Consider the following 144,179-nt stretch of genomic DNA (forward strand, 5'->3'; position numbering starts at 1 on the left):
TAGCCTTGACCCTGATGAAATCCTCCCTTGCGAACGTGCATTAGGTGTTAACTGGAATTTCAACGACGATGAAATAACATTCAAAATTAAGATAGTAGATAAGCCTCTGAAGACGTGGAATTCTGTCCATAGTCAGTGCGATATTTGATCCATTTGGACTTGTATATCCTGTGACGTTACAAGCGAAAATTATCGTCCTCGATCTTTGCAGGAAGACATTAGGATGGGATGACGTAATACCGAGAGGAGTTTTCCAGAAGGAAGACGTATACTGCAAGAGATGGTGTAAACAAATACAATACTTAGCTGGCATATTCTGGAAAAGATGTATCAGAGAGTATTTGCTTTCCCTCCAAACCCGACAAAAGTGGCAGAGAGAAACCAGGGATTTGCATGTAAATGACGTTGTACTTGTAGTAGACGTTAACGTTCCTAGAGGGCAGTGTCCACTTGACAGAGTAACCGAAGTCCTTAAAAGCAGGGATTGGTTTGTACGCAAATGCATGGTCCGTAGTAGAAACACAAATGTTCTTAGAAAATTATGTCTTTTAGATAGTACAGATTAAAATATACATTTGGCAAACTTGCATTTAACAAGATTTATATATGTGTTTGTCACAAATTGACATACGGGCCTTAATTTATCTGTAGTGTAAATGCAGGTATTGCATCATCTTTTTGTAAATTTTTGAGTTATTGAGGTAATAGTTAGATTTCACGCATAAAATACCTCTCATGTTTTTCTGTATTTCATAACTTAAATTTCCATGTAAATTTCATTAAATTCGGTTCAGTTATAAGAAAGTTGATATTTTATAAACTACAGTACTTTATGTTTTTATCCCCAAAACCACTATAACGGGCCTTAAATTGTCAATTTCAATCCGCGCCAAAGTAGTTAGATTTCCCGGCTATATCGTGAATCCCGTGGAAATTCAAATCGTCATAGCACACGAATAGGCCGTGAATCCCATGAAATTTAGTATTTGGCGGGACATTACCCTTTAAATAGACTGGACTAGATATGCCTTGCGCACACCACCTTCCGACATTATAGACGAATCTATGTCTGAATTATTTTCTTGCTAGAAAATTATGCTCGATCGAGGAAAGAAATTTATTTGTTAGAATTTTGTATGATTTGTGCATTACGATTTTTATTTGGTAACTTTTTGTGCATTCTACAGAATTCTGTAACATTTACTTTTCGGCATGTGATTTTGGCTAGTTTCGGTATGTCAGGATAATTTATCAAATTTTTCAGACCTTTGAACTTTGTATCTGGTGATACTGAACTTTGATTTTTTTTTCTTTCTTTCTTATAATCCGTTTCTTTTTTCATATCATCTATTCATTGTTAATAATCATCTTCTGTAAATAAATTTGTAAATATTGTAAAGGGTGTTGATTTGTTTTGATGGTTACTGTCGTCGGTACGGCCTTTCGTGTCACAATGGTGTCAGAAGTGGGATTGGTCGACCAGACACAGTAGCTATTCGAACATTATTAACACTCATTTAACTGCAGCAATAATTTGTAAAGATTCCTCTTGTAATGTTCTATTGGCACACATATACTAGTTTTATTCATTTTTCAGAGTGACGTCTTACCTCAGACAAGACAAGGACAGATCCATAGCTTCAGCTAACCAGCTTTAGTGGTCACAGACTGATAGACAGTTGCATACGACACTTGGATTCTGGGGTGAGTTCGTTCCATTTATTTTTCTTTTGAGTTTATTTTGTGTCGCTCTATGATCTCGCCACAATATATCTGTGCTGAGAGTGACCGCCCTTGACAAGGAGAGTTATCCTACTCACTTTTACTTGTGCATCGCCCTACTTCTCTAAGTGATCCTATTTTGTATTAGTGTACTGTATACGTACCAGATACAGTATTTTTTTTTAATTTGTGTGTGTTAGCAAACTTGTTTAGTTGCATATACTTTTACCTGCTTTTAAGTTTTAGTGCTACACAGTTGTGTTATACCTATACTTTATCTTAGGATAAGGCACTTTGGTTTATTTTTGTTTTATTTGTTACACTAAAGTGTTAACACCCGTTACAGTTGATTGATATTTGATAAGGCTAGGGTATTGTTACAGCCTACTGTTACAACTTACTGTCACTGTACATTGTTGAGTGTTGCCTATGCAACCTTGATTGACACATAGTACTGTTGCGCAACTTAGTGTATTATTATTTTAGTGTGGACGTTTCGTGTAGTATATACGTAGAGTATAGTACTTTGTTATGGCTTCAGTGGTAACTACTGTAGTCTAGTATTCCCTCACGATTGTTTATTTAGTGTCTCAGGTTGTTATAGTTGCTGTAATACAGTAGTGTTGTATAGTGTTAACGTAGTGCAATCATGACTAGTGGCCAGGAGTAATGGCATAGGTTAGAAGGTACTGTCAGTCATGTAGTATTTTTCAACGTACAATAGCTAAGGGTAGAGTAAGTAAAGTTCCGTTAGGAAAAATGCCTTTGATTGATACTCCGTTCAAGAGAGTTGCTGTCGATATTGTTGGTCCGATCGAACCTATGACTGATAGGAAAAACAGATACATTTTGAGTATGGTAGATTTTGCTACTAGATATCCGGAAGCCATAGCACTACCTAGTATTGAAACTGAGAGAGTAGCAGAGGCATTAGTAGATATGTACAGTAGATTAGGAGTGCCAGAGGAAATGCTTACCGATTGTGGATCGCAGTTTACGTCAGACCTTATGGCAGAAGTTAGTAGGTTATTGTCATTAAGGCAGTTAACTACAACACCGTATCACCCTATGTGTAATGGTTTAGTAGAGAAGTTTAACGGTAGTTTGAAGCAAATGTTGAAGCGTATGTGTAGTGAGAGACCTAGAGATTGGGATAGGTATTTGAATGCTATGTTGTTTGCTTACCGTGAAGTTCCGCAAGAAAGTTTGGGATTTTCTCCCTTTGAGTTACTTTACGGTAGAACAATCCGTGGACCGATAACTGTGCTAAGAGAGTTATGGGCTGGTAAGACGGAGAATGATGAGGTTAAAACCACTTACCAGTATGTTATGGATTTGCAAGAAAAGTTGGAGGATACGTGTAAGATAGCTCAGCAACAGTTAGCAAAGAGTAGTGCTAGATACAAGAAGTATTACAATAGGAAGGCTAGAGATAGGAGGTTTAACTCATTCTACCCTAAAGCGTTATCTCCACTTCCACTCTGCTGATATTTATCTTTCAGCCACCTAGGAGGTTGATAAGTCAGTCTACCCTTGAATACCTAGAGATGTTTTGAGAGATAAGTAAACATCGATTTTGCAGCTTTTTGCTTGGGATATTGTTACTAATTAGTGACATATGACATCAAATATGTGTTAATTAGTATGGAATTTGCACTCTTTGTAAGTTAATTGAAGTAACTACACAACAAAGCTAATTTCATGCAGCTGTTTAGTACAGTCATTTTTAACAGACTGTTGAATTAAAGACACAAAACAAATGACCATAATCTCCCATCTGATTTTGTTTTGGCTAAACAACATTTATAAAATTCTAAATTTTATCATGCACAGATCTAAACAACAAATAAAAACAATTCTTAAAATAATTTTAAATAAATATTATCATCATTTTCTAACACTGATTCTACTCAATTATATGCATACAGGCAATCAAAGCGCATCAAAATAAAGTTATGTCTCATAAAAAATAGTGTATGTATTTAATATGAAGATGTAATAAAATGTAAATAAGTTAATAATTCAACTATCTTAGACAGAAACTATAAGTTTGAAAATGGGATTATTTTGGACTAATTTTCAGATATGAATTTTGAAACAATTTTGTAGAGGTTTTAAAGTGTCAAAATGATTGAGTTATTATTAACAGTTTATTCCATAGATCGAGATTAACACGAAATAAATAAATAAATAACTAGATACCCATGAAGATGATTTTAATTTTGACACATGAGCATTGTCATATCGCATAGGTAAAGATGAAAGGTCTCGTGTGACAGCTTAATCTTACATGTAAAATAAAATATTTTAGTTCTTTTCTTTTAATTATGATATAATCCACAATTCTACCAGTTTTGTCCAGGATGTCTTGTGTGCATCGTCACGACAAAACTATGCGGTATGGAAATGTAAAATAATTTTATGAGATTTCTTTTTTGCATTTCGGTATGATGCGTACGCATTCATATTTTCCACACTCGAATGTTTAGATCACTACTTATAAAGAATATACTCAACGCCTTTTCTAGCTCCATAGCTGGGTTCTTATTTTTATCTAATTTTGACAGATCTGAAGATCCCGCAGAAGGAATTATTTGCCGTGTAACGACGAACGACAAAGTTTATATTTTTGGGTTGCGTTATTTCAGTTGTCATTGCTCAGTGAATCTTCTTTGGTATTTATTTATTTATTTATTTATTTATTGTTTTATGTTTCGTCATATAAAGAATCATCAGTAATTTTCAGGCTTCAAAAAATCACAAATTATAACTTGAACGACGCTAGCTTTTACAGCTTTCTTCAGCGAAAGCATTCGTTTTTTCACAACATCCGCTTTTATTTATGTTTTAAAAATGTTATGCAATAAAACATTGGATTGGTCCAAGTTGTTAGAAAGAACTAAAGAGTTTATTTAAGACCAATGTAATGTGACGACTGAAAGCGTCACGCGGAATTCAGAGCTATTACTATAAAGACGCATGTATGTGGCGTGCGGATTCCAGATGTAGATAACAACGCCACCTAGAAGCGGCATGCGGTATACAGATAACAATCGGCCGACGAATTAATGCGTCGCGCGGGCAGAATGAGTTAAGGCAGGTAGTAAGGTACTTGTATTGTTACCTACGAAACATAATAAGTTGTTGTTACATTGGAAGGGTCCTTACGTAGCAGTAGAGGTAGTAAATAGACTAGATTACAGGATAGATGTAGACGGAAAGTTGAAAACTTTCCATGCAAATATGCTGAAACAGTACTGTGAAAGGAAGGATGATAGTAAGTCTATACCAGATAAGGGTATTTTAAGTAAGGTTTGAGCAGCTATTGTAGAGGAGGATCAGAGAGATTATGACAGATTAGATCCGAATGAAAGTAGTGATGAGTTTGCGAGTAGAGTAGAAAAGGATATAGTTTTGTGTCCTATAAAGCAGGGTACAGAAACGTACAAAGATGTAGAGATAAATCCTGAGTTACCTGTAGCATGTAAACAGGAAGTAGTAGAGTTGTTAGCAAAATTCTCAGATGTATTGACAGATATTTATTTTGTATATATATTTTTATTGATACTTTTTAAGTTTATCTCAAATTTTGCAGCCATTGCAGTTCCGCTCACAGATTTGACGAAAAAGGGTCAGCCAAATCTTGTAGAGTGGGGTGGAAGTCAAGAAAAGGCTTTCCAGACTTTGAAGGCTAGCTTAATGGGTCCGCCTATTTTGAAGTTGCCAGATTTAGATCAGACTTTTATATTGAGAGTAGATGCTTCAGATGTAGGTTTAGGCTCAGTATTACTTCAGGAAAGTGATGGAGAGAAATTACCTGTAGCGTATGCTAGTAGGAAATTGCTACCGAGGGAGCAAAAGTACTCAGTGATAGAGAAGGAGTGTTTTGCGATAGTATGGGCAGAAGCTAAGTTTCACCGGTATTTGTTCGGTAAGGACTTCGTATTAGAGACAGATCATCAGCCACTCACTTATTTGAATAAAGCGAAACTTAGCAACTCCAGGCTGATGAGATGGGCATTGGCATTACAGCCATATAGGATCAGTATTAGAGCAATTCCTGGTAGAGAAAATGTAAACGCAGATTATTTGAGTAGAGTGTAGACAGGTTGCTATATTATATGGTGTACAGATAGTGACAGTGTTTTTGTGTGTGTGTGTGTGTTTGTTATTTTCAGTATGTCATTTTGTTTCATTTAAGAAAATTATAAGTTTTCTTTTTAAGGGGGGACGTGTGTCACAAATTGACACACGGACCTGAATTTATCTGTAGTGTAAATGCAGGTATTGCATCATCTTTTTGTAAATTTTTGAGTTATTGAGGTAATAGTTAGATTTCACGCATAAAATACCTCTCATGTTTTTCTGTATTTCATAACTTAAATTTCCATGTAAATTTCATTAAATTCGGTTCAGTTATAAGAAAGTTGATATTTTATAAACTTCAGTAGTTTATGTTTTTATCCCCAAAACCACTATAACGGGCCTTAAATTGTCAATTTCAATCAGCGCCAAATTAGTTAGTTTTCCCGGCTATATCGTGAATCCCGTGGAAATTCAAATAGTCATAGCACACGAATAGGCCGTGAATCCCATGAAATTTAGTATTTGGCGGGACATTACCCTTTAAATAGACTGGACTAGATATGCCTTGCGCAAACCACCTTCCGACATTATAGACGAATCTATGTCTGAATTATTTTCTTGATAGAAATTTATGCTCGATCGAGGTAAGAAATTTATTTGTTAGATTTTGTATGATTTATGCATTACGATTTTTATTTGGTAACTTTTTGTGCATTCTACAGAATTCTGTAACATTTACTTTTCGGCATGTGATTTTGGCTAGTTTCGGTATCTCAGGGTAATTTATTAAATTTTTCAGACTTTTGTAAATTATTTCGAAAGAGGAATATAAAATGTTTCGTTTATATATGATGTAAAATTTGTACTGAAATTTGTAACATGATATTATATAAAGTAACTGTTTTAAAAACTTATGTCAAACATTTCGTTGTTATGGAACGCCATTACTGCATTGTATTGTTATGTATAAATCTATATGGCAAGTTTAGTACCATGTATGTAATATATTATTGTAATATGAAATTGTGTGCCAGTCTATTGCATATACATACAATGTCCGTTTTAGTGTATGGCATTAGATATTATATGGATTCCAACTATGATATAACGTTTGATTTACATTAAATTTTGTTAATTTGTAGTTGTAAATAATAGCTGCAGTTTATCATTTCCGTATCTACAATGTTTCATCATAAAAGTTTCATATCTTTTCCATACTTCAATTTTAGTCTTTTAAGTAAGTAATTTTTGTAATAATGGAAGTAATTAGTGACGTATTTTAATCACGTGACGTCTGAACTTAGTAGCACATATATTTTGTATAAGTAGCACGTTTTATTTATGGGAGTCTACGGAGGTATGGTGTACCCAAAGGAGCAGTTTTATGCCCTGACTTTTTTGTTTTGCTATAGTGCTTACCATATGTTATATATTTTAGCTTCTTCCGCCAGACGATTTTCCTGGTGATGTCATAACCCGGAAGTACAATGCCCGAGGTTTACTTGTCTTCACTCGCCTGGATGTGATATTCCCAGCGCAGAGCTGTCGTCCCATGGTTGTGCCGTAAACCGCAAAGACGCTGATTTTTGTTATCCTCTGAAGTCAGCTCAGGGATGCAATCACCTACCACCATAGGGAGCCAAAACGGAATCAACGTATTCACGGTTTAAAGGGACTTGATTTACAGATACGATTGATATATTGTTTGTGCTACTTAAAGTTCGCAATTAAATTAAAGAACTGTGTCACGTCACTTTAAAATGGAACTGTACGAACTTTGTATCTGGTGATACTGAACTTTGATTTATTTTTCTTTCTTTCTTATAATCAGTTTTTTTTTCATATCATCTATTCATTGTTAATAATCATCTTATGTAAATAAATTTGTAAATATTGTAAAGGGTGTTGATTTGTTTTGATGGTTACTGTCGCCGGTACGGCCTTTCCTGTCACAGTGTTTTACAGCAGTATTGATATTTCTGAAATGTATCTACAATTGTAAAGGTAACTTATTATTAATATTTCTATTATTATTATTATTATTATTATTATTGATATTATTATCTTCTTTACATCTTGTTTATATTGTCAATTAATTGTGTTTATATTTTTATTAATCAAATAGTATGCCCTTTTATTTGGCATTATATAGGATGAAATGAATACATTTGATAGTAGGCAGTGTAAGATTTCTGTAAATTCTTAAATTGACGCGTTATTAATTTCCATTATTTCAATGTAATAAAACGTCTTTTTTGGCGCTAAAGCATTGACGTCGATTGCAATTTAATACATGGAATATTATACCTAGGTTTAGAATTTGATATCATATATAGAAATGGAAACAATTTGACATGTTAAAATCTTTATATTTGCTGCCATTTGTTTACCTTATTTATTGTTTTACTTTATAGAGAATCACTGACGAATAGATATTAGATAAACCAGCGCATACTCGATTTTACTATCCTAGATTCCAACAATTATTACTCGCTAAATGTGACGACGAAAGAAAGAGTATAGAATTACAAAATCTGGGATTATGCCCTCATCTTCTAACACGGAAACACATAGACATTTAGAAACGGCAAATATTTTAAAATGAAATATTCAGTAACTTTGGATATTATTAAGAATGTGGTATATGTGATTTGCTGATCCGGTTGTAAAGATTATATCAGAGAAACCATTGGTTTATGAAACAAGTTAATAGTACAAAATGAAAGGCAGACGCGACGATGCTTCCAGTGAGCAGACGTACTGTAAGATGTACAGACAACTCCACACTGAAATTCCACATATTTCCATATTATAAGCCGAACAAATATCTACCTTAAAAAAATTTCATCAAAATATTTAAACAGTCTCTGAATGCTTTATATATTTACCATTTATACTAATATTTATACTTTATTGACGTCTAGCTCATTATGTAAGTTCTTAGCCATTATGAAAGCACAGTATCTCATTAGAGACTAAGAATAATTTATGTCAAATTCTAAGAAAAGATATATATATATATATATATATATATATATATATATATATACCGTATATATATTTACATAAAAGCAATATTTTCTGCTGTAGGACGTTTGCATATTACACTGCTTATTAACTGAACAAGGGATCGCAGATTTTTAGATTTTTCATAATTGAACAGTAGAGAATGCTTCGGAGCCACAGGAGAAAAAATGAAGTTAAGGAGATCAGACACTTCACATAGTTTCGGAAGATGTGTAAGAGCCTCAACATCAGCTTCTGCATTGTTGGCATCGTATGTCAGACCAAGATGATGTCCTACAAGGTCTTCCGGTTTCAGTGACTGACCAGGATACTTCTTTCTAAACACCGACAAACTATCCAGAAAGCCAGATACTGATTTGAAAAAGACATCTGTGGGTTTGGTTTTCTGTACAGCTGTCATGAGAATTGAAAAGTTGAAAAGTCAAATCTCCTTCCCTTATGAGCAATGAGAAACACATTGGACAATTGGTCAAGCCACACTTTCTCAATGGCAGACTGAATATGAATAGACTCTACCGGATTTCCATTAACAACTATACCACCGTTGTCATCAACACATATTCAAGTTACCCTTTGGGCTTCAGCTGTAACTGCCATCATTGGTATTGTGTAAACTGCAAACTGGGCACCAGATTTTACCTCCACTGCTGCTAGCTGTGTGGTGTGTGGCATAACAGAACCACGTACTGAAGCAAAAAAAATTTGAATGATAAAATCATAATTGAGTTAAGTGCAAGAATCAAAACGTGTTTTACGGTCCTACACATAAGTCAGTATGACTTTCTATCATAATCAGGTTTTTGAAATATTGTGTTCAACCGTTTGGCCCTAAAATATTGCGTATGTAACGGAACAGAAGTAGAAATTCTTTCTTAGAGTTTCTTATGTCACAATCGTAGGGGCTGAAATGTAACTGCCAATCATATTTTAGCGTAGATTCATATATAGGCGATTTTGCTATATGTTTATATAGCAATTGCTGAGGATCGTGTTAGAATGTATAACATTTTATAGATCAAGTAATACTCAAACTGAGTTGAAATATTTAAATTCTTCATTTTAAGATGATAGCATACAGCTGTTTTCTCGCCTATGCCAGGAAGTATAAATCTTAATATGTTTGATTACATTTTCAAATTAACAATGGCGTCAGACTTGCAATGATGTCATGTTCACGAAACCAACTCAAATCATATCAAGAATAAATAAATGAAGTAAAACTAGAGCCATCACTAAAGGTGATTAATACACTATTAAAAGTCTTGTTAAAAAGTTTATATTGGTCATGAATAATCTCATTGTATAACTTAAAGTCCCATAAGACTTCCAATTTTAAAATTGTATAAAGTAGCTAACTATTTAGATGATGAGCTTACCTATTTAATATCATGTACTTCTATTAATGTTGCACATGAACTGATACAGTTATAAAAATGGGAGGTAATCATATACAATGGATTCAAAAATATTTGTTTCCATGATAATCAATACACAAATCTCTGGCATATATTTGAGAAAGTAATTATCGAAAACGGGATTTAACAAGAAATACACACATTTATGTTCTAACTAAAAGATGTGGAACCCAGATGATAATGAATTTCAAAGAGATAAAATCAAATTTACCGTATAGGTATTTATTTGTTACCGTTCATTTTATACATTACGCATGTATCGATTTATCTCACAATTAACATTTTTTCATACTTTATAAGAATATTAGTTTCTCAGACATATAAGAGCAAAACAAGTCATTGCGTTATGATATTTTTATTATTTTGTAGGGCATTTTCTTCACCCACTGTTTAGGCATTTCTGATCTGAAATTAAGTAAAAATGAAAAATTGAGGTGCTTTATGGAACACATGATATGCCATTATTTCAAGTCTATAAGTCACACGGTGATATCAGTGTAACATTAATACCGCTAACAACTCTTTTTTTATGTTATTATATTTTGCGACATGATTACTCCATCCACCATTATTTCAATAGAACAAATTTTTTAAATCTACAGTTTAGAGCTTAAACATATTTGGCTATTTTAATGACATACAAATAAGCTTCAAACAAAAAGAAAAAAGTTGGCGGCACCGTACTCCTAAGAGATGTATTTAGAAACAAAACTGTAACAAGAGGGCCAAGATGGCCCTAGGTCGCTCACCTGAAAAACACACCATAACAATGTAGTCATGTTTGACGAAGTGATTTCATGGAAAAAAAATATTCTGACCAATTATCATTACTGGAGCAAATCTTGAGTATAGATAAGTATTTTCTCTGATTTGACCTAGTGATCTAGTTTTTTGACCCCAGATGACCCATATTCGAACTTGACCTAAAGTTTATCAAAGCTATCATTCCGACCAAACGTCATGAAGATCAATTGAAAAATACAGCCTCTATCGCATACACAGGTTTTTTCTTTGATTTGACCTAGTGACCTAGTTTCTTACCCCAGACTACTCATATTTGAACTTGATCTAGATTTTATCATGGCAACCATTCTGACTAGATTTAATGAAAATCCAGTGTAAAATGCAGCCCCTATTGCATACACAATGTTTTTCCTTGATTTGACCTACTGACCTAGTTTTTAAACCCAGAAAATCCATACTCGGACTTGACCTAGATTTCATCAAGGCTATTATTCTGACAAAATTTCATGAAGATCAGTTGAAAAAATTTAGCCTCTATCGCAAACACAAGGTTTTCCTTTGATTTAACCTAGTGACCTATTTTTGACTCAGATGACCAATATTCGAACTTGACCTAGATTTCATCAAGGCAATCATTCTGACCAAATTTCATGAAGATCGTTTGCAGAATACAGCCTCTATTGCATACAGAAGGGTTTTCTTTGATTTGACCTAGTGGCCTAGTTTTTGACTCCAGACTATCCATCTTCAACCTCTGCCTAGATTTTATCGAGGTAATCATTCTGACCTCAGTTGAAACAATACAGCCTCTATCGCATACACAAGCTAAATGTTGACAGACGACGGACGCCATGACCAAAAGATAAATAATTTTTTTTTTTTTATAAACACAACATTTATTTTCATATTTCATATCTACTGGGCTTAGTTTTTGTCAAAGTTTTATAAAACTGTCCACGTGTGCATATGATTAAACTGTCACCGGCAGAAAATAGATATGGAAGATATGGAATATGAGTTGAATTATGTGCTTTAATTGCTAGAGTTTGAGGTTAGAAGAAAAAAAAGTCTTCTAAAAGCAGTAAGAAAGTCGTACAAAACATCGCTAATCTTCTAGGTCTAGAATAGACTTGTTTTAGGACTTCTTAAGGCAATAACTAACAACAGTTTACAAGCAATAGCACTTTATTCCAGGTCAACACTTCTATACAAACAAAATACGCCAAAGATATCGAACAATATTGTATATCAAATTATCAGTAGTATAAATAAGTGGCAGAAAAGGCCGCATGATATCAGGCCCTCAGACTGACGAGCAAGCAAGCGCATGTTTTCATCAATAAATTGACTAAAATAGCAACTGCGGACTGCGGACTTGTGAAACTAGGAATTACGCTACGTAGTTATGGGCAAAACCTAGTTCACACTGTAAAAGGACCTATCCGTTAACCGGCATAGCGGTAACACTATCTGTTAACAGACGACCTAGTGGTTAACAGACTTTAAATTGACATAGTGGTTAACACACTTTAACCGACCTAGCTGTTAACACACTTTAAACCGACCTAGCGGTTAACCCAATTTAACTGACCTAGCGGTTAACACACTAAAGTGTTAACAGAGCTAGCGGTTAGCATCTCTTTAACAACAAACAATCAACCAATGGTTTGATATACTGTCAACCGACCTAGCGGAATACATCACTATAACAACAACATACAACCATCAAAAGATTGTAACATTAAATCTGACTTATCCCACAAGAACACGCGCCTGCCTGCTGGCCAGTCATAGAATTTTCCGCCACAATAAATTTGAAAAATTTATTCCCCCAAAATTCTAATTTAAGTTGTCTTAGAAATCTGTAGTCCTTGATTAATTAAAGCTCTTTAGTCAAATCCATTTTATATATTTACCTTTGATGGTGAAACAGTTTGTGTTTAATACTAAAACCATAGTGCAGGCTTCAAGATTTGACCTGTCACTACTATATATGCTATATTATAATCGTTGCCCTAATTTATTCATTTATTTTAACACAACTGAAATATGGAAGGTCTGCTGTTGTTGTTTATTTTTTCTTTTTTTTTTATAAAAATTATGGATTCATAGCATAAAAGACAAATTGAAAATATCGAAAACATTTGCAGAATTTGTCATGAAAATTCACATGATTAACACACTTAAAACAATAGCATTTCGAGCCTTACTCTTGTTTATTTGCTAACAAATATTATTATTTGTAGACTAGAATGTTTGTTATTGCCGGCCAAAATATGTATATTAAATGCTAAAATTGGTTTCCCGAACTACTGGTCTAATCTATTTCGAGACTATTTACCCTTGTCAAGAATATGATTTTAATCATAGTTCGAATATTTAAATTGGTACACTGATTGAGATTTTGTATGTTTGCAACATTAGATTAATAAATTTTCTGGTTTCCTCCATATCCCTTAAAGCATACCTTTTCTCAAAAATTATACATCATTATTTAAGCAAGCAGGAGACCACAGGAACCAGTTCTTTGCGCAATCATTCCCATTAAATGTGAATCAGATTAAAAAAGTGTGCACATGAAAGGCACTTAAAACTGATTTTTTTCAAGATATAATACCCATCTTCCAAGATATAACTTAATGTTGGTACCATGTTAGATACAGTTGTAATACCTTAGTAGTTGAGCATTTGTACACTGTAATAAAACTGAACCGACTTAGTCCAATATAGGGTTTATTACCTTAAAGCAGCATGCCTCCAGATTTCGCTAAAAATAATCTTTCTTTCAAATTGAAGATTTGGTCATATTATAAACATTAAAATGTAAATTTTTGTTTCTAAAGTATTTTAAAACTTCCAAATCAAGAAAAAAAAGATGACCGCGTCGGGAATCGAACCCCGGACCGCCGCGGCAATAAAGACATTTTCCCATCGTCGTAAACAATAGCGCTATAGCTGAAGTAATGAATAATGACTTCAAAATATAGATATTTATAATCGAGACAGTTTACCTGGAGTAAAAGCTTGACAAACGCTTTTCGATTTTCATCGTAAAAAGTAGTAACAAGAGGACCATGATGGTCCTGAATCGCTCACCTGTCCCCACATGACCCAGTTTTGAACTGAGTATGACGTCGTTTTTTTCTATTATTTGACATAGTGACCTAGTTTTTGAGCTCATGTAACCCAGTTTTGAACTTGACCTAGATATCATCAAGATAAAAATTCTGATCAAATTTCATGAAGATACATTGAAAAATATGGCCTATAAAGAGGTTTTTCTATTATTTGAACTAATGACCTAGTTTTAAAAGGCACGTAACCCACTTCTGAAATTGACCTAGGTATCATCAAGGTGAACATTCTCACCAATTTTCATGAAGATCTCATGAAAAATATGGCCTCTAGAGAGGTCACAAGGTTTTCTATTTTTAGACCTACTGACCTAGTTTTTGATTGCAGTTGACCCAGTTTCAAACTTATCCTAGATATCATCAAGATGAACATTCAGTCCAACTTTCATACAGATCTCATGAAAAATATTACCATTAGAGAGGTCACAAGGTTTTTCTATTCTTTGACCTACTGACCTAGCTTTTGACGGCACGTAATCCAATTTCAAACTTGATCTAGATATAATCAAGTTTAACATTCTGATTAATTTTCATGAAGATCCATTCAAAAGTATGGCCTCTAGAGAGGTCACAAGGTTTTTCTATTTTTAGAACTACTGACCTAGTTTTTAATCGCAGTTGACCCAGTTTTAAACTTGACCTAGATATCATCAAGATAAACATTCAGACCAACTTTCATAAAGATCCCATGAACAATGTGACCTCAAGATTGGTCACAAGAAAAAGTTTACGGACGGACGGACGGACGGACGGACGACGGACGCTGCGCGATCACTAAAGCTCACTTTGTCACTTTGTGACAGGTGAGGTAAAGACAGCACATTCTCATGGGTTTCCGTAACACAAAGTTTGTCAGTAATTAAGTTTTAAAGCCTTCTTAAGAAATATAGTATTTATTTCAAGATATCTAAAAAAATATTTTTTTTGTTGTCGAACGATCTGGCGGCATGCCGCTCTAATGCAACTGTTTTAAAGCCAAACATAGTTTACCAATTAAACATACGTTTCTGAACGATTTTTTTTTTATATTTCAGCTGAAATATATGCAACCATAATCAAGTCCAATCAAGTGCAACTCATTTCCAGTGTATTATGTGCGGTCATGAAGAGTTAATTTCCTTAGTAAGCAAATCTGTTAATACTCTGTTATCCTGTTTATATGAATTGCAGTTATATTAAGCTAATTTGTAACATGACAAACAATTAGGAAAGTCTTTCCAAACTGCACTTTGCAAAACATTTCGGCTTCTTCCTGCTTTTGTTTATAAATATGAAAACTGATCCTGGCAGCAACTTCGTTAAACCATGCCATCCAACTTGGCAGTCATAATATTAATCTATATGCACTGTAGCTCTAAAATATCTACCAAAGAAACATTAGAACCAAGTATCATGCTAAATATGCTAAAAATGTATTAATTAAGAGAATTGGCTTAATAACTGTAAACATAATTACTGCCTGTACGCGATTACAATCCCTACTTCCTAAAGACTGATTGCAATTATTTAAGTGTACAACTACTGACCTCAAAAGAGTATACCACAAACAATTACTTAAATGAAATTTAAATCCATACTTTGCCTGGCAATTACACTGTTATGTTAGTGTATTAAACCATGTTAAAATACTTAGGGTATATCTTGGCTTGTAACAATCGTGTGCGAGTTATCTTTCCTGTAGTTATTGTAATATACTGCAGTAAACAACAACTGTTGAGCCAAAACAATTTTTAATCGATACAACATTTACATTAGATAGATAATAGCACCACCTAACATACTTATCTAATGATATAACCCATGCCTGTCCCACCTAAGAACAATAATCTACATTTTTCCAACAGGCATTTACCAACAAGACTTCGCGTGTTTATCTGACTAGCACGTTTTCGGATAGACATATTCGGACAACTCGACTTGAACAACTTAGCACATTTTCTCGGGCACGGACATGTACATTTAAGAGTATACATTTTGTCTAAATTGTTGCATGTAGAATGATTCTACTGAATGACTGTGTTGCCAATGTAATAAATTGATTCCGACCACGGAGAAAATAAGTCCCGTGAAAAATACGAAACGACGTTCATCATCAATTTCCAAAGTTTACCGAACAGTCTCACTGAACTTTTACATCAAATGTATGTTTTATACAGCTTCGATAATCTTAACGATGTTAATTTTTGGTGCCATGCCACTTTCATAACCTCAACTGTGATTTTACGAGTACGAACAAACCAAATTTGCAAGGTTGAAATTACCTTTGAAATCCTCGTTTCCACCTCCAATTTCCAGTTTCACGATAATTGAAAGCATTTTGTACAAATGCCAGACCAAGCTGAACATAATACTTGAAGCAAAATTACGATGTTGCTGTTGATTGTTACACGTGCCGACAATCGAATGACCAGTGTCCACACGCTAATGATTACTGGTACGGAAAATGCTGAGTGTATCCAAATACCAAACTTAGATTGGTAACCTTGGATACACACCAAACTTGATGCACCAAAATAAGTATTATTATTCATTAATAAAATAATAAGTCTTTTTATCCAAAAAAGCTGTATATACACATGTTTGTATGTTTAGGTTCGGTCAGTATCACTTTTCACCAATGTTCATATTGTTCCCACTAAATAGCATTATATGTGCAATATAACATATGAATTGTTTTATTTTTATAATTTTCTATGCTTGTGATTAAAATTAAATTGTGATGCTTTATATACTAGACAAATACTGAATTAGCATCTGTTATTTGGTAATATAAATAAGTTCGTAGACTTGGAGTGTAACAACGCAAAGCCTTCGTTAATACACAAACTAATTTCGTACATGTTTCAAAAGTTATTAACTGCTTTCATTATGCTTTTTACAGGTAACATTTGAGTTGTTGGATTTAATGATGAACACTAGTTGCATTTTAAGTTCAGTCGATATCACGTTTACCAGGTCGATAAAGTTTCATGTCGATCTTAATCTAGTTATAATGATATATCCTATAAGATTTGTTATAAATTGTTTTTCTGTCTAAACTTGAAATAAATAACCAGTATCAATATTTGTTATAATAACAGCTCTAGGGTATTTCAACAAACAGCTGTCGTATGTCGTTATTGTACATTGTATCGTATTTTGAAACGTGAAATAAATTTACCTACCTTCGCAGGTTTCATTTTTTGGAATGTTAAAATCATACATTCCTTTTGGACAAGGGGCACATTCTATCGTACATTGAAACGTGAACCAGATTTACGTACCTTCACAAGTTTGATTTTGTGGAGTAATCACCTCATGCATTCCTTTCGGACAAGGGGCACATGGCCAGCTTGGTAATAACAAGTAGGTTGTTGCATCGCAATTATCCTGGTAGCAGGTAACGTTTGGACATGAGTCAATTATTTCTTCACAGTACAATCCATCAGCATATGCTGGACAGATACATGATGCTTTGTTTACATCAGCTGAAATGATGCTTTTGAGTTATTAAAAGCGCAATATTCACTTTTAAATAATATGACCTTTTCTATCATAAGCGTAAAAGTTAACAATGACATACAAAAAGTTAACTGATAAACACAGTACCTGTTGAATAGGAATTCAACGCCTCAAAAGAACATTGCTCTGGTTCCTCGCATCCACAGTAATTGATAGAGATTCCAAAGTGTGTGGTACTATTGAATTTGTCGTATGCAGTAAATGTAATAGTTGTGTCTATATACCTTAAGCCAGTGCTGATATTCCACGTAAATACTCCACCGTCTGAAATCAATGTATATTTTTTTTTTAAACGCACGTACATGCACCGAATAGCGGGTTAATTCTGCAGGCAAAAAAAAAAATCTGCGGTTTTGTCCTGAAATGAGCCTAGTTTATTTCTGTGTTGTTGTTTTTTTTATTTATTTATTTCTACGACAATAATTAATTTTTAATAAACCAGAAGTGAATTCTGCGCATATGAAATAGCTACCGCATTTACTTTGTCATAATTAACGACTCAAATACATATCGTTCTCATCAGTTCTGTCTTGGTGGCATTTACTAGGTCGGAATCTAGCACACCTGATTTATGTTTAAATCTGATTTCTTTTTATTACCGTGCATGATCAGAAATCAGAGTTGAAAATGAATACTGTAGGTCTAGTACCGGTAATTAATTTTGAAAGACATTTTCATAAAACGTAACACTGCTAGTAGAAAAAAATCATGAATTATTTACAAATAAATACAAATGCAAAATCTCATACGTAGTCCATTCACAGTCCATTCACTTAAAGTTATAATACTGGCCAGCGAAGATTACGTAGCGAATTTTTTTGGAAGGTCATTTTTCTACAGCAACGCATAAAACATCCGTTCACGAAGACATTGACTGGATAAATTTACCTGTAAATTGACAGATTCCACCGATGGAGGCGGATATAAAAAATGTTACTTTCGGTTTCAGTGACACAACCGCCATCATTCGGATACGTCCGTGACTACGCTAAAGGAAGTGGGCTAATCGTACGGTCCCGTATGAATAGTGAAATAAACCGCAGGTGGTTTTCGTACGGCAGTTTTGTATTACATTGTACTGAAGTCATTCAGCTGATATGTTTTCAACCGATTTCTTTACTTTCCTTTAATTTTCAGTCGCACATAAACAGGAAATGATTTCGAATATAGAAAAAGGCTAATTTTATGTCTGCATGCAATATTGTTGTCATCGTATGACACATATGCAGTAAGTGTGAAAAATAAAAATGTCATCTATAGAAGTTCACATCATCGTTTGAGTATTATGTAATATGCTTACTTTTTCTTTCATATTTCGGTTGATAAGACTAGAACTAATTATTGACAATAATAAGTCTTCTCTCTCTCTCTCTCTCTCTCTCTCTCTCTCACTCTCTCTCTCTCTCTCTCTCTCTCTCTCTCTCTCTCTGAAAGACGCTGCTAAATATCTGAGCGTAAAACTAAGTAAATAAATGTACACAATGTATCTCATTTGGTCAGAATATGTTGATAACATCACATCAAAAGCAAAGAATTCACTTAGATTCATCAGAAGGGGAATAAACAAAAAACAAAAACAAAAAACAGCTTACAACACAATGTCCGCCCACACCTTAAACACTGCTCCTCTATAAAAATGAGACTAACATTTACATGTCTTCACTTGGTATCAGCAGTGTTCCACAAGATTGGAGGACGGCTTTCGTTGTCCCTGTATACATAAAGGGCCCACGAAGCAAAGCCAGCACTCACAAACCTATTCTCTTACTTGCAATTGCTTAATTCCAACTGATGGGGCATGTTTTAGTATCAAATATTATTAATCATCTAGATAATAAAATTTGCTTAATTCCTTCCAACATAGCTTCCGCTCAAAACACAGTTGTGAATCTCAATTTTTATTAAATTTTAGTCAAGAATTTTTTATTACCTTGAAGCTAGTAAATAGACAGACCTAACAGTAATGACTTTATCAAATTGTTTGTCAAAGTCGACCACAATCGTCTGATCTATTATTATTATTATTATACCAGATTTATATAGCGCCCTTTTCATGATCAATTTCACGTTCAAAGACGCTTTACATAGTTCAAATGCAGCCACACAGGGCGCATAATTCATCCTCTATTAGTACAGACACAGAGCGATCTGACCAGAGGGACAGAGTGAGACAAAGCCCCCCTGACAGAGAGATCAGAAATCAGATACCTTTAAATACAATACGAACACAAAAGGTCTTCAATCAGATATGCCACATCTGGTATCAAGGGTACCGCAAGGGTATGTCCTTAGGCCTTGCCTTTTCTTAACATGTCCGTCACCTGCCAGGCTCACTTAAAAGCACCGTAAGACTCGTTGTTGATGATACAGTAGTTTATCTCACTATAAATATCATGCATGATTGTGAGACTCTCTAGCAGTACCTCCATAAATTAGAGCTGTGGAAAAAGACCCGCTCAAAGGAGTTGAATTCCGCTAATGCGAAGTGATTAGGATATATAAAAAGAAATAATAAAAAAAACATTGCTTTTCGCTATAAGCTACATATCCATGAATTTAAAACTATAAAAAGGTTTAATATTTAGGCGAACCAGCAGTGTTAGATCACAGAAAAAGACAAACAAGACCCTAAAATACATGAAAAGAAATGATCAACAAATGATAAATGTACAAATTTAAGAAACTCCGTATAAAACATGTTTAACCATAATTGGAATATTGCTCAACTGTTTGGCATTCAACAATCTCTAACACATGGAATTGAAAGATTAAGAAAGGCTGCCGCCAGATATGTTCAAATCAAGTATGTCTGTAGATGAAGCATCACAGAAATGTTAACTGTACTGGTAAATGTTAAAACAAAGAGAAATTTCACATCCTTGCATCCCTGATTCTTTTATATAAAATCCGTCATTCGTCCATTGTTTTTTTGTAGATCAGTACCGGCTAGACTCTCAGGACCTTCACTTTTATATTCCCTTCTCTCGCACCCATTATCAAGAGAACTCATTTTCCCCCCAAGAACCATTAGACTCTGAAACAACCTACCACATCATGTTAAATCTAGTGCTACTCTTAAAGAGTTCAGGAGTGTTGTATATTGAATGAATTATATGTGAATATATTTAGAATGTTATAATGCGCATGCTCAGTATCATATAGCCAGTAGTCAGTAAAATTTAGAACTATCAACACATGTTTGTGTTCTCTTTCTAGCACACAATCTGTGGCTATATTAGATCTATAACATAATAAACACCAAATACAACAAGGAGTGGCCTAGATTGTTCAAACCTGAAATATCTGTTTTATCATCTTTTAACCTGTAACTTGTAATATAATAGTGCTGATTTTAATATTGCACACTAATTTATGTTTTCAATGAAGGCTGGATCTAGGTGCTAGGAGGCGTGGGCAGTGTTGCATATTCCATTACTGCTCATGAACAGACTCAATCAAACCGAGTCTGCAATTTTTCACTGTTTGTATTGTTCTCGGTGCTTCCGAGGGATCTACTTTTCAGATTATATCAATCATCGGTGTCGACCAGACAGTCGCCTCCCAGTCACAGTTAGTCATTGACAATGGGGACTATCTAGTTCTGGCTAACATAACTTAACTGACACTGTTTTTATTTTCTGATGGTCGCATTCATTTAGTTATGGCGAAAGCCCATTTTTTAACTAACCAGTATCAAACCGCAACATCTCGCACAGTCTCTCGTGAGAAACTCATGATGTCATGCAACAGTTCAGAGCACGTGGTTATTCTTGAAAATCAGTATCAAAATTTTACCTATTTATGAATTTATATAATCACATAAAATCTATAAAACAACATACAATTTCTCAGAAAATGTCAATAAATAACGATTCCCTACAGCCTATTGGTTTTTCAAAATGAAGAGTACCCTGACCAGGCGACAACTGAATGACGGACAAAATATTGCAGACAGGGGTACCAATTTGAAACTTGTGTTCAAATTATGTATGTCAGATCAAAAGGAAAATTGATTAGAAATATTGTATAGTAAAAGGTGAGTCCATTGCATTTGATAAAATTATAGCACGACAGACTTCTGGAACGAAGGTGTTAGGTGTCAGTACGGGATTCATTTTAGCTCAGAGATCCGTAACAACATATTATATAAACATCTTTGAGCTGAACTTTTAGCTAGGGACTACTGTGCAGATGTAGACAAATTGATTGTGAAACGTACGGGACCGTAATACGAGCCACGCTAAATGATTGTTCGTACGGGACCGTACAAAGAGCCACGCTAATCTATTTTAAGAAACAAAACAACAACATGTCTAGCACATTCGTATCGCATTTTCTGGTAAACTGCCTTTCCTTTTATTTAACAACAGGCTACATTTTATAACATTAATGCATTTTTTGTAGAAATGGCATCGAAAAGCAAAATATTTGTAAATTTCTGCATTTATCCGCCGTTTTACACAAAATCCTATCACGGCCGACCAGCCATTGTTGTTTTCGACGTATTTAAATTTTTGTCACGTGACACTGTCTTCGTTGGTTTACGGAATTCGGCGAAGCCTGGCGAGTGAATTATTGTAAAGCTGGTCATTAAATATTTCATGGTTTTATGTCCATTCGTATCTCGGTGAGTTTTACCAGTATTATAACTTTAAACAGTTCAAACATACATTAATTAGTTTCAAAGATCATCGTCAGCCCAGGTACAAATTCAAATTAATGAAATAAATGCCTGCCTAATATCTTCTAGACATTCACTTATTCCGGAATCCCTGTAGCCACTTATAATTACTTCAGGTTGTGCCTGAATTTCAGTGTACACTTTCATAAGCCATTTACTAAACAACTCTCTCATTTTGCTCTTGGGCTGTTGTGACATCAGAGAATAACTTGACAGCAGTTGTGAGATAAAAATAATGAGTCATTATATTAAGCGACATATCAAAGTTTATTTCTGCGTCAACAAAATCAGCTGATGGTTTAAATGTGCGAAATTTATAACTGCCTGACAGCCTCGATTCGCAGAATAAGCAGAAACAACCGAATAAAGTATTGCCATGCAATAAAATGTCCCGTACTGGAAGGCACCTAATCTTCTCTATCTATTGTTATCATAGTAACAACAAAGGGAAGTTAATCCTAAAAATATATATATAATATAAGTCCACACATAAGCCTTTACCAGGTACAGATAAGTCAAAATCTAAAAATTGAATATAACACGCATGTTGTACCACAGAAAAGTGGTCTCGATTTTTCCCTTCAGCCAGTACAAAAAAAAGTTAAATAAACTATTTATAGTAATAACAAAGGAAAGTAATTCTAAAAAACAAGGGTGCCTCATGATGGTGAACATATGTGCAAAGTTACATCAAAATCCCTCCATGATTGAAGAAGAAATGCTCCGGACAAAGTCATTCTTATACTTGACCTTTGACCTCTAAGTGTGACCTTGACCTTAGACCTATGGACCTGGTTCTTGCGCAAGACAATCTCTCTCATGACGGCAAACATTTTTGCTAAGTTACATCAAAATTCCTTCACGCATAAAGAAGAAATGCTCCGGACAATGTCATTCTTGTATCTGAACTCTGGCCTCTAAGCGTGACCTTGATGGATGACAGAGTTTTTGACCGGACAGGAAAAGAAACCTGTTGATCTTTGACCTCCACTTGTGACCTTGACCTTTGAGCCAGGGGTCCGGGTTTTGCGCATGACATGTTGTTACATTATGGGGAATGTTTGTTCCAAGTAATATTATAATCCCTTAATGAATGACAGAGTTATCGACCGGACAAGACACAGACCCTGTTCATGCCATGTAAACATTTGACTACCAAGTGTGATCTTGACCTTTGAGCTAGGGGTCTGAAAGTTGCGCATGACACATCATCTTATTATGAGGTTTATTTGTGCCAAGTTATATAAAAATCCCTTCATGGATGGCAGGGTTATGAACCCGGCAGCAAAAAAGCCCTATTGACCTTTGACCTCCAATGTGTCCTTGACCGTTGAGCTAGGGGTCTTGTTGTCTCATCAGGGGAACCATTTGTGCCAAGTAATATTAAAATGAATGACAGAGTTATGGACTGGACACGAAATTGCGGACGGACGGAAAGACGGAATGACGGACGGAATTGTGCATTCCTATAGTCCCCGAGACTGGTTTTCAACACGCAAAATTAAACGGCCATACGGTATAACACAATGATATAATGATATACATACATGGTACGTACGTCTTAAAATTTTGAATTGCGACTAACAGTACGAAGTTCACACAATGTCTATAAAACTTAGAATTAATGCACTTATAAATAGATAACTAAAATTTTGCTTCCAATTTCCTTAAACTCTGGCCATACGGACAGCTTTCGTCTGTGTCTTTCGTCTTATCCTGGGTAAATTTGGTTTGATTCTTATATTCAGAGATTCCAGTGTCTATGTGTTTGAAAAACAGTGTGTCAGTCAAATTTTGAAACTTTCTGCTATTCAAACCACGGGCATCTTGGTATTCTGACAGTGTATCAAATACTTTCTAATGTAATCATGACCAGACATTTCAAATAAACAATCATCATTTTAAGAAACAAAATGTCAATAACTAGTCTTCGTTTTGATAATAAACGCTGACATTACTTGAATGTATTGAAAGATGAGATAAATTGCCACAGAAATGATTGAAAAATTATTACGTCAATATGATGGCCATTGGCGTCGTGGCATTGCTTGTCAATAACCGAGTTAAATAAAATTATCTTATCGGGGAAGTACACGATTCTAGTTCGTTATTCTTTCTTTATATATATTTTATTGTCCTTAATTTGTTTCAATAGTATGTTTTATCAAATTTTCAATTTCAAAGTACTCTCAAATACCATCCTGATTGCCTAGACTGATACCCCTACTAAGGTTTAAATAAGTTCAGGGCATCAGTGATTTTATTTTGTATTGAGACATCTGCCAGGAGATGTAGTTACTCTTCATGGTTTTAATGCTTACAAGGCAGTTGTGGCAACCATCCAGTACTAGATCGGATCGTTGCTTTACTCTTATATCAAATAACATTGTGTTTTCTTGCTATTAGCTGATGTTGGATTCAGTAGCCATTTAGATTATTAACCTTAACTTACAAAGCGCTATGTATCACCTTTTTTATAACTTTCTATAAGGCGGAAGAGGAGTTGACATTACCATATAGATAATATACAAATTAAATTTGATAAAAGTATTGATCGAGCAAACTTATTTCCTCGTTTCTTCTTTGATATATTTAGATAAGAAAATATTTCAAGACATCGATTAAGAACTTGAATTATTCAGACAAAAAAAAATACAACAACAAAACATTTATACAAGAACTAAAATAAAACATAAATTAAATGCAACATACACGTTGGATCTGTTAACAGAAATGTTATTATATTGATTTTTTAAAGTATTGGACCCCTAATAATAATGTTTAAAAAGTGGTATTTGCTAGGTATATTCTTAAGTTGACTGTATGTTGCAAATTTAAAACAACTTTTACCGTGTCGTCTTTTTATATATATTTTTTTTATAATTTATGGTGTTTCTGCAAGATGAAATAGAGACAAATTGCAAAGTAATGGCCACTGTCTAAAACGTTTGCAGAGAATTCATTCTACCATTAATTGTAATAAAAGAAACACTAAACTATTGGTAAACAATAACAAAAACACAAAATAAAACCGTTGGTATAATTTTTTTCATTGGTGCCTCAAGTAAACGGATTTAATGAGACCGAATTCTAACTCCAACATTGAAAAATAATGGTCGAGTCAAGCGGAAATGTTTTACATTTTGCTCACTTCATTAACAAAAAATGGGGTAGAAGTAAAACCTACCTACATTTCTTCCACAATATGTAATCTAAATAGTAAAGGCAAAATAGAGAACTATTACGGGTCTAAATAATATCTTAAACTAGAACCGTAAACATCATATTGTATATTTAAATACATTGACACAATTTCCGGAACAATCAATGATCCTTTTGCTAGATTCGCTTATCGTTATTATAAACTTAACAATACATGTAGGAAAGAAATTCAAGACTTGAACGAAAACCTATATATTTGCAAACTGAACAGACGATACATGCAAGATACAATATTCGTAGAGACCCATTTTCGCGGCTTCCGTGATTGTATGAATCTAGTTCCAGCGAACACATAAAGCCCTCAATCATTTGGTTTTTATAAAGATGAAATCCTCATGAAAGTCAACTTTGATAATTTCTTGTCCGCAAAATTAAATGAGTCCACAGATTTACAGAATAACGTTATCCTTAAAAATGTAGCAATTTGATAATGAAATAGATATCAGCTGTACTAAACACCTTTCAAATACTATTAGCATTGTGCTCATCAGAAACGCTATTGTAATATCGTTTGATATGTGTGTTCACTTAATATCTAAACTCTATAGTTAATTTCTATAGATTCCGTCACTATTATAGTCAACGCGTATGAAGCGTTTGTAAACAAATGAGCATTTTAATTCTGAAAGCTCATATCTACCTACAACACAATACTCTAACGTCACTAACACCATATGCAATACCTGTATATCTCGTTTCAAACTTAAAGCATTTAAAATCTATTCATAAAAGATCAGTAATAATGTATCAATAAATATTCAAACAATGAAAAGTGTTTTGAAATAATCGTAGTGCAGATGTTCTTTGACAAGATCGTTTACAAAGTTTTCTTTCTTTATATTTTACCGTCACAAGACCAAATATACTACACTTACTGACGACAGAACTGTTTTATACATTTATGACAATTAACAAGCGACATTATCCAGCAGAAAAGTCTACAAGACTTGTTTTTCCTCCTAATCATATGTCAGTTACTTTGAAATCATCAGTGTCCATGCATAATCGATATTTATATATTTCGTATTTGAGTCATATGTAATAATGACAATACATGTAGACGCTCTATAAGAAATATTATCCTAACAAAGAAGTAAAATTCTGTTTCATTTTATGTTCAAACATATAAATGGTAAGGTAGATTTCCCAGAGCACATCAAACACAGTCATGATTTACTCACAAAATTACCGTTTTGACTAAACTAATATAAAACGATTTAATGGTATAGGTGTATCAGGCACTATAGATTTTATGTTGTTGGAAATGAAACATTTAATATATTATACTTTATTCAAACCAATTTATCCGAATACGTGTGACAGAATTCGTTTTACAGTCGCTAACATTTTATGTGTAAAATTACATAACTATTTTAGCAATTAAACAGTTGTACTATAATTATTATTCATCTCTAAAGCAATTATGGATACAAAGATACCAGGTCAAATTTAAGAATGTGAATGTACGGATTACGGGTCAAAAAGTATCTAATATCTTACCAAGTGTATACTCTTTTTCCGGCAGTTCTGTTTGAACTTCGAATTTAAGGTCATCCTTGTCCGTGTTGTCATCATAGACGTAGTTCTTTAAATCTATCGTCCAGTTTAAATCTTCTTTATATCGTACAGTGATGTATTCGGGGAAGCTCTCTGAGACATTTGGGGGATGATTATCTAAATAGAAATACACACATACTTCATATGTATTGGAATTATAAGTTTAAGCTCACTGACTATGCTTTTTGTCTGTCGTACCCGCTCTGATCGTCATGTGACAAAGCCATCAAAGAGGTTTAACCAAGTAAAAAGATATTTATGAGCCTATTATCAGAGGCAAACCAAAAAAAAAATATCTATATATACAGTGGAGTACGATTACGTACAAAATTATATTATGCTTTGTGACATTTTAACTTCCAATGTGGATTTAACTTCTTTGATATAACAAATGCGTTCTTCATGTCGGTCATTGCTTCATTTTAGCCAATACAAATGTTACTCATTATGCTACTTGTTTCATTTTATAATTGGAATTATTTATTCTTAGATCTACTTGAAAATTAATAGTGACCATATAACATAATCGTAATGTTCTTGGTCAGTCGATGTTTCTCTTTCGTTATCCCTTAAGTTGTACTTCAATGTACGTTATATGTTCCTTCTACCAAATTGTTTATACATCTGCATTGTGCAGCCGTCTTTTTGCTAATCTGTCAATCTGTTGTGTAGATTCAGCACTTTCTCTGTGCTTTTATTAGTCTGTGCTGGGCATTGTTTAACTTGTTATGTGCAAAGAAACAATTTATGCTGTGCATTTAATAGTTTGCAATGTTCGTGTTTTAACTTATTTAATAGATAAAACAAAACAAATCTGTTCATGGACTCGTTGAAGATGTACATTCATTCCGTATGTAAATACATCGGTTAGTTGTGGCATTAATAAAATAATGCATTTTTAAACAAATATTCAACAATCAAACAAGCCCTCAAATCCATCCACCCATCATAAAAGCAACACGCCACCAATCCGAAAAACAGCCGCCTTAAGCTCACTAATAAGCCAAAAACAATCTTCTATCCATCAACGACCCAAAAACTATTCTCTTAACTGGCCCACTTCCAAAACAGAACCGGCTCTCAGCTGCATAACAAAGCCAGAAAAAAGAAATAAATTTAATCTTACTGTATTATTATTGTCTTAGATTATTGCTCGTATGACAAGTATTTCAAGGAAAATAGAAAATTGGATTTCACTACTGAAATATAAACTTTGTACAACAGTATTCAAGAATAAAAAAAATAAAACTGATGAATTATTTTGCATGTAAATACAGCGGTTAGTTGTGGTATTAATAAAAATAGTGCATCTTTAAACAAATATTCAACAATCAAACAAGCCCCAAAATCCACCCAACCCATCATAAAAGCAACACGCCACCAATCCAAAGCCCCCCCCCCCCCCCCCACACACACACACCTCACAAATAAGCCAAAAGCAATCTTCTATCCATCAGTGACGCCAAAACTATTCTCTCAACTAGCCCACTCCCAAAACAGAACCGGCTTTCAGCTGCGTCACAACGCTAGAAAAAGAAGTAAAATTACTATGAGACGGTACGACGAGTGGACGACGCATAGCGCACAAAGGGTTAGGAACTGACGAAGGACAATAAGACAGTATGATTATGTTCCATGTTAAGACTCATATAGATATGAAGATATCATTTAAGTTATATAATAAAGAACGTAGCATATTGAATAAATAGATTATAAACGAATCACTGTTTTGCACGAAGAACCGAAAACAACTTATTTCATTATTCTTCATAATCCTCTTTTTAATTCAGAACCGGGAGTTTTAAAAAGGCCATAATTCTGACAAAATGCATATCAGAGTTATGGGGCCTGGTCTGCATAGTTCCCTAATGATAATAAATAAGTGTGCAAAGTTTCAAAGCTGTAGCTCTTCAGAGTTTTTGAGAATAGGTGAACATAAACAATTTTAACCAACGCCGATGTCGACACCGCCAGTAACGCCGACAATACCTCGTAGAGCTGAAAAGGATATCTTAAAATATTGTGTAAATTACAATTGTAACTCCTAAATGATAACGTCCGATAAACCTCACCTTGCTTCCGTTCTTCTAAACAGTAACATTCTTTATTCCATACTTATGCTTTCTTCTTCGAATCAGCAAAGATTCGCATTAGCACCTGACTGTCTCATATGTTTGCATTGGGTACACTTGATTCCATACTGAACGGTGCGACAATTTTATTAACTTTCGTTGACAGATAAAGGTATCTGTATTGCGGCGCTTCTATATACTTTTAATAGATGAAAGTATCCGCAATCTTTTTTGTACAGAGAAAAATGAGTATAGAATATAAGATTATTCATACAGTGTCCTGCTTATTATGGCGATATATTGGAACATTTACACATCCGAAAAATAAACGAGTACTTGTCCAAATATATCGCCGTATAATAAAGAACAACATAAGTAGGTTAAAGGCTAATTAAGACAACAGGGACATAACACATATAGCAAAATAGCATGACTGTATGTAATTGTAACTTCTTACGTAATGTCTCCCATATACGATGTGTCTCCTTCGCTGCAGACATTTCAGCAATGCCTAGGTTAATGTCGCCTGTTCTTGCGATAGCTAACAAGCACTGTACATTAGGTGCATTGTTCCATTTATTTATGCATGTAGTGTTGAAAAGCGATATGTTTGATTTGGTATAACCTTCAAACAATGCTGTTAGGTTCCCCACTAGCTCCTCTAGGAATCTCGGACGTGTATGGTGCTCGTTGTAATATGTGTAATTTCCATTTGTTATCGAATAGTTGAAATTGCTTTCCAACTCATCAGTTAGAGTCCCTGAATTTGATACAAATCAGCCAATGCTTACTATATTTATAATAATATCACGATTTTAGATTTTGGAAAGAATGAGTAGCTATTTTTAAATAAGTTTTTAAAATACGGTCAATTCCATTGCTGATACCTACTTAAATCCGGAGGAAATAATATTTAATGACACTAACGGAATTTTAGATAATGAAAATTTCATGTAAATTTCAACAGTGGCAAGGAATTACAAATGTTCATTAATTTTGAACATTTTAGCACGTGCAACAAGTCTTATTAATTACGGCTTGTGACCTAGACATGTATGACTATATATATTTGATAACATCAAAATAGCGTTATATGATCAGATATAAAACGTATAAATTATGTAAGGAAAAACTTTTGTTGTATAGGGTGATTAATGTCGAAACATTCTTCTAGTAAGACCCAATCAACTCTGAAAATGTATGAACATGTTCCAATTAAAAATCTTTTCTTGTTCAATCCATTACATCATGCTTTAACTAAAATCCAAAGAAATAAACTGCGTGTAATGTCACTCTGTATAATGTTGTAAGAGACGCTCAATGTAAGTTAATAAGCTAGTAATATATTATTCAATTTATATCTATTTATTTATATTGTTGGGTAGAGGAAGACTCCAAGTGTCCCTCTGTACATTATTTCATCACGAGCGGGCGCTTAGGCAGAACCACTGACCTCTGTAAGCCAGCTGGGTAGTTTCCTCACATGTTAAATTCAACGTCCCTAATGAGGCTCGAACTCACATCGATGAAGGGCAAGTGATTTGAAGTCAGTGCCTTAACCACTCGGTCTTGAAAGCCCCTATCTTAATATAATATCATGCATAGTTATATAGTAACTCTAGAATACAAAATGTTATTTCCTTAAATATGCAATTAACTGCATCAAATATCAAAATCTGATATTCTTCACATATAACTTATTTTTTTGCAAACGTGGTATTGTAGTAGTTTGCGAAACAAAATCAAAAATCTCTACTGAAACTTTATCAGATTTACATGACATGTAGTTGTTGTATGGGCATGTGATATGATTTGAACAGAGCCTATAAATTGTCAAAACATGACTGATTTGGGAATAAGAAGAGAAAAGATGGAATCAATTGCCCGAGGTAATTGAAAAATTTGTGAACAAGCTGTCGAGTTACTTTTAAAGTTCAAACCAGCATAATGTTACCGGTTGGATATACATGTATCTTAATGAAGCTACTTATGAAAATAAAGATAAATATTCGCTGCTGTGATATATGTCTCAAGGTATGCAACAAAGGTCTGGAAATACAAGAAAATCAAAGACATTACAAGGATGGGATGATAAATAACAAATTATGTTTGAAAACACTTTGTCACCTCCTTAGTAAAAAGGATTTACGTTTTATGCTTTGGATTCAGTGTTGTTATATTTTCTGGTCTTTTTGGATTACGGAGTCCATTCAAAACATGTGTAATAGAGTTCCGCTTTAGCCGGTGCTAGGGGGCGTGAGAGGTGTTGCACACTGCATTACCTCTCATGAACACTCAATCAAATCGCACTTGCTTTTATTCTTTTTGGTTACATTCTTTACTTGCAAAGGATCATTTTACAGATTTTATTAACTATCACAACAACATCCTTAAGTGCCGTGTGGCGGCTGTAAAGAGTCTCCCCGCACTTGAATTCAGAGTTATTATATTTTCTGGTCCTTTGGGGTTACGGTGTCTATTCAAAATATGTGTAAAAGAGTTCTGCTTAGGCCGGTGCTAGGGGGCGTGAGAGGTGTTGCACACGTCATTACCTCTCATGATTAGACTCAATCAAACCGAGTCTGCTATTTTTCTTCTTGGTTGCATTATTTGCTTCTAAAGGATATTTTAACATATTTTATGGGAATATATTTAGGAATTCATTTCCATTTCACGAAGTAGAAGAAAACGTAAAATATATTTTACTATGAAAGTGGAGCAGAAAATGCGTCAAATATATTGTCTTTTGTGAATTTATTACAATGGCATTATACTAGTCTTGTAGTCTTTCAATTATGACTATTTTATTACATAAAAAGATAATAATAAGGTACATTGAAACACAAATGTTAGGCCAGAAGTGTAGAAACAACTGGTTGAAATAGTGTTTGGTTACTGGTATGTCTACGAATTTTCTTGTTGAACCATATAGGGTATGTGTAGTAATCCGTTTAAAAAGTGACGTAAAACCGAGGTATTGCAAATTAATTTCCACATTTTTGTCAACTTAGATTTAATCTGTTGAAACAGGTTTTTCATAGAGAGTGCTCAATATTGGCCCATTCTTATCTCTGCATTAGATTCAAAACAAATGTCTGTCCAGTTATAACTTGATTATAGATGCTTTGGAATAAATCCTTTCTAAGCAATTACAGCACAAAATTAGTTTTTGACATACATCATTTGTTAAAATACAAGGATTTCTTAAGTTTCTGTATGGTAGAGAGCTGGCATTGATCTAGTGTTTGATGAATTTATTCTCAATATATTGCAGTGTTATTACGATTTCATAATTCATTCATGCTTTCCTTTTCAAGTGTAACCAGTTTATGCTTTTATCTTGCAAAACAACGAATTGTCTCTTAAAAATATGATTTTAAATAATATTGGGTTGTCTGTAACGCTGTCTGTGTTCCACATTCTTTAATATATATTAATATCAAATTTGAAGCAAAGCGTATTAATCATTTATTCTGTAACAACATAAATGATAAAAAACATTTTAAGGTATTCCTTTTACTTACATGATTCACCATAATCGAATAAGACAGACGCTGACGAGTTAGCATCTACTTTAGTGCCGTTCCTAAACACAAATTTTTTGTCTTTTTGAAGGCCTGCTAATCCTGTTATATTTATCGACTCAGTGTATCTATGAACATCAATGCTCAGACTTATGAATTTCCCAGCTGTAAATATAATCTGAAAAAGAATCGTTTATTCAAATTTGCATTTTAGTTGACATAAAGTATAAGTTAAGCGTCATAAAAATACTTATGATTGGTGCAATTGTAATATCAATTAGATAATATCCTTTACCTTTCACTGCTTATACATACATTGAACCAGTAAATAATTACAAATAAAACAACGTTACATGAATCACACATGGTAACTCACGAGGAAACTTCAAATACGACATTTGCATAGCAGTATAAGGAAGAGATGTAACGTACTTACGTCCGATATTTATCTTAATAATTAGCAATTTTTTCGAATAGAAACGCCATTGCTTTTACAGAGCAGCCATGCAGACCTCGGGCATGTAAAATGGTCCTTTGTAACACTAGGAAAGTAACACAACTCTTAATTACTTTCGACGATATGCGCATTTATTTGACTGGTACGAATGTATGGGTACGAGATGTTCAAGTCAAGAAGTGTTTCTCTCACGTCATTTTTCATTCCTATATATTACTGGTAAACAAAGGCGATACATAATATATTCAGTTACAGAGGTATATATCGAGATTTACTTTGACAGACGGACTGTCGTGATATTAATATATCAACATTACTCGTTAAAAATTATGTATATAACATAATATTCATTCATACATTATGAAAATATCTGATTTAATTACTTTGCTGAAAAAAGTCATTGCTGATGACAGAAGGGAAGAGGAGCATAAAGTCTAACCTCAAGAAGGAGCACAAAGTATAACCTCATTAAAGAGCACAAAGTCTAACCTCAAGAAGGAACAAAAAGTCTAATATCATTTATGAAAACATATTGAAGTAATCTTTAAAACCGCAGTTGTCGCAAAAGAAAAAAATTCTGGCTGATGCAATTGTGTGTAACTATATTTTATCAACATTTAAAATTTAAAAAAAAATCAAATGCGAACTAATCTTTATAACAAGCGATTGTGACTGCGAGAAAGAAGAATAGATAAGGAAAACGCTTCACAAACATTTCGACTGCAACGTTTTTTCATATAATGTATATATTTCACTGTTTTTTACGGCATTCTTTAATTTTATGACAGTGTGAAAATGTATATCAAATATGCCTTAAATCTAAACTGGATAAAGTTATTAAACAGATTTCCGACGCTTTCACCGTCAATAATAACGATTTTTCATGCGGAAGAATACTAATATTCATGATTGATTTCCGCAAAAACAAACAATAAGCAAACCTTACGAAACTTCAAGTAAATATAAAGAAAACTAATACGAAGTCTGACCCAACCAAAATTAATATGAAGAATAAATATGAAGCATGTTTAAGATTATACCTTGGCAGTAAAAGTGTACTGACCTGATGGGAAACTTACCTGTTAGTTTCGAAATAAAAAAGAAAACAATTGCAACTGCTATATAACGCCCAGTAAACAACAGAGCTACCTCTTTCAGAGATATACGATAAATTGCTCTGTCACAACTTCCGAGGTAGTACATGTCGTGATAAAAGAACGTCAACAAAGGTGAGTGTCATCATAAATATTTATACTTTTACAAGCATTGAATCGAATATCAAAATTCGGGGAATGGAAGGTGATGTAGTCTAAGATATGATTTAACTTTACAGAGAACTTAAAGCTCGCTAATTTAGTCTTGATATGTGGTCGTGGCGATGTTTACCAGCAAGCTGATTTAGTTGTGAACTAGGCCGTTTCGTCATAAAAGCACTTTCATTGTCACATGTTTGCATTTTAACTGATATCAAGAAGCAAACCGAGTAGGCGTAAGATGGCTCTAAGGTATACAATGTATTTGGAAATACAATTTGTACCGAAAATGGTTTGGAAGTAGAAATATTCACTTTTCATTGTGAGAGACAGCTCTGTCGTAAAGGAGATAGTCCTGTCACCATGGAGATAGCTCTGTTTTTATCAGAGAGCTCCGTGTTCATTATTTTTATGCTAGATTGAGATGTTTACAATATTTACGTTGTGTTGTCCTCTTTTGAAATAATATACAGTCACGTCAATGTTCGATTGAGCATACATATGTATTAATGTGCCAAGTACTGTTTGATATAGATGTTTTATAAGGCTATATTTGTAAACAGTTATTAATCCTGTTAACTTTTCTTAGTTGCAATGAAGTAATGTTGGCAGTGTTATCGATTCCTAACGATTGATTTTGTTCCAGATGGGTGCATTTAAAGGAACAATTAAGCATTTTTGTTAATCGAAAAGGAAAAAGGGCAGAAATCTGACAATACATATGAAGAAAAAATAACAAAGGGCCGTAACTGTGTGAAAAATCATTCAAACGGAACGTGTTTTGCACAAGCTAAACTTGACTTGGTACCAATGATAAATATAAGGTTTGATAAAAGTCTGGCATATATGGACCGAGAAATAGCGAGGAGATTTTTTTCATAATAACTAAGTGAAAAATCATACAAATGTGACCGCTTCGCAAATGCACAACAAGGCTTGGTTCTGATAGTAATTACAAGGTTTGATGGAAATCCGGAGAATAGTTGCTGGTTGTAGACAAAGTCCGTCTACAGACGGATAGACCGACGGACGTACGGACCGGAATCCAGTATAATAGATATAAGAAAACATAAAGCAAGATGTATTATACACATGTTGTATAAATATAAAAAATGTGAAAATTGAATTGTTTCTCATAACTGCCTTAACTGCTATACTGATACGTTCAACACTGTTCAAAACTGTAAATGTAACTCCGAGCTGTCTCCATGCGGCATGACTATCTCCTTCACGACAGAGCTGTCTCTCACTATAAAAAAGTGAATATTTCTACTTCTAAACCATTTACGGTACAAATTGTATTTCCAAATACATTGTATACCTTAGAGCTATCTTACGCCTACTCGGTTTGCTTCTTGATATCAGTTAAAATGCAAACATGTGACAATGAAAGTGCTTTCATGACGAAACCACCCAGTTCATCGCTAAATCAGCGTGCTGGTATACATCGCCACGACTACAAACCAAGACTAAATTAGCTAACTTTAAGTTCTCTGTAAAGATAAATCAAATGCTTGTAAAAATACAAAAACTGTGATGACATTCATCTTTGTTGACGTTCTTTTATCGCGACAGTACTACCTCGGAAGCTGCGATAGAGGCATTTACCGTATACTTCTGAAAGAGGTAGCTCTATTGTTTACCAGGCGTTACATATTAAAAAATCACAGCAAAACATATTCCTGTAATTATCGGCGCACTATGTACTATACGTCATTTTCAAAGACATTCGCTTTCAAATAAATTGTATTATATATCATACCTTGAGTAATTTATTTGATGTAATGAGTGTTTAAATATTATGCTGCGCTGAACTTTAATTTGCTAATCAAATTTGAAAATATCTTAAACGTCATAGTATACTGCTTAGCCTCGCAGTACAGTAAAGTAATCACCGCTCGGGCTATTGATGACTCGAAATCAGGGATGACTCGAGCAAGCAACAGATGCGGTCATGATCAAACTTTAGTACATGTATATTCTCTTTTTAAATCGTTTATAACTCGAGAATTTGCTCATCACCTTGGACTTGCAATGATATGTGTTTTACTGTACTTGCAAAATGGGAATATCTAGCTTATAACAAAGGTCTAGTTTTAAATTCCAGTTACAGGAATGTGATATTATTTGTCTCTTTTGAATGAATTAATTTTATTTATTTGTATTATACTGTAAGTTCACGCTCTGATAGATGCAAACTGTTTTACCAAAATGACTGTCCTTACATTAATTGGGGCCTACTTTAAATGTTAAGTGAGCAACTACGCTTCAGCATCACTTCTATTTGTCTTTTTTTTCAATTGAAATGAAATGAAGTGATTGATATTGTTTATCTTTCTTAAGGTAGTTCTGCACGTTTGAGTTTATTTTTTTTCTACTACGTAGAATTTGATTAAACTCCAATTTTTCAAAACTTCAGAATATATCTAGAAAATTCAGCAAATAAAAATGATAGGGTCATGTGCTTGATTTTTTGCTAGACTGATTTAAAAAATTTGAACCTCACGCAATATTTCATAATGGGAGTATATGGGAAAATCATAACTTTCATAACACTTTTGCGAATAGAAATTTTTATACAATGTAGATTTTGATGAAACATCTCACAGTAGTAAATGATCATATGTCTTATAATTTGGTAAAATAAAATGTTTAGGTCCGTGTGCTTATTTTTGAGATATTTGACCATGATTAAAATGAACCGAATTTCATGCTAATTTTGAGACAGTATTTTGAATTATTTAACGTGTCATTTGTTTTAATATCATATTTTGACTTTAGAAATATAGCAACAGTGCCATTTTAATAAATTTACTCACAGGTTGTCATTATTTCATAAAATAATTTTCATATCCGTACACCGAATCCAGGCTTTATTCTATGTTTTCCAGATAAATGACGTTACGCCATCACTTCCGGTTTATCAAGCGTGCAAAACTACCTTAAATAATATAGCTAGATATTCCCGTCTGGCAGCTAGTCATATGAACAAGTGATTAGAAACGTCATTTTAAGAGAAATTAATTTTTCATTATTCGATACATTAATGGTAGCACAGGTAAGTATGAAATAAATAATTACTGTTCTTGCAAAGTCCTTAACAGCACAGCCTTGAATAACTACTTTACCATGGCCAGCAATTACAAAGCAATGACCTCTCTTCGGTGGAATTACACAAGGATGTATCGGTCCATTGCGATTCGCATTACAGATTTGTGAACCGTTGCTGTAGACCTTTATGTCGTCGTTTTGTCTGTCGATGTACATCTCGAACAAATCGCCGGTTGCATAATCCTACATGATAAGGAAACAAAGTCTATGTTTGATTAAAAAAGATTTATTCATTTTTTTATTAAAATATCATCTTCCTATAAAAAGTTAAAACGGTAATCACTCCAGGGCATCCTTACATTACAATGAGCTATTTATCTAGAAACAGGTAAACACGCCGAGTGTCTAATTAAGGAAGACTGGAATAGTTGTGCTTTAAAAACATGGAAAACGCTTTGTCAAATTTCATCTTCAAATGGATGTATATTTCTGTACTATATGGAGTGTTTATAGATAAAATCTGTGAAGAGATCCTTTTGAAGCATAAAATGCAAAAGACAATATAACAGTAGACTTGGTTTGACTGAGTCCATTCATGAGAAGGTAATGGATCACGTAATGATCTGGTTGTGCACAATATGTTCAAGTACAATTTAGTTGATAGAAAAAGGCCGCCCCATAGTTGCATAGTTGAGTGGAGTGTTTCTGTCACCTTTCTGGTGAAGGGGAGTGACCGTTGTCTGTTTCCAGTAACCCTGATCAGTTTCTTGTTTAAGTGTGAAGATAAGAATTGAACAGTAAATGCTATAGATAACACCCCTGCAAAAACGGGAGGATAAGTAAATCTGGTCGTTGAGCCTTTTGAGGGTTGATGTCATTCAACTGTTTCAGTTCTGCAGAATTACTAACAGAAAAGGTGTACATGGAGGGAGTTGGGTTACCCGTTATTTAACACATGGCGGCGTGATCATCCGTGGTTAATAAACTGGTCTTAGATTTAACTAGCTCTTCTAGACCTGCAGAAAACTCTTTATTTTCTGCGGGATAGGCGTTTCGTTTCACGCATTAACCATGTTTGGTGCAAGGCGGTACGGATGGGCATGACAGATTTACGGATAAAGAAGCAACACATATTTATTTGTTAGCTAACTCAATAGGACGTTAATGATCTCCTATATTCAAATGCATGTAACATACAGATAATATAAAAGTTGTCATATTTTAGTATTTGAGGCAATTACTATCATGTTCATAAGATATTAACAAAATATCGTTTAATCAAACTTGTTCAGTAACACACTTTGTTCTATAGCCTATATCAATGGTACTTAATACAAATAAACTTGCATATGAAAAGTTACGTACCGTACGTCATATAAGATTTCTATATACGTTGTACACTTACATATATTGAGAAAGCTGTGAACAGTGTAGAATCAAAATTCCCAGGTTTCGTATATTCAAGTCGCACTTGTATTTCTATTGCGCTGGAAACAAAATGATCAGTTGCAAACATCAGATATGCAGCCAATATAAAGTTCATAAATTTTAAGTATGAAATTGCACATTGCAAAAGTTAACGTATTCGAAGTTCTGAGTCATTTCAATACTGCAATATTTGTATTTATAAATCAAACTCGTAGTTTGCGTGTTGAAAATTGTCTTGAAAAGGCCAGGTTAATACGTAGAGTTTTGTATAAACGCCTAAAATACCTATAAATTAAAAAAAGAAGAAACGGAATTATAGTAATAATCGGACTGTGTACTGGTAATTCCTCGTAAGTGCTCGGTTTTATAATGGTATGTGAAGCCTCCTTTTTAGAAACTTCATTTTTTATTCTTACATGTTCGTGTGCCAATAGAATCCCTAATTAAAACTGTTATTTATCTTAAAGTATATTCAAATTGGTATATAAATAATAATGACAGTTATTTATTTCTGAACTGAAATCTGAGCTGTATCATAAAAAAATCATGAAATTATTTCTAAATGGAAAATTAAGAGAAAAGTACTATTTTCCGATTCGGAAGTGCATTTTGTATTATATTATTGAAGTTTCTATTTATTCTGATTTAACGCATTCATACTTATTTTAGGTATTGGTATATTGGTATCATTTCGTAAATGCACATCTATCAACCGACCAGGTATGCAATACGAAGAATAATATATTATGTTGTCTGACAATGTGTTTCATCAAAATATAACGGAACGTTATATTTCAAAAGTTTAAGCAATTTTCGCATGCTAGAAAGAGTGTTAGACTACTGTATAACAGTTGTTACAGAATAACATTGAGACGTTTTCAATACGAAGTATGGAACAAACAAATGTACAAGTAAGCAGAAGATTCAAGGTCATTTTCTTCCGGCAAATAATTATTTTTGACAGACGATAACATTCTAAGGCTAAATCAAACTCACAATGTTGCATTCTAGTTAACACTATGAAACGCATTTTGTTAACGTAAGCATGGACATTGCTGGCTGCCGGCAATTGTCAGATTTATAGTCTGTAATAATTTGCATTATCTGGTAGACTAGTCGTACATTTTTAAGAAAACCTACCTCGTTTTTAAGAAGACATATTCACCATGGCCATTAAAGTCGAATTCAGCACCATCTATTGTTTCAATATGTGGATCACCAAAAGACGTGACTATAGCAAAGGACATTTTAAGAAGATGATGATAAGTTGTGGTAAAAAAGAAAATATTGATTAACCCTTACCATGCTGGACAGGATTGATTCTGCCTTTGCGGCCAGTGTAGATCATGATCAGACTGCACGGATGTACAGGCTGATCATGATCTGCACTGTTCGCTATTCAGCCAGTATCTTTTTGGTAAATACCCCATTTAACAGTTAATGGTACTGTCCAAATTGGAAGACGGACAAGTTCATTATAGAAATTTAGCAGGGTAAGGGTTAAACATGTAACGAGATATAATTCTTCGTTTTCATAGTACACTTTCACTTAGTTTAAAACGCAGATCTTTGAACATTTCGTGGACAACCACTGGAAAAGTATGTTTGTGGTATATTATTAGGTGGAAAAGTATTATGTTTGTGGTATATTATTAGATTATTTAACATTGTTCTGTACACTACGGAGCTATATTTGGACGAGTACCCATCTGAGAAAACCATATTGGACGAGCCGCTAGGCTAGTACAGTATGGTTTTCCAAGCTGGGTACGAGTCCAAATATATCTTGTATTGTACAGTTCAATGTTAAATAACCTTTTTATTCTATGTCTATTTTATTTTAGTTTAAATTAAAAATAATTCACTGAATATTGTATTTCCGCCTTCCTGATTTCAAGACGCATAATCAAACTCTGTACATAGAGCGCCTACTTCACCCGATTTACATTCGGAACATTTTCACGCGTTTCAGGCTTTATCGTATGTTTAACATGGGATTGTTTGAACCTTCCAAATACAGAAAAATATAGGATTTTGTACGCACGTGCGTCCAATAAGGTAATATATTGTACGGTCACGTGTTGCGAATGAACGTTCATGATAGATAAAATAGATATGGAATAAATCAAGTTATTCACGCAAATATTCATATATTTCCGTATCAGTACGACTTAACATACTTCTGACACATACACTGATATAAGTTGTAAATTATCTAAACATATTATCTAGCGACATCCGTTTTTGCTATTGTTAAATGTATGTACCTGTCTAGTTTTAAAAGTATAATGATATAAATAACAGTTACTGTAGCGTTTAGAGAAGGTTGTAGCGGACTTAAACTGTTCTGTTACCAGAGTGGAATTTCGAATTTCGGTCGCAAATGTTTGCAAGGTGCTTCCATTGAAAAAAATCAAAAATTGTAAAGAAATAATACATACCCAGTGTAGGAGACTGATAAGCACTGCAGTCATCAGAGGGATTGATGTCATAAAATATGTCACACATTGTCTCATGGAGACAGCAGCTTCTTTGTATTTCGGACATATTTTTCCAGAATGATTCAAACGTCAAATAACCGCCTTGTGGAGGCCCGATTTGTAACATGCCATCAGCGCTGGATTTGAGAAAAGTAGCACGAAATCATCTTTACTTTAATATAATTTACAGTAATGCCAATAAAATTATAGTTTTAATAGTCAAATGTAACGTAACTATAATTGTGACGTACGTGTCTGTTTAATCGGAAAATAATTGAATGAGTAAAATAACACGTTTTAACAGTTTAGAAACAACAAATTTTCAAAGAGATACATTACAGTAGCCACTAAGTTTAGCTGTGAAGTAGTTTTGTGGTCTTTTATTTGTTTTTGTTGTCAAAAACACAAAATCCTTAACACATTTTTGCTGAAAATACCAGTTTTATGTTATCTTAGATCTGCTGAAGTGAAAAAGTTTATTATATTTAGACACTGCAATGACATCTAGCTACGAAAAGTTTGTATTTAGTGGTTATTGTCACTATATATTTCACGGTGATAGTACTGACAAGGGGGTTGCGAGCAATCTGTTACATTAACAGGTCCAAAGTCTTACGATAAATAGCAAAAGCCACAAAAAAAGACTAACAATAATATTTGTCTGTTTATAAACTTGCAGACATAGATAATGAACTCATCTATCATAGAAATTTATCAGAGAAAGTAACAAGTGATCAAACCTATAGCAGCACATCTGTTTAACACCGTCTTCGAAGAACCATTGCCGATAACAGTGTCCTATTTTTTCAAATGAATAATCAAGAATTATCTGCTTTTCTGAACAGGCACACGGCACCACCGACTTCAGCTTTGTTTTAATTATATTCCTCACGTCGTCGTCAGCTGTAAATTGTCGACACTCGTCTCGTCTTTCCAGATCTAATAAAGTAGACATACTAGGATTTACAAAATACAGTGTATGAACTCTTATGATTATTAAAAATTCAATCTATACATATTCTTTAATTTGCATAAGTCGCTCTTTATATTTACATGTACACAGGATTTGATTATGGTCCCATTTACAGCTGATCAATATACATTGAGCCAATTTTTAAAACGCCTGATTGAAGACAGAATTAACTTCTGCCTTGGACGGACTGCTTTGATTCTAGAGGTTTTTGTTAAGGCTGAAGTGGTTTTAAATCAATAATAATTGCCCTGAACGTACCAAAAGGTAATCACGAAGGTTTGAAACAAGTATGTTTCAGGATGTAAATTTTTTGTAACACCGATTTGAAAATATTGGTCCTCTTGTCAATTCTTTACAACTTTTGATTAAATTAATTATAGCTGTAGATTTATCTATGTTCAATCAAGGGGAAAATAAGATAAAAAGATCCATGTCTGAGTTCCATAAATATCAATTGCTGCTTGTGATATTTTTAATTACTTTACACTATTTTCAAAATTTACCCGAAGAAAGAATAAAGCGCTGACTTTTATCATTTCATTGACGGGCCCAGCAACATTTATGCTACACCGTTTGACGGCTACCAAGCATTTTCCTAGGTTTTCCGTATACATAACGTTATGCCGTCACTTCAGGATAGACAAGCGTGTACCTTAATTACAAACTTTACGTTCCCTTGATACGCTTTAGTATAGATTTTTTCAGTATTTAGGACATAATTTTAACCTATTCGTCTAAGATTGTTAATTTAACACTTACGTTTTTGTCATCTGAATACAACTTTACGGTTGTGCTTTATAAATAAAGCATTTGCCTCCTTTAAATCATGGGTAGACATACCTCAATATTGCAATGACGTGCGCAACATACTGCCAAGATACCACTGCCGTCAAGTTCACAAACAGTACAAGTCATTTGTTTGAAACATGCAACTAGGCTGCTTATCGATTCATTCAGTTCGCTTTTATTTGCTTTAATTTTATCATTGCTCGTGATTTTCCTTGTTTGTTTAGCAGGACACCTGACTATGTTTTATCACATAAAGAATTTAAAAAAACTACTCTCTTATTTCTTTGACAACAGTCGACTTGATGATATCTTTAAGCTACTGTGACATTCTGAAGAGCACATCAATATATCTCTGTGTATGGTGGCTTATAAAGGACATGTTGGATTCTCACATGTGCGTGTGCGTGACTTACGTTCCTCATTTTTTGTGTCGTCCTGTCACGCACAACAATGTGCCATAACTAAATCTTTGAAGGTTTGTTGTGACTTCTCGCACGACTGCAGCAATACGAAATATTGAATACAAAAGCACGAAATATGAAATAACAATGTCGCACTGGAGCAAGTGCCGCGACGAAATATAATGTTTTATTGCCACGCACAGGCCCGTGCGCACGCCACACCAACGCATTTTAATTTCAATCTACTATGTGTGTTTTCTACAGTAAAAACGGATTTGCAATATGTTTACTTTCACTTTCAAAACAGCAGTTTTATATATTTTGATACCAAATTACTAAACGTAGGTTTGATTGATGATTCCTTTTTCAGAACATTTCCCCTAATTGAAAATATCTCGCAGTCTTAAAATTTCAAAAAAAAAAAATGAATTGTTGAATAGTAACACACAGTTTTCAGCTTTCTTTGTTTAATCGAACAACAAATGTGATCGTATTAGAATTGGTTTTGAAACTCAATCAAAACTAGTCTGCTATTGCAGTGACATTGCGACGTCCAGATATTTGTTTATTTCTTTCTTTCTTCTATGTTATATATACGTTATAGTATGTCTATATATTGTGAGAGTTTAATAGTTTACACATCTATGTATGCACTGCTGTAGGCTTTCGTGTTTTTCTCCTACTGGATATGGTTCCCTTTTCCTAATTTCCTTTTATCAAGCGTAGCAGTGAAATTTTCCAATCTAAAACACCAATGGGAGAGGAATGGCCGCGAAAAGCAATCGTCAGCGGCTTTAACCTTTGTAGGAAATTCAAACACACAGGCCTATTACTAAGTAAGATAGGCTACTGTTGTTGATTTTGTATGATTGTGAGTTCAATAGTAGTGTCACATTTAAAGCTTTATTTCCAGTCTCCCAATCTCACATTTCAAAACAGAGCTTTCACATGGAAATGATTCACCAGCTTGTTTAATTATAATTTAGTGATTCGGGAAAAGAATCATACATTTGTAATTAAACAAACAAATTATGGAAAATGTGTATCGCATGTCAGATCATTACATTGAACAACTAGTTTCAATAAATTCCCGCTAGTCATAACTGATATAACATCTTACAAATAGTTATTAAAGACTATTAGTCGACGAGCGGATGCGTGCAATAGCCCTTCGTATTCTTCAAGTTAACGATGTAAATCATCTCTTTGAATAGTGAAATAGCTAGCGTGCACAGGGGTTGCTTTTAAGTTGGTAGATAAAACGGCAAACAAATGTTTTTGTTTAGTTTGGGTCTTTTCTTTAAGCATTTACTAATTCCTCTCCTGAGCAAGCAATTGACAAATATGATAAACAAATTAACATTCATTGTAAAAGAATTCAAATAAAGACCCCCGAGACGGTAGATTGAACCCATAATTTCAAAAAATAACGACTTAGATATCTAACCAGCGTTGCACGCTGTTATTCTTAGAACTCATTTAACCTGCCTATCAGGATATAAAGTGTTTTAGTTTGAAAATATTCCATAGAATAAATTCGTTATTCAATATAAACACACGGCTACCGGTGTAGTTACCATACAGTGATCGAAGTGATTGTTCAATACAAGACCGAGATTATATACAGTTAATGCATTTAAAAATATACCGTTATCTATAATACGCTGTGCATTGTTGCGATTATCGTTATTACCCATATCAAAATTGTTAATTAAGAAATAATACGTTCTCAATCGTGGTTTAGAATAAACCGAGTTTTGAGTTCTAATGCGTAAGAAGTCCTTCGTGATATATTCTTATGCATAAGAACTCAAAACTCGGGTTATTTTACAATAAATCAAACTTGGAAACATGTTATTTTGATTCTACCACGACATACTAGTATCAACAGTGTTATAAAATATGGCAACTACTTTTAACGACCGTGCTACGCACCTAGATCAGATGACGTCATTGTACGCGCTTTGGTTATTGCAGAATAACCCGAAATATAATTTGCTCTATATGTATGTAAGTTATTTGCTGGTCGTGTTAAATTACAAATTAATATAACAGTTCGATATTAAAAACGCTGTTACACAGTTGTTACTTCAAATTATTGGCTATATGAATGTACACCATGAAATCAGTACATTTACTGCTATCATTTGAATATCATTTATGATAAAATGTAACAGGTTTGACAGATGTCCTTATGCGTCTCAGTTCCTACTTAATACGGGTCTTATTAACGATTCGTTGAACACTTTTAATCTCAATTCTAGCATCGTGTCTAAAGTCAGTGTCTCATAATTCAAAATATTAATAATTGCTGATCAATATCTTTGCAAACATAAACTTAACATGCTACTTGACATGAAATGTAAATTGTGGTTGCAGCACTGCACACTAAATATAATTGATAAGGAATGTCTGTACTATATGAGCATCTAATCGTGGTAAAATATGACCGCAGTGCATCTTTAAGTTTATTATAAGTACTAATTTATACTAATTTAAAGGATTTATTAGTCCCAGAATTTGTGTTACCTGGAATGAGGCAATATAAACAGGTTGTTTTCATAATGACTGCAACAGAGTGCTACAACGATACATTGTTACTGGTTTGGATAAGTACTGTTTTAATCTGTTAACAGACATAAATCTACTTCTTCAGTTCATGTTTAACATTCCGATATCTTGTCGCCAAGTGTTTATCTTGTTATCATAAGATAATATTTTTTTGATATATTAATAATTCTACTACATATCAGATTTTTAACATTGTTATGAACTGATTGAGAGCGGTCTTCTTCCGCGTAGAGATAAAACGAAAAAATAGTAACGTGATTATATGTGCAAAGTCTATTTTGATAGAATTTGATAAACAAATGTTAGACAAAATTGAATTGAAATACAGCTTTATAATAAGATATGCTCGAATTCAGTATTGAAAATAATATTACTGCAGACTTGATATCTAAATTGGACATTGTGTAGTCTAACAGGGATAGAATATAAAAGGTAGAAACTTCACAGGTCGCTCAACACAACAAAAACGAACACGCTGCAGGCTCGGTTTGATTGAGCCTGTTCATGGACGGTAGTGGAAATGCATGCTACCGTCCACGCCCTCTAGCCCCGGGTTGAGCAGAGCTCAACATTTACACATGCTAAAAGTACAAAAAGCAATTTATAGATATCCGTAGGTGTATTCAAACGGCGGTGAACATGGAACCTTCATTGATTCACGGATTGTGGCGTATAATTCCGTGAAAAGCGGCGTTTGGTCCCCATATAAAGTAATGGGTTTGCCCCAAACGAGAAAACAATAGGCAGAACTAAACAAACTGGAATTAAGAAAGGGGATCTGAGGTTATGGACCCTGCATATCACAGGAACTGTCAAAAGACAAAATTAGAAAGCAGGCACCATATCCAAGTGGTGCTTATACAATACCCAAGGCAATGAAAGCGGTGGTAATGGAACCACCCAGGCCGAACTGGCTATTCTGAAAAACTAAACAGTAACAATAACACGACATAAAAGTCGTGCTGAACGATCTGAGAAGATCGGAATATAACAGCCCTGATTGAATGTACGGGGAGACTTTTTACGGCCGCCACACGGCACAAACAACGTTGCTGTGATAATAAAATGGAAAAGTAGAAACAGAGTTCTGGAACACAGTTTTAAGTGTTATTCCGTATTAATGGCTGCCTTGTTTAATGTTTATATTTATATCCTTCATTGACTACATGCGTTTTCAGATCTTAAGATTGTTTTTTTACAAATTAACAAGAGTGTCAAGTACTTCACATACCATGCCTTCTGTTATCATTAGATATGTTAGGGATTCAGCAGGCAAACACGACTTTGAAACATGGTCAGGTTAAGAGTAAGGATAGTTGCACCGTATTTCAGATAAAGCTCCCTATTTGTCTTTCTGCCACTGACCGTTCCATGGATCTGGCCAATTCTTTTATTTCTCGAACGCACGTTTCACACGTTCGTATGTGCGTGCGTGCGTACGGGCGTGCGTCCGTGTTTGTGCTAGTTGTATTGCGGTTTTGGGAGGCTCCGTTGTTTTGAACGTGACTTTTCCTACTTTACCTGTTGAATATTTATTTTTTTTTTTTTGTTATTCCATTATTGAACAAGTGTCTCCGAATAAAAGGGTGAACTATTTTCTTCAAAAGCAAGAATAGAGCTATTAAATTACAACATATTATTGGTCAACCCATTCATTTTCGTGGCTCCTATCAATTGATTTCAACACAATGTCACCTGTGTATTATTTGATAATTCATAGATACACAATAACTGTCATCAATAAAAGTAAACCGAATACACAAAATTAATGTACTTAATGTAACTGTTCAATCGTCATAATTGTTATATTTTCTGATGTATTAGTAACTTTTTGTATATTCATTTAATATACTAGTAGGAGGTATAAACAACATAACATAATCCAACATTAGCTTGAAACATATGATTCTACATAACGTCTGAACGTAGGGCATGGCTCAACTATAAAGATCATCTTACCTAAAGTAGTAACGCCTAATGCCATACCAGCAATACAACTGTCAAGTGTCCTACTGCGTTCGTTTTAATATCCATCTTTGCCATATATCTTACTACACGTACGTCAAATGTTATAAATATGAATACAAAGCTATAACATGCACCATGGAGTAAAATGGCATGTCCATAAGTGGTTTACATCGAGGACGGCTACTAAGTTTACCATAATTTAATTTGACAGATAACGTTATCACAGTCAGGTTAAATTTTGTATGTCACACCAACACACCAACACACACACACACACACAAATAACGAATTTCCTGTTTGTTATAGTGAAAAAGGCCCAGGTGCCCGGTCAGGTATAAGAACTGGAAGAGTCACACCTGGGTAGAAACAACGGCTTACTGTAATTCATACCGTAAAACATGTACTAATTGAAGGACATACTCACCATTCTCTTAATCTGTACATTTAACAGTACAAAACACTTGTTTTCATATTGATCGAGAATATTTGTTTGTTTGTAAGAACAAAACATCTTTCCCCGAGTTTATAGAGGCGAGTGGCGCTACCATGAGAAATAAATTATAATGTGTTGTTCATGAATAATGAATATATAATCCTTGGCACAATCTGACCTAATGTGTTCACTCTGTGTCCGGTATCCGTCGTCTTGCGTCGTACATCGAGCGTCATCCGTTTTCAGCTACTTGACTTTAAAATTTAACAATCTAAATGTCACAGCCATGGCCAAATCTTCATGATCTTAAGGAGACTTCATCGGAATGACATCAACAATACAGGCTCGGAGGAGTTCGAGTTCGGTTAATCTTGGATCAAAAATATAATATATTAACATTCAGAGATCACACTTTCTACTTCATCTTTATAAAACTTTGTCAGATATTTTATTCTTATCAAATCTAAGTCAATAGTGACCAGAGGGCTGTAACTAGGGCTATAGGTTCAACTTAGAAACTGTTTTACCTTAGGTAATATAAAAAAAAATCTAGGTCACTAGGTTATAGAAAAACATTTCTAACGCTGTGGAGGCAACATTTTAAACTTTATCTGTATAAACCAACCGAAATGTTTGTGTCTGTAAAATGCCGGTTACATTTAAAACTGGATAAGCTGACATTAAACTAGGCCAAAAAGTAAAAACATACGAAAAAAACTTTGTTAACACTCTAGAGACCAAAAAATCTGTGATAAATGTTTGTCGTCATGACATGTAGGTTTGGTCTAAAACTCAGTTACCTGAAGTCTGAAGTAGGTTGCTAGGCCATTATGATAGAAAACACCTTGTTGACACTTTTATCGTTGTCTCTATGAAATCTAGGTTTGGTTTGAAAATGGACTATCTATCAAAAATTAGGTCATTCGATTAAATCATAGAACGAACAAAAATCTACATGATCGTTTTGAGATTTGGTCTGGATGTTTTTTTTTGTTTTTTTTTTTTTTTGTTGTTGTTTTTTGTTACATGAAGGATAAATTTGTAACTGGGTAACGTGAGAAAACTACATCTTTAGAATCGGAGGAAAAAATTTATTTAGTCAAGGTTATATATTTTTTAATCATTGATAAAGATATATACAAACACAAAGACATACGTGATCCTAGCAAAATTTTCATATGCACAAAATGGCATTCGAACTTTTCGGCTATTTCTAATTTGAAAAGTCCACAGTATAAACATAATTTTGCGCCATTCAATGTTTGTTTAGGAATTAGAACAGTTATCCAATTTTCAAAGGAATCGAATGCAGTATAAACAATCCCTGGAATTGCAAAATGCTGGTTCACAAGTAAATGTCACAGAACCTATCCTTAAAAGGCTGAACGTACTCAACATTGTAATTTTATACAGGAAAAATTAAGACTCGTACACTACCACAAGCCGTAGTACTATTGGACCGTCTTTACTAAAGTGTTTGTCGCTTAGTTGAAATGACAATCATGACAATAGGAACAACAATTTGAGATGTTTTGCTGTCGAATAAATTCTGTGGTTTGCGTACCTCTTAAGTCTATCCGACTACATTTCGTAAATTACAATGACGTGTTAAAATCAATGTACATGTAATGTAACAAACGTTGCAATTTCATGACACATATTTGATTGTGTAATATCACCATCTTGTATAATGACACTACTTGAGGATGTAATATATTTAAAATGATAACATTACTTAGAGTAGACACGGTAAACGTTAATCATGTACAGTACATGCATAGGTTTAAATCTCCAGAAAATTCATAATTTTGGACATTATTTGATAATTTTTTATATAACTCAATGAGGAATAGAATCCCTTTTCGATACATTAAGTTTTATTTGAATTTATGGACAATTTGTGAAATAATTGGCATTCAAATCTATAGCATGTAAAGCGTTGGCAGCGATGAAAATTACATCGGAAATTGCTCCACTATTTTTTGAGTGTTTTACGCGGGTGGGGATATTGCCAACATGAAAAAAATTATCTCAATATTTCCTAGGATTGCGTCAAATTTGTTAGACTACCTGAACCCCCAAAAATGAGGAGAGTAGGTCCATTAAATGCACCCGAGGCCACCATTTTATACCTGTGCAGGGGGAGAGACCCCCCCCTCCACTCCACATAGTTAACCCCTTTTGGCGCTTTGCGCCACGGCGATAACGACTGGTAACCCCGCCCCACCCCACCCCCTCAAAGTCAAATAATTCTGGGTCAGACTCAGGGCCTAGTCAAAACAAGTGACTGAAGTATTGCCATGCAATACAAAGTCTCCTACTGGAAGGCACCTTATTGTTTCTACTGCAGTATAACTTTATGAATTGATATTATATGTCAATGATGTATAAACAATATTGTACTAAAGTATATAATTATACAATATGTTACATTACAAAACACTTGGATTAAAATTTGCATACATAAAAACCTATAGTTGCTTTCATATGGATTTTAATAATTAGGGCCAATTATGAAAAAAGTTATCATGTAAGTTATCTGTAATAACAACAAAGGGAAATTGATAAAAAAAATCTATTAGAAAAATATATTACAAGTCCACATAAAACTCTCTACCTGGTAGAGATAGGTCAAAATACATCTAAAAGTTCAATGTAACATGCATATTGTACCACAGAAAAGTGGTCTCGATTTTTCCCTACGGCCATTGATAAAAAAGTAACAATAAAATCTATTTATAGTAAAACAAAGGGAAGTAATTCTTAAAACAAGGGTGCCTCATGGCAATGAACATTTGTGCCAAGTTACATCAAAATCCCTCCATGCAAGGAGAAGAAATGCTCTGGACAAAGTCATTCTTAAATTTAACCTTTGACCTCTTAGTGTGATCTTGACCTTTAACCTAGAGACCTGGTACTTGCGCACAACAATCCGTCTTATAGTGGTAAACATTTGTGCCAAGTTTCATCAAAATCCCTCCATGCATGAAGATGTAATGTTTCTGACAAAGTCATTTTTTGTATCTGACTTTTGGCCTCTTAAGTGTGACCTTCACCTTAGACTTAGGGCCCAAGTTTTGCGCATGACATTGCAGAGCTCCAGATAAGCTTTTGGTGCAATTGGGTATTTACCCATCACTTTTTGTTTGAATTGGGTATTGGAAATTTGAATTGGGTAAAAATAATATCATTACCCAGCCTTTTCAGAAGTAATTGGGTATTTGCTAAAACCAATTGCGTATTTTACCAATCTCGCACTAACAATTGAGTATTTTTGCTTACAGTATACATGGTATATATCATTAGACAGGATTGACTAAGTACCTAAATACTTTAATGGCGCCCTTCATTGTTTAATACGAAAATGTTTTAAAACTGTAATGAGTGTTCCATACTGTTGTTTTCTTTTTCACTTTTAATGCAGTCGGAGATCAGTTCATTCACAGTATCCCGAACGATGTGGTTACCGCAATATGCATTATCCCAAAAGATGTCATCCAGTATTGGTGACACTACACCGTCACAAACAGAAAACTGTCATTGTTGAACAGCAAAATACCCCACTATTTTGTTTGTTTGTGCTGCAACAATGTTTTTCCTGCGACCTCTTTTCCATTTTATTGGCGTAAAAATTGTTTACAAAGCGTACAAATAATCCCAATCAGCAGACTGAATGGTCCTGTGATATTTCCGATAAATTGCAACCTGTTCTGCGGTAATGTATAACCAGTCAGTTAAATCTAGCGTTAAAGTCTCGTACCCGTTCTAGTAATAAGAAAAATGCGATAATTTGCTAGCGGATTTTATGAACTAGGTACAGGTATAGGTATGTATGAGGAATTTAACTTGCGTTTCAGTATGCACAATGTATGAATTCAGTTGGGTTTTCTGCAATTTTAATTGCGTAAATACGCAAATACGCAGCTTATCTGGAGCTCTGGACATGTTGTCTCATCCAGGAAAATATTTGTGCCAACTGATATTTAAATCCTGCCTTGCATGACAAAGTTATAGACCTGACAGGAAAAATATCCTACTGACTTTTGATTTCAAAGTGTGACCTTGACCTTTAAGCCAGGGTTCTGAGTGTTGTGCATGCCAAGTCGTCTCATCATGGGGTACATTTGTGCCAAGTAATGTTAAAATCCCTTCATGGATGGCAGAGTTATGGACCAGAGAGGAAAAAAGCCCTGTTGACATTTGACCTCCAATTGTGACCTTAACCTTTGAGCTAGTGTCTTGGTCTTGCGCATGACATGTCGTCTCCTCATGGGGAACATTTCTGCCAAGTGATATTAAAATCTCTTAATGAATGAGTTATGGACCTGACACGAAGCAGACCCTGTTCATGCCATGTTAACATTTGACTGCTAAATGTGACCTTGACCTTTGAGCTAGGGGTCTGAAAGTTAGGCATGACACATCGTCTTATTATGAGGTGCATTTGTGCCAAGTTATATTAAAATCCCTTCATGAATGGGAGCGTTATGGACAGGACAAGACCTTTGACCTCCAGTTGTGACCATAAAAACCTATAGTTGCTTTCATATGGATTTTAATAATTTTGGCCAATTATGAAAAAAGTTATCATGTAAGTTATCTATAGTAACAACAAAGGGAAATTGATAAAAAAAAATCTATTATTGCGCTTTTTTTCCTACAATGTGCTAGTTTGATCTGGTAAAACTGTAAACCAGACTGAAATGTTGAATTTTACGACTCGTGTAGTTTCATCGGTGTCATCAATTATAAAGACAGTTGAATAATATTCTGACTAAAATAGTACGATCTTCCTTATGTTTCTGACGAGCTGGGTTTAAATTGGAATGTACAGTCTGCCTGAAGAATTACAATCTGATTAAAATAAGCTCTTCATAAACATAATGAGATTGTTAGATAGTATTGTTACAGCTTAAAAACACTTGTATTCATTCCGTATAGTTGATAAAATGATGACTAAATTGTTTTGAATTTCTTATTTTCTTAGTCCCTTTTATATACTCCTGGTTTAGTCCCCGGGGTCTAAACCAGGAGTATATATAAGGCAATGATGACGGACTTTGCAACATTCTAAGGTCTATTCTGATTCTTATTGACGAGTAGTCACAGTATAAACTCTACGGAATGAATCTATTTGAACTAACGAAAGTTAGGTACACTTACACAAACACAAAACACATTCATTCCGTGGAGCTGATACCATGATCATGATGATGCATAAATCATTTCAATTTTGTTTCTGTTCCCAATGTCATAAAATAAATATATACTCCTGGTTTATACAGCTCCCATAACCACCAGCATTGCTTATATAATAGTGAGTATATAATAGTGTGATTCCATGGAGATAATGCTGTTACTACTCATCTATAAGAAAGGGCCTGAGAGCGTTGCAAAGTCCATTATCATTGCCTTATACATATACTCGTGGTTTAGACCTCGGGGGTCTAAACCAGGAGTATATAAAAGTGATAAAGAATAAAAAAAATAATATTAGGAAGGTGTAGTATATTATTTTAATTTAGGACTCATGTTATCAACTCTACGGAATGAATGTAATTGTGTAACTAATTTTCATAATGTCAATTTGTTTAGGTGACAATGTAATTCATTCCGTGACTACTTGTCTATAACAAGGGACCTAAAGATGTTGCAAAGTCGAATAGTCACAGTATAATCTCTATGGAATGAATCTATTTTTACTTATGAAAGTTAATTACACAAACACAAAACATATTCATTCCGTAGAGCTGATACCATGATGCCTAAATCATTTCATTTTTTTGTCTTTTCCAATGTCTTATAATAATTATATACTCCTGGTTTATACAGCCCCTATAACCACCATCATTGCTTATATAATAGTGAGTATATAATAGTGTGATTCCGTGAAAATGAAACTGTTACTACTCATCTATAAGAAAGGGCCTGAGAATGTTGCAAAGTCCATTATCATTGCCTTATACATATACTCCTGGTTTAGACCCCGGGCGCTAAACCAGGAGTATATAAAAGTGACAAAGAATATTAAAAATATCAGGAAGGTGTAGTATATTATTGTTCCTTCTCATGTAATTTTCAAGTTGTGAACTTTTTGTACGCACTTTTCAAATCCATCAGTTTGTTGGTGCCGACTTATATAAAAGCCCCTTTTCTCCTGGTTTAGTCGTTCTGGAGCTGTAGGTATCCATTCATGCAATGCAATTACTGGCATATGGCAGAACTTTTCATCCATTGTATTGCTAATTAAAATTAGGCAAACATACGACCAAATTCTGATCTGTGCCACTAGGACAGCTGTTGACATTGGTGCCCGAAATTTTGACAGAGTGGTGGTATTTATTGTCCGCTGATAATATTTAGGTATGATCGCTCATCTAAAGGTGTTTGTTTATTATTTTAAGTTAAATAAATGTTTGTGTGAAATAACTGTAAGTATTCTTATAATAAATAGATAAGAATGCACGTAAACTAGCAAAAAACATAGTTCATAATTATTTTATTAAAGATCCCTTAAAAAGAATATTTAATATGCGCTAGAAGGAACCTTTTGGTAAGCTAAATCTTGTTATAATTTAGGAGTCATGTTACCGTCTCTACAGAATGAATGTATTTGTGTAACTAACTTTCATAAATGTTAATTTGTTTAGGTGACGATGTAATTCATTCCGTGACTACTCGTCTATAAGCAGGGACTTATTTAAAGATGTTGCAAAATCTTAGTCTTTACGTTTCTTTTAAGTATTTCTTTAACACCTCCCTTATAAAGCTCCCCTAGTCCTCAGCAGTACTTCTGTATGCTAGACCACCGAACTTTGCACACATGTTCAGCCGAAATCCTTCACTAAGATTTAGGTAAGCATTTCCATGATTATACTTGCTATTTAGCATTCATTGAACTTGGGGTCTAATCTTTCAGTTCCCGGGGGCTTACTTTTAGCCCCCGGGGACTATTTGTTTTGCAACTTTGCCTTTAAACTGACTCTTTTAAGACAGTTCCCCCCAAAAATACCAAGCCCCATTTTTTATATATGGACCCCCTGAGAAAACCCTATTCCAGGGGATACCCTCCCCTGAAGAATTTACTCTCAGCATTCATTCCTGCTTCGAACTAGGAGTATATATAAATCACAGGTAGACAAAATATGTCTAGATTTCTAATGTTTTGGCCTATAATATATACTCCTGGTTTAGCCCCCGGGGTCCAAACCAGGAGTATATATACTGGCTGAAGTAACAATTAAAAAAAACACTTCTGTAAAAGCTGCTTTATTTCAATTCTTTTTCCCCACTGATGGAAATCAACAATATTTGGCAAATATTATGGCCTCTTACATATACTCCTGGTTTAGCCCCCGGGGTTCAAACCAGGAGTATATATGTATGAGCAATCTACGCTATGTGTTTAATGATTTCTGACTTCTTTAATTTAAAGCCTTTTATTTAAACTACATACGGCCAAAATGCACACAAAACACAGGTAGACAATATAGTAGCCAATGTATCTAATGTTTTGGCGTATAATATATACTCCTGGTTTAGCCCCCGGGGTCCAAACCAGGAGTATATATAACAGAGACAGAACAAAAAAGCTTTATCTGAGATATAAACTGATTATTCCTTGCAATTATGTCTTAATTTAAACTTCTAAAGTCCTTTAATTTACGGAATGAATAGCAGCACAATTTAGTTGACGATAGCAATATATGAGATAGTCATAAATATAAAAATATCACACCCCTTTTAATAAAGTCTGGAAATTGGGCTAAAGAATAAAAAAAAAACCGGGGTCTAAACTAGTAGATTGCCGAAATTTTCTACAGCAAAACAATATGCTTTAACATATAAATGTTTGTTCACAAATTAAAATAAATACTCTTTCATAAGGCATAAGGGGTTGTACAAGTATACCTTTTATAACATAATGAATAATATTGTCACTAGTCTTGGTACTATTATTTTGATATACACTGTCCATCTTTATTTACTTCACATTTAGAAAACCCTCACAATATGTATTGAACTTTTTACTAAAACTTACTAAAATACATAAATTATATGTGCCTGTAGAGTTAATTTCACAACGTTATGTCAGTCAGTAACAATGGCTTGTTTACAAAACTTAAAGTATTACAGTGTCAGTGCATATTCATCTATACAAGTATTAATTCCGTCAATGTACATAATTTTATTATTTTTATATTTTACATAAACTACATGTATATGCAGTCATTTTTATACTTCCCGGTCTAGTTTTGCTTTAAATCTTTAGATCAACCACATTACTGCTATAGTCATTTGCACGTAGAGTTTGCGACGACGAGTACTACTTACAAAAAAATAAACCTATTAAACTAAAGTACAGATGCTAATAGTTTTGACTATTGAACGACAAACAAATCACTAAGTGTGCTACCACATTTCAGTTTTTATCATATTTGAAAAATTAGCTTCTATTGGCTATTGAACCGCCAGCAATTCACTAAGTGTTTTATCAAAGTCATTTCATTTTTTATCACATATGAGAAATTAGCTTCAACAATTTTGGTTCTAGTCCCAGAAAAACTTAGAGCCTCAAAACTTCCTGTACGAAGCTACCCCTATCATAAAGTAAATCATAAGCAGCTTGTTTGTACTTATAGTAACATTTTACAAAACGTTTTCTATGGTGGGTTTAGAAATTAAAATTAGACATTGTATACATTTTACTGCCAGTCAATGAAATTACGAACTTCCAAGATAGTTTCGCTTACTAAGGTCTGCTGCCTATCTAAATATACAAAGGGTAATGCAATTCTTCGGACCTGTTTATAAAGCAAGAACTATAGGTCACTTTCTTTTCAGCAATTAAACAAATACCATGTTGTAATTATATTATTATTATTATTATTATTATTATTATACCAGATTTGTTGAGCGCCCTTTTCATATGGAATATACGTTCAAAGGCGCTTTACAATTAAACATGTGACACATCGCAGATATGTAGGAAAATAACAAAGCATGACATATGCAATCACAAAACTGAAACTGAACAATTTGATTAAACGCCTTTTTTATAAATGATATATTCACTGGCGTTGTACATAATAATAAAAAATAATAGTTATTACAACAATATCATAAATTAACAATGATAATATTTACAGCCTTATTGTAACAAACAGCCATGACCGCACCCCCACCCTTGAGGTCGTTTTACCCCTATTGCCAATACCAGTGCTTTAAACATCTGCCGCAATCATTTACTTTTTTCGAATGACGAGGGGTTTGGAAACATCGAACCGTAATACTCTTCCAGTAAGGCAATTACCCTGTCAGCTGCGGCTGGCTTGCTGTAGTCAATACTGTCATTGATACAAACAAATTTCCTGGATAAGAAATATATGAATGTGTTGGCAATACATTCTTTTTTCAGAACATTAAAAAAACGAAAGGAAATAAAATATAAAGATAATAAAAGGTAAAAAATAATAAAATACAATTTTGTTAGTGGATACCTCGAACGAGAAAATGTGCACTTTATTTCCTCTCAACGGATAAACAAACAAAAAAGATCCTTTGGAAGCAAAAAACGCAAACGAGTAACATCAAAGCAGACGTGGTATGATTGCGTATGTTCATGGTGCAACACCCTGAATTCCGTAAAACTGACTAAAGACTTGTGAAATAAATATCTATTTAGAAAATAACATAAAAATTAGGGTCAGGATGAGGGGTGTTGTTTGTTTTCTGAAAAATCACACCTTGAAAATTAATGATACTTTAATTATGTATATTGTTTACAAGTTTGTCTGCATTCTAAAGTAATCGAGTAAGTGATGATAAACCTTAAAGTAATTTGTACCACAAATTAAATCTCAGTTAGAAAGAATACGTGTACCTTTTAGTTTTCAGCAGCATATCCAAGTCTTTACGTGTTTTCTTTTCATCTACAGTTACCATCACATATGAAACATCAGGACTCTGTATTTTAGGTTCAAATCTAATTGAAACAAAAATTCACAAGTTAATCAAAGTTTTATTGCTGTTCTAATATACAAGAAATTGTAACAGAGTTACCAACGTGCCCCGCCGCGAAACATTTTACACAAAACATTCTGCATGCCAAAACAACATCTAGGTAAAAGCAATGTGTATATATATAAATCATAACTATATATCATATAATTCATAAAGACAATCTGAAGTTTAAAAATGTCTGGTTATCTATCATTGGTGAATGTTTTCAAATGCTAATATCTGTATTTTGACCTTATTTTTAAATTGGTAAGGACAAATAAATAAAAATACCATGAAATATTGTCATGTATAGATCATTTTGTTTACTGACCTTGTTTTAAGACATTATTCTGTATTTACAATAACATTCTCCTTTAATCTAGGAAATTCTATTGAGTTATGTAATAATTATTGATAAACAGTGTATGTCAGTTATTTTTAGAAAAGATTGTCCTTGATTTTTCCAGAATGTTCGTTTCTTCTTAGTGTTACATGAAAAATCTTGAATCTTTCATGAAACAATATATAGTCAGATGTTATAGATTAAAAAAGAACCTAAGACCCTAAGAAGCTGAAACTTTCCTATATGTCTTAAAACAAATTATTACCAGTTTAAATATTTTATATTTTAAAGGCTTATTTGAAGGATTTATGTTAAAACATTCTGGATTTATAAAGTTATCTTTGAAGAGAGGAATTATAAACTCTGTATTTTACTTTTGAAGTTTGTGGAACATTGTGGAATTTATTCGTACTGAATTCAAATTTGACCTGGATAGGATTTTCACTATTTTTATATATGAGATTGGATTTTACTGCTCTTTGTCATTCTTAAAGTTATTTGTATTTTCATTTAAATTCATGAATAAAATTTTGTTATTGTTAATAGTTGCTTGTTTGTCATTCTGTTACTTTTATTTTCTGTAACAAGAAATTGTTACCCTCTGAAGTAACAATATTTTATGTATTAAGGTATCCGATCCATAAATGGTTTAAATTGTATGCCTGGTAACGTTATCCTTTTTGGCTGTTTTATGAAAGTTTACCATTTGGCAGTTTGGAAAACGCAAATGTCAAGGAGCATAACTCAACTGGGAAGATAACTCTTACAATTCTTTTCTTTATGTGAAAATGTGACATAAATAAACTAAAAATAGCCAAAGTTTATACTTCAAAATTTTATTTCGCTAATATTTCAAGTGATTTCCATTCCAAATGGTTATATGGCCTATAAAACACAATGTTATTGAAAAAAAAATACACACATTTGAAATTTAACCACATTTATCTGCAGATAAATAACAAAAATCTGAATCTGGTCTCGTAAAATTTATAGATAAATCATTGAAACCATTATGGATCCGAATTATTTAAATAAAAGTTACAGACCTTTCTACATCCTTTACTTTCCTGAAACTTTTCAAAAATTAAGATAGGTATATATATATATAGATGAAATAAAAATTAAAAAGTATAGGTCACCATACATTTTGAAATTTTACGAGACAGACTATATCAAGGTAATCAATTTCAAAAATGTTTAGCGAGGCTGAAGTTAGCACCAAAATTAATCTGTTTTATATTTTGGCTGTATTTTCTATTTAAACATTTAAGTAATACAACTTCTTACTTCAACAGACAAAACAACATCTTATCAGCTGTTTGATACAGTACATATAATATTAATATACCTTTTTAAATATAAAATGCAATAACCTAAGTTGTCAACATTGCTTTGCAAATAACTAAATATTTGGTACATAAAACAACATAACATATTATGAAATTGAAAACAGTATGTTCCATCAGTTACATGTTTTCAAGATTATAAATATGATAGTATAAACTATTTGCATGTAAAAGCCATTAGAAAAACAACATTTATTCCATTGACTTTTTACAAGCAAATAATAAATCACTTACCTAAATCAAGCGTTTCGTGGACAATCGTTTTGTTCAATGCCTATCATCTGATCAAAATGTGTACATGTCAAATAATTTTTGACCTCAACCCGGATGTTTTGGACTATTTACAGCATTTTTCAAAGTCGACAGGTCTTGTTAGCACGATAAATAATATTTTTTGGCGCCCATCGTACCATCTGATCACACGATAGACCGTTAATTCTCACGTGAGACGTTTATCTTTTTTTTTTAAATCGGCATTCGCAATGTTTTTTTAGGCTGTGACTAAAACAGAGCTGGTGCATCCGTGATATATTACAGACTCCGGTATATACCGGATTAACTAAATTCGAAAGAAAAATATCTTAAATGTATATATTTGAAACCATGGTGATACTAACCCTAACCGTTAGCCAGTATATTATGCATATTATACATTAAATGCGTGGGGAAATGCATAAAATCGTAATTTTGCCCTGCCCTCCTTTTGATGATAATTCCGAGAATTCCGTAATTTTTTGATAAAAGAAAATTATTGGTAAAGATTCTTTATGTATTTGTATTTTATTAATGGTTTTATTAAATGATATTCGATCAAAAATGTAAAAAATCAAATACAACTAAGTTCATGAATGAAAATTCCGGAAAATACCGACATCGTCCGATAACTGCCGAAGTGATAAGCGCTATTTATGGATCGGATACCTTAATTAAGGAGGTAATTAATATACAAATGAAAAACATGACATGCGGTACTGAATAACTTGTTTCTAAATTACACACATGAAAAGGTTAATTCTTTTGTTGGTCAATGCAGAGCTGCACTACATGTCACCTTAATATGTTGTAAGCATAGTGATGCTACATTTGAACCAGTAAGTTTCAACTTGTGCTTAGGTTTGCATTCTACAAGTCTTCAACTGTTAATATCTATTTATATCTCTCAATACCAATCACATTACTTAAAACATAATTTTTAAATTAGTGGGAAAATCAATATAAAAACACACGTTATTTACTTTATCAGTGAAAGAGAAGTAATTTCATCAACAAAAAACTTGGGTGCCTATGACCTTGACTTTTATATATGACATAGTTGATATACATGCCAAACTATTTGAATATAAACAAATGCATAAAAAATTACAGTCCAGACAAAAACAAATTCCAAAAATCTAAAAGGTGACATTGACCATGAAGCTAGAATTCTTTGTCTTGCACAAGATACATCAACCTATTATGCCAAACATTTGTGCCAAGTAATTTTAAAATTCCTCAATGAATGGCAGAGTTATGGACTGGACATGATATGGACCATGTCAACATCTGACTTCTAATTGTGAAATTTACCTTGAAGATATATAGTGGTCTCCGCCTTGCGCATGTCATCGGAAATGGTTTTCAATGTTCAGGCCCTTGTGACCTTGACCTTTGACAGAGTGACCCCAAAAACAATAGGGGGCGTCTACTCAAGCAGCCCTACAACCCTTTGAAGTCTGAAGGTTCTAGATCAAATGGTTCTCAAGTTATTGATCGGAAATGAAGTGTGACGTAAGGACGGACGGACAGGGCAAAAACAATATGTCTCCCCCAGAGAGAGAGAGAGGGGGGGGGGGGGAAGAGACATAATAAGTGTTACCTAATAAGTTACTGGTTGTATATAAATATATATAATTTACATTCATTTATTTTATTCAAACATAGTGTTCTAACACACTTGCGACATGCGCATGAATTGTCGTCTAATTACATTATTATAAACATTTATGTCAAGTTATGTCAAAATCTCCTACAGATTTTGTTTTGGGTGTATGGACAGGGCACAAGGTATGACAGACGGAAAGACATTCTATTTCTATGTCCCCCTTTTTCTTCTTCTTCTTCTTCAAAAAAACCCAAACAAAACAAACAAACAAAAAAACGCGTTGGACAATAAAAAAACGTATATAAAAGTATATAATATTACTAATCAAAATGCTCAAAAATTATGTAATATTTAATGTAAATAGCTAAAACCTAAATATTTAGATTAGAAGCTATATGAAATAACAAACAATGCATTTAAAGTTTAATTGTCGTTCTTGAAACTAACCTATTTGAATTGTTATTTCCTTCCATGAGAAAGTACATGTATGCACATCCAAACTGAAAATCGAGTGGATTTCTCAGTTTTTGGTTGACTGTGAATTGCACCTCATTCGGAAATCTGTAAATAAATATAAGGTGTTGGTGGCATATTTTTGCAACTGACCTATCCACTCAAGTACCTGGATATCTTTAGAATGTCACTTACTCAGTTTTTATCTGGCAAGTTTAAAATTGCGTGTTATCCCCTTAATTATAAGTATCTAAACAGTTAAAAATGCCCGTTAGTGTCCACTACTGCCATCCACATACTTGCGTTAATTAGATATTTTGATTTTTGTAACTTAGTCAGCTATGGACACAGTATCATAAAATAGATGAGACACTATTCGGTCTGGCATCAGTTCCAATCTAAATGCACTATTGACTAATAAATAAAATGCAGGAAAGTTAAGAAGAAAGTATAAAATGAGAGGTAAGAAAGAAAACTGAGTATATTCAGAGAGATGAAACAGAAAATAGCTCTTAAAAATGAGGAAAATAATGTAAAAAGGATGTCTAGCTACTCGGGACCACGCCCATTAACCGTTGTGAGTCGGATCAAAACGACCTGTCTCTAATATGAATTGCTGAGCTTTTAATGAATTGCTGAGCTTTTAATATGACATACCTATTATGTTTGAAAGACAGTTGCTCGTTTACGAACGAAAGCCGGAATTGTAAGGAAGCAGGAGAGGTGTTTTTTTTTGTTGGATTTAACGTCCACCGACACATGATAGGTTATATGGCGACATTCCAACTTTAATGGTGGAGGAAGACCCCAGGTGCCCCTCCATGCATTATTTCATCACGAGCGGGCTCTGGGTAGAACCACCGACTTTTCGTAAGCCAGCTGGATGGCTTCCTCACATGAAGAATTCAACGCCCCGAATGAGGCTCGAACGCAGGGGAGGTTAGTCGAACTAACTTCTAAAGAGGGCTTTAAAAATTAATTACTGACAAATTTTATGTTACAAACACATGAGAATTTGCTGTTTTTACTACTTTTTACGATGAAAATCGAAAAGCGGTTGTCACGCTTTTACTCCAGGTAAACTTTTTCGATTATAAATATCTATAATTAGAAGTCATTATTCACTACTTCAGCTATAGCGATATTGGTTACGACAACGGGAAATGTCTTTATTGCCGCGACGGTCCGGGGTTCGATTCCCGACGCGGTCATCTTTTTTATTTGATTTGGTATTTTTAAAATATGTTAGAAACAAAAATTCATATTCTAATGTTCATAATATGACCAAACTTTCTATTTGAAAGAAAGATTATTTTTTTACCAAATCTGAAGGCATGCTGCTTTAAACGAGTTTGAAGCATGACCAATTTTAAACAGGACGATGAACTTTGGCAGATTTGAAAGCTGTTTTATCTGCGATACGAGCTTGTAAACTGTTCTATTTCCGTATTGCGGAGAGTAGGAATGGTATCGAAGGTAAGAAATTAAATTGTATAAGTAGTAGGATGCTAGGTTATTTTTCATTTTGAATAGAAGAGAAAGTTTATGAAATAGTAGTTTCTTTGGAAAATCCACAGGCAGATACTTTTAAGAGGGTAATGAAGATCCGATTCGTGAGAAACTTTCATTAAATAAGCAAAGTGAGAAATATTTTTATGACCAAGCTGCCAAGCCCCTTGTTTCTCTTGAGATTAGGGATGCTGCAAAGATTCAACAAAAAACTGTAATTGTCAAAGAAAAAAATAATGATTTTAATTTAAGCGAACGGTGAGTCTGAACAACAACAACAACAAGTCATCTGTTAATCAGAGTCTTCATGATCATGACAACGAATCACCTTTGGTAAGCAGTTGAAAATATATTCATAGCCTATATCAAGATTGCATCATTAAGAAAAAAAATATGTAAGTTTAAAAATGAATCCATTAAACTTTGGATTGGCTAATCATTTAAAGAACTTACACTTTCTCGTATATACTAGTTTAGCCACTGGCACCAGACATGAAACAAAACGCCACAGTACATGTAATACCCTACACCTAGGTATACTATAAGAACCATGGTCATGAACAGGAAAATATACTAACTAATGTGTCACCTTAAACGCGCAGTTCGGTGAATGTGTAAGTAGACATTGAACAACTGGTAATTTATCTTTTATTGTTTACCTGTCACATGCCTTCAATATTTATCTCAGAAACACAACTCGTAGTTCATAGTTTTACAACGTAACAGAAAAAAACTAGGATGAACGTTTTTAATGAAGTTCGATCCGGTCTAGATTTTAAAAATCATTCTGATTGGCTGATGTGAAAATGTATGTCAGTTGTCGTTTAAGTTGTGCGCTAAAATGTGTACATGCAGCATAAATGTGCAATGTGACTTAAATAAACAATATAAATGTGCACCAATGTATGACTTCAAATTCAAAATTATTTCTAAGAAGAATTTCATTCATCTTTTCGAGTTTTATTGTATAACTGTGAATAGTTTGCAAACTGTTTTTGTTGTTTACTTTTCGCCTAATAGTTGCACACTGCTGTGACCTTTAGACCGAATGTTCCTGAGCGAAGTGAACACAAGTTTGTTTTCTGTAAGTAAGTGCATTCTCCCGTTTATGACCATGGTTCTTATAGTATACCTAGGGGTAGGGTACAATTTTAAAATGATTTTGTAAGTGTTTCCGCGGTGGCTCATTACCGAACCGCTGCAAATAATTCTGTTTTGTTGAAAAAACAGTGTAACTAGGAAGCAGAGCTAGCTTTACTTATGTTGCTGTAGTGAAAAGTGTAAAAATATTTTCCCCTGAAACCACACGCTCAATTTAAAAAAAAGTGAGAGCGATGCTCTTTGAGCAACCAAATTATTGTGCTTTGTTTAAATGCAGGCTTTCAGGTGGTTGGCCTATTTTCCAATATGACTTTGTAGAAAATTTTGAAAATTTCACCTACTCTCAAACCATTGACTTGGCTGTTAAATAATTTCACTCCTATGTGAATCTCTGCCAAAGTCTTTCAAGTTATCGCTTTTAAAACAAGAGCACCACCTTGCGGGTGTTGACGCTCATCTGATTTTTTTTGTATAATAGAAAAATTGTCCTATCCATGATTTTCTAAGTCCAAAAGGGGTCATAATTATTGCAAAAAGGAGGATGGAGTTATGTTTCTTCATGTACAGAGTCAGCTTATGATGGTGAACAACTGTTGCAAGTTTCAAAGCAATAGCTTTGATAGTTAAGGAGAAAAAGTTTACCTAAAAATAAAACATAACCAATAAATCTGATATTTTCTAAGTCCAAAAGGGGCCATAATTCTTGTAAAAAGCAGGATGGAGTTATGTTTCTTGATATACAGGGGCAGCTTATGATGATGAACAAGTGTTGCAAGTTTCAAAGCAATAGCTTTGATAGTTTAAGAGAAAAGTTGACCTAAACATAAAAGTTAACCAAGAAATCTGATATTTTCTAAGTCCAAAAGGGGCCATAATTCTTGCAAAAAGCAGGATGGAGTTATGTTTCCTGCTGTACAGGGTCAACTATTGATGGTGAACAAGTATTGCAAGTTTCAAAGCAATACCTTTGATTGTTTAGGAGAAAAGCTGACCTAAACATAAAACTTAACCAGGCAACGCCGACGCCGATGAAGTGATGACAATAACTCATCATTTTTTTTTAAAAAAATCAGATGAGCTAAAAGCTGTCGCTATATCATGAGAAGTAATTCCAAGTCTCCTTATAAGGATTTGGAAGAGTTATCCTGTCCAATATGAAAAATATATGAATTTTTTGGACTGGAGACCAACATGAAAAAATATAGGGTTGTAGATTGTAGATGTCGAATGTTACTATATATACATGTACTTAAGAAAATGTGACACACAGAACAATACTGGTTTCTATTGTATTGTCACGTGATAGAAAGGAAAGCTTCCAATTGGTTAAAAATATATAGGTGTGAAATAACAACCCATATTTAGACGCGGCATTCGCCTCGTATGGTGGCTGATTTCTGCCATCTCGTTCTGGCGTGTTGGCGCGTTTGCAGGGCGCCAGCACGCCAGGACGCCAGGACGACAATTATACGCGCCAAGACGACAAAATCCATATTTGTCGTTTTGGCGCGTTGACTTGTCGTCTTGGCGTGTTGGCGTCTTGGCGCACCCGCCAACTCGCCAACACGCAAAGACGACAAATGAACGCGCCAAAACGACAAATATGGAGTTTGTCGTCTTGGCGCGTATAATTGTCGTCCTGGCGTGTTGGCGCCCTGCAAACGCTAACGCGCCAACACGCCAAGACGACAAATGAACGCGCCAAAACGACAAATATGGATTTTGTCGTCTTGGCGCGTATAACTGTCATCCTGGCGTGTTGGCGTCTTGGCGCCCTGCAAACGCGCTAAGACGCCAGAACGCCAGGACGACAACTTCCCAATTTAGCGTGTTGGCGCCCCCGCCAGAACGACAAATGCCTTGTTTGTCGTCTTGGCGCGTATAATTGTCGTCCTGGCGTCCTGGCGTTCTGGCGTCCTGCAAACGCGCCAACACGCCAGAACGAGATGGCAGAAATCAGCCATCATAGCCTCGTCCGAATATGGATTATTACTGCTGTGTACTCGTCAAATAGAATTCAGTATTGTGCTCAACACTGTTAAATAACCTAATATTTGAAGGGTTAAGTAAGAAAATTTGTTAAATATGCATGTTACTTGAATGTATTGCTCTTGCTACATTATTGTTCCTTGATAAATGCTTGTATTTTTGGTAATCAAAATATGACATATATTTATAATTGGAGGTACTTATCATGTTCATATATATATTGATATGTGATTAAAATAAGAGACCTTATGTTACACTGTACAAACAGTAATTTCTACCCTCTATTTGGTGCTTATTGTAGAACCATGGCTCACTTATTCGCTCATGTGAATATGTTAATGGCTGTTTTGTCTTGTAAACAAAATCATCCGGATGACACGCAATTTTGCCACTTGCAAGATTCTAATTGGATACGTGATACTTTTAGAGACAACTGCCCACATACTTGAGGCAACTGAAATTGATTTTTTAGTCATCGGATTGTTTTAAAGAAAATATAGGAGCCAGTGATCGAAATAAATCATTTTTGGATTTCACCTGTTTTGGAGCCGGCGAGGAACCATTTAAATAGTTAATCACAATATTTTTTTGCGATACTGAATTGCGCAGCAAGCGATAACTCTTTTAAAAAATTCACGATGATTCTAGGAAATGCAGCGCACTTGCATAAAACCTCCCGCTTACAATTTAGATCGTGCAAATTTTGCCTTAATAGGTGATAGTAGTAGATGCTGGAAGTGTGTGTCCAAGAAATAATCTTGCTCGAATTGAAAATATTTTGGACAGACAAGTTAAACTATTTCACCGAGTAGTGATTTACAATTCCTGAAATTATTAACGTATCTCCTTCCATTTTAAATGAGACTGGCTAATAATGCAGCATATGAGATTGTGCACCAGGGCTTTTGTTTGACGTGTCACTCAATAAAACCAGATGCACGGCTCTTGACTTAGTCAAAAGTAAACGAAAATAACCTGACAGTATGTGTCACACGTATCTCAAAAAGTATTTGACCTAGAGGCATAAAACCTCAAAGGTTTCTTATTCAGCGCGTGAGTAAGAAAACTAATTATGAAACTGTTTCTAATACAAGTTAAAGCATACCAAAAGTTCCTTCTTGGGCACATCTATATAAATATAAAATGACCATCTTGTAAAATTTAGGTTGCAATGTCTGTTTTATACTGCCAAAAAAATATCAGGTAAGTATTTACGCTAGTTATTTAACATAAATTGTTAAATCCAACAACAATTTAAATCTGTTACCTCTTTCAGTATAGTAAATATGGCAATAAGACATTGACTGTAGTATATTCATTCATGATTCTCCTTAAGCTGTAACCTGATAAGCCCAAGTAGTCTCTCTGATAGCAGACGGCTAGATGATAGTTAACATTATGAGCTTAGAGTATACACATTGTATTTTTATATATTAAAGTGACCTGGTTTCTTTCATCTGTTCCAAAGATATCCCATCTGGCCTGGAATTTGTTACAAATAATTAGAGGGTCGCAATTGGGTATGTTTTCATATATTAACCATGCATTTGAAGGTAACGATAATATTTGGTTGTTTACATTTAAATTTGCTGATATATGTCTATCTGGTGAATGTACATATGTTATGTTCAGGAGGAAATAAAAGAATCAATTAATCATCATCGGGTTTAGTATCGTGTAACCCATGGATTCCCCCCAATTGAGAAAGAATAGTTTAACGTTAGATGTTATTTCTAAGGTCACGGAGTTTTATCGGCCGGCTTGTAATGACAACAGCTTTCGGTATCAGTAGCTCAGTCAAGTGTGACTTATTAAACGGTAATATTCCTTCTCAAAAGAAGGAATGATTAGGCAATGTTAATAATTTTTGGGTGGGTGGGATAATGAAAAATTACTTTTCGGGGTAGGGTGAACATTGTTTTTTTTTCTTGAAAACAAGAAAGGGTTGATATTATTTTCAGTTTAGTTTTTTTGTCCTACTTCTAGCTTACAAAATCCAAAATGTAGTAAAATTCTGTCCCCTAGATTTTTCATATCTTTAGGAAATACTATGTTTTTTTCAGTTTAAGACACTTTCAACATCTCTTACGAGTATCTTTTCTATGTAAATATAATAACTAAATGAGCCGTGCCATGAGAAAACCAACATAGTGGCTTTAATCACAATATTACATAAGAATAAGAAAGCTGTTACTACCATATAGTGTATCACAGAAATCATTATATATATGTTAAACACTGCAATCACCTCACCAGTACATAAAGTTCCCATGATACATGTATAATACTGTCTGTCAACTTTCAATGGAATTTCGCCAGATGCCAGGAAATCCATCTTCCACTGATGTCTTAATTCACGTGTAAATTCAATGACTAATTTTGCAGTTTCTCTTGTTCTTTGTTTAAACATCTAACTTTGGCAGATAAGGATGCTACAAGTCATAACTGGATATGGAAATACATTTATTGTTACAATAAATGCATTTCCATATCCAGTTTTATTTTGATAGATAGATCTGATGATACCCATTAAACAAATCATAAATAAAATAATCTAAAAGCAGTAACATAATATTCTTGTATTTCATTTTTTTTTGAAAATGATAACAGAGTTAGCCTTTAATGCAGATTTTCTTTCCTTGAAAGTTTGTAAGCTCTTTGGGATTCTTTTGCACTAATCAAGTTCCATGGAAGTATCCATCCCCCACCTCTAGAAGGGACAGACTAAAATAAACTTGCAGCCGGTGCTTGAATAGTTGTAATGGGTGGGTTAAAAGGACAGCAGGGATAAATAAATGGAAAAGACAAGCTTAAGTTAGCCCGCTACTGTGGTCTGCAGTCACACAAAAGGCCCTTTTTTCATTGTGTTTTTCTGATCATATCATACATTCAGTGGATGTTGTTTTGCATTCGCTTTCGGTTTTATTTGAACTGAGGGGTCAAGTGTTAAGGTCAGGGTCAAAGATTACTGTGGTTATAGCAATAATTCCTATACTACTACTGTAACATTTATAAAAATAGTTTAATAACATTGATATAACCTTATTACAAAGGAAAATATATAGTTGCAAATGTTTTTATAGTCATTATTAAGGTAGTTCTGCACGTTTGAAAAACCGGAAGTAATGGCTTAACGTCATTTATCCGGAAAACATAGAATAAAGCCTGGATTCGGCGTACGGAAATGAAAATCAAGTTATGAATTAATGGACACGTGTGAGTATAGTTATTACAATGGCACTTTTGCTATATTTCTAAAGTCAAAACTTGAAGTAAAACTTATGACACGTTAGAAATTTAAAATAATGCCTTTACATTAGCGTGAATATCCGGTTCACTTTTAAATTAATCAAGGTCAGATATCTCACAAATAAGCATACGGACCTATGAATTTTATTTATCAAATTATAGTAGAGACTTACCCTAAGCCCGTTTTACACAAGGGAAACAATTTGTTAATAAAGTGAAATTGTTTAGTGAACACCTTTTGTTTATCCTATCCTAGTGCAATGGAAAAGTAATCTATCTATGTTAAATGCTATGCATGATAAAACAGTCATGCATCTTACAGTCCTGAAATTGATTTCTTTGATTTTCTCATATTTCTAGATGTTTTCCCATACTTTGACGCATATATATGGGTAGTAGAGATAGTTCTCTTTCCAACAGTAGCCTTTTCAACATATTTTTCCTTGTGAAATTCTGTGGGTTTTGACTTTTTCAAAAAAAATCGTCTGTTTGTTGACAAATTTCACCACAGAAAATGTCACACTTTCCACAGGGCATTAACGTATTTGATCTCTACACAGTTTCCTAATTCAGATTGCTAATCCTTGTGGCAATTAAGCATGCTTTTTTCCTGCATAGTGGTAAAAAGTGTATAGTTTACAATGGGGTACTAGATCAATAGCCACCTAAGCCTACAGTAACGTCAAGGCGGAGTTGTCTCCAGTTTTTCCAAATATTTTACCCGGGATCAATTTTTCAGCTCAAATAACTTGTTTTTCGAACATGATAACTAAAATATGTTTTCAGTCTACATACTTTGATGCAGTTAGCTACACATATATCTAGAATAGACAGTTCCTACTTGAAGTTTGTATTTTTAGTTACACTGCCTAATTATAGGCCATGTGTTTACTTACAACTGTTAGAAGTTTCATCAAATCTACATTATCTAATTTAGTTTATTCGAGAAAATGTTACGAAAGTTATGATTTTCCAATAGACTCCTATTATGAAATATTGCGTGGGGTCGAAATTTTTCAAATCAGTCTAGCAAAAATAAAACACATGACCCTATCTTTTATATTTGCTGAATTTCTAAAGCTCATTCAAAAGTTTCGTAAAAATCACAGAGTTTAATCAAACTTTACATATCAGAAAAAAATCCGATCCAAACGTGCAGAACTATCTTAATTTATATCATACATTTCTCAGCATGGCTAACAGCGAGGAACGAACCCCTATACCAAAACTATTTACAGTATAAAATGCAACGCATGAATGTCAAAGCCCATTCAAATATTTTAATTTCATGCATTCATATGCGCAGTTACAATAAACAGAGCGTTATAGAGCTACCAATAATTATCAAACAAATTCCTAAAATTGAAAAACGACATATTTCTAACAATGTAATGATTATAATGAATATACAAACCTTTGAAAATTTGAATGAGATGTCATTCAATGTCTTTCATTTTAAATGAGACAATATGGTACACGTATTAATACAATAACAATTGATCACAAGTATTAACCTAATGCATTTGCTTTTAAAATGTGCTGTACATATGTTGGTTATTTTCTATCTACCTATATCCACTGCAGTGCGAGTTCAGATAAGTTAGATGAATATCTGTCGCATCTGAGAAACCTCTAGAACACAAATTGATACAAAACAAGTCTTTGTTAAGAAGTAAGATCGAAAAGTTTACCTTTGAACCATATCTTTGTTCACTCTCTTCTCAATAAACAGTGGGACGTGAGCAATTACTCTTCTGTTTCTTATACCAAACGCCCTGTTATATATAGCATTTGTGTAGAAAACAGAAATATGGTAATCAATATGGGCTGTGTCTCTGTCCTTTGGCTTTTGTTCAGGAATATCCATACAATCACCTCCGTCCCATGCACAATGGTCGTAATTGCATACCTGGTCACATACGTCATTTTTTATCATCTCTATTTTGCACGTTTCACCGCACTGCGTTGGCACATCCCATGCAAGATAAACCTATATATATACGGTTGAAACTCGGTATGAGTATTTTACTTCGCGATAACCGAAATTCGACTTATGATATCTTAATATACTTCTATAATTCTAAAAAAAAACATGATATATCCAATTTTTCAGTTTTGATTGCAATTATATGACTTTCAAAACGTCATAATTTAGAATCAAAAATTAAGATATTAAAATTACAGAAACCCCCCCCCCCCCCCCCCCCCCAATAAACAATAAAGGTACCGCAAAGCTAAGCAATATACATACGCCCGAAGGTATGAACTTGGACCCTAAAGTGTGACCTTGACCTTAAAGCTAGCCATCCGAAACATGCGTTCTGCACGTTGACTTGTTGTGTTGAACATTGGTGCTAAGTTTCTTAAAATCCTTCAAGTTCAGCAGTTCAATAGATACAAAACGGAAACGAAGCAAAGTCATATGCTTTTTGACCCCTAAGTGTGACCTTGAACTTATAGCGAGCTATCCGAAACACACGCTCTGCACGTCGTGTCTCGACGTGGTGAAAATTTGTGCCAAGTGTCTTTAAAATCCTTCAAGCAGTTCAATAGTTACATACCGGACACTAAACAAATTCACATGATATTTTCCCCTAAGTGTGACCTTGACCTTCAAGCAAGCCATCCTATACATCGTCTCAATATGAGGAACATTTTTGTCAAGTTTCTATGAAATCCTTCAGGGGCTTAAGAGTTACAGAGCGGACACGAAATTGCTAACTGATGGACAGACGGATACAGGTGTGTAAACTTATAACGTCTCTTCGGGCGTGTTATAATTGAGCATAAAAGTCAATACAATGCTAGTATCCGTTTCATGTTGATGATGTAAACAGAGTTCTATAGGAATCTGGTAGCAACTGTGGTCTTGACTTCTTTAAAGGTATGATACCCTATGACATTTATGTTATTAGGGGCAGTTTTAACAAGTGTTAAAATTTAAAACACATTTTACACAACTTGCTTCTTTACGAATAGGTACGATTTATGGTTAATGACTGAGCAAATTTATCGATGCACCTGCTGATATATAATGCCAGTGAAGACTTTCGATATTCAATACATTTAAGACTTTGGAAATGGTTTAAGTAAGATTGAGATTGGGTGCGCACCATAATACGGTTTAAGCTCACAAGTGGTGTTTTTGCCGCTCATCGCTTCAGGGCGGTGCCCTACTGTACTGTGTTCCTTAAAGGTTCGGTCTGCTTTGTATGGGAGCATTTATGTTTGTTCGTAGTGTGCACGTCTGTGTGTTGTGAGTTTCATAATAGAAAGCTTCGTTTTTTGAACATGACTTTCTCTGTTTGATATTTTTCCCTTTATTTTTGAGTAATAAATGGTTTAACATTTCAGCCCGCCCCTGTTCCGTGCCCCGTTTACTATAGAATAAATGTCAAAATACATGCTATACAACGTACGTCGAAACATTCAGTATGTTGATACCTGTGCACGTGCCTTCAGTTTCTTCTCTTCCCGCCTTTACGGAGATGTCCTGCGAGCGACATCATACGGTGTTTGTATTTTGCAACTTATTCCTTTTGCAAGAGCTTGCTCAAAGTTAAAAGGGTTTTAATGACAGATATCTTCATATCATCAAAAAATTACAGTTACCGGTATCATGAACTGCGGAAGCCTTTCACTAATTTTTTTCTACAGAACGTCCGAACTTTTAACCAATTATTATATATGTACTAACATTAAAACTCTTTTAAACCTTGGTCTTATACATCCGGAATACTATGGAGATGGGGTTTAAACAATTAAACATAATGCTTATTTGATGAAATATTTGTAAATTGTGTTACTTTTATATCAAAATAGGATAAAATGTGAAACTCGTTAAGCACAATGTATGTTGGTGATTGACCCCTCTATAGTGAATCGCTACGCTTCCCTATTTGATGGTGCGATGACTAATAAAGTTTAAGACTACTTGATATTTTTCTCCTAGGAAGAATGGAGTAGAATTTTGTCTTACAGCTTAGCTTGCTAAGTCGTGCCCTTAAAAGACAGGCGCTTGGTACTCTGACTTTAGTCAAGTTGCAAAGTACAATTGTGTAATTATACCCTAGATTGACCCTAATTTTATGTTTTACTTGATATCCTCTAGTATATTGTCACTAATGTTAGAGCCTTTCTCACCGGGGAGCAATTTTTATTTACATTGCAATGTTCAACTTGTTGAAAATAGGGTAAGTACGAGGTTGGCATGCCATAAACACGTTTAAACCCCAAGTTTCTATTATGCAGATTATTTTGTTTGTTTGTTTGTCTTAGGTTTAACGCCGTTTTTCAACAATATTTAGTCATGTAACGGCAGACAGTTAACCTAACCAGTGTTCCTCGATTTTGTACCAGTTCAAACCTGTTCTCCGCAAGCAACTGCCAACTTACCAGGAAGAATTGTCAGAGGTTGAGGAGGAATGACTTCAGACACAATGACTTTTATCAAATCGTAACGGAGAACATACGCCCCGCCCCGGGATCGAACTCCCGACCCTGTGATCTGTACAGCTAAGCGGGCGGGTTATTGACCGTTCAAAGGTGGTGCCCTTTTTTGTTTTCTGTCCTTGCGTATATTGTTCTCACTCTTTCTCTTAACTATCTCCACCGCTCCTTCCTCATTTGCGCTCCCTTACATTAGCATCCATTCTCTTTTTACAATGAGTAAGTTTTCTTGCCCACCATGATAGTGGCAGGCGGTGTCCGACTGTTGTTCTTTCCTGCTTGTGTCATCATTGACATTGACATAAAACCGCAAACCATTTTTACCCAAAAAATCTAAAGAATTCTTCTGTTTAAGGGCATATTTGATACGGAGATCACTTATGACAGGTAAATGACAAATAATGATTGCTTTGAGTGAGGTCAGTTCGCCAAAAGTCCAATGAACAGCAGTGACAAAATGATTTGTGTTCTTTGTGCAGTTATTGAATACATCAAGGGGAGGCGAGGGTGGGGTCGGAGCCATTGCATGTTCTACAAACTCTTGTCATCATTGCTTTTGCTTCCCTCCCCCCAACACCTGACCCTTTTTTCTACCCCTAACACTTCCCATTTTTCTGTATTTTGTATATTTAAAATGTGCTTTTGAAGCAAACCGGCTACAATATTTTTTCATTACAGCTTCATTTATTGTGGGCCTACTTTGCGATGCATGGCTTTGCGGCTCTATTTGGGGTGTTCTGTGCTTCCGGGAAATCTACCTATATCTTTTATCTTTCATATATGTTTATAAATCTTTTTACAAAAGCTCGGTTGCTAAGCGGATGTTCTGATTTTTACGCGCATGTGCTGTTTACGTGTAGCAAAAGAACTCTCAACGATAAAAAAAAAATTATCATACCATTACGAATTATTTTGCCACTATAAAGATGATTTCAGTCAAGTAATTTATTATACAGTATATTTTGATTAAAGACATGTATGTTTTTTAATCATATCTTACTTGAAAAGCCTGCGCTTTATTCTTATTTTCGTCAGAAATGAACAAGCATCTCCACATGGTCTATTTCTACACATCATACACATATAAAAGTAGTTCCTTGCATTTAAAAATGTCATACTTTTTTAAGTATATTTGTTGGATATATTTTATTCCGACTTGAATGACATCTTCATACTTGGGTCGCGGCTCCATGTCACTGAAGTTGCTGTTTTAAGTGATCTACCGGAAATCATTACGTAACTATTACGCAAATGACATGATAAAAGACAGGACACCTAGGTAATCAAGACCCTTTCGTGGGTGTCCTCTAATTAGAGCAGATAATAAAATTTAATGAAGCATATAAGATGGCTTTGATGTGATATACTTTAATGCCTCCGGTCAACAATGGCATAATATAAGAACGCACTCGTATTTATATATCATGTGGCGGAGCTGTTTTTTGAATCAAAAATAATCATTTCTAGTATTTTAAAATCTGTATAAGAATATACTTTGGAACTTTAATGTACATTTCCTTTTAAAACAATGAAAGCGTAGTTACAAAAAAAATATAATGTGTAAGATATGAATAAAATCAAGGACTATAACAACATACTAATACAAATCTATTTTTTCTATTTCTTTTATTTACATGCTGGATCATTTTCATATCGAAAACGTATCATGCGCAGGAGTCATTATCCGTTATCTTGAATTCAACAAAGAGTAGAGCAGATAAAAATGTAAGACTGAGTGTGAAACACCACTCCCCGCTACACGCCCCCTCTCTATTAAATCTGGTCGCTGTATTAAACATCCGAACCACTTGATATTTTCAAATAAAAAAAAACTGTCAAATTCGAAGAATTAATAGAAAAAAACAATTTTAAGATGATGATGATTATTATTATTTTTTGAATACGGAATGAATTGATAACCATTTGAGTATAACATGCCTGGTAAACTACAGAGCTACCTCTTTAAGAGGTATACGGTAAACTGCTCTGTCGCAACTTCCGAGGTAGTGCACGTCGCGATAAAAGAACATCAAAGATGGTGATTGTCATCATATTTTTTGCATTTTTACAAACAGTGTATCGAATTTCAAAAATCGGGGAATGGTAGGCGATGTAGATATGATTTAACTTTACAGAGAACTTTATGTTTGCTAATTCATTCTTAATTTGCGGTCGTGGTGATGTTTACCAACAAGCTGATTTAGCAGTAAATTTGGCCATTTCATCATGAAAGCACTTTCATTGTCAAATATTTACACTTTAAGTAATATTAAGAAGCCATCCGAGTAGGCGTGAGATAGCTGTAAAATCTACAATGCATTTGGAAATAAAATGTGTACCGAAAATGGTTCGGGAGTAAAATTATTCACTATTTGTTATGAGAGATAGCTCTGTCGTGAAGGAGATAGTCATGTCGCTAAGGAGATAGCTCTGTGTTGCATTAACAGTTTTGAGCAGTGTTGAATGTATCCGGATATTAGTTATGTCCACTTACGAGATACTATTCAATTATCTCATTTCTATATTTACACATCATTTGCATAATACATATTGAATATTTTCTTATATTTATTTTGCTTGTTTTTTTTATATAGTGCCGTTTAAACAAGTACAAATGTACTTCTGGATTCAGCACCAGTACTAACTTGTTCTAAGCAACTAACTATCAAGTCCTCCTACAGACACATTGTAAAATAGTCAGGGGGTTCAAACTCAAAGCCCATGATCAATAGATCTGCACATTCAAAATTGATCTAAGCGAGCGGGCTATATTTTCTTACAATTGGGCTGTAACTTCATTCAGATATGGGAACATATCTATTTGTTAAAAGTGGTATTTTTCGCCCAGATATGTGAAAATATAAATTTGTTAAGGTATTTTTCGGCGGTATTTTTCGCCTAGATATGTGAACACATATATTTGTAAATGTATTTTTCGGCAAAGGCGGTATTTTTCGCCCAGATATGTGAAAATATATATTTGTTAAGGTATTGTTTGGCAAAATAAATATTGCCCCTTTTCAGTCAACACATAGTTCACTCTTATATTTTCCCATACATAGTCCTCAGTGTCAGTGCTTCGTTTTTGAACAGATGCACATAAAAATTCGCTAGCATGAAATTGCGCGCTAACGGCAGAAAGGCAGTGTCGCGCGGGCTTTAATTCACAAATCGCCAGCATCGCATTTGTCTCTGTTATGTACTGCATGTCAATAAAAGTGACCTTGTAAAAAATCAATATGACAGTGCAACTGATAATTGGTGTTAATTGACACTTTGGTTTGGTGAAGTGTGAAAAAGTATGAAAGAGTTTGAAGTTGCTTGTGCAACCACTCTTAAGCAAACAATTGCAGGTGCGAATAATTACGAATGGACAGATCCAAAACTGTCAATCATTTACAGAAAAAAAGACTGTCCAATCAGGACTGCCAATTGCGATTGACCCAGTTTACAAAATAGACACATGTTTTTTGTTTGTGATACCGCTTGTGAGAACTTCACCTTGGAATGAATAGAATAGCAATAGAGGGAGGAGTCATGTGTAGGTTACTAACCGAGTAGGAGATGTTCATGAATTGAAAATACCCGCGCTCGTGCAAATCGTGTTTCCGCACGACCGGCAATATTTTTAATTTATGAACACCGATCTAGGAGGTAAGTAACTGACCTGCAAAATGTCATATTGATTTATTACTTTTTATTAGCTCACCAGAGCACACAGTGCTCAAGGTAAGCTATTGTGACCGGTCATTGTCCGGCTTCCGTCGTGCGTCGTCCGTCAACAGTTGCCTTGTGAACACTCTAGAGGCCACATTTGTGACCCCCAATCTTTATGATACTAGGTCAGAATGTTAGTCTTGATGATCTCTAGGTCAAATTTGAAACTGGATCATGTGTGGTCAAAAACTTGGTCAGTAGGCCAGATGATAGGCTAAGCTTGTGAATAGTCTAGAGGTCATCAATCTAAATTTTATGAATATCCAGTGTAACATGCAGCCCCTATTGCGTGCATAAGGTTTTTCTTTCAAATGACCAGGTGACCTAGTATTTCATCCAAAATGATCCATATTTCAATTTTACATAGATTTCATCCAGACAAACATTCTGATCAAAATTCATGAAAGATCCATTTTAAAATACAGTTCCAATTGCAAACAGAATTTGTTTTTTTTATTTTTCCTAGTGACCTAGTTTTTTTATCCAAGATAACCCATATTAAAAGCTGACCTAGATTTCATCAAGGCAATCATTCTGACCAAATTTCATGAAAATCAATTGAAAAACTTCAGCCTCTAACACATATTCAAAGCTTTCCTTTGATTTATCCAGGTGACCTAGTTTTTTTATTCCAGTTATTCAAATTTATCCTAGATTTTATCCAGAAAAACATTCTCATCATATTTCATAAAGATAGAGTGTAAAATGCAGTTCCTATTGCATAGATAAGGTATTTCTTTAATTTGACCTAGTGACCTAGTTTTTGACCCCAGATAAAACATTTTCTTACTTGACCTAGATTTTAACAAGACAATCATTTTGACTAAATTTCATGATCAATTGAACAAAAAACAGCCTCTATTGCATACACAAGCTAACTGTTGACAGAGAGACAGATAGACGACTGACGATGGACATCGAGCGATCACAATAACTCACCTGAGCAAAAAGGTTAACTATTCAAAATTTACAATTATAACCTCATGAAAAACCTTCATCAAAACAATATTTGGAAAATTCATACATATGTATATCAAATGGAACAATTACTTTATGTTATTTCAAATGAGGACAACCCAAAGTAAATATTAAAACGTGTAAACTATGAACACAGAGCTCTGTTCATGCAATACAGAGCTATCTCCTTAGCGACATGACTATCTCCTTCATGGCAGAGCTATCTCTCGCAATAAAAAGTGAATAATTTTACTCCCGAACAATTTTCGATACAATTTTTATTTCCAAATGCATTGTATATTTTACAGCTATCTCACGCCTACTCGGTTTGCTTCTTAATGTTAATTAAAATGTAAATATTTGACAATGAAAGTGCTTTCATGACGAAATGGCCAAATTTACTGCTAAATCAGCTTGTTAATAAACATCACCACGACCACAAATTAAGAATAAATTAGCTTACTTCAAGTTCTCTGTAAAGTTAAATCATATCTACATCACCTACCATTCCCCGATTTTTGATATTCGATACACTGTTTGTAAAAATGCAAAAAATATGATGACACTCAGCTTTGTTGATGTTCTTTTATCGCGACGTGCACTACATCGGAAGTTGCGACGGAGCAGTTTACCGTATACCTCTTAAAGAGGTTTTGATTTAGTCATATTTTTTGCTAATCTAGAACATGCAATACATAGTACATACATATTTATAACACATTAAATCAAACAAACATATGATGAAGACGATTTAGGTAAAAAGCAAATGGGTTGGGCCACAAGTTTTACAAACATTAATGACGGCCCTCCCCTGAGATAAGCAATGTAACAAAATGATCAGAGTTGTGTTCAAGATAAATACATACTATAATTATCAAATTTATTTTAAAAAAGAAAAAAAGGAAAAATGTATGTTCTGTTCGCTCTCCACGCCCCCGATGCAACAATGTTGATTTGTAATATAAATATATTTGCTTGTTATCCCCTTACCTCTTGAAAATGACAGCTTCTTATGACTTAAATATTAGTCATTGTTAAATCGTCTCGTATGCTTTATATAGTTGTGCACTTGACTTAAGATTAGAGCGTTGACTCATCTGTTAAATTATCCCAGCCAAAAAGTAATTTTCTGGTACTTATGGGATGATACTGTCGCGTGTTAACAAACAACTGTCGACGTTGAAACGCAAATTTTTGACATTTAAAAAAATAATGTTCTGCATCTTCATTAATATATCCGCATTTACAGACTGAATTATCTCTTAAGTGGTTTGTGAATAAGTCTACATTACGATTGCTGCATTTATTTCGTATTCGTGCGTGATGAATCTGTGGAAATCTCTCTCCGGAAATGAAAAAAAGAAGGTACTAAATGTGGTTTGAATTTTTCTTTTAATTTGTGCTTGAAGTTTGATAAAGAATTGGAGTTGCGTATCTGCCGATCAAGGTTATTCCAAAGATTGACAGATGAAGGTATAACTGAATTTGCATAAATTTGTAGCCGACGTGCAACAGTAGTGTAATCTGCATTGTTTCTTAATTCATAAGTGTTAGTTTCGAATACGGTATCTGGAAATTGTTCTGTTAAATAATTTGGTTACTCTCCACGGCTATATTTATATACCAGTATTAAGTTTTGCATTTGTCTTCTATCTGATAAAGAAACCCAGCCTATTTCATGAAGTAATCTTTCAATAGATACGGATCGAGTTAGACCTGTTACAATTCGCGCTGCGTCGTATTGAATTCCATATAATAAATCTTTTTCGTAAATTGTACAGCTGTCCCAGATTGTCCGAACATATTTAAATAATAGGTCTTAAGTAAGAAATATATATTTGATTCACTGTTTTTCACTTAAGTTTGAATTTCAACATTCTCATTGTTCATAGAATTTTTGCTGCAGATGCAGTTATATTGGAAATATGGTCCATTATTGCTAAATGTTACCCCTAAATGTTTATGACTTTCAAAAAAGGATAAAAGTGTGTCTTAAAAGTAAAGCGTCGGTAAACTGCGATTTTGTTTAGCTAGTGAAATATACATAACTTCAGTTTTTGCTGGATTAAACTTAATTAGCCATTGGTTTGCCAAATGAGATATAATATTCAAATCTGTATTTATCGTTGTCTCGATGTATTTAATGTCATTAGAACTAACTGCTAAAGAGCTATCGTCGGCAAACAATCTTGTTATACTAGAAAGAGAATCAGCAATGTCATTAACGTATATTAAAAAAGCTATCTGCTATCTTCGTTGATGTCTCCTACCAAGACTATATTATTACATATTTCTACCGCCCTATCAAAACAGATACTGATGCGATCCCAAATTTAAACAGCTGAATGCGGAGGTCGGTAAAGATTATATATTAAATAAGTCTTTGTTTCCACTTTTATTTTAAGCCAAATAGATTCCGGTAAAATATTTTCTAGATCCTATAATCTTACTGAATGAATCATTGTCGAAACATAAATCGTAAGACCACCAGAATTTGCGGTATTGTCTTTCCTATACATTCCTATGTATCGGTCCGGTCCAGGATTTTCCTCTATATCTCCTGACAACAGAAATAATAACCTGGCAATTAAAAGAAAATAAGCTGACCAAAACTTGTCAATATACCACGAATGGACATCAACTATATCTAAGCACGCGCTGTTAAACACTGGTAAAACGGTGCAAAAGGAAAAGTAGTAGTTCACTATACTAAAAAAGACTGCATTTATCTGTAAACCATTGTGTATACTTTTTAATAGATCTTTGACTGTATGTGAATATCCAGATATATGGAAATCAGCCACTGTCATGCCTCTATATAAAAAAGGAAATAGAAATACACCGTCAAACTACAGGCCTATTTCTCTGATTAGTTGTGTAGGAAAAGTTATGGAAAGAGTCATGTTCAAACATTTTTACAACCATTTGTATTCAAACGATTTAATATTTTCAAAACAGTCGGGTTTCTTACCAGGTCATTCTACTGTGTATCAATTATTAGATATTTATCACCAAATATGTTCGTCTTACGATAATAAAATACCAACATGTATGGTTTACTGCGATATATCAAAGGCGTTCGATCGAGTATGGCATGAAGGTCTAATTTTCAAATTAAAACAAAACGGAATCGGTGGAAATCTTTTGCAGTGGACCAAAAGTTATCTTTCTAATCGTAATCAAAAGTGTTTATCGGATCGTCTTTCTCAGATCTAAAACTTGTATCGGCTGGTGTCCCCCAAGGCTCGGTCCTTGGTCCTCTATTCTTTTTAGTATATGTTAATGACATTACTGATAATCTATTAAGTGTAGCTCGTCTTTTTGCGGATGATAGTTCTTTAGCTGTCTCATCTTCAGATATAGATTTCATGCAACGCACCTTAAATAATGATCTTCAGATAATAAGTGACTGGTCTCTGCAATGGCTCGTAGAATTTAATCCTAGTAAAACAGAAGTAGTATTTTTTACATTAGGATCAGAACGTAAACCTGCATTGATATTCAATAATGTTAGTCTTGACTTTGTCGAAAGTCATAAACATTTAGGAGTAACATTTAGATCTGATGGAAAATGGCATGATCATATTAATAATATTATGTCATCCGCTTCGAAAGTCCTTGAATCAATGAGATCACTGAAATTTAAAATTAATCGTAATTCATTGAATCAGATATACATATCTTATTTAAGACTCTTATTAGAATATGCATCTGATGTATGGGATGGATGTGCCGACTATGAGAAACAAGCTTTAGAAAAGATTCAGTACGAAGCAGAACGAATTGTAACTGCCTTAACCAGATCAGTCTCCACTGAACGGTTAATGAAGGAAATAGGTTGGATTTCATTAAAAGACAGGCGCACTATTCAAAAACTTGTAACTCTTTATAAAGCAAGACAAGGAAACTTGCCAAGTTATCTAGCAGATATATTTCCTGCAACTGTTTCTGAAACTACTCCCTATCCTCTTCGTAATAACAACGACTATGAAACATTAGCCCGTCGTACTCAGATATACAGTTCCTCTTTTATTCCCTCAGCCACTTTTCTTTGGACCAATCTTGAACTAGACATAAGAAACTCGGAATCAATTAATATTTTCAAAACTAAATTAAAGACAAAATTTAAAGCGCATACCATTCCTAAATACAACTGCGCAGGTGACAGACAAATTTCGGTATATCATGCACGCATGCATAATTACTGTAGTAACCTAAATGGTGATCTCTTTCGTAATCATCTTCGTAATAGACATTTGCGAATTAAGTCTACGTGGACTGTGAACACCTAAGACGATCATTTTTTCAAGGGGACCGTTTCAACGTGATTATTTTAATTTATGTTTCGTAGGAAAACATTCCTATAATGATGGTAAGGTCCAGCAAATGTCACCGAACAGGATAAGATTTGGATTTATCTTTCCGTCCGTCTGTTCACCAGAGAAGTGTTTTGTTATACATATCGCAAAAATATTTGACCTAGCGTCATCACTTTCCTGAAATGTTCTTTAATATTATAAGTTGCGCATCTACGTCAAAGTTGAAAAGATGAGCTTGTCTGGTCGCTATCCGCATTCCATCATCGTCTTCGTCCGACATCAAAAAATCTAAACTGGTTCAGCTGGGATAGGTCAGTAGGTAAATCATTGTGAAAACTGTAGAAAACGTAAGAGCTTGCGTCTCCATTCCTTTGTTGTTATAATACGCCCGGTGGGGACGTCTTTTTGGGATACAACAGGTGTTCATCTAGCCGTCTGTCCGTCTGTCTGTCCGGCTGTCCGATAGCAATTTTGTGTCGACTCCGCTCTGTAACTCGTGAACCTCTAAAAGGATTTTAAACAAACTTGACAAATGTTCTCCACATCAACACGACGTGCAGAGCACCTGTATCAGCCGGCCCGCTTTAAGGTCAAGGTCACTCTTAGGTGTCAAGGTCATATGACTTTGTTTCGTGTCCACTTTTTATCTGTTTGAGGGATTTTAAAGAAACATTGCACAAATGTCCACCACATCGAGACGACGTGCAGAGCGTATGTTTTGGATGGCCAGCTACAAGGTCAATATCTCACTTAGGGGTCAAAGGTCATATAACTTTGTTTCGTGCGCGATGTGTAACTGCTTGAACTGCTTGAAGGATTTTAAAGAAACTTGGCCCAAATGTTCACCACATTATGACGACATGCAGAGCGCATGGCTCGCTTCAATATTTTTTGGTGATATGTGTATCAGTGCTTGACTCTGAATTACAGTAAAAAAAATCCAAGTTAATACGGTGGGACATAACTCTGTCAAAATTCAAATCAGGGTAATGGGGATTGTTTCTCCGTGTATAGACTTTGATGATATAAAAGTATTTTAAGTTTCAAATCAAAAGCTTTAATAGTAACAGAGATATTTAACTTTAGCAAAAAATTTAACAAAAATAATTAAGTAAAAAGGGGGCATAGTTATGTCAAAATTCAAATCAGAGTAATGAAGATTGTTTTTCCTGGTATAGACTTTGATAGTAAATAACTATTTTAAGTTTCAAGTCAATAGCTTTGATAGTAACAGAGATATTTGACCTTATCAAAAAATTTAACCAGAAATTCTAAGTTGAAAAGGGGCATAATTCTATCAAAATTCAAATCAGAGTTATGGGGATTATTTCTTCTGGTGTAGACTTTGATAGTAAATAACTATTTTAAGTTTCAAGTCAATAGCTTTGATAGTAGCAGAGATATTTGACTTTATCTAAAACTTTAAAAAAACGGCGACGCCGACGTCGGAGCGAGTGCAATAGCTCTACTTTTTCTTCGGAAAGTCGAGCTAAAATAGGCACATCCGAATTTATATCATCTACCGCACAGTGATGATATAATAACCCAAACCCTATTGCCGTTATAAACTCTTTTTCCTACCGCGCATAATATAATCAAATTATGTTGAGACGGTCCCATTGAAAAGTCTATCGTTTTAGGTGTCTACAGTCCACATAGACTTAATTCGCAAATGTCTAATAATCCTGTGTGAATGTGGTCATCAAAATGAGGACGCAGAACATTTTTTCTTCAACTGTACTTATTTCAAAACTCAAAGAATTAACTTATTTCGCGATCATCGTATGTTTCATCCGCTAAATTTAGAAACTCTGCTCTTTGGTAGCGGTAGATATACGGATGAGGAGAGTAATTTTATATTCTTACAGGTTCAAAAATACATAAAACAGACTGCAAGATTCAATCAGTAATGTACGATATTATGAATGAGAATATAAAGTTGAGAATATTGTAATGTCTTATATATAAGAATGACTTCCCAAGGAGCCCCCCCCCCCCCCCCCTCTCTCTCTCTCTCTCATAAAAAATATACATGCTTTATTTCATTTTCAAATTTACAAAACCTTTAATTTTTCCCGTCAATTTGTTTCGTTTTATATCTGTTGGGAAGGGCCGTCATCTGATGTTGTAAGAACTTGTGGCCCGACCCATTTGCTTTTTTGTTTGTGTTTTTAAAAAATGTTATATATGGTTGTAAATATTGAAAGAGCAATAAAATATGTTTAAACTAAACTAGTTCATAAACGAGTGATAAACATGGGCAATTAAGCGAGCAACTTTACAATTCCCGACAAGTACTAGTTGTATAAAACATGACTGAAATTTATATTTCTTGTGTAGTCGCTGCCTTCTTACATGAAAAAGTCCAATGGCCGCTCTGTAAGAAACTATGTCATCACCCATCGGGGTAAGTAATAACTGATGTTAAAGAGGTAGCTATATAGTTTACCAGGCGTGTATTACTGGATACATAATCATAGGTTGAACTTTTTTAATTGAACATTTTATTTTCAACTTCGACATGTAATCATATTTCAAGTATCATGTAAGCTAATTGCGACTGGTGGTAAGTTATGTGAGATCACAATAGGAAAATGAACAAAAACTTTATTATAACTATATTGACAATATTGTTTTTCATTTTTCTTAACCTAAATTTATCCAGATCAAAATTGCTGAAAAAATAGCGTGTTAATCCAAAATCATCAATGATAACGCGCATTAGTTAATGTATATCAGCTGTGGGTTTACAAATATCCATATATATTTCCTTTGTCTTGCGGTGCATATTTACTATAAAACAAACTCACTATTGATCGAATAGATTAAAATACAATATAACTCCAACGTAATAAATATTGTGCAGTCATGTCTTTTTGCCCTACGTAGAGTGCGCATGCGCGAAAATTGTTTCCCGTTGCTTAGCAAATAACTCTGTGTAAAAAGGTCTATATCAAATAGTACCAAAGGTGTTAGTAACGTATTCAAAGGCACTGACCTCCAGATTTTGGATGATAGATGATCTTTCTTTCAAATTGTTAGGTCATATTATGAACATTAGAATAAGAGTTTTATTTCTGAACTATTTTGAAAGAGCCAAATCCAGAAAAAAAGATGACCGCGTCGGGAATCGAACCCGCTGTCGTTTCCAATTACGACGCTATGGAGGATTTAGTGTTAAATTCACATTGTATATATATATATATATATATATATATTTTATATTTATTATCGAGACAATCTACCTCGAGTAAAACCGTACAAACGCTTCTCGATTTTCATCGTAAAAAGTAAAAAAAACAACCAGTTCTCATGTGTTTCCGTAGCATAAGGTCTATCATCAGTTAAGTTTCAAAGCAATCTTAGAAATATAGCATTAATTTCCAGATATTGAAAACAGTTGTTGTCGAACGATTTGGAGGCAAGATCTATCTCACATAGTCATCTATTCAATGCCAATAGTTAATTATATAATTATATCATTTTGTTCTCTTACGGACGTCTTTTCTCTCCTGTTCAGTGTAATTTGATGGAGTTCTATATTGTCGAGTTTCAGACTAAAAACATTATCATTTTAACGCCTATTTTTGAGAAGAATAAAAACCGATACTAAACCGAATTGAACAGACCCTCAATTTGCAAAAGTGATAATTTATTAGTTTATGATCGATTTGAAAATTGAAGTATAGAAGAAACACCATATCATATAAGATTTAATGCATACTCATAAATGAATATCAAAATATCTGAATAAAACTGGCAAAACGAAATATTTACGATATATGATTGACAACTTTTTAAGTCTTTGAGTGTACTTCCAAAAAAGATCAGTTCAAGCTTACGTGTTATTTTCCGACAACTATCAAAATAGAGATACACGGACAGAAGGATGGATGAAATGTTTGTGATCTACATACCGGTAACAAGTTTCTGAATCAATGACAAACATTAAAGGAAACCATAATAAAATGATAAGAAAAAGTATTTTCACGCAATCGAAAAATACTGGATATGAAAAAGTAATATGAAATATGATATAGACGAATGAACTTTAAAGACCCACTACAAGCCGGAGACCTTCGTTTTCCTGTGAAAATCATTCTGATAATACCGGTATAGTACAGTTAAACTACAAGAAAGCAAGTAGACAGTTTATTCCCTCATTGGATTTATATGTTTTTCAAAACTTCTTCTACAAACTTATTCAGTTAATCTCTGTTCGATATGGGTTTAACAAGAGGACAATGATGGTCCTGAATCGCTCACCTGTTCCCACATGATCCAATTTTGAGTATGACGTCGTTTTTTTCTATTATTTGACATAGTGACCTAGTTTTTGAGCTCATGTGACCCAGTTTTGAACTTGACCTAGATATCATCAAGATAAAAATTTTTACTAATTTTCATGAAGATCCATTGAAAAATATGGCGTCTAGAGAGGTCACAAGGTTTTTCTATTATCTGACCTATTGACCTAGTTTTCGAAGGTACCTGACCCTGTTCTGAACTTGACCTAGATACCATTTAGTTGAACATTCTCACTAATTTTCATGAAGATCTCATGAAAAATGTGGCCTCTAGAGAGGTCATAAGGTTTTTCTATTATTTGACCTACTGACCTAGTTTTTGATGGCACGTGACCCAGTTTCAAACTTAATCTAGATATCATCAAGTTGAACATTCTGACTAATTTTCATGAAGATCTTATGAAATATATGGCCTCCAGAGAGGTCACACTGTTTTTCTATTTTTAGACCTACTGACCTAGTTTTTGACCGCATGTTACCCAGTTTCGAATTTGACCTAGATTTCATCAAGGTGAACATTCTGACCAATTTTCATAAAGACCCCATGAAAAATGTGACCTCTAGAGTGGTCACTAGCAAAAGTTTATGCACGGACGGACGGACGGACGGACGGACGACGGACGCTGCGCGATCACAAAAGCTCACCTTGTCACTTTTTGACAGGTGAGCTAAAAACATATACAGATAATCATTTTACACTGTAGAAACAAAGTGAGGTCAAACGCAACCGAACACATCAAGTAAAGTGCGTAATGCTATAATTATATTCTTTCAAAAATATTGAGACGTTAATCATATTGTCTTGGCCTAATATATGTCACTGTCGATTTGCAGCTAGATACTATAATTTATTTGTAAATCATGTATTTCATGGAAATATAAAAGAATACAGGTATTCAGTGGCGCGTCTCTAAAACAATAAATCAAAATTATATGACATACAGGGATACACAATGACTTCTAAATCTTACTTGACCAAGTGATTCAGACACTATTAATCATATGGTGGCATATTTCTGCAACGGGATGCAGGGTAGCGTTCGTAATACTTATAAAATCACCTTAATAAAGCGAAGTTTGTTGTAAGTTGAATTATTTCTTGAAATATTATCGCGATAATTTATGTTATTTTTTCGATAGTTTATGTAAGTGCCACAGAGCTGCCTTTACTATCTAGATATCTATCACAATACTTTCACAAACTGTCTTAATATTTCAAACTTTCCTCAAAGGTTTCTATCAATATCTTCAGGTAAATAAATAGCATTTCTATAAAAAATATATGTATTACGACAATATTTGCAGGAAAAAGCACAAGTTTGCTGGCAAATTAAGAATATCATCGGGATAGCTATTAAGCATCTCCTGATAATTTCAAGCATTGTACGCGAAAGTTTGCGCTAAAAAAATTCCGGAAATAAATAAAATATCTAAAATATATATATGGTTTGCGTTACCTTTGTGCCGTTATGGCCTGTGTACAAGTCTGCCAATGCAACATTCTGCCCAAAAAACATGTCGTCGTTCATGTAGATGAATCTCTCAGAGATTCCACGGATTTTGTAAATGTTGTGCTCAATTGCGAGTGAAGAAAATGTTGGAAGATTTTCGGGATGATCAAATATCTCCTGAAGAAGAATCATATTAGCCACATGTGATATTATTCTATAAAAATATTAATATTTTGGTTATGGCTGATATAATGAATGAATTTACTGATCTATAACTGTTTGTCTCTAGTACCACATATGTTAAAATGTGTTGTCGACCTGGAACAAGACACATTTCTTCAAATGGTGTCTAATACCGAATTTAACGCACTTGCCTCTAGCTGAAAATCAATATTTCATATATCTAATAATCCAGGCTGTTTTGTGTCCTTATTGACGAACAGAGAACAAAACACCAAAAATTTCATGCAGATCTATTAACTTCTATATTTTAAGCCATAAAATTAAACCTACATTTCAAAATATACCAATGAAATATTAAAATTGCCATACAGTTGCTTAAAGTTTAGATAATAAAAGGTAACGAGTTACGAAAAAATCGGATACGAGCAACCCTGAGAACGAATCGTAAAAGTTGAACTGAAACAACAGGCTTGTATGAAATGATTAAAAGAACCAGTTATAACATACATTATCTATATTATGAAAGACACATAAAATTGACTAGAACTTACACCATGGGGGCTTATAAAGACTATACTTTCTTAATTTGTTGGAATATTTGCAAATGGCGACCTTTTATCGCGGTTTTGCGTACTTTCTCCTTGAAAAAGAGTACTCATTGCTCATTTATTTAAATGAACCGAAAGCGCAAACAGACACGAAAAGACTTCGGGATCATTGATTTCAACTCATTTAGATTTGAAGATTGAATACTGCTTAAGCCGGTGCTAGGGGGCGTGGGCAGTGTTGCATTTTCCATTACTGCTCATGAACAGACTCAATCAAACCGAGTCTGCAATTTTCACTGTTTGTCTTGTTCTTGGTGCTTCCGAGGGATCTACTTTCCAGATTTTATTTACTTCACAACAGCGGGTGTTAAGTGCTGTTTGGCGGCCGTAAAAAGTCGCCCCGACTTCATCTCAGTGTTGTTATATTTTCAGGTCCTTCGGGATCATTGATTTCAACTCATTTAGATTTGAAGATTGAATACTGCTTAAGCCGGTGCTAGGGGGCGTGGACAGTGTTGCATTTTCCATTACTGCTCATGAACAGACTCAATCAAACCGAGTCTGCAATTTTCACTGTTTGTCTTGTTCTTGGTGCTTCCGAGGGATCTACTTTCCAGATTTTATTTCATTAACGGCTCTAGTGCCTTACGCACTGACAGCACACTACCCGTCCGATGTCACCAATTGACATCGCTTAAACATTACATTTCACTTGTAAAACATCTTAATATATATATCAACACATTTAAAACATTCGAAACAGTTGGAAAACAAATCGTGATAATCACAAAAATGTTGTATGAAAAATTTAGAAAACTTGCCAAATTTGTGATTGCATGCCAAATGTAGTCATAATTGTGTTATCCTAAAATAAGTGACATAAAAATACAATGTTAATAAAACTAGTCAGTCAGAAGCAACAATTTACATAGCGAAGCATTACATAACATGGTTATGATATTCACTAAATGTACACCATATGGTTAAAGCAACTTCTCAATTGATTGTCTCAATTGGCACAAAACATCAAAAGTTTATAAATTCAACACAGAAAGTCACTTTCAATCAAAATGCAATATACACTTAATAATACTGATTGCTTGCTTCACCCAATACAAATTTTATGTAGTTTGTTACTCGTTAGCAAACAGTACCAGCTCAGCGATTGGTCTGGTGAGGAAAACTGGTCTTCCACTACGGATTACCTTGATCTTGACAGTGCGTACCTTGGAGTCCTTACTTGGGAATACCTCCGTGACAATAGCTACAGGCCACTGATTTCTACTAACAGTGTGGTCTTTTAAGAGAACGATATCGCCCTCTTTAAGATTTGGTCTACCAACCGCCCATTTGTGTCTCTTTCGAAGTAAAGAGAGAAATTCAGATTTCCATCTACCCCAAAATTGATCAGCCAGCAACTGGACCATTTTCCATTCTGACCTGTACACATCCTTCAAAGACAAGTTTTGATTAAAACCGGAAGGGGGTTCAGACTTACAAGTGAGTAATACCGAGGGACTGAGGATCTCAGGAGCTTTCCATCAGTAGATACAGGAGCAATTGGTCTGGCATTTACAATAGCACTTACCTCTGCCATGAAGGTTACAAGTAGGTCATGTGTCAGATTTTTCCGCCCGTGATCAAGTAATAAACTATCCAGAATTTTACGCACTATCCCAATCATTCTCTCCCATTCCCCACCCATATGAGAGGCATGGGGAGGATTGAAGACCAAAGAGATTTGTTTCTCATCAAGCAACTTCCTCACAGGACCATCTTCTACATTTATGGAATTCATACCCAAATCTTCACAGGATCCCGTGAAATTTGTGCCCCTATCAGATCGGATTTTAACTACATTACCCCGAATGGCGATAAAACGCCGTAAAACATTAATAAAGGCACTGGCACTCATTTCTTCGAGAAGTTCTATATGAACAGCTCTGATACTTAAACATGTGAAAAGTACAGCCCAGCGCTTACTTGAAGCATGCCTGTCTCTTGTTCTGCGAGTTACAACAGACCAGGGGCCGAACACATCTGTGCCAACGTATGAGAAAGGGGAAGCAGGTGTGACACGTTCTGCAGGTAAATCAGCCATGAACTGAGTTTGCATTTTACCTCGAAGTCTGCGACACTGAAAACACATAAACAAGACAGACGAAACCCTACCTTTCCCGCCAGTAATCCAAAAACCGCCAGACCGCACTGCTCCCTCAGTAAAATGTCTGCCTTGGTGCAGAACCTTTTCATGAAAATGCCTTATAATCAACAAAGCGAGATAGCTCTTGCCAGGAATTATCACAGGGTTTTTCTCATCCGTGGGTAAGGCTGATCGACTAAGCCTGCCAGCAACACGTTGCACTCCTTGATCATCTAAGAAAGGATTTAGAGTAAGAAGGGAACTGTTGGTATGTACAGAGATACCTTGTCTTAGGTTCAAAATTTTGTTCTTGAACCATTCCGATTGGAATACCTTGACTATTAATGACTGGGCTCTAGATAATTGCTTTTCCGCAGCTTCCGGACAGAGATGCCAACTAGAACATTTCGAAATCCTATTGAAAGAATCACAGACGTGTTGTAGATTGCTTACTGCATTAATAAGCCTGGTAAAAGACGAGTAACTTTTAAACCTATGAGAGCTCAGTGAGGGCATGTCTGGATCGGACACATTGGAAGCCATAGTGACAACCTCAGGGCGTACTTCCTTGTCCTTGTCTGGATCCAGCATTTCATGCTGTGCTACAGAGAATTGTAAAGCTTCTATAACTTGAGGAGAGGGACCCTTTATCCAAGAGCTCTCTGGCATCATGTTCCCAGCTATGCCACGAGTGCCAACGTCAGCAGGAATTTGCTTTGTGTCGACATAGGACCACTGAGAAGGTTGAGATGAACTCAAAATTCTTTCCACACGGTTCGAAACGTAAGTATAGAATCGCCTTGAGCAATTGCAAAGATACTCGAGTACCACTTTACTGTCTGTAAAGAGCCTAACCTTTTCCAATTTCACTCCTAAGTGGTCATTGATAAAACTAGCAATCTTCGTCGAAAGAACAGCAGCACACAATTCAAGGCGAGGGATAGTATGTCCACGGGAAAGTGCCACCTTGGCTTTGCCCATAACAAAACCTGTCTCATAAAGCGAGTCTGCCTCCGTGCTCATCAAGTAAGTCACGGAAGCTACAGCCTTTTCGGAAGCGTCAGAAAACACATAGAGCTCGTTAAGTGAAGACAGAGTTAAAGAATGTGAGAAATATGTACGAGGTATCTGCAACATCTGCAAGAGTTTCGAAGACTCTGTCCAGTCTTTCCAGATTGAAAGGTACGTCTCCGGCAAAGGCTTAACCCACTCGACGTCGGACGTTGTCATCTCTTTTAAGAAACATTTTCCAATAGTAGTGACAGGAGATGCAAAACCTAAGGGATCATACACGCTGTTTATAGTTGACAACACTCCTCGTCTTGTGAAGGGTTTTGCCTCCTTTGAGACATCGAAGGTGAAAAAGTCCTTCTGGAGATTCCAAGTCAGTCCTAGTGACCTTTATAATGGTAAATCATCCTTAGTGATATCTAAACTGGCAAGATCTTCGCCAGATCTTCTTGTCATAACTGTTTGACTATTAGAAGCTATCTTATGAAGTCTTAATCGACCATATGTCAAGAGCTGCTTGTGTCTGTTTCATCAAGTCAATGGCCTTCTCTTGTGCGGGAAGGGACGTCAGACCATCATCGACGTAGAAATCAGAAGAGACAAACTCTCTAACACTTTTGCCAAATTCCCTAGATTGGCCACAGCGAGTGAAGGGCGGTTTCTTAACACATGAACTCGCATCCGGTATTCTGTAATGTCTTTTTTTGGGTCGTTGTCTCTATACCAGAAAAACGTAAGAAATCTCTATCGCTTTCGTTGACACGAAAGGCGTAAAATATCTGCTGGATGTCCGCATATATAGCAATTTCATCTTTCCAGACACGGATCAAAATACCAAGAAGGCTGTTCAAGAGTTCAGGACCTTGTAATAGGACATCGTTCAAAGAAATACTCTGAAATTTGGCCGATGCGTCAAATACGCCACATATCTGTTCCGGCTTTTTAGGGTGATACACCCCAAACAGCGGCAAGTACCAACATTCTTTGCTTTCTGTAATCTTAGGTGCGACCTCTGCGTGACCTCTGCCAATTATCTGATCCATAAAAGTAACAAAATGCTCTCTCTACTTGGGATTTTTACTAGAGAAGAGTGTAGAATAGAAGCTCTGTTAAGAGCATATGCCTTGTTATTTGGGAGTCTGGGTCTGCGAAGTTTAAAGGGTAATGTGTGTGTGTTCGGATTTAACGTCTTTTTCAACATTTTTTTTCAGTCATATAAACGACGGTTAAAGGGTAAAGGGGCGATCCAATTCCCCGAAGGATCTTTCACCATTTCCTTGTTCATAATCTCTGTCGTCAACAGAAAACGCTAATTTGTTGTCGTCTTTTATTCTAACGAACTAATCATCAACTGCAGTACTAGGTTGTTGCTCTGAAATACTAAAATTGTTAGAGCTCGGCTGAAAGAAAGATGGCCTTCCATTTTGTAACAGTAATGTTTTATTGCAATTAACGTCTTCATTCATGTGCATTTGGCCTAGAAACACTTTGCCAATCACCACCCAACCTAAGGCAAGACGTTGAGCAAAGGGGCCGCTATCTGGTCCTACTACCTGTTCAAGGACATGATGGACTGCACCAAGGTCTCGACCAATCAGCAATAATATCTCCGCGTCTTCATTCAGTTTAGGTAGGTATTGGGCAATTCTCTGCAAATGAGAAAAGTAAGAAGCTATTTCAGGAGTAGGAATCTCCTCACGGACATTTGGAATTCTAGAGCACACTAGAAGGGGAGGTAAGTGAAACTTAGAAGAGCCATCAATGGATTCCACAACACAGTTCAGTGCTTTATGACCAACAACTTCAGTAGGGCCAGAACAAGTTCAGTGTGTATTGAATAGGTTCAGTAGTAGGTTCAAGCTTTTTAAACAATACCGGCAAGAGACCGATTGCTTTGGTCATCAAGAATGACGTAGGTTCTCAAACGTCTGGAGCTGTCTGTTTGACTGTATATGTCTACCAAAACAATCATAGGACATGAGCTACCGCTTACCTTTGCGTTTCCACAAACTAGAGTGCATGTCACGTTAGCTTTGTCTTGTACTATACCTGAGGTTCTCTCCCCGCCATCAGTCTTTGGGCCCGTTTGCTCAGCTTTCGGCCCTGCGCCATCAGCCTTTGGACCTTCACTGGTTTGTTTACTTACATGTACTAGAGACAAATGTTTCGTACTTCCACACTCGCCGCAACATGACTATTTGTGCTTAAACATTTAAAGCAAAACTGCTTTTCTTTCACAAATTTCCTTCTTTCAGGAACAGACATACCCTTAAAGGATCTACAGTCCACCAGAACACGATTGCTAGTGTTATGTATGGGACAACTATTAATCTTACTGTTTGCACCTGCATTTAAAGTCTGACTTATTTCTGCCTTATTACAGGATACTCGTGAGCTAGTACTGGTACTATTACCTGTGTTTGATTTTTCACCAATGTGTTGACTTACCAAACCTGGATCATTTCTCATTTTGGCAATTTTTTTTTATGCAATTTGCAAAGAATGAAAATGGTGGGAAGCAATCATTATTGGCACTTTTATACCCTGATGCTCTATTTAACCATTTTTCTTGAATGTTGAAAGGTAACTTGTTAATGATGGGTATAATACCCTCTGAAGAGTCGAAATATGACAGTTGTACACTATATTTTGGTCGGCCTTTAAAGCTTGCACTTCTGAAAGATTGTCAACAAGATCATAATATCTTCTTGGTTCATTTTGATTTATCTTAGGTAAATTCTTGAGTTTCTTCATGACAGAATTTCTCACAAGTTCTGGAGCACCGAAGTGTTCACTAAGTCTCTCCCAAATTTTCTCGCGTCCTTCAGCTGGATCTGATAGGTATACTGATATTAAGCTCACTGCATATCTTTTGGACTCCACCCCTAAATACTTAATTAATAGATCAATTTTTTCTGCTGGAGTTGCACCAAAATCTTTAACTACAGCTTTAAATTAGCCTTCTATGAGTGAAAATCTTCCGGTTTGTCGTTTAACTTGCTAATCCGAGAAAGCAACAGATCCTTTTTCAACAGAAACCTTGAAATGTCTACACCGGTATCAGTAGAATGTTGATGCCATGTGTTTTCTTGAAGTTGAGAACGTGGGGTTTCCTGAAGTTGGTTATTAAAGTCGATAAGATTCACTTGTTCCTTCGCTAGAGATGGAACAAATTCAGGTGCATCACAGTTAAGAACATTCTTCTGTGACGTGAACAACTTTCTTTGTTTTCTTGTGTTGAAAAGTTGCTTAGCATGGATTGTAATCCCAAGATCAAGTGGTAACTTTCTAAAGTTTTCTTGAACATCAAACCCCTGTGAAACATTCTCTAGCACTTCGGCCTCTACTGCCGAAGCCTCCGCCTCCTCACGAGACTCGAGAACAGTAAGCTCGTTTTGTAGAATTGCTTGTTTTCTTGTCTTTTCAACATTAACAACCGCCGGTTTTTCCTCTAACAATGCCTGTTCCCTTTTTAACTGAGCCTCCGTTTCCGCATACTGTAATTTCACTTTCGCAGCTGCTGCTTCTGCCCTTTTCACAGCTAATATAGTATGTACAGAGCTGCTGTTACTAGATCTTGATGATGACTTTGAGTACCTTGCAGTCCTTGTGCTTACAACGGACATTGTGTCAAATCTCGATAATGCACGATCAAGTTCAGATTTATATTCTTGAAATGTAACTCTGGCTTGTCTTTCTTTAGACAATAAATCAGCTAATATAGTATGTACAGAGCTGCTGTTACTAGATCTTGATGATGACTTTGAGTACCTTGCAGTCCTTGTGCTTACAACGGACATTGTGTCAAATCTCGATAATGCACGATCAAGTTCAGATTTATATTCTTGAAATGTAACTCTGGCTTGTCTTTCTTTAGACAATAAATCAAACAAGTCTTTATTGCTTTCTTGAGTGCACGTTCTAGTAAGAAATTAAGACATCTCATCATATTGCATGTTGTACTTGTTAAAGAGGCTGTCAAAGTGTTCCTTTTTGCTAACAGTTCATGGTCAGGAGGATCCTGTTTAAATATGGTTGAAGCAATCAAAAATTCTACAACTTCTATATACTGACTCAATTTGTCCTTAAGTTTATCTAATGTCTGTGCGTAAAGAGCCATCCCTTTTTCTATGTGCCGTTTCATTCTAGAGCTTCTTCTTATATCAGAGTGACACTTTATCTTGAACGTTTAATCGAAGTCTTTGATGAAAGCCTGGTGTTTTAACTGTTTTGTGTCCTTATTGACGAACAGAGAACCAAACACGTAAAGTACTACTGATCTCTTTTATTTCTTTAGACTTGTTAATCGTGTAAGATGGCAAAAAGCTAAAAATAGAAAGTTACACTCATAAGTGTATGAACAAACCTCCATTTCATGCAGATCTAATAACTTTTATATTTTAAGCCATAAAATTAAACCTACATTTCAAAATATACCAATGAAATACTAAAATTGCCATACAGTTGCTTAAAATTTAGATAATAAAAGGTAATGAGTTACGAAACAAATCGGGTACGAGCAACCCTGAGAACGAATCGTATAAGTTAAATTGAAACAACAGGCTTGTGTGAAATGATTAAAAGAACCAATTTTATAAGACACATTTTCTATATTAAGAAAGACACATAAAATTGACTAGAACTTACACCATGGGGGCTTATAAAGACTATACTTTCTTAATTTGTTGGAATATTTGCAAATGGCGACCTTTTATCGCGGTTTTGCATACTTTCTCCTTGAAGAAGAGTACTCATAGCTCATTTCTTTTAAATGAACCGAAAGCGCAAACAGACACGAAAAGACTTTCATTAACGGCTCTAGTGCCTTACGCACTGACAGCACACATCCTAAATTAGAACGTGTCATTAAGTACAGCTAAAGTAGTGGTGATAATCGGGTACAGAATAAAGACAATCGATAAATCGGATATAATCGGATGGCCATCGGGTCGATTAATCGGAAAACAATAAGTAGCTAACTCTAACACTAAATCTACCGAAACTAAAACTATCAGCTCACCTGACTAACTATCTTGCATTTGTTATATTCATAATTGCATTTAAGGGCTGTAACTACACACAAATTACATCAAATCTGCTAAATTGCTACTACTAACTCAACAACAGTGATGTGATTTGTGTGTGAAGTGTATGCAGGCATCAATGTTACAAAGATATTAGATAAATGTCTAATGGATTAACAAATAGACCTATAACAAATCTTTGCTATGATGAGTAGGAGTAAAGAGAAATGAAACAAATGATATAGATTATAAAAAACAAATTAAATTCAAAAAGGCATTATATTGTCTGATAACTTTTCCAAATTCAACAACATCTTACTATTTTTTTTCACAGTCAATCAGACAAGTCAATAGCAGTTAATTTAAACATCAAAACATTGAACAACGCATATGTCCCATCAAATTTAGCCTCATCAACCTTTTGAAATTAAGAAGTTCAATCCAATTAACACAACATCCCATAACACCTTACATGTCCTTGCATGAATGTCAGTATTATGTTACAGTACATTTCATTCCAAATAGTTTTTCATGTTTATTTTCAAAAATATCATTTTATTGATTCACGTTCAGGAGGTACTAAGCTTGCAGGTACATAAAGATTTTCCTGTCAAATCTGGCTAACCTCGGAAAATGAAACTAATGGACTTTCCACCATTCAAGCGAGGTCAAGTCTTTATCTGAATCCAAACGCTTCTTACCCATGTACCGTCTGACTTCCTCTGCTATACAGTCCTCAACTAGAATCTGATTTTCACCAGTGATTATAAGATCTTCTAGCTAATCGTCCAAATCAAAACATAACACACTTCTGTTTTCAAAACATTCAGACTTTCTGCAGAAATTTCAAGCTTAATTTCAGTAATTTTCAACTTTGCTGTTATGTCTTTATGAATATTAAGACTAATTTCAGCACATAAAATTTTAGATGATTTCTCAATAGTTGACTGTTCATCAAAGGTCAAAAGATTTGATTGTAAGGTGTTTGCAAATACCTTCGATAGGTTAAATCATTAGATACAGCAAATATGTAAGGCATTTTCTCAACTAATCTCTTTATCAAATACAGAGTGCTGTTCCATTTTGTGACACAATCCATTATTAATTTATGTCCGATATGTTTTTCATCTGTACAGACTGGTGAAAGAGAGTAATTTTGAGAATGTCTGATACCTCTTTAACTTCTAACGAATTCTAAACAACTGAATAAATTCGATGCCCATAAAATCCAAACTTTTATTTTTATTATTTTCTGTCCATTGGCTGCATTATTAGTTGTGTTACACATTTAACATCTTTATATTCCGTAGATAAATAGTTTCTTAAATATTTTTTGAGTCATTCTCAAAGTTCCGCTGGCCTTCGATTTTTTGGTCCCTAGTACGGCACTTTTTAGCTTGAAATTATCCGTGATCACATGTGCTGTTACTATATCAAAGTTTTGTGTATTTATACTTGTTAACCCATTATGTGTCACGCTCACGCTAGCATTTCTTACATCCTTCTGTGCAGCCTCTTGCATTTCTTGACTTCAAGGCTGAAAACCTTATCGACAGTAGTTTTGCAGGGCATAGTTTATCTTAAAGTAAACCAGAAAAATATTACATGTGAATTGAAATATCAGCTGCTTCCCCATAAGAAGTTATGACTAGTTTTGGCGATAAAAGAAAAAGAAGCAATATACAATTTTACGTCATTTGTTCAACAAGTAGTCTTTTCATGTGGAACATTTCTGTCCAGTATAAAAACAATCATTCAATTCAATTAAAAGTATTGGAGCGGAAACAAATTTTTAGTTGACCTTCAATAGTGACCTTTGACTGACAACAATGGGTCATGCACGCGACAAATAGTCTAATTATAGCGAACATTTCTGTGTAGTACTAAAATTATTCCATGCAACAAAAAAGTTATTGGGCAGACACAAATTTTTCCTTTACCTTGAACAGTGACATGAACTTTTGACAGAAAAGCATAGATCATGCGTTGACACATTGTCTCATCATAGGGAACATTTGCGTGTAGCAATAGGATAATCCATGTCTCACCATAGAGAACATTTGCGTGTAGCAATAGGATAATCTTTGTCTCACTATTGGGAACACTTGTGTGTAGCAATAAGATAATCCATGTCTCACCATAGAGAATATTTGAGTGTAGCAAATAGATAATCCATGTCTCAGCATAGGGAACATTTGCGTGTAGCAATAAGATAATCCATAAATGCATATAAAAGTTTTGGAGCAGAAACAAATTTTGCTTGACCTTCAATAGTGCATTGGACCTTTGACTTACAACTATCAGTCATTAATGTGCATAATTGACATATTGCCATAAATATACTTACCAAGTTTTATAAGCCTAGCTTGAATACTTTTTGACTTATCCTAGGATCCAGATTTGTGGACGTACAGATCGACGGGAGGACATTAGCCACCTCCGGTGTTCCAACGGTAGGGCCTGATTATACAGTTATAGGGCATATATAGATAGATAGTTCGGTTTTAGGTCAAATTTTAAGATATTCATATGTAAAACTGATCCAGAATCTATATTTATAACAGGGCAAACTTATGAACTGGGCTGCATGGCATCAAATTTTGACACGCCGCTCCAAATCACAATACACGGTCTCAGTATGCATTAGAAGGCGCCAAGCTTTAAAGAATCGTTTCATTTTACACTGCACGAACTCATGTTGCGTTAAACGTCTTCACATTGGATTGCATGACATTAAGTTTTTATACACCTCTATTAATTACACAAACCGGTTTCAGTATGCATTAGACGGCGTCAAGTTGTAATAAATCATTTCATTTTGCACTGCATGTACTCATGTTGTGTTAAACGGCTTCACATTGAGCTGCACGGTATCATGATTTGTTGGATGATTTCATATTACGGTGTATCGCAACAAGTTTTTCAATGCATCGGTCCGTGTTTAGATGGATGGAATGAAGTTTTGTAATAAACGGTTTCAAAATACAATACGCTGAATGCCAATATATTGGACGGGATGGAATTTTAGTCTAGACGGCGATGAAATGCACTGCACTGACTGACTTGTTTATGAATGGATTGTATATTTACTAATTTTGGCGATTACCGCCGCCCATATACTTGGTTTTTCAGAACTGCTGAATACTTAACAATATAAAAATGTACTTCGGGGTCTATTGTATTATCGACTTTTCTAACATTTTCATGTTCACAGAAAACACTACTGTAACTAGGAAATATATACCTCATGATTAACTATGGTCACTCTAGGGTTTTCTACATTCAGCCAGTTGGGTACTTGGCCATTCGTGACGACAAACACATGGCGTATCCAATTTGCATTCTTCTCCATTGATCTTAGGGAGTAGCGCAGTCCTCCATTATCAGTGAAACGCATTTTGGCTATGTTTCTTTCTCTGCCCAATACAACGAAAATTTTATATTTATACTGTTATAAATAAGTAGTTCTTGACGTTAACGTCTTGCTAGTGTTTGTGAAACATTTAAGAGCCTAATCAGTTGATAAAGTTTCAGTTTTGCTCCATGTCCCTTTTAAGCCTTAGATTAACTAAACTACTTGTATATCTGTACACATAAGTGACAATATTGCCAACATCGTTCGAGTATTATCATAGATACTAAGAAAGAGTAAATTTTACCTAGTTGCTGTGTATGTTTTTGCCTTCTGTAATGTATTCTTCAAACGAGCCAGAATTGCCTGGTGTTTAGGATCAGACCCATTTACCCACGTGTAGACTAAATCCACCGGAAAAGATGTACTGGTAAGTAGATTTATACATTGTAAGAAAACATTATTAGTATATGAAGTAAGTATAGCAATGTTCAGATGATTGTTTCATTTTCTGCTGCCATACAAGAGAAATCGTTTAAATATCCTTATTTCGACACATCAACATAATTTCTTTAGATATATTAAGTAGACCAATGAACATTTGGAATATACAGGACTACTCTGTGTGATAGGAATGGCCGTACCGGCGACAGTAACCATCAGAACAAATCAACACCCTTTACAATATTTACAAATTTATTTACATAAGATGATTATTAACAATGCATAGATGATATAAAAAAAAAAAAACTGATTATAAGAAAGAAAAAAAAAAGTTCAGTATCACCAGATACAAAGTTCGTATAGTTCCATTCTAGTGTGACGTGGCACAGTTCTTTCATTTAATTGCGAACTTTAAGTAGCACAAACAATATATGACGTATCTTTCAAACAAGTCCCTTTAAACCGTGAATACGTTGATTCCGTTTTGGCTCCCTATGGTGGTAGGTGATTGCATCCCTGAGCTGACTTCAGAGGATAACAAAAATCAGCGTCTTTGCGGCTTACGGCACAACCATGGGACGAAAGCTCTGCGCTGGGAAAATCACATCCAGGCGAGTGAAGACAAGTGAACCTCGGGCATTGTATTTCCGGGTTATGACATCACCAGGTTAAATCGTCTGGCGGAGGAAATAAAATATATAACATATGGTAAGCACCATAGCAAAACAAATAGGTCAGGGCATAAAACTGCTCCTTTGGGTACATCATACCTCCGTAGGCTCCCATAAATAATACGTGCTACTTATACAAAATATATGTGCTACAAAGTTCAGATGTCACGTAATTAAAATACGTCACTAATTACTTCCATTATTACAAAAAACTACTTACTTAAAAGACTAAAGTTAAAGTATGAAAAAGATATGAAAAGTTTATGATGAAAACATTATAGATACGGACATGATAAACTGCAGCTATTATTTACAACTACAAATTAACAAAATTCAATATAAATCAAACGTTATACAATAATTTGTATCAATATAATGTCTAATGTCATACAACAAAACGGACATTGTATGCATATGCAATAGACTGTCACACAATTTCAAATTACAATAATATATTACATACATGGTACTAGACTTGCCGTGTAGATTTATACATTACAGTGCAATGCAGTATCGGCGTTCCATAACAACGAAATGTTTGACATATGTTTTTGAAACAGAGTACTTTATAAATATCATGTTACAAATTTCAGTACAAATTTTTACATCTTATATAACCGAGACATTTTAGATTCCTCTTTCAAAATAATTTACAAAAGTCTGAAAAATTTAATAAATTATCCTGACATACCGAAACTAGCTAAAATCATATGCCGAAAAGTAAATGTTACAGAATTCTGTAGAATGCACAAAAATTTACCAAATAAAAATCGTAATACAAAAATCATACAAAAATCTAAACAAATAAATTTCTTACCTCGATCGAGCATAAATTTCTAGCAAGAAAAATTAATCAGACATAGATTCGTCTATAATGTCGGAAGGTGATGTGCGCAAGGCATATCTAGTCCAGTCTATTTGAAGGATAATGTCCCGCCAAATACTAAATTTCATGGGATTCACGGCTAAGCCGTGGACTCCGACTATTTGTATTTCCACGGGATTCACGATATAGCCGGGAAATCTGACTACAATGTACTTCGGCGCGGATTGAAATTGACAATTTGAGGCCCATTATAGTGTTTTTTGGGATAAAAACATAAATTACTGAAGTCTATAAAATATCAACTTTCTTATTACTGAACCGAATTTAATGAAATTTACATGGAAATTTAAGTTATGAAATACAGAAAAACATGAGAGGTATTTCATGCGTGAAATCTGACATTTACCTCAATAACTCAAAAATTTACAAAAAGATGATGCAATACCTGCATTTACACTACAGATAAAATAAGGCCCGTATGTCAGTTTGTGACACTCTGATGATACTCATATATCAGCAAGTTTATATATATAAACATGCCTTTTTCACAAAATCTTTTTTTTAAAACAAGATCTAGAAAAGCAACTGTCACAGAACTTCGTGTTAAATTAAAAAGCCTTCTCTGTAAGAGATGTTATGTTAAACTTTCATTGGAAGACTTATTTACAAATCTTACTTAAATTTCGATCCTTCCTCTGATCTTGACTTTAGATTTCCCGAGTTGTAGATAAAAATCTGAAGAGAGCAGAGAAAATTTCAGACTCGTTAAAGTCGCAATTTTCATAAACATATATGCACCCTCTTTAGCTAACCTGTCACGTGGTAACAGCTTTTGTGATTGCCCTTTGTCCGTCCGTCCACAATTTCTTGAGAACAAGATCGAGACAATTTGATCAAACTGGCATATATCTTGTATTGACATAATATCTCGATTTCTTTCAGAAACAAGCAAGCACCCATCATTGGTTCCAGAGTTATGGCCGCTTAAAGGGCCAAAATTTGCTAATGTGGCTTGTAAACATGAAAGAAACCACATTGTGAAATAGATTTTAATCAAACTTGCACACAACTTTTATTGGCAAAATATCTCAAGTCCTTTCGAAAACTAGCCATATTCTATCAAGGGTTTTAGAGCTATGGCCCCTTAAAGGGACAAAATTTCCTATTTTTTGGTTTATGTAGCCATAAAGAGTCTTTAATTATGGTTGGATTTGATACAAAGTAACGAAACAATAGATCTTAGATTCCATGATGAAGCCGTCATATCCAATAACATATATTTCGGAGTTATTGCCCCTGAGTGACCCCTGAAAGAGCTAAAATTTGTTTATTTTTACATTTTGAACACGATAAAAGTGACATTACTCATTCGATTTTAACCGCAATTACACTCAGCTGAACTCACTACAGTTACTGTCCCTGAAAAAGGCAAAGTATTTTTTTTCTAGCCATTTCTGCCATATATGTTCATTTATGCTTTGATTTGATACAAACTTGAACAAAACTTTTATCTTGATGATCTCTAGGTCACATTTTAAACTGGGTCATGTGGGGTCCAAAACTAGGTCACCAGGTCAAATCAAAGGGAAACTTGTTAACACTATTGAGTCCATATTTATGACCCTAACTTCATGAAACATTGTACGATTGTTATCTTGATGATTCTTTGAACAATATCGAAACTGGGTCATGTTAGGTAAAAAACTATCCACTCAGTCAAAGTAAAAGCTTTTTTACACTGTAGAGGCCACATTTATGACCCTATATTCATGAAAATTAGTCAGACTGTTTATCTTGATAATTCTTAGGCAAAGTTTAACAAGTGAGCGATATAGGGTCATCTTGATCCCCTTGTTATATCAATGCGAAGACATAGTCATTCCGTATTTTTTTTCTAAAAGAAATTTGTTTGTTCGTTTGGTTTTGGTTTAATGCCGTTTTCAACAGTGTTTCAGTTATTTAACGGTGTGCAAATTAAACTAACCAGTGATCCTGAATTCTGTACTAGTACAAACCTGTTCTTCGCAAGTGACTGTTAACTTCCCAGCATAAATCAGAAGTGGAGGACGAATGATTCAGATACAATGACCTTTATCAAATTGTCACCTAGAACATTTGAACCGGTCGAAGATCGAACTCACGACCCCATGATCTATAGATTGACACTCTTTCGATTGAGCTTAGCTGTTGGGCTCTATTAGATGGCCCTTGGTAACGGATTTGTGAGCAAGTGTCTCGGGTTTCATGACGAATTCCATGCTATTTACCGTTATAGAAAACAAAAGTAGGTTTGAATTTTACGGAATGGATAAGTGTGTTCAATATTGCACTTTTTTAATAATACAATGTTATTTAGCCTCGAAAAGGGACCTTCATTGAACAAAGTATGTGAAAAGCGGAATAAACCTACTGCTATTTTGTGTCATTAATGTCACGGCTTACAGAATGATCCATTTTTCCGTGTCGCGGCATTTTGTCTATAGTGAGACAGATTTATAGTTTAGAAATATAGGAAATTAAACTTTTCATTCATTGAAAATTCGTCTTCAGGTGATACATGAAACATCCTATGTATCAGTAAGTTACTTCAAGAAATATCTTTAAATAAGAGGGCCATGATATATTAAATTGGTTACTTGAACAAATTTCTTTGCTAAAGCGTCAAAGGCAAGAAAGTACGTCAAAATGTCATATTCATTGTCACTGAAAGTCAGTTTTAAGATAAGTGTGCTAAACTGTACATGTCATCCAAATCTCGAGGCTGTATCTCAAAAAACAAGAAAGTAGGTCAGTAGGTCAAGGTCACAGTCGGGTGACCCTTATAAATTGGGACCATCAGGTAAATATAATTAAACAGTCTAGGAAATATGATCTGATAATTTTTTAAGTATTTTTTTCCAATAAAACCCATATATCAAGTGACCCCTGGGCTGGGGCCTCTTTTCTCTCCATGGGCATAATTCGAACAAGTTTGGTAGTAGATCACTAGGCAATGCAACATACCAAATATTAAAAGCAAAGGCCTTGCAGTTTCAGGCAAGAAGATCTTTAAAGTTTTTCAAATATGTGTATATGCAAAACTAGGGAACCCCGAGACAGGGCCTCTTTTCAACCCAGAAATAATTTGAACAAATCTTGTAGAGGACCACAAGGAAATGCCAAAAGCCTAGGTCTTGTGGTTTTACAGAAAAGATTTTTAATGTTTTTCCTTTACAAATCTATATAAACATTGTGACCCCCCTCCCCCCCCCCCCCGCCACCCCGCTTTGCGGGGCCATATTTCATCTTATGGGGATCATTTGAACAATCTTTGTAGAGGCCCACTATATGATGCTACATACCAAATGTCAAAGCCTTATGCCCTTCTGTTTTTGACAAGAAGATTTTCATGTTTTTCCCTATATAAGTGTAAAGAAACAACGTGAGGCCCCGGGGCGGGCCATATTATATCTTAAGGGGTTCATTTGAACAAATTTTGTAGAGGCACGCTAGATGATACTACATACTTAATATCAAAGCCCTAGACCTTATGGTTTTGGACAAGAAGATTTTCAAAGTTTTTCCCTTTATAAGTCTATATAAACAATGTTACCCCGGGGCGGGACCATATTTGATCCTAGGGGGATAATTTGAACAATCTTGGTAGAGGCTTAATAGATGATACTACAGACCAAATATCAATGCTCTATGCCTTGTGGTTTTGGACAAGAATATTCTTAAAGTTATTCCTTTCTGTTGCCATGGCAACCAGAGTTGTACGGAATTCAATTCTTTGAACAACTTTTAAAGAAGACCATCCAAGAATCGTCCCTGATTATCAAAGTTGGCTTGGTGGTGTAGGAGGACATGCTGTTTAAAGGAAAGTGTGGACGGACGACGACGGACGGACGGACGGACGCCGAACGCCGGACGGTGAGCGATCACAATCGCTCACTCTGAGCCTTTGGCTCAGGTGAGCTAAAAAGATAAACGGCGCATTTACATTAAAGACATTACTTTGGTATATTCAAATAACATAGTGGTACTCAGCATGCTTTTTTGTCCGCCCTGTACAGGCGTGCTAAAAACTATTATATTTACTGTGGGTTATTTTATTGATGTACCGTAAATAAAAGGGAAAAAACAACAGCAATAAGACGGATGCGAAATATTCAGCCATTTTTTAAATAAAACAATATTATAAGTTAATAATGACTCATAATATCATCATTTCTTTGGCAGATGAGTTACCGTTTGACCGTATACGTCTGGCATACCCATAACAACTCATTTATCCGTATAAATGAAAACTACAACACAGTTTAGTGGGAAAAGGCCGCGGCTTTATTTAAAGGTTTTTCATGACAACTGGCCAGGTGAGATAATGTTTAAATGTACATACTATACAAGCAGCTTAACATGTATATTGAAAATAACCTAATTCATTTGCCCCAGCGAAAACTGCAAAAGAGCAAACGAAATAATGAAATAGATAAACAATAAACTGAACCCAGCGAAATAACAATTTCCCCCTGCGATGGCTGCAAAGGGGGAAAATAACTAACTATACACATAAGTTATCAGAAAATACAAATATCTCTTTCTTTTAACATAAAACAGTAATCAACAAATTAATATTATGATAATTGGAAAGCAAATATACGGCATCGAAATGTAAAACTTATTCAAATATGTGCAAATGTAAGACGAAATACCGTCATATAACTTAAAATACATGCCACAATCGAATCTGTGTATTAAATAGTACAGTAAAAGCCGCTACGTTTTGTTAGGTAGAAAAAATTCGATTGTATATTTCTGAAACAGAATACGAGCCGCCCACAAAAAAAATCCTCGATTTTAACCAGGAAAGGTGGAAACGTGTTTCCGTAGCCATTGTACATGTAAAACACATTGAAATACTTAGACTATTCCTCAAAATACTGAAAAACGGAACGGATTCAAGCATGCTAATATATATATTTTTGTCTGATTACTATGCCTACCTTTGCAAAATGTGGGAGCAGAAGAACACCAAAATATATGCAAATGCATGTTATATACACTTTTCTATAACAATTTGAATTAACGCTGCTCATGATAATCAAAGGTATAGTATATAGGAAAGGGGCAGGGGACAGACAAAGGTAATATTGATACATTTTACTCCCGTCACTGACCATTTATGTAACTGAGGTCCCGAAGATAGGTCTGTACTGTGAAATGAAGGCATATACAGTCAAATGAAAACTGCACGTTTCGTGAGGGCGAGCGAAACATGCGACCGAGACGTCTATATTAGACCATCCACTTGAGCAAAGTAACTAAAAACTGATATCAAGTCGAGTCTCCACACTACAAAATCCTACTACTTGACAAAGCCTTCAACATATGACTTCATTTCATGACACAAATTGAGGTCAACCTTCGACATTAGGTAATGACACAGAATAATGACTGTCATTTATGTCATGTTGGGCGACCGGTGATTTTCCACCTTTTTATTTTAGATAGCACATCCGACTATGTTGAAATGCCACTTGGATTGCCATTTTTAAAAGAAGTTATAATGAAAACAGATTTTAACAGTATTTTACAAACACTGACATTCTTAATTTTGTTAAAAAATGATTCTCACCAAGTAAAATGTTAATGCATCGATTGCCTTGGTATCCAATCCTAAACCGAATTATTTAGTGGCTTCTGGCCAATTTCGGCGGCCGAGAAATTGGTAGCATCCATGAAACGCATGTGCAGACCCACATTTGAAATTTTTTACGCCGATAAAATCATTTCAAGATTTCTGCTAACACTGTCAAGGCTCAAGGCTCATGACATTGTCTCCGAACCAATATAAACAATGGTCGGTGGTCGACAGCTGTTGAAAGCGGGAAACCATTTACCAATTACCAAGGCTAGTAGACTATTTTCCTCTATACACAGAGCACTTACGAAATCATGACTATTCAATTTCTTTGATACCGTTCTGAATATCATCAAAATATTACTTCCGAGTAATACTATTACTTTTGATTTAATACATATGGCTTTGGTACTCTTGTACTCATACAGGGTATTTTCAAAATAGTATCAATATTCTATGAAAACGTTATAAAATAGAAAAAGTGGAAACTTCACAGACCGCTCAACATGACAAAAACGAAAATGTTGCAGGCTCGGTTTAATTGAGCCTGTTCATGGACGGTAGTGGAAATGCATGCTACCGTCCGCACCCTCTAGCCCGGGTTGAGCAGAACTCAATATTTACACATGCTAAAAGTACAAAGCCATAACAACAACATTTATCTTTCGATCTAAGTTTCTGGCATTCAACAGAACATTTTCCATCAGAGCATACACTAAAAGTTCTGATCCTATGGGTGTTTCACTTTATTTCTGAAATTGAATCTAGTTCTCATCAGCAATAATCTCACAAAATTCTTGTCCTTTTGATTGTTTGTAATCGTCATTACATGCTCAAAAAGATTGAAGTAGACATAATTACATGACACAATTATAGACCAGTCACTACACAGACTTTTGCGTTTATGGGAATACTACTTTCTGCGTTTGTCCTGTTCCCTTATGGGGTGTGTCGTTTTCTGAAACAGATCTACTATGCAGGAGCCTGAAAGATTCCTAAAGTTATACACAATATCAGCATTTATGGGCAGGTATGAATGGGATAAAATCGGTGAAAATTGCCGACGAGGACTGAAATGGCCAAGTAAACGAAGCAAATCCAAAAAACGAAATTTTCGCTGTTTTTCCATTCAAATGCATCTAAAAGCAAAGGGGAACAACTAGCGCGTTACCAAATACTAAGATACTGTTCTAGTCGCGACCTCCTAATTGGAACACGGGTCCATGAAAAATTAAGAGGTTTATTATGTACAAAATGCAACATGAAACCCAGTATTTGAGAAAAAACAAGGACGAATATCAAACCGGGAAAGCCACCTCCTAAAACGCAGCCTCCCCGAACGTAAACTTGGCATGCGGAGGCGCATACGACCAACATACACCCATCCACACACAAAGCAAACAAGGACAAAACAAATGAATAAAGGACACACAGTGGCATACCGCAATCAAATGGTCAGTGGCAAAACCACCACTGTGGTGTTTAAACCGGTTTATGGTGAGGTCCACTTCTTCAGTTGTTTCTTCACAATAAATCCTTGATTATCAATGCAGGTCAATAGTCACAACACAATACTCTGTTACACTTTAATGTAATTTTAGCAGAGGGGGATTAAATTGTCAATCTGTTTGATAAAGGTTGTGTCATTTTATTACAGGTCACAGGTTTTCATGTTTCTACTAAGGCCAATTAGTTCTGTGTTTTTTGCTTCTCTGTATCGCCCTATCGATCCGAAATATATGTATTTAGATATAATTTAAACATTATTTTTGCATGTCAGTTAATGAAGAATTCTAACAATAAATGTGTAATAGCCACATTTAATCTTCTGTATTTCTGTATTAGTTGTACATGTGTTAATTCAGAACTTAAAAAGGAAGTCATTGTTTGAATGTAAACCATGTAATATTTTATTTATGAAAGTTTGAACTTAAATTCAGGGAAATCCCACGTTTCGACTAACCGACACACATGACATGTGCTTTTTACTGGCTTTCTTGTGCGTTTTCTCCATAGACGATAAGGAGAGTCTTCATGGGTCCAGGGAAATATGCTTATTTTGCATATTCAGTGAAAAACGGCGGTGCCGAAAAAGGTCTTTAACGTTTTTCTGTTAAACGTTGGTGAATATCATACCCGAACAGATTCTTTCACTTATATTTTACCATATCATACTAAAAATCTTTCCGGCATCTATGCACACTTTCTATAAACTTGGAATGGTCAATAGCATGGTTTCCACTTCTTGGATGTATAACAGAATAATAACTTAGATTATGGCGTTTCTCTGCGCAAACGTTTTACCCCTGAATAGTCAGATTTTGACTTTTGTGTCAAACCCGATATATTTCTATCCTGACACTGCACATTTATCTAGCAGATATCTGTCGTGTGAATTTGGGGTTTATATAGTATATAGAGATTTATACGATCAGCGTAACTGACGGACTGCTTTTTGAAGTATTTGTTTTACAGGCAGTGTAAACTGGGCCAGGATTTCGAAGCTCAAACATTTTATCGTTTCAGACACGGTTAGAATACATTTATTCCATCCTAGTATACCTCAGAACGAAATGGTAAGGTGACGGTTTTTTAAAGTCTGAGTGAATCGATCTTGACTGTGTGTATTGTGGCATAAAGCTCAATGCTACTTTTGGAAAGGTAAGCATCTCACAATTCAGAAACTATGTGATAGCATTGCAGTGGTGGTAGCTTTTTGTGCCTTATTAGCAGTGCGGTAACCCCACCCAAAAATAGACGTTTATTAAACTTGCGTTAGACATAAGAAGACGTTCTATTTCAAACTAATGGTTCTCTCTTATCTTCAAACAGCAGTCGCTTGTTCCGAACACCAGTGTTAAATAAGTCTGTTCTAATTTGGTCAGCATAATAGGCCAGCAGTATCAAGACATCACAGTCAGGGGATCTAACAATGATTGTTGAACCGTAATATGCCCTCGCACACCAAGACAGTGCAAAATAATTTTTGTGTCCACTTCTTCCAGATTGGAAAAACAGATCTTTTAATATCTTCTGTCGTAACACTGAGTTCATTATAACTTGTTATACGGAAACAGCTGTTTCCAATAACAAAATTGATTTCCCTACCTTGTTACCTGGGTGCATAGCTATCTAACTTTCACTGCTCAAAAATGAGCCTGATCAATTATTGAGCTTTGTTGTCATCATTTCTCATGAAATCTTTCCAATTCTGTGGATTTTTTGGTTTTTTGACCAGAAAACAGAAGTGTTGTTGCAGTTCTACGTCGTTTTCTTTCGGCGGACTTGATTGTTTTGGAATTGTATGTGTCTGCGATGAAATCTACTCTCAAAACATTGCCATCATTGACGTAAGTTACATTTTCAATAGGATGGCTCGCTGTAGGCTCGGTTCTTTCTTCAACGTAGTGTAATAGTTCGATTTTGTCCAAGCACATTTCTTTCAGCCATTATCTGAGTCATTTTATTCTGCGAGCTGGTCACATTCTTTGATTTTTTTTAGTTAAGGCAATTTCATTATTATTCCTTGATATTATTCCTCTTCATGGGATCATCGAAGGGAACTGACCTCTACAAATCATCGACTGATATATTCTTCAATGATATCTTTTCCAGCATCAACAGCAGTCAGAAGATCGTCAACTACTTCTGCATACATAGTTATTCCAGAGGGTAAACAGTAAAGGCTGTAATTGCCCATTTCTACTTGGAATGGATTCATGAATCCTTCTACAGTTGTCATCACTTTATTTTACATCAACCTAACTGGCTTTGGTTCTACTTCTTTGTGTGTGGATTTGTCTTCTGAAGTCATGTCTGCTTTCTGTAGTGTAGCTTCAACATATTTAGCTCGCATGTGCTGTGTGATGCACCATCTGTAGTATGCAGAATAGTTTGTTTCTGCTGAAACCTGTGATGCCCCTTTTTCTTGGCATGACAGTTGATTGTCTGTTCTACAGCATTCTGTGATGCTGGTACGGCTGATCTAGACACACTGAAGCAATGACCCCTCAAAAGCTTTTTCTGCACAAGGGTTGGTTACTTCAAGAATCAACGCAAAGGATAGTGGACACCACTTGTGCCAGACTCCTTTATGCAGATCCAGGTCATTGAACTTGTATCAAAGCCAGTATATCATGAATGATATCAATAAAGTGTATACAGAAGTGTGCCCTTTTCTGTTATGTCTCTCTCTGACTCTTCTTTTGAAGTGTTGTTACTTTTGAAAGTACTCTATGAACGCTGTTTGACTTTCAGCATTCTTCACATTTTCAAGGCTTGGATTGTCAAGCAAGTTCCTTTACCAGTTTACATAAACATCGGTTGAAGGTCAAATAATTATGGTTGAAAATATATGCCATTTGTTAATAAGTAAGTGCCAGAAAATATCTAACATTTAAACTAAGAATTCTTCTGTCTCTATGAAGCCACGGTGTTTCAATGAGTATATATTTGTTTTCTATTTGTTTAAAACCTATTTCTAAAATGCATTTGTCACAAATTGACATACGGGCCTTATTTTATCTGTAGTGTAAATGCAGGTATTGCATCATCTTTTTGTAAATTTTTGAGTTATTGAGGTAAATGTCAGATTTCACGCATGAAATACCTCTTATATTTTTCTGTATTTCATAACATAAATTTCCATGTAAATTTCATTAAATTCTGTTCAGTAATAAGAAAGTTGATATTTTATAAACTTCAGTAATTTATGTTTTTATCCCCAAAACCACTATAATGGGCCTCAAATTGTCAATTTAAATTCGCGCCAAAGTAGTTAGATTTCCCGGCTATATCGTGAATCCCGTGAAAATGACAATAGTCATAGCTCACGGCTTAACCGTGAATCCCATGAAATTTAGTATTTGGCGGGACATTATCCTTTAAATAGACTGGACTAGATATGCCTTGCGCACACCACCTTCCGACATTATAGACGAATCTATGTCTGAATTATTTTCTTGCTAGAAATTTATGCTCGATCGAGGTAAGAAATTTATTTGTTAGATTTTTGTATGATTTTGCATTACGATTTTTTTTGGATAAATTTTTGTTCATTCTACAGAATTCTGTAACATTTACTTTTCGGCATATGATTTTTGCTAGTTTCGGTATGTCAGGATGATTTATTAAATTTTTCAGACTTTTGTAAATTATTTCGAAAGAGGAATCTAAAATGTTTCATTTATATAAGATGTAAAATTTGTACTGAAATTTGTAACATGATATTTATAAAGTACTTTGTTTCAAAAACTTATGTCAAACATTTTGTTAATTATGGAACGCCATTACTGCATTGTATGGTTATGTATAAATCTATATGGCAAGTCTAGTGCCATGTTTGTAATATATTATTGTAATATGAAATTGTGTGACAGTCTATTGCATACACATACAATGTCCGTTTTAGTGTATGGCATTAGATATTATATGGATGCCAACTATCATATAACGTTTGATTTACATTGAATTTTGTTAATTTGTAGTTGAAAATAATGGCTGCAATTTATCATGTCCGTATCTATAATGTTTCCTCATATACTTTTCATATCATTTTATACTTTAACTTTAGTCTTTTAAGTAAGTAATCTTTGTAATAATGGAAGTAATTAGTGACGTATTTTAATCAGGTGACGTTTGAACTTAGTAGCACATATATTTTGTATAAGTAGCACGTATTATTTATGGGAGCCTACGGAGGTATGGTATACCCAAAGGAGCAGTTTTATGCCCTGACTTATTTGTTTTGCTATGGTGCTTACCATATGTTATATATTTTAGCTTCTTCCGCCAGACGATTTTCCTGGTGATGTCATAACCCGGAAGTACAATGCCCGAGGTTCACTTGTCTTCACTCGCCTGGATGTGATATTCCCAGCGCAGAGCTTTCGTCCCATGGTTGTGCCGTAAAACCGCAAAGACGATGATTTTTGTTATCCTCTGAAGTCAGCTCAGGGATGCAATCACCTACCACCATAGGGAGCCAATACGGAATCAACGTATTCACGGTTTAAAGGGACTGTATTTTGAATTTAGAAGCTGTTTTGTTTGTGCTACTTAAAGTTCACAATTACATTAAAGACCTGTGTCACGTCAGATTAGAATGGACTATAAGAACTTTTGTATCTAGAGATACTGAACTTTCTTTTTTTTTCTTTCTTCTAATCAGTTTTTTTTTCTTTTCATATCTATTCATTGTTAATAATCATCTTATGTAAATAAATTTGTAAATATTGTAAAGGGTGTTGATTTGTTCTGATGGTTACTGTCGCCGGTACGGCCTTTCCTGTCACAGCATTACAATATATACATGTATATGTTCTTGAACGTTTATAATTGATTTGTACTGATTTTGGTAGCTCATATTATGGTCACGTAAATTTTGCACAACTATTGTAATGAAGTGGTGATTCACTGCATTCTAGCAAATATCTATACTGAACAGCAAAAAAAAAATATCCAGATGTATATCTGGTATATTTGGAAATAATATTTTTTGTTTCAAATTTAAATTGTTTCTTCATATCAAAATTACACTTGAAGATCTTCACGTGATATTTTTTTTTAAAAATCAATCAACCGTGAAGTCAGTAGTCCCACGATAGCTATATCTTCTGCGCGTTAATTGCATTGTAACATCCCAATTGGGCGCTCGCGCTAAATTTGATTCAGTAATGCGGTGCAACCTACCATATTTTTAAACTTTATGCTGTTTTTCGCGTTAGCCAATTAACAATATTTCCAATGACAATAAAAATTCACAAAGAAAATTGTTAATTACAGGCGCACGTAAATTTCGTGCAAAATCGCTATTGTAGGAATACTGACTTCACGGTTGATTGATTTTTAAAAATTTTACGTGTGAATTTCTTCTAGAGTAATGTGAAATGAAAAACACAAGTGATTTATGAATTGAAGTTATTAAATAAAAACTACCCCAGTTATAAAACTGGATAGTTTCTTTTGCTGTTAAATATAGTTCAGCGAGAAAAATTATATATAGTCATTATAAAATGTTATAAATTTTTATCTTCTTCACTTCAAAAATTTCAGTTTTGTAACATTTTGGTTACATACAAACTTATACGGAGATTACATCATGGAAAAAGTTCCTACCACCAAGAAACACTATTCAGTCTGTACTTTCAATTATACTGAAGAATCATAAACTTACTGGTCTTTGGGTTATTAGTAAGAGTAAAAATCTATAATTTTGTTAATAAACTCACTGTTACGTTAATTACTCTAGCTTAAATGTTAACAGGTACGTGAAAGAAATCTCGATTTAAAGCACATTCAATTCATGGTTAATTAAAATTGTTAATAAACTACAGAATGCGTCTTTTCTACATCAATATGTATCACTATTTCATCGTCTTAAATGTTTACATGAAAGGTATTTAATGTCCCGTATATTACAAAAAACCCACGTTCGGACGGCATTCATGTAGGAATTAAAAAACATTCAGTATGTACTTTTCTAAAATCATAATGTTAAAAATTCCCTAGGGGAGGCAGGGGGATATTGGTACCTCAAGGTCTAACATCTATCTGAAGAAAATTTAATTATGAACTGTAATTATGCTTAATAGTTGCCCATGTTATTAAATTAGATGTTCTTTATATTCATCTTTATGATTAACATTTATCCGAAGCAGCAAACCCTAAAATGTCGAAAATTAAGGAAATATATTTTTTGTTCTTGCATACTGGTTACAAATACATCAATTATTAAAACTGAATAGCATATGTTTCATAATTCGTATGTCTACACTGGATATATTTTAGCTCACCTGAACTTGTATCTAAGTGTAGGCATATAACAGGATGATATCACACCAAAAGCTACCGGCGATACATTGCTATCACATATCATCTTACTCCAGGGTTGTATCCCTTTCCAAAAATCACTATGAGAATTAATAGATGGTACAAACCAACCCTATGGCTCATCAACTATCGTGGTGACAGGAATTCCATTTACCTCGCATTGTCTTGGAAATCGAAAAGGAGTAAATTTAAGGTAAAGACTGTGGGCATTTCAATTCATCTCAAGAGTGGTTTTCGGCTGTATTTTATCCCAGTAAAAACCACTTTGCTCATTTTGAATGCCCTTGTAGCAATTATGATTTAGAATACACAGACGGAAAGCATGTGGTAAGGAAAAGTATTTTATTGTAAGCAATAGTGTGTAACTGAATCAAGCAAGGGCGTAGGGATTTACAAATTTGTAAAATTCCGTAAGGATTATTTTTGTATCGAAAAACGTTTTTTATTTCTTTAAACAAATCTATGCGATACACAGATTTTATTGACCGCAGGAAAAACAGAATATTAGGTTATTGACTTTTTAAAGTAAGTTTGTCCGCCGAAAAGTTTTTCCTCCTCGGCAAGCCTCTGGGTCGATTAGTAAAGAAAGACAGTAACCTAATGTTCTATACATTTTCTACCTTATCTGCAGCTCTCAAACCGCCTGAATGAAATTGGGATAGCCCTTCAAACAGCCGTCCCAATTCATAACTTGACAACTTATCTGGTTGCGCACTTCTACTTCGATGTGGTTACATACGAAAGTAAACACTCACAAATGAAAGATTGTGTAATGATGTCGTCTTTAGTCTGATCATGGATTTTGAAAATAAAATGTTGTTTCTAAAGGTTATGACACAATTTGTCCAAAAGACAACTAACACAAGAATGGATTTCATATTTTCATTTTAAAGCAGATCAAATCCACGTAGTTAGCCTGTTGTCTGAGGACGTTATGAAATTTAGCCAAATTGATAAATTTTAATGCCATAAGTTTGAGACCAGCAGATGATATTTTTATCTGTAGAGCTTTCTTATCTTATTTGACGTTCATTCGGCAAGAGCGGTTTGAAAGTTGCCGGCAAGGTTATAGATTATATACAAACGGGCTTTTAACATAAAACTGACTCCGACAATTTGACTGTCCATATTAAAATGTTTGCACAAAGAGAACAATCGCCAGAATTGCGGGTATTATTCTATTTAAACATTCATGTGACTTTCACTAATATTAACTGAAAAACGTTTTGATAATTTACTGGTTCATGAAATCTTTGTCTTGTGTAACACAGACGAAATCTAAATAAAGGAAATATCAAATTGTTTAGGTAGATATCTGTCTTACTTTAGTCCGAAGATACTCATATTGAAAAAAATGAGTCGTTTAAGACACAAAAAGGTGTTAGGATTATTTTGCTATTTGTTTAACGAAAGTCCCATTTCTTGGCCAAACTACACTGTATTATCAAGAAGAAGTCACATTGAACAAACATGAAATATTAACTTACATTTTGTACCTTCCTTTCTTCAAAAGGCAAATGTTGCGGACGACGCCACGACGCCCGGACCCCGGAAAAATGCCCGGGTCCAATAGTCCCTTAGTACTTCGTGCTGTGTTAAGCTAAAAATGCACCACAGACCACCATTTCATACCTGTATTTCAAATTTTCTGAGTGGAAGAGCCCCTGACACCCCCCTACCCTGAATTTAACGGAGTACCCCTCCAATACTTCAACATTTAGATATCTAAATTTTTTAAATATTTATATTCAAAGTGGAATGCTAGTATTAGTGAGATATCTAACAGTTACAATTGATGATTTATGTATACGAGTGTTTAATTAAACAAGAGGGCAATGAAGGCCTTGTATCGTTCACCTGACCTATTGACCTAAAGATCATCAAGATTAACATTCTGACCAAATTTCATGAAGATAAAGTCATAAATGTGGACTTTAGAGTGCTAACAAGCTTTTCCTTTGATTTGACCTAGTGACCTATTTTCTGACCCCACCTGACCCAGTTTAAACTTGACCTATAGATCATCAAGTTTAACAATCTGACTAAGTTTCATTAAAATATGGTCATGAATGTGGCCTCTTCCTCCTTTGATTTGACCTAGTGACCTAGTTTCTGATTCTACATGATTTAGGTTCAAACTAGATCTTTAGATCATCAAGATTAACATTCTGACCAAGTTTCATGCAGATACAGTCATAAATGTGGCCTCTAGAGTGTTAACAAGCTTTTCCTTTGATTTGACCTGTTGACCTAGTTTTTCACCCCAGATGACCAAATATCAAACTCGTCCAAGATTTAATTGCGGGTAACATTCTGACCAAGTTTCATTAAGATTAGGCCAAAATTCTGACCTCTAGACTGTTCACAGTCTAATTATTGACGAAAGACGGACGACGGACGGACGACGGACACAGGGCGATCAAAAAGCTTCGTGCTCTGATGAACTAATAACAACCATAAAATTTCTAATATCATATAGTCTTGTCTCATTAAAATGTTTGGACCAGTGGTACACAAGTCGGGCCAGTAACTTTCCATTTCAACTAGCCCTGCTTGCTAGTAGAAATATCAACCTTAAGTCGACCCCTGTGGACCATTTACGTACCTCACTCTACAAAACCCCTAAAAACTTTAATACGCTTCATTGCATCCATCCACCTCCCCCCCCCCCACCCCCCACCGACAATGTTATGGATAGTAAAAGGGTTAACTTTTGAACTTGAGCTGTGACCTTGACATTAAACTGACATGGCTGACACATGAATTCTGCACATCGTCTTGAGGAGGTGATCATTTGGCCCAAGTTTCATTAAAATCCTTTAAAGGGTTTAGGAGATACAGAACATAAACATTTGACCTCTAGTTGTGACCTTGACCCTTGAGTTGACATGGCTGACTCATGAGTTCTTGATGAGGCGATCGTTTGACCCAAGCTTGATGAAAATCCTTTGAATCCTTTTAATAGGCCTGCAGGGCTTGCGCTGTCGCCCATCAAATTCGCCATTGGAAAATCGTAGTAATTTGGCGACAGAAAATAATTTTTGGCGAAAACTGGTGAAACATTTTGTTAACAATCGCTGAATGTTTTCTTAATCTTCTCCGGAAGTGCGACAAAACGCATTTCTGTAGGCAAAAAAATCGATACCAATCTACAAAACATTATAAGGGTTATCGAAAGGTTAAAATCTGTCACACACGGAGGTGCGAATAAACATAATACACTTTACACTTTAATTATTCTGTTTGTTTGTTTAAAGTTAATTGAACGGATGATTAAAGAAAACTGTACAAACAAGCTGATACATTACACGATAATTGATTGGAAATTAAAAGAGCCTCTTTCGCCGGCGCGGCCGACTTTCATAAGTAAAGTTTGAAACTGTTGAAAAGGAAGTTTAATACATGTAACTGTTAAATTAGGGTCATAAACGGTACAGATATAAATTTGTCTGATACTCCTGGTATCCAAAAAGTCTACACTTGAAAGTGCTACACCACATGCATTCAAACAGCAGTGGCTGAATGAATTTGATTGAATATTATTTTACGTTTTGTAAATTACTTAAAGATAAGATTATTCACAGGATATGTTTTGGTTAGCAGTATTAAATCATGTACATGCAAGTTTATATGTTCTTGTGTAAGTTGTCAGTCGCAAAAAAATATTTTTGTAAGATAAAAAAAAAATTGTAAACAGTAAAAGCTTTCATTCATTTCTGCAGACCACAGTTGCATAAGCTATCTAATGTGGTGTGTTGTATATAATGTACAGTTTAGAATAAATATTTAATTTTGAAAATATACGAATTATATACAATAATTACAGTATATTTCAATCTGCTCAGCTCCTACAATGTCTTATTGTAAGGCCTCGGATTTTTTGGCTACTCCATCTGCTATGTTGGCTACAGTTTTTGGCTAAAGGTAATAAAATTTGGCTACAGTTTTTTTTTTTATCCCAGCGCTACCGCTGGGCCTGTGAGTATTTACTCATCATAATTCTTCTGATTGAGTAAAATGGTAAAGTTTGAAATTGACTAGGAGTAATTTTACTCTCGAAAATTTGTATATGTGAAAAAAAGAGAAATAAGATTGATAACAATTTATTAACACCTATGTATTTGTCTGCAGTTCAGTTTCAATTCAGCATTCAAGGTTTTGCTTCTTCTCCCTTGGCTTGCTTTGGCTTTACACTCACAATCAAATCAAACAGAATATTCTATATACCTACGAACTTGGGAACATTTTTGTTGCTTTATTCACTTTTTACATTCGTAGAAAGACACATTTTAGTTATAACACACTAAATAGCTGCTTTTCTCTATTCTATATGAAACTGACATATTTCCAATGGCCGCAGCACACACCAGGATCCATTTTAGATGTCTGTAACTTACATTTTCTTACATTTTCTTGAAGAATATTGTCAGTTCTAAATAAAACTCAAAAGAAAAATGGTAGTCATGTTTGATGAAAGAAAGATAATTTCAATCAAACACAAAACTGCAAAGTCAGCTAAACAGTGAGACCCCCAAATTATAGTGGTGTGATGTATGTTTCCATGAAAAATTCTGTCAGGTTGTTTCATTTTGAAAATGATACATACAAGTCAAACATAGATCTGCCATGTGATTTTAGCAAAAACAATTGCAAAGAAAATAAGAAAAATTGCGCTGCAGAGCAAAAAAAAAAAAAAAAAAAAAGACGAGTACTATTTGTATCAGCTATTATGTGAATATACCATTTTTTCGCGTCATTTTTCCATTTAGTGTCTGTATATTTTATTGTTTACTCCGCACCGGACTCGACACTGTTTTAAAATACACTACTATACTTTCAATATAATTCCCAACTATTCGATTTACGCATACATTAAGTGTATCATGCAGTTTTACCTAGGATTATAGAGTATCATTCAAGGCGTGTGTATGTTCAATGTAGGAGGATGAATATCGACTGTGTCGTGTTTCGTAAAGCATCAAGACAATTCAGAGTTTGTTTACGCTAGTTTTAAGTTATTGTGTGTGTTTCTGTAATTTCCTATACGTTTTTATACGCTTAAAAAGGACCAAACATGTGTATATGCATTATTTCAAAGCGTAATTTACGCTAATATGCGTCTCACCTGGAGCCATGAGAGTGGGCACAAAATGGAAGGCTCAAAACGTTGACCCCAAAAGGCGACCATGCCCTGGAGCCGGCATGGCTGACTCATAAGTTCTTCACATCGTCTTGAGAGGTGATCATTTGCCCAAAGTTTTATAAAATTCCTTCAAGGGGTTTAGGAGATATAGAGCAGACACGAAATGGAAGGCTCAATCATTTGACATTGAGTTGTGACCTTGACTTTGAGCCGGCATGGCTGACTCATTAGTTGTACACATTGTCTTGGATAGGTGATCATTTGAACCAGGTTTCATATGAATTCTTCAAGGGAATTAGGAGATACAGAGCAGACACAAAATGGAAGGACAAAATGGTTGAATCATGAGTTCTGCACATCCTCTTAATGAGGAAATCATTTGACCAAAATTTGATGAAAAATCCTTCAAGGGATTTAGGAGATACAGAGCGGACACAAATTGGAAGGCTTTGACCTTTGACCCCAAGCTGTGACCTTGATCTTGAGCCGGCATGGCTGACTCATAGGTTCTGCACATTGTCTTGATGAGGTGATCATTTGAACCAAGTTTCATGAAAATCCTTCAAATACGGATAGAGACCATTCCTACAATGTTTCTTTTTTTCACTTTTAGGGAAATGGGGTTGGTGCCCTTTGGAGGGGGCAAAACTAAGAAAAGGGGAATTGTTGTAGGTGTTGAAACAAACTAATTTCAAGTTTACTGATAAATTTAGGGCCCATAAGAGCAAATGACATGACATATAACACAATGTAGCATAGTTATATCAGATGGAAAGACAACTGTTAGAGTACGTTTTTCAAATGAGGAGAATAAGACATACATTTTTGATAAGAAAATGTTAAGCATTCAATCCACAGAAAAACAGACACACCAAAATTTACAACAGACATTAGGTCCCTTCTTAGACAAGCTGTCTAAGCTGATTTGTTTTGTTTCTGACATTTGCAGCCATTGTTACATTTGACCTGTCACAAACTGTAAGAAAAAGTGTATGCGTCGAATTATCTGGACTAGTACCTTTCCAAAGCATAATATCGAACCCTGACCTACCATAAGATGGAAAATTCAACACTACCCGGCCAAACAAATGGAATGCGAATCAGTTACAAACTAACATTTTAAGTTTTCAACAGCGTTGTTGTGCAAAATAATGAAGCGCTTCGATAATACTGATTTATCAAGGAAAGTTACTCGAATAATACCAGTGTCAATGTAAACAAAATGCGAGACACCGCAGTGAACTCTTTTCTTATAATATAAAAATTATCAAAATAAATTAGTAAATTATGATTTGATTGATTGCCGATTTTTTTATTTTCGGTGAGGAATTTTACGCGTATGGAAGGGGAATAAAATATACTATTTTGTGTGGGGAATGAGGCCGAATTTCGCCGAATATTTTGGTGAAAGAAAAAAAACGCTGTCCTATAACCTTCCACCGCTCGTGGCGGGGTATTAAAAACACAACTTCAATCCATTCATTGTCAAGCTTTGTATATCAAAATAACGAATAAATTACGATCCATTTACATGCGTTCGTACACACAAAATTCATCAGTAAAATGAGGCTTAAACACAAATTATCAGCAAGTAGTTGCTACAGACCGATAAACAAACACATTTTACTAAGACTCACCACTATTGACACTATTGATATAATACCATTTCTGTTTCATTTAACATAGACAAAAATGAGTTTCAAGTCAATTTCAAAACATTTTCGCCAACAGCCTCCATTTTCCATGAAGCATGCTATTGACAAAACTGGTAATGTAACAAATGATTTGATTTGCTAAGCGCTTTAAAATCACTTGTTACAGCACACGTTCTGTCAAATAGCATGCGAAAGTTAAGATGGAGGATGGTGGGGAAAATATTTTTGAAATTTACTTGGAACTGATTTTTGTCTGTATTAAAGAGAATTCCTATAGTTTTATTTTCTTTCACAGAATTTTTTCAAATTCACATAATATTATATGTTAGGAAATTTGTGCTAAAAACAATGAACAAATAAAAACAATGCATCACCAGGCTTGTTTTTATGAAAAATATTGTTTTGAAAACACCCACTGTTGCTGAAACTGATAGCAATTTTTCAACATTTTCATGATTTTCTCCTTTTTTATAAATACCAACCAAAGTATGCATAAGGACAGCACAATAAGGTGTATTCTTTTTACAGATTTTATCATATACTTATTTCATATCATAGTCATATTTGTAATACAATATTATGACAATCATGCATACAAATAGAAAAAAAAGGTTTCATATTCACTTTGTGAACTTATTCCAATGGAAAATACTCGTAGTAAACTTTTATGAATTTTGCAAAGAACTGTTTCTAGAAATCGTTTCCTGTTTTCATTGTGAATACTTTTTGAGCTACGCACATAATTAAGTAAAAATGAGCATTTTTTACTATTTAAGGGGCCATAACGTTAAAAATAGGGTGTGGAGCCAGCCAAAAAATAAGAGTTTATAATAAATTATGCAAGTTTTCAACCATTTAAATTAAATTCTTTTTAGCTAGGTGCGTCACAAGGTGAAAATGTGCATTTTTGACAATTTCAGGGGCTATAACTCTGAAAATTGGGGGCGGACCCAAATTGAAAATAGGAAGTGAGCAAGTTCATAACATGATTAAGACTCATGCAAGGCTTCATGAATTATTATCAAATACTTTTTGAGCTAGGCATGTCACAAGGTGAAAACGTGCATTTCTGACTATTTCAGGGGCCATAATTCTAAAATTAGGTGGCAGTGCTAGAATAAAAATAGGAGGTGCGCAAGTTCATATCATGATAAAGACTTATGCAAGCTTTAATCAATTAATATGAAATACTTTTTGAGCTAGGCGCGTCTCATGGTGAAAATGTGCATCTTGTACTATTTCAGGGGCAATAACTCTGAAAATAGGGGGCGGACCCAAATGAAAAATAGGAGGTGCGCAAATTCATATCATGATTTAGACTCATACAAGATTTCATAAATCTATATGAAATCCTTTCTGAGCTAGGTGTGTCACAAGGTGAAAATGTGCATTTTTACTATTTCAGGGGCCGTAACTCTAAAAATAGGGGGCGGAGCCAGATGAAAAATAGATGGTGTGCAAGTTTATATCATAATAAAGACCCATGCAAGGTTTCATCAATATATATCAAATACATTTTGAGCTAGGGGCGTCACAAAATTCAAACGGACGGATGGACAAGACCAAGTCTATATGCCCCCACCACCCATGGGCGTGGGGGGGGGGGGGGCACAAAAGTTCTTAATTTTTTCTATAACCAAATACTAAATAATCTGAAAGGGGATATTGTCTTATCAATACAAAGTTAATTGTCTAAAATTATAAAAAACAACACTGTCTTTGTACTAAAATGCGCTGTCAAAACACAGCCACAAAAATGGCAAGATACATGTCAGGCATAATTCATGTCAATACAACATAAACCAGTATCAACATTTGATTACTGATAAAACTTATTAAAAAAGTTATTTTATTCAAGATTCCTCATATTTAAGATTGTCTGTCACATGTTTCAACAAATGTTTACTTCACTTCAATTTTCCATAGATAGTGTCGGCTGCGCAGAAAGATGCGCATAAAAAAACTACCGGAATTCCCTTTAAGTGAAACACTATACAGAAATATAGTATGAGGCTTGACTGTTAGTAAATATGCATTCTCGCATACTTGAGGTCTACCGTGGTTCCCCAGATGAACCACTGGCACATTTCACCAATATTTGTGTCTTGGTTACATTACAGTGAAACGTTTCAGCCAATCAGCATCGTTTCGCGATAAAATGTAGCGAACCAATCAAAATCGTCCATGAAAAGCGAGACCTTTTTAATTCGATGCTAGGATTATTATTATTTCTTCAGGTAGATTTCTTAACATCAAATAACAGAAATAAATCTTTATTAATCATAATCATGGAACATCGTCTTTATCCATCGTTAGCAACTACCTTGCCTACATATTGTTTGAAATTTAAATTAAACTATAGAAATTTTTTACTGACAATTTGCGTTAAAGAGTCTTTTTATTGATACATTCCATGTTTACAAACATTTATGATTACAGATTTTTTTGATCAATTTATATTTTAGTTGTCTAAAAGTGGCTTGGGGTTTAGTGCCTTTGCATGAGATAATTAATCAAAAATGCTTCTAAATAATGGCTGGCTTTGCAACAGTGATCATATTTTCTTAAATGCAGACTTTTAATGACTGAATTTAGATAGTACTAGAAAAATCTTGTAAGAAATGATGAAAATGTCCGAAAACCATGATCGCAAAAACGGGTGACAAATACGGAAAACAAAAGTAAACATTTAATATTCTTAATGAAATGCCTGTTTTATTTTTTTCACCATACCTATTCAATTCTTAAAATTTCTGCTTATTTAAAGCATTTAATTTGTTTTGGACCAAACAATGCCTCGGCAATGATAAATAAATTTTCTATAGATCGTAACGGTTGACCGGCTCATGTAATCGTATCAAGTAAAGAAAATAATGATTCTAATTATCCTTTGTTGTTCTATTTAGTAATGAGATAAGATAATTTAAATTAAGTAGGCAAGACATATAACAATACAACAAAAGTTGCATACCGCTAATAAACAAGTGGTGCAAACACATTAATCGGCGCATGGCCTGATTGACATCTGTTAGTAGCTAACGTATACGACGCTCCACCTACTGCCATATTTAGGCTTATGAAGGTGAACAATATTGAAAATGACTGAGACTTTGATTGACAAGGGGTAGAACTTTCGAACTCGAGACGCATCAAAGGAAATTTCCACGAGTCAACCTGAAGCACGTGGCATATTCTGTGCAGGTCAAATACGAGTTTTTCTTGATTTTCGCATGTCAAAACCCGGGACCTCGGGTCAACCAAATGCCCTGTTTAAGAGGAGTTTTTTTTCTCTCTGTAGGGAGAAAAAAAAGGTTCTATTTTGGCGGGGGAAGCAGCCGAAATTCGGCGGTGAAGACGGCTGATCGAGGGCCCTGCAGTTATATATCTAGCGACCCATGTTTTTGTCCCCAGTGGCTTAAAACTATTTATTATGCCATATTAAGGTGATCAACATGTGTCGGGCCCATTTGCTAGCTACTGAGAAATTGCAGCGGACAGACGGACGCACTGACGGACAACGCCATTTCAATATCCCGCTCCCAATTTCAACGACAGGGGATAATAACATGCAAAAATATATTGGCTGAAGGTTGGCAGGGGCAGTTGATGTTAACACCGGTAAACACCAAAAAACTAGAATGAATTAAGCAAAACCGGTAAACACGTTGAAGAACCGAAAAACACCTCCTAAACAAATTATTATGTAGTGAAAACTGAATTTCAAAACAACTTTAATCACAAATGATGTTTAGAATATTATGGAAATTTAAAGTCTGGCGAAGTCTGATACTTATCCTTTTGTGAGTTTTCTGAGTGTTTTTCTGTTTTTCCTATGCATTTACGTAAAACCGTAAAAACACAAATGCTCAACAATATGACATATTTCTTTTACAGTATATAGTCCATACAGTTATTTTGTCACCAGATGATTAAAATACATGACTTTAACCTAAAATCAATCATTGTTTACAGTTTTCTTTAATTTTTTATGTGATTTTATGTGTGTTTTCAAGTGTTTTCCTTTTTTTCCGGCGTTCCTAGTGTTTCTACTTATCCTAGCAGATCTGTGAGTGCTAACCCCCTCCCTAAATGTCTGTTGAAGTTCCCCTGTGACCCACGACTCCACCCACAAGTCAAACCAATAAGACGTCTACAGATTCTTTTATATTGTGACGTTGACTTCAAATGTCAGAAACTAAAAAGCAGCCAGCCTGTACCCAGCAATGACAGTAGAGCACACACAGAAAATAACAGATCATATAAATCAATAATATCACCTGTAAATTTATATATCAAAACATCTTTTAATCAATATATCAGTCGCTTTATGTCAGACCGATATTTTCCAATGCAAATCATTTCTGCAAAGATTGCAACGGTGGAGACAGAACCAAAAACTTTAAAATTTCATATTATGATAAAAGAAAATGTTTGTCGTGATGTTTTTGTAAAATAAATTGCATTAGCATATCTGTATAATACCACATGGGCATGTATAACAGTTTTATATGCTATAAATACATCCTTGTTGTACCACAGAAAAGTGGTCTCGGGTTTTCCCTACGGCCAGTAATAAAACGTTTCCAAATAAGCTATTTGTAGTAACATAAGAGGGAAGTAATTAAAAAAATATTGTAAATGAATAAAAAAGAGATCTGCCAAATAAAAACAAGAGCACGGCAATGCAGAGCAATATACACAAAGCAAGTCATATATGACGTTTGACCCTTAAGTGTGACCTTGACCTTAAGCGAGTCATCCAGAACATGCGCTCTGCACGTCGTCTCGGTGTGGTGAACATTTCTGCCAAGTTTCTTTGAAATCCTTCCATCAGTTCAAAAGTTACAAAGCAGACACGAAACAAACTGATATTACCTTTGACCTTAAGTGTGACCTTGACCTTGAAGCGAGTCACCTGGAACATGAGCTCTGCACGTCGTCTCAGTGTGGTGAACATTTGTGGCAAGTTTCTTTGAAATCCTTCAAGGGGTTCAAGAGTTACAGAGCGGAAACAAAATTGCCTACGGACGGACGGACAGACGGACACCGGGGGAATAATATAATACGTCCCTTCGGGCGTATAAAAATCATAGATATTCTGATACAAATTAACAGTGTTCATTCTAGGCCATGGGGCCATTGGCGCGTATTTTACAGTTTTGGCCCATAAATGTTATCCCTAGAGCGCCATTGGGCGCACACATTTTCAGAAAACAAAATATTCAGTCCGTTTACGATAAGCCGTATGCGCCGACTTCCAGAAGTTGTGAATCGAATACAACTCATCCAATGACATAACGCGCCATTTCATTGGTCGACGTTAAAATAGTAGCCATTCTCCTGTCGCCTAACAACAGACAGACAGCTTTCAATGTCGCTATGCAATGGCGGACAAAGACACAGTCATGATTCGGAGAGAAAAGAAATGAAATTTAACGTTTTTCTCAAAACGTCAGAAAACAGTAGACAACGGAGAACAAACTCAAAAGAAAGATGACATTTCTGAGACCTCTAAATCGCCCATGAGCATAACCACTAAGTCAGAATCTGGCGACAAACATTCATTCCGTAGTAGAATGGCCGTAAATTGTTGTCGGACTTTTAGAGGTTATGTTTTGGTAACAATAAGAATATATATGTCTTGAAATTATGTTTTAAGAACAGCGAAAGTTGGGCTGCATGTAAACAAGAGCTGTCTGTAAAACAGCCAATGCTGGACTATTCGAAACATTGACCCAGAAGCAGGAAAATATTACATATACCCAATATATTAAAATATCTATATGGGAGTTTCAATCAAGTACCTGCATTGCTAAACTTTAACCATAAGTTTTAAGATTAAAAGGGTACATAATCTAACCAAAATGCATGTCAGAGTTATGGGACTTCATGCAATCAACTAGTTTTATAACCCCGAAGGCACATTTGAATTTTCAACGTAATATCTGCATTTGTTCCGCAGCTAGTAACTGCCCACAAACTTTAACCAGAATTTTCAAAAGTCCAAAATGGGGCTTAATTTACCTAAAATACATGTCAGAGTTATGAGACTCGATCCAGTGATGTTGGTAATTGATCTAGAAAAAGAAAAAATACGTTTTGAATCTTTATACCTTTAAATTATAGCTGTATCATGGTTCGCACAGGTCCTTGAAAGTCCTTGAATTTGATTCCAAGTCCTTGATTTTTTGAAAATCCCTTGAAAAAGTACTTGAATTTTGAAAAAAAAGGTGGAAAAGTCCTTAAATTTTGGGAAAAATACAAAAAATAAATAATAAATAAATCAAAACGAGCGAAAAAAACGGCGTAAAATAAAAATACATACACACCCACGGAGGGAACGCTAGTTGAACACCGTTCCGGTACGATATAGCGATTTTCACAACGTTAAAATATTATGCGCAAGTAGCGATTTTCACAACGTTAAAATATTATGCACATTGTAGCGTGACTTATCAACAACAATGAGTGGCCCCAAAAATAAATGTAGTTTAGCCAGTAAATGGCTTACACAGGATGATTATTCATCGTGGTTAAAGGAGTTTAAAGAGAATGCCTATATTTTTTTTCCTTTCATAGAATTTTTTTAAATTCACATATATGATAGGAAAATTTATGCTGAAAACAATGAACAAATAAAAACAATAGGTCACCAGGCTTGTTTTTGTGAAAAATTGTTTTGAACACACCCACTGTTGCTGAAACTGCCAGCGATTTTTCAACATTTTCAAAATTTTCTGCTTTTTTATAAATACCAACCAAAATATACATCCAGGCAGCATAATACGGTTTTTTCTTTTTACAGACTTTATTATGATACTTATTTGATATCATAGTCATATTTGTAATACTCTATCCTTACAATAATGGGTACAAATGAAAAAAAAATTGTTTCATATTTACTTTTGTGAACTTTTTTCAATGAAAAATACCCATAGAGAAGAATATGTTTTTTAATTTTGAAAAAACTCTTTCATAGAATTTTTTCGTTTTCTTCTTGTGTATAGATAATTGTATTGTGAGCATAAAAATGCCTAAAAATGTATGGGTCACCAGGCTAAATTTTATGTTAAGACCGCTAGAATACAACACCTGTTCGGACGGAAATGGAGCGAACCTGGCCAAATTGATTACATGTATGTCTGCTAAAAGTTTTAAAAAAGTTATAAAAATTCTTAATTTCTTCTATAATTGAATACTAAATAATCTGAAAGGTGATATTGTCTTATCAGTACTAAGTCAATTATCTTACATTATATGAACAACACTGTCTTTATACTAAAATGCGATGTGAAAACACAACCACAAAATTATCAAGATACCTGTCAGGCATGATACTTGTCAATACAACATAAACCAGTATCAACATTTGATTACTGATATAACTTATCAAAAATGTTATTTCTTTCAAAATTCCCCATATTTAAGATTGTCTGTAACATGTTTCAACAAATGTTGACTTCAGTTCAGTTTTCCATAGAAAGTGTCGGCTGCGCAGAAAGATGCGCATAAAAACTATAGGAATACCCTTTAAGGTGATGTCACTTTTTGAATTTCCGGTGAATAACAAAAAACCAAAGAATATTCAGTTCTTTCCAAAAACCGTTATATCATGATTCAACCAAATAGTTTCCTTTGTCTACCAGAAAGGAACAATTCTTATATCTTAATATTGAGATTTGATACCTTTATAACAGACAATAAACTAAAACAATATACATTCATTTGTGACGTCGGTGAGCTCAACAAAGCAATTTCAAGCACAAATATTAATGTGGAATATAAAGTAAGTTGCACATTACAATATCCGTCCAAGATACTTTCAAAAACAATGCATTTGCAGAATAGAGAGATAAAAATAAGTTTGACAGCTCGCGAAAACTAATGACAAATTTTGACAGGTACATGATGACTCATGACCTAATTAATTTTTTTCTGTTATTTCTAACTTCCAGATTGATTTTCATAAAATGGGTATTCTTTATTGTAGCTTACAACTCATACATTTAAACAATAAAAGAATATATTGTAACCTCACTGTTGTTTTGTCTATCCATCTCTCGTACGAATTCCTATTGTTTCAGTCATTTGTCAGTAATTAGAGCAACTGACAGTGTTGCAATCATACAAAACACATCCCTTGTTTTCACATAGATATTGAGGATTTATCTAATTAGCACATGTATTGGAAACACAATTTCAATACCGACTGTGTATTGTAAAAATGCTAAACTATCTCAGTCGTGACGTCTCCTTAAGTCGGACAAGCATAAGTACATTTACTTTGTGTGATTAACTCATTGATGTTGGAACAATGGGAGAAAGTGCGTTGAAATCACACGCGAAAAGTGAAAAACACAAGAAAATGGTTTTGTAATTTAAGATTTAAAGCGATTAAAATTGTCCTTGAAAATCGATAAAAAGTCCTTGAAAAGTCCTTGAGTTGTTTTTGGCCAAGTCCTGTATGAACCATGTGTATGTACTAGCACGCAAAACTTTAATCAGAATTTTCTTAGTCTAAAGTGGGCATAATTTTGCCAAAATGCAAGTCAGGGTTATGGGACTTTATGCTATCAACTAGTTTTATAACCCCGAAGACACATGTGAAGTTTCATTTCAATATCTGCATTAGTTTTGGACATAGTAAATTGCATGTAAAACTTTAACCAGGATTTTCTAAGTCCAAAAGGGGGCATAATTTGTCCAAAATACATGTCAGAGTTATGTGACTTGATCCAGTAAGGTTGGTAATAGAAAAGATAAGTTTTAAATCTTTATGCCTTTAAATTATAGCTGTACGTACATACGCAAAACTTTAACCAGGATTTAGTTAGTCCAAAGAGGGCATAATTTAACCAAAATGCAGGAAAGAGTAATTGGAGTTGATGCTATCAACTAGTTTTATAACCCCAAAGACACAATGTGAAGTTTCAATTCAATATCTGCATTAATTTTTGAGATAACAATTTGCATGTAAAGCTTTAACCAGGATTTTCTAAGTCCAAAAGGGGGCATAATTTGCCCCCAATACATGTCAGAATAATGGGACTTGACCCAGTGAGGTTGGTTATTGGTCTAGAAAAAGAAAACAATAAGTTTCAAATCTATATACCTTTTAGTAATACCTGTTTGTACTTGCACACAAAGTCTTAACCAGAATTTTCTTTGTCCAAATTGGGGCATATTTTGGCAAAATGAAGGTCAGAGTTATAGGATTTGGTGCTATCAACTAGTTTTATAACCCCGAAGACACATGTGAAGTTTCAGTTCAATATCTGCATTAGTTTTGTAGATAGTAACTTGCAGTAAAACTTTAACCGGAATTTTCTTAGTCCAAAAGGCGGCATAATTTGCTCAAAGTACATGTCAGAGTTATGGAACTTGACCCTGTGAGGTTGGTAATTGACCTAGAAAAGGAAAAAATAAGTTTCAAAGCTATATGCCTTTAAATGATAGCTGTATGTACTTGCATGCAAAAACTTAACCAAGGTGTGACGCCGACACCGAGGCCAGGGTGAGTAGAATAGCTAGACTAGGTGCAAATAAAAAGGTCTTAAAAGTACAGCTTTTCATTTCAAGTAAAACAGTTATTCTTTCGTGACCCCAGATTTTTTCATATGTCCCTAAGTTTTTGCTTTCATGGGGTCCTTTGACCTCACTTATGGATGGACACTGCAAATTAAAGATCGACGATTACCGTCAACCGAGATCAAACTGTGAACATCAAAACTGAAAGGAAGTGTTTTAGTTTATTCTAATTTGTTTTAGCTCGATTGTGATGAAAGCTTTAAGCTTATTATAACAACCCTCGAGTCCACTTCCTGGAAAAAAACAGTACTGGTGTCATATAAGAAGTCATGATCGTGACCCCAGTGGGGTTCGAACCTACGACCCCTGGATTAAGCGGCAGACACTTTATCCCCTCGACCACCGCTCCAACGAGGTGTTACGCTCAAAGTCGATAATTACAGGCCATTAATCCGCATTTAGATTTTAATAAGCAGAAGACTTTGTTCTATAATATCTTTTTCTCCCTTTTTATTCCGTTACGCACTTAGCTTTAATTGCAAACCTATCTTATATTGCTGTTTGTTACAATCTGGTTTGTTGTGTCGTCTATAATGGTCTGCTAAATGCCTCGGGCAAACTGGCGCGTGTCATAACTGTGTATCGATTTACAATAATTTTGTTTGATATTTGAACAGATGATTGATGCACAGTTTGTTTAGAAAAACTTAAATTTAATGGTCAAAGGGGTGGTGCTAAAAGGGCAAAGAGGCACTGAAGAAAGACAAAAGGTGGCGATTTTGGGAAGAATGGCGGCGCTAAGGAAGAGCAGGGCGCTGCGCCCTGCTATTCGGCTCTAGAAAAATACATAATTTTTAGGGGGGATTTTGTTTCTCGAGGGAAAAAAAAATGATACTATTTTTGCAGGGAAAGCAGCTGATATTCGGTGGTAAGAAAGGCCAATCGAGGTCCCTGAAAAAGTACCAGTCAAAATCATAAAACTTATAGAGAATTGAAAGAAAGGCAGAGAAACGAATTGTCGACTTATTTTTGCATTTTCTGAGGTATATTATTTTACTAACGTTGCGGATTTGAGTGTGAAAAAAATTTAAAACAACTTTATTTGCTAATTTATTGATTAAAAGATGTGTTGATATATAAATGTACAGGTGATATATTGATTTGTATAAAATCATGATCTGTTTATTACTGTGTGTGCTCTATCCCCCGCTTAGCTCAGTAGGCAGAACGTTGGTCTCTGGATCACAGGGTCGTGAGTTTGATCCTCAGGCAGGGCGTATGTTCTCCTACCTAAAACATTTCAGCTCAGAGATGTTTATATGCTGTTACGGATCTCTGAGCTAAAATGAATCCTGTACTGAAACCTAACCAGGAATCGTGCCAGAAGTCTGTCACGCTATAATTTCATCAAATGGAATGCAACGGGTTCACCATTTCCTTTAAAATAATTGTAATCCATTTTCCCTTTGATCTGGCATAAAATAATCCATTCAACATAATTTGAACATGAGTTATCATACACACAAGATTCAAATTGGTACACCTGTCTGCAATATTTTGTCTGCCATTGCAGTTATCACCTGATCAGGGTACTCTTCATTTTGAAAACCAATAGGCTATATAGAATCATTATTTATTGACCTTTTTCTGAGAACTTTAACCTTCTAAGGTAGGTGTTTTATGAATTTTTTATCGAAAATGGTTATGTTTATGGTTAGATCAAATTAAAAAAATACTCTATAGATCTATAGAAAATTAAAAAAAAAAATGTTTTAGGATTAAAACAGTGGTTTTTAACTTTTCTGACGGGGGTGAACCCATATGGGCACCAAGACTGGAAGGGCACCTGTGAGGTAGAGGACTAATCAGCAATTGATTTCAGAACACAATGTCGTTCATTAAATAGTCATGGAGAACATAAGTTCTGGCTACCATAACTTAACTGATACTATTTTTATTTTGTGATGGTCGCGCCCATTAAGCTATGGCGAAACTCCATCTGGTTAACTAATCGGTATAAAAGCGCAACATCACGCACAGTCTCTCCTGAGAAACTAATGACGTCATTCAACAGGTCAGAGCACATGGTTAATTTTGACAATCAAGATCAAAATTTTACCTAGAGCAATGTCGGCAGTTATCGGCACTTTAAGCATTAGCATAAGATAACTGAAAATGTCAGACAGACAAACAGAATCCCTCCCACTTTTTCTCCGAAACTAGATCGAGCGCTCAATAGCACTTGTGTTTCGTAAAAGAAAAGCTCTAAAGGTCTCAATAAAATAGGGCTATTGTAACAGTAGCTCGATCTGCGATGCTGTATTCGAGTGCCCGAGTGGATATTTGCCAGACAGGATCTCACGAGGCGTGCAAGCGCCAAGTGTGATCCGACCATGCAAATCCACGAGAGCCAACTATAAAATCCCAGATCTAGCTACTGTTATAATAACCCTTTTATTATATGCCTCCACCTGTTTTGTTCTTCAATGTTTATCAATAACAAAATGGACCTTAGTGAGGTTTTCATGTACGCTATGTATAGAACTGTGTCAGGTCATGTATGTTAATGAAAGTAGTTCGGCAACATTCAGAATTTATATATGTATATAATACAGATCTGTTCTGTTCTGAAAGAAGCATAAAAGATCTAAATCGACAGGTTAGGGAAGCAATCTAGGCTATGATTTTTCTAATGGGGTCGAAAACTGCGGACACCATGTTTTTATGTCGGCAGATATGGACACCCCATTCCTTCCTGTCTCCATGGCATCTTGGTAACTTTTTCCTCCATAACTGTTGTCAAGGAAATCTTTCCCATCTGTTCTCGTGTTGCAAACGCGAAAATAACTACAATTTCAAAAGTAGTTCAGAGCTCCAGATAAGCTTTTGGTGCAATTGGGTATTTACCCATTACTTTTTACGTGTGTCTGAATTGGGTATTGGAAATCTGAATTGGGTAAAACATATCGTTACCAAGCCTTTTCAGAAGTAATTGGGTATTTGCTAAAATTAATTGGGTATATCACCAATCTCGCACAAACAGTTAGTTTTTTCTTGTGGCTTAAACTGTGCAATGGATGAAACATGCTTCATACAGTATCTATCATTAACCAGGTTTACTTCTACATCTATAGAAGAACTTTAATGTTTAAGAGAAAAATGTATTTAAAAAATAAATGAAACTCGATTATATGTAAAAACAGTATAATCATTGACTTCTATCTTTTAAATAAAGAAAAGTGATTATCAGCATCCTGCAATCATAACACTGTACAGTTCTGGCACAAGATAAATTTTGTTATGTTTCAGCAAACTTAAGACTTCTAAATTTAGACACAATGGTTTTTTACTAAATCATACTGCAGCCAGAAATTCGGACTGCTGCTACACACAGTATTGTTCAATGAATTTTTAAAACAGTTTTTGTTTTTTCACTCTTGCTTTGTATTCACTGAATAGTCTGCACTTTCTCTTTTTTTTCTTTTTCATCCAGTGTGTAATAGCTGGCTTTGCATCAAATGTAGATATTGGAGGTCCCAACATACGGATAAGCATTAAAGTATTCATCTTCTCAGATTTGAGTGATGCTCTTAGTTTATTTTTTTAACCTGTTCCGTGTGCTAAAACTGCGCTCACATTCAACACTTGTTAATTGAAACCACATAGCTATTTCTGCGAGATTTGCACAATTAGGCATGATATCATGGTGGACAAGCATTACGGCAAAGCCAAGACAAATGGACACTTTCATATTCCCCTGTGTTATATACTGATTTCTGACAATATTTAAGGAATACAATATCATCTTATTCTTTTTTTAAACAGATATTTAAAACAAGGCCGTAGGAACAGGGGAGGCCAGAGTGGCCGTGCCCACCTCTCCCCCCACCCGCCCCACTGAATAATTTGACCGATTATGGTAATTATGGTAGCAATGTTTTTGACAGCCAGTCAATTTTAGCTGATTTTTATAACGTGTGATCCCCAACCCCCAAAATCTAAAAATGCTTCCTACGGTCCTGTAAATGTAAAAGGGCTTTCTGGTGATGTATGGTTTATCATACTTCCGTTCAGTATTTTTATTTACAAAGGTTGGAAAGTCGAAAAAAGGCTCATTTTTGATCATGCTGTTGCACGGAAAATTCATTACTTTTTGACCATTTATTTTATTACTGTTTTAGTTTTTTACAGTTTTTATTTCAAGTTTTCAAACTTCAAATGACATTCAGGTAAGACATACTTTTTACTGATTTGAAATTGGTCCAAAAATATTCAAGATATTTATAAATAAATTTTATATAAACTTATATAAAAGGATTTATGTATTTGTTTACCATTTGTATTTTCTATTAATTTTTTTTTTTTTATTATTTAATTAAGTTTATGACGCATGCAGTAGAAGGTAGCATCGTGGATAAGATAATTAAGTAGAGCCAATGAGAATCGAGATCCCTAGTCACGTTATGTGATTAAACCAATCGCCGTCTTGTAAATCATTCTTGTTTTGGATGCGGAAAGGATTAGTTCAATATATATTTGCTCGTAACAACATAAATAACTAAATCCATCACTTCGTTATGCGTTGAAGGTTTTTACCTGCTCTGTTACTACAAATGAAATACCAAAGTTATTCTTTAAACTGGTAGATATAATCATTATAATCATGAAAAGGAAACACATTTTCCAGCATCTAAAAGCAAGATATTGATCTGCACTAATTATTTTGTGTAAAATAATAGCTGAATCTTGACATTGTTATGTCCGTAGCCCCATTTTCAACAGTGTACCGCTTGCAAAAAAAACAAGAGCAATATGAAAATGTACCTTTCTTTATTTTCAAGTTATCCCACATACTAACTACAGAAAAGACATTTTTTCAGAGAAGAAGCAGAAAAAAGTTTTGAACAAAAAAAATGGTTGTCCGTAGCCTTGTAGAGTCCGTAGCCCCACCATATTCCTGCAACTAAATCAGAATTTTGTATGCAATTATCATTTCTAATACTAATAATTTTTCCTCATTTTTGATATAGAGTAACTTCGGGTATATTCGACACATTAAGCATAAAGAATGTGAAATAATTTTCGATTCTGAATGACCGGTGTGAACATTTCATGAAAACGAAAGTAGGCCTTTTCTGCGTCTTCAGTATAAAACACTGCCCAGTGTTTGCATCTACATCGTCAACATGATGAATTTTATTCTGATTGTTATCGTCGTGTAAGTTCGACATCTTTCGGGCAAATTCGACACCCTGATGAAGTTTTAGAAAATATTCAAGTTGAACATTCCCGTACGAAGTAATGAGGCGTAAACCAGGCGTAATGGGTTGTTACGTGACAAGAACCATACGTAAAGGAGCAGGACACGTAATTCTATTTTCAAGTTGTCATTTTCCCACTTTCATTTCAAAAGCTGGATTGTTTTCAGAAATCATGAACTAAAACTAGTATTAGAGGTAAAATAAGGAAGTAAGATATTGCTTTCTGTCCTACCTTCAGTTAAACTCTTTGTGAAAACGTTTAAATAGTATGACAGGTTGATTATTGTTATGTTTTAATCCAAACCAGACTGATATCTCTCAATGTTTCTACTTTCCGTTATTGTTAGACATTCGGCAATTAATAAATGCCGTCCATACTGTGGTTGCCAGTCACTGAGCTCATAATGTACCCTAAAATAGAAAACAAATTGAAGAAAACGTATCAAAACACACCAATAAGCATTATTGTCAAAAAAAGACGAGTTGATTGCCTAAAAATACTAACGCATAGAGATGATTAAATTTTGTTAACCTGCATTGCTACCGAAACGGACACTTTTGGCGCGTCCATGTAACATCCACTGCGTTACTGCAAATTGGAGACTTCACCGTGAGAAATACAAATGAGCATTTTTTAAAGAACAAACGGCATTGAAGAGATATTATGAATACAACGAATTCAATGTACAAATAACCAAAAGCAACATACAATGTCGTAGTGAGGATCTTAAGCCAAGTTCAGCATGTTCAGGCTTTACGTCCTTGTTATCAGTCAACAGAAAGTACTTCATTCGTATAAATAAACGTCAAATCTATCATTCAATTTGATACAAATAATAGACTACATAAAGGGTCATTGATCAGACTAGAGGTACAGAGCAAAATATGTAAATACTACCATTCGTTTTCCAAGGCGGCCATCTTGAACTCTTGCTGGTCGGTGTGCGTTTATTTTCCATACTAGGTTATCAACAGGCATTGGGAAAGGCCGAGGCTATATACCCAGCTGATGTATGAAGACGGCAGCCCTGTCCCTACTTTTTTATTCACATTGTAGCTGTAACCCTTAGAAAATGTTCGCACTACAGAAATTGACAGAGATTACTCGAAAAACCTGCGGAAATGATTTCTCTGCTGAAAGTACGGACTTCGAAAACAAGTTTGAGAGACATTTTTATTCTTAAAAGAATCTAAAATAATTTAAAGGTGTCGTACAATTTTCGAAGGGTCTTAAATTCTTTCTGTAATACTTTTTGTATTGATGTACTCATTTATTAAATACCTATAGAGAATGTGCTTTACGTACATAAATATCCTGAATATACACTTTATTCATAGTAAACGACTTTTACCAAATTAGTTTACACAAAACTACATCTGACTTTATCTAAAAATAGACTGCGAAATCCGTACTTTTCCATCATTCCCCGTATACAACCGACGAATATGAATGATTGGTACGGCGATTAGGAACAACTCGCGAAGACTGCCGTGTCATTCGATTTTATTATCCCCCGATGAAAGTCGGAGGGATATAGTTTTGGCGTTGTCCGTCCGTCCTTCCGTCCGTCTTTCCGTCCGTCCGTCCGATCTTCCGTCTTTCCGTCCGTCCGTCCGGAGCCATATCTAGGAAATGGTTGGGAATATTTATTTAAAACTTCATATACATGTTCACCACAATGAGTTCTTGCGGCCCGTCAAGTTTCAGTCAGATTGCCCAATTAACACCAGAGTTATGGCCCTTAGAAGTCTCTAGTGTTAACTATATAGGGTACTGTAAATATGGCAATTTCTGCATCATAACTTTTGATATATTTGACCTAGAACTATGAAACTTAAACAGAATTTAGATCACCATAATGTGGTTGTGTACACACAATTTCATTTGGATTTATTTGTAAATTAAGAGTTATTGCCCTTTAATTGTATAAAAATCCACATATTTATACATAACAAACTTACCATTTTGTAGAATTTCATTAAATTTCTTTCATTCTTTTCCATGAACATTTATTGTAAACATGTGAAGTTGTGTACCCACACCTGGTCACCCCCTTACCTTGATCACACACCTCCCCCCCCCCATCCCCCGACACCACCCCCCCAAAAAAAAAAAAAAAAAAATTCATTCCTTATTTTAGATTTTTTTCAAACAAACTTCATATACATATTCACCACTATGAGGTTATGGGGCCAATCAAGTTTCAGACAGATTGCCCAAGTAACACCAGGGTTATGGCCCTTAGAAGTTTCTAGTGTTAACTATATAGGGTAATATAGATCTATAGATATGCCAATTTCTGCATCATAACTTTTGATATATTTGACCTAGAACTATGAAACTTTAACGGAATTTAGAGCACTATAATGTGGTTGTGCACAGACAATTTTGTACGGATTTCTTTTTGTAACTTCAGAGTTATTGCCCTTTAATTGTCTAAAAATCCACATATTTGTACATAACAAACTTACCATTTGGCAGAATTTCATTAAATTTCTTTCATTCTTTTCTGTGAACATTTATTATAAACATGTGAAGTTGCGCACCCACACCTGGTCACCCACTTGCCTTGGTCACACCCCCTCCCCCTCCCAACCCCACTCCCCCCCCACCCTCCCAATTTTTTTTTTTTTTAATAATTTCTTATTTTAGATTTTTTCAAACCTTCCAAGTTGTACTATTCCCCCACCTCACTTCCCCACCCAGTCATGCCCATACCCACCACTGATCATGCATCCTCTGCCCCCCCCCCCCCCCCACCCCCACTCCAACTTCACCATTTTACCTTTTTTTTCTTCATTTTTAATTTTCAATCAATATTTATAATCAGCATGTGAAATTTTGTTTCCTCTCCCGTTCCCCTGCACCCCCACCCACTAAAAAAATAAATATATAGATATATATATATATATAGATATATATATTTCCATTCCTTTTTTTTTTTTTTTAAATGTTCAAACCTTCAACATGTTAAGTTGTGACTGCACAAACCTTGCCCTCAGCCATGTTCAAGATATCTTATCTGTGTTCTCTTAAGGACATCTGATCTTTTAAGTTCAAATGTACATGTAAATCAGCAACACCTGGTGCCAAACCACTCAAAGACAATATTTCATTCCAGTTAAACTTCAAGCTCACATTTCAATTAACTGCATTTAATTTTAAAAGCTAAGGTTATTACTGTAAGCATATCCCATTCAAAATAAATTCTTTAGTCCGGATCAAAGTATCATACATTTGTTGTGTACTCTTTAATTAAACATTTGTTTTCTGTTAAATTGATTTTGACTAATGAAATTATTTGCTTCTTATTAACATCCTTAACTTTTTGCCGGATATATCTTTTTGCCATTCCTCACCACAAACCCTTTCGGCGGAGGATACCAATTCATCGACTTTGCTTGTTGGCACAGCTGCCGTGTCAAAAACGAATTTTTTGTACGGCTACTTTGTCGCTTCAATCCAAAAAAACATTAGGCCCTATAGACCATGAAAATTTACAATTTTTTATTTGCTATGCTTTATGCATATTGTCCGTGATATATAAATAAGTTTTCATTTTATTAAGAAGAATATAACTTTAAATATCTACTATCTAGTTAAAAATAGTTTATATCGTCTTTTTTGTTCCAATATCCTTATTGCCTCAAATTTCATTTTTGAAAATATTATTAGAGTTAAGATCTTTAAATCTCTGTTTTATCTTTAAATCTCTCGGCTGGAGCCTCGTAACCGCCTGAACAGTTACCCCCGAGACCGGAAATTCCCATCTGCACCTACAACCAGTGAAAAAATCTCATAATCTCACTCAAATTTATGTTATCCTGTCTCACAAATCTGCCGCGATATTTTAGTCTTAGTCATATCTCTATAAACGTGTCTCACAAATCAGCCTAGATATATTGCTGTTACAAATCATTAAAATTTGTCGGTTAAAATATTTGCAAATTCTTCAATATACAAGAATCATAATATTTACAAAATGTTTATCTTACATTCGCGACACCAAAATCTAACTGGGCATACCAGTTTAAACATATATGAAAAGGGACCATTTTGGTTAAGCGCAATTAATTGCCAGCAAAATGTTTCAGGATTGATGTTGTTTCAAGAAAGTTGTTAAAAGATGGACGGACGTGGTTTGACATTCAGAAAGTTGCAAACATGTTAGATGCTGTATGTCAGAATTTTTAAACATTTCTACGAAAATTGAAGTCAAACTACTTTTCTAGTTGGCCAGACGAATCATGGACGTTGCATATCAAGAATTTCTTTAAAGTTAAGATATCATTATACAAATTGAATATCGGGCGTGTTCGACATTCAAAAAGTGCTTAAAATTGAATGACAAGTATCATGTGTTTACCTTAAAGACACTGGTTCTGGTATGCGAGGTATGTGGCCTATGGGAATGACACGGTCTTCGTATTGGCGGTAAGGGCCAATTTACAAGACTGAATCATTGATAGACAAGCTTCTGTTTATCAAAATAAGCTACTGCATGCATAGCTACTGTGCAGTACATAGATTGCATGTGATATTTCTCACCTTTATAGCAAACCAGTTCTCACTTTAATAATGAGTTTAGAAAGCCTGATTAAATCAGGCCTAAACAAACAAAGGAATAAGATACAACAGTATTTTCATTTTTTAATAAATCAAGTTTTATTACAACAATATCTCATTATTACTTGATTTTAATTACAAATAAAAGAAAATGCATTCAGGCACCTTTTATAAACAATAAATTGTGTGTATTTTGAACAATGATATCTCTTTATTGCTGGATTTTATTATAAATGTTCATATTTCTTTTTTATTTATTAAAAATGCAACTGTACTCTTCTTTAATTTCTAATAAAATCCAGCAATGATTATTTTTTCTGGTTTTATTTTGTTACTTAGATAAAACGATCATAATGAGTGAGTGAAAAATGCTTGTCATTTCTCTTTTTCAGTTTTAAATAATTTTTCCTAAAATAAAGGCGACAATTTTCTAAAAAGGTGAGAACTACTTTGCTGTAAGAATTATAATTTAATAGGTCAGGACATTACTCAACATGACAGTGCTATACAATTAGTATATAGTCAACTTAAATAATTGTGTGTATATTCTGGAAGAAAAGCTACATTTCAATCATTAAAATGCAAAACACAGGAAATAACCAATTATGTGCACATATCAATACAATCTATGATCCTCTGACTTGGACTACATGTCAAGTCTACAGGTTTTTTTTTTACCCTTATCAGACTGGACCAGACAGCATCCTGTTTATTGTGGATTGAAATGTTTGGCATTTGGGGAAATTGGGGTTCACTTATAAATGATATGTTTTTTTTTTATTTTAATTTACACCAAACCAGTTTTAGATTTGGAATGTAAATTTTAAT

General features: G+C 34.6%; 2 protein-coding genes across 2 annotated transcripts; both read right to left on the reverse strand.

Annotated features, from left to right (window-relative positions):
• Positions 1–9,396: 9,396 nt before the first annotated feature.
• On the reverse strand, positions 9,397–48,220 carry LOC128556656 (mucin-like protein). Its single transcript, XM_053542258.1, has 12 exons — positions 48,048–48,220; positions 42,095–42,293; positions 41,316–41,491; positions 40,015–40,105; positions 38,852–38,933; positions 37,477–37,689; positions 32,686–32,863; positions 29,619–29,921; positions 27,033–27,206; positions 17,717–17,893; positions 17,392–17,595; positions 9,397–9,521 (listed from the first exon to the last, which is right to left on the reverse strand). The coding sequence occupies exons 1-12, from the start codon at positions 48,070–48,072 to the stop codon at positions 9,397–9,399; spliced, it is 1,947 nt and encodes a 648-aa protein (XP_053398233.1). The 5' UTR covers positions 48,073–48,220.
• A 9,484-nt stretch (positions 48,221–57,704) lies between these two features.
• LOC123551989 (N-acetylglucosamine-1-phosphotransferase subunits alpha/beta-like) lies at positions 57,705–101,863 on the reverse strand. The gene is made up of 6 exons (XM_053541620.1): positions 101,696–101,863; positions 89,549–89,719; positions 72,034–72,332; positions 62,489–62,602; positions 58,373–58,474; positions 57,705–57,860 (listed from the first exon to the last, which is right to left on the reverse strand). The coding sequence occupies exons 1-6, from the start codon at positions 101,846–101,848 to the stop codon at positions 57,731–57,733; spliced, it is 969 nt and encodes a 322-aa protein (XP_053397595.1). The 5' UTR covers positions 101,849–101,863; the 3' UTR covers positions 57,705–57,730.
• Positions 101,864–144,179: the final 42,316 nt, after the last annotated feature.

Source organism: Mercenaria mercenaria, chromosome 4 (assembly GCF_021730395.1).
Source record: "Mercenaria mercenaria strain notata chromosome 4, MADL_Memer_1, whole genome shotgun sequence".
Taxonomy (NCBI): domain Eukaryota; kingdom Metazoa; phylum Mollusca; class Bivalvia; order Venerida; family Veneridae; genus Mercenaria; species Mercenaria mercenaria.

What these genes read in the sequence shown, in the direction of transcription:
- LOC123551989 (XM_053541620.1), bottom strand. Translation starts at nt 101,848, where the DNA reads ATGCGTTTCACTGATAATGGAGGACTGCGCTACTCCCTAAGATCAATG. An exon ending in AACAAAGATATGGTTCAAAG is followed by an intron (nt 62,603 to 72,033) that starts GTAAACTTTTCG and finishes ATTTATTTACAG; the next exon opens with ATTTCCGAATGAGGTGCAAT. An exon ending in GGAAATAACAATTCAAATAG is followed by an intron (nt 58,475 to 62,488) that starts GTTAGTTTCAAG and finishes TGTTTCAATTAG; the next exon opens with ATTTGAACCTAAAATACAGA.
- LOC128556656 (XM_053542258.1), bottom strand. Translation starts at nt 48,072, where the DNA reads ATGGCATTAGGCGTTACTACTTTAG. An exon ending in ATTAGGCGTTACTACTTTAG is followed by an intron (nt 42,294 to 48,047) that starts GTAAGATGATCT and finishes CTACTTTATTAG; the next exon opens with ATCTGGAAAGACGAGACGAG. An exon ending in ACAAAATCAAACTTGTGAAG is followed by an intron (nt 9,522 to 17,391) that starts GTACGTAAATCT and finishes TTTTTGCTTCAG; the next exon opens with TACGTGGTTCTGTTATGCCA.